This window comes from Neopsephotus bourkii, unplaced genomic scaffold (assembly GCF_033783945.1).
Source record: "Neopsephotus bourkii isolate Nb327-2 ecotype Australia unplaced genomic scaffold, CSIRO-AGI_Nbou_v1 NB_1767, whole genome shotgun sequence".
Taxonomy (NCBI): Eukaryota; Metazoa; Chordata; class Aves; order Psittaciformes; family Psittacidae; genus Neopsephotus; species Neopsephotus bourkii.
In genome coordinates, this window is record NW_026902241.1 from 7,615,302 (window position 1) to 7,759,480 (window position 144,179).

General features: G+C 39.0%; 3 long non-coding RNA genes across 3 annotated transcripts; 1 reads left to right on the forward strand and 2 right to left on the reverse strand.

The window, feature by feature from the left end:
• Nucleotides 1–7,916: 7,916 nt before the first annotated feature.
• LOC133225779 (uncharacterized) lies at nucleotides 7,917–13,012 on the reverse strand. Its single transcript, XR_009729269.1, has 4 exons — nucleotides 12,910–13,012; nucleotides 10,492–11,029; nucleotides 8,570–8,699; nucleotides 7,917–8,124 (listed from the first exon to the last, which is right to left on the reverse strand). It is a non-coding gene; the product is annotated as an uncharacterized LOC133225779 (long non-coding RNA).
• Nucleotides 13,013–13,824: 812 nt separating this feature from the next.
• On the forward strand, nucleotides 13,825–17,365 carry LOC133225781 (uncharacterized). The gene is made up of 3 exons (XR_009729271.1): nucleotides 13,825–14,000; nucleotides 15,639–15,866; nucleotides 17,232–17,365. It is a non-coding gene; the product is annotated as an uncharacterized LOC133225781 (long non-coding RNA).
• On the reverse strand, nucleotides 16,835–58,994 carry LOC133225780 (uncharacterized). Its single transcript, XR_009729270.1, has 6 exons — nucleotides 58,817–58,994; nucleotides 58,088–58,195; nucleotides 57,556–57,820; nucleotides 53,240–53,345; nucleotides 18,004–18,288; nucleotides 16,835–16,899 (listed from the first exon to the last, which is right to left on the reverse strand). It is a non-coding gene; the product is annotated as an uncharacterized LOC133225780 (long non-coding RNA).
• Between the last annotated feature and the right edge of the window lie 85,185 nt (nucleotides 58,995–144,179).

Here is a 144,179-nt window from a genome sequence, read left to right on the forward strand (position 1 = left end):
CTACATGAGAAGACTTGGCCCACTCTGCTACAGAAGTGCATTGCAATGCAACTTGCGCTTGTGAGGAAATCACTAGGTATTACTTTGGTTTCTTTGTGTACTGTCATTGCCTGGTGATATTCTTCACTTTACCTAAGGACACATACATCTGACCTCCAAAAGAAATCAGATTACAGCAGGGCCTTACACCTAGTTTAAATAAAACAAAACCCCTTCTTTAACTGAGAAAGATGGAGCATCACTTGAACAGTGCTCAATTGTCTGAAGGTTTGAGAAGTGGCTCCCATAGACCTTGGGAAGCTGGAAAGGGTGTCTCACAGCCATCTCTGAAAGAAGGGTTGTGACATCCCTGGATTACTGGGCTGTGTGTAGCCCAAAGGCCTCCAGCTCCATTGCTTCCCCTGCTGCCTGGTGAGGAATGGTCAAAAGCACCCTATATGTACAGCAAAAAGTGATGGACACTGTGCCCTCACAGCAGTCAAAATATCTCATCAAATATGAAAAGTCTATTTGCGCACAGTACCCTGTTCTATACAAGTGGTAGTTCCCTTATACCTTGCACTCTTCCCACTGCACAACAGCTATGAAAAAATGTGGAGGGTTCTGCAGGAGAAAAACTCTAATCACTGCTTCTAGTCTGACTTGTGAAAGCAGGCAGGAGTCTTTGTTTTCAACCTCAGGGAGATGCATCTCTGTCTTGGAAAAGAGTTAAAGGAAGACCCTCTCAGCTACAAAATTGTTAAAACTCCATAGGAGTCCCAACTGTTTTGTTTTGGGTGTTTTTTGTTGTTTTTTTTTTTTGTTTGTTTGTTTGGTTTTTGTTTGTTTTTTAGATTTGAATTTTCAGTTTTGTTCTCAGGGCATCACTATAATCCTATGTAATGGATGTAATGGAATCTGTTCACGCCTCTTGTTCTGTTGCTATGTTTCATTTGCAGCTGTATGGTGCACATACCTTTTAGCTGCCGATGCACTTACATGTTGTCTCTAGTCTTTAGTGTGCTTAAATGTACTGCACATTCTCCATATGCCATAGAAAGTCGGTCCAAGACCTAATCATCTTATACAAAAAATAACTGAGCTGCAAAGCCTGGCAGTGCTATTAAAATGCTTGATGGAATTTCTGTGCATTAGGATTTGTATGTGAGTGAATGTACATGTGTCTATATATGTGTGTGTGTGTACATGTGTCACCATGTGTGTCAGGAGAGGAGGAGAGGAAAATCTTTCATATCCATGTGACCAATTCAGGAGAGCATACTCATTAGTGTATTTGGCAAATATACTGAAAAGGATTGAATAAACAAATTTAGTTTGTATCTGCAAATTTCAAACACTTATCTTTTTCTGAAGGCAAGTTTTCATAATAAGCATGCATATTCTTCCACAGCAACGTAAGCAAACAACAGCAGAGCCTCAGCCTTGCATTAATTTTTGTGATACATTTTTGTGCCTTGTAAACAACTATTTATTGCCATGTTTACACCAAGAATGTGGGAACAGGGAACTGTGGCTGATTAAGAATTTCAAAAATTAGGAAAAAGGCTAGGATTTTAATAATGAAGAATATGGTCAACAGGATGACTTTCGTGAACAAGGTTTTAGAGCAAAATGTAGACACACTCAGTAATTTGGATGAACTCCTGGTCCTACCAGAGCAAGTAGCAAAACTAATTTATTAACGTGTCATATGAAAGCACAAAATTTTTCAGTATTGCTTCCTTGTACTGGGACAAGAAATGATTTTATAAAAAACGATTTCAGTAAAAATACTTTTTTTTGGCAAAATTAAAAATCATAACACAAACTGAAGTTATACATTTTTGGTGGAATCTTAGCTTTTTTTGTGTGATAGAGATCAATGTAATCAAAGTGAGGTAGTTTCAATAAAAGAGAAAATTCAATGAAAAAAGAGGCTTATAAAAGATGGAAGCAAGGACAGGCGGCCTGGGAAGAATACAGGGATGTTGTCTGGGAAGCTAGGGATCAAGTTAGGAAAGCTAAGGCCCAGTTAGAATTAAACTTGGCTAGGGATGTTAAGGATAACAGAAAGGGATTCTGTAGGTACGTAGCGAATAAAAAACAGACTAGTGATAATGTAGGCCCCCTCAGGAAGCTATCGCGAGAACTGGCTACACAGGATTTGGAGAAGGCTGAGGTTCTGAATGACTTCTTTGCCTCTGTCTTCACTGGCAAAGGCTCTGACCACACTACCCAAGTCTTGGAAGACCGACGCAGGGACTGTGAGAATGAAGACCCTAGGCCCTAGTTGATGTCATCTACCTGGACTTGTGCAAAGCACTTGACACTGTCCCGGACGACATCCTTGTCTCTAAATTGGAGAGACATCCGTTTGATAGGTGGACCACTCAGTGGATAAAGAACTGGCTGGATGGCCGTACACAAAGAGTTGTAGTCAATGGCTCAATGTCCGCCTGGAGACCTGTAACGAGTGGTGTCCCTCAGGGATTGGTGTTGGAACTGGTCATGTTCAACATCTTTGTCGCTGACATGGACAGTGGGACTGAGTGCACCCTCAGCAAGTTTGCTGATGGCACCAAGCTGTGTGGTTCGGTTGATACGCTGGAGGGAAGGAATGCCATCCAGAAGGACCTTGACACGTTTGTGAGGTGGGCTGATGCCAACCTTATGAAGTTTAACCATGAGAAGTGGCAGGTCCTACACCTGGGTCGGGGCAATCCCAGACACAGCTACAGGTTGGGCAGAGAAGAGAGCCCTGTGGAGAAGGACCTGGGAGGATGTTGGTCAATGAGAAAATGAACATGAGCCGGCTTCAGTGTGCACTCACAGCCCAGAAAGCCAACCATATCTTGGGCTGCATTAAAAGGAGCATGACCAGCAGGTAGAAGGAGGTGATCCTGCCCCTCTACTCTTCTTTTGTGAGACCTCACTTGGAGTATTGTGTGCAGTTCTGGTGTCCTCAACATAAAAAGAACATGGAACTGTTGCAACAAGTCCAGAAGAGGGCCACGAGGATGATCAGGGGACTGGAGCACCTCCCGTATGAAGATAGGCTGAGAAAGTTGGGGCTGTTGAGCCTGGAGAAGAGAAGGCTGCATGGAGACCTCATAGCAGCCTTCCAGCATCTGAAGGGGACCTATAAGGATGCTGAGGATGGTCTCTTCATTAGGGACTGTAGTGACAGGACAAGGGCTAATGGGTTCAAACTTACACAGGGGAAGTTTACATTGGATATAAGGAAGAAGTTCTTTACTGTAAGGGTGGTGAGGCACTGGAATGAGTTGCCCAGGGAGGTTGTGAATGCTCCATCCCTGGCAGTGTTCAAGGCCAGGAAGCCTTGGGTGACATGGTTTAGTGTGAGGTGTTCCTGCCCATGGTAGGGGTTTGGAACTAGATGATCTTAAGGTCCTCTCCAACCTTAAGTATTCTGTGATTCTGATTCTAATAAAAAGGAATCCAGATGACATTCTACATCAAGATCCCTTTCCATTGTCTTCCTTGACAATAATTCCAAAGTATTTCTACTTTCTGCCAAAGTATGGCTGGGGTTTCTCTTGAGGAACTTCAGCATTCAGAAAGCCTGAGCTTTCAGTTTTGCCTTTGCTGTATCACCTGCTTCATGATCTAAGCGTGTTGCTAACAAGTCAGGAAGAAGAAGAGGCCACAGAGTTGACTCCCTGGATTTCTCATGAGTGTGGTATTGAACACTAGCTCCACAGCCAGAGGAACTCCTCCCTGACAGCTTTTTGGAGAGCAGCTCGTCATGTTTGATAGGCATTCCCCTGCCTTTCTCACCTCCCCAGAGAGGAAGCTCTATTTTTCTTTTCAAAAACAGAGAGCTGAAGAAAACCAGGGAGCCAGTATTTATAGGCCCTTGGATTACTCTCCTGTCTCTGCACCTGTTTTAGCAAAGTGGGTGGGGAGAGTTTGTGGCAAGGAGCTTGCACTGTGCACAGCCATCCTACTACCCCTAGCAGCACTGCCACGCAGGAGGGGTGTGCCTGGGCTGGTCCACCCATGTGTAAAACCAGACACAAGCTGATACTGCTCTTGGCAGATGATTCATGTACCCAAAGTCTTTTCTCACCTCCAGATCAGTATCGTGGAACTCAGCTCAGGTGTTATCAGGAAACTGCAGTGTTGCTCACTCCACCAGCAGTGTGGGATGCCAGCAGTCCCCCGGTGCCCTCAGGAGCATGAACATTACTGTAAGTACTGAGTGGAAAAACTGAGCTTTAGGAAACATTTCTGTTGGATGTTTGATTATTTTGTGTCTGTAAGAAAGGCTGCCATACTCAAGCAAGGCAGCCACAAGAGGTTGCTTAGTTATATGTCAGGATCACAGGCTACAGGCAAAAAATGCAGACCCCAGCTCTGCTTTTGTCATTAGCCCCCATCCTTCTTCCTCCTGATATTTTTTATTTAGATCACAATGAGTTTTCTTTCTTCAGTCACTTTACTTTGTTCCCCACTCTTCTTCTTCCTGAGTTCTCTGTTGCCAAAAGAAAGTTCAGTTTTGCAGATGGAGAAAACAAATTTTCAGTCGCAGACAACAGCAGGAAAATCCTGCGTGGGCTCATCTTTCCCCTTCCCAACCCAGAAAAGCAGACAGGAAGAATGAATCATCCCACACTTCTGAATGGCTGTGTCAAACTTACCTGGATTTGAGTGCAGAGTTTGTGTCTTGTTCTTCTGATATCCCCTCAGCAAGTCAACTCACAAAGAGGCAGAAGGCAATTAGACCAGCTTGGACCTCATCTTACAGTCACAGTGATGGACCATCTCTCAGAAGAGATCAGCTTTGTCCTGTCTGGTGACCTAGTAATGTTCATCACTCCTGCTTGGGAGCAAGGAGAGGGTTGAGGAGGCACCAAGAGCCCCCTCTGAACTTCAGGTCTCTTCAGGCACTCTAATCCCTTCTATTTTGCAGGGTTTTCATGCCATCATATCTGTCTGCCTGGGTTTTTCTCCTCTATTCCTTTTCATTCTCTGCTCATGCACCCTTCTAGCACCCCCTTCCCAGCAAAATGCACAGGAAGGCAGAGAAGCCTGGCATTGCCCTTTCAATATATTTAAACACTAGAAATTCACTGAGCTGGAAAATTGTAAATCTGCAATTTTATTGAAAAAGGTGGTCACCCTGTTCTTTGGAACCATGTTCAGAGACAGCAGGATAATTAATGGACCCTTATGCAACACAGAGGCAAAGAATGACAAATTTTAATGAAACTGGTAAGATGACTTTTCAATTTCTAAGAAACAGACTTCCTATGTCTAGTTTTGCTTATTGTTAAAAGAAAAATTTGGATAAAACCATCCTGTGCAGGTGGAAAGATTGGCACACAACCCTTTTTTCCTCTGAACTAACATGGAGGAGGACAGCAACTGGCACTGAAGACTTAGTAATGTCTGCTGACAATGTGCATGCGGTGCCTACCCTGCACCATGTCTAGACACCTTCCTAGCATTTCATGTAACAGCATTTCAAATCAAAACAGAGGCAGACCAGAGCTGTCAGCACAGCTCATTTCAGTTATAAAGTGCATCTTACTTGATGTGCTGCTGGGAAAGTTAAGCAAGGCACACACAAGTAAAAAAAGCTTATGAGCAGGCAGTATAAAGGGGGACGCAAAGGACACCAAAAAAGAAAATAAAGGTTAAAGGTTTCAAAGGTAGGGCAGGAGTCTCTCACATAGAGGGGGAGTATAAATTAAATGAAACAGAGCTTGTCATCATCTTTTTTATGAAATATGGGTGGACTGATATAGTTGTACTGAATTATGGATAGTGTTGTGAATTATGTGTGTAAAGACCTACTAGACACATGACATAACCCCAGTCTGAAGGAGAAAAAAGGCACAGAGCTGTACAACCTGGCCACAGAAATACAGAAGGGGTGAGACAAGCAGCACCAGATTCTTTATTGAAACCCTTATAAATTAAGGTTGTGGTATGAACTTCGAGTGGAATACCTCCTCCAGAATAACTAAATGTACATGTCTTATTGGATTGGATTAGAAACTAGAATACTTTTTCTGAATTAGCAAAGCCATGTTATCAGGAAGATGTCTTCCAGAATAAGTCATTCAGCAGCTAAGCACTATGAGAAGTGCTCTGTATAGAGGATGGGGAATATGGCAGCTGTAGAGCAAGCTCTTGGTTGCTGATGGTCACTTGCCTTTGATAGATAATTAAGATTTCCTAACATCCAAATGAAATGGTTGGCTGGGGCCTGAGCCTTCAGTGCTCTTAGGAGGAGCTCTGCCAAGTAAAGATAATTGAAATGCCAGGTTAGAAACAGATTTCTTCCACACTTTCTGTTCTCCTTATTCTGCCAGCTCTGTCATTCAGTCTCTTTAACACATCCATCATTCAGGAGCTGAGTCACGTGCTTAGTCCCTCATTTACACAGCAAGCCCTGCAAACATTGGGTATAGCTGGAAAGGGCATGAGTTAGTGATATCTGTCAAGACTAACTATTAATTCAACCCCATGATATTTAAAAATGAAGAAGAGCGTATCAATTTGTTTCCCTACTTAAGTAAGCTGCATCATTTATGAATATAACCTGTGTACTAAAAGAAAAGCATCCGCTGTGAGCTTGGAAAACAAATTATTATTGCCCATTAACATCTTTACATAAATATTTGGGAAATGTGTTTATTAATGTTGTATTTTTAATGGATTCTCTCTCCTGTTAGCCCCACAGCCACTTCAGCTTCTTATTGTCTGTTCTCCCAGCAGTTGCACATATTTATAGCAAATCAGGCCTGATGAACCACAGGCGTTTTCACACTTGTTTCCATAGCTGGGTGCAGCACTTGGTGAGAGGAGCCACTCAGGCATATGGCCTGTAATAAGCTGAACTCCAGCGAGTTGGAACCTCCTGCCTCAACAGCTATTTGGCCGTTTGTTTTCTTGCAGCAGCTCTTTCATTATTTCTCTCCCTTTGACAAAATGATGAAAGCAGCCACAAGTTTTATGTGCCACCAAATGTTGCCCATATTCCAGTAATCAGCCAGAAAACTGGGAAGACGAGCATGCATAAGGCACCCGCTGACTCAGAAAGTCTTGAGGACTGAAAGGCACATATTCTGCTTAAACAGAGATTAATACATGCTTCAAACTTCCCAAACCAGCTATGATCACTTGTGGTAACCTTTCAACTGAAATTCTGCATGCAGCAACTGGTAGTCTCAGTTTTCTCTCTTACACCAAAACTGGGATAATTATTCTTACAGTATATCTCCCCATTAATTATTACAACGTTTTGTTTAGAGACATACCAACTTAAAGGTATTTGGATACTTTAATCCGTTAAGGTCCTTTCCAACCCTAACCATTCTATGATTCTATCTCATTAAAAAATATTACTTAAGCAGGTAATGCAATGCCAGAATTGGAAATAAGGCTGAAAACCTTCAGTCAAATGAGTGAACTAACGTAGGGGTTTGCTCAACATAAACATGCAAGGAACAAATGGGCATGAGGAAAAAGCTTTATCGCTGGCCTAAAGAATGGCAAGTCATACCATTTCTGAGGAGAATTCAAGGGGACTTTCAGCAAACTAGGCTTTGTTTCCCTTTTCTCAAGCCTTTCTCTTGAGTACACAAGCTGATCAAACATGTATTGCCAGTGAAGATACAGGACAACAGCTAGGTTGCCTTTTGAGCCCCCAGGATAGCACAGAGAGCACTCTACATTTGTCCTAATTGGAACCAACAGAAAAGTTCTACATGAAACTGTTTGCAGTAGAGAATGAATCTTTCAGTGGCAGTGAATTATTCGTGAAATGGTTCTGCTTTCCACAGAACATTTCAAGTTTTCATTGAAAACCTGAGCAGGCAAACCAGGAAACTAGTTAAAATACTTCAGTTCTGAAGGGCCGTCACAGCTTAACTGAGAGATCTCAAGTCCATCCTCTTCCTGTTCCAAGTCCATCCTCTTCCTGTTCTTTTTTGGGGACTTTGCCCCTCAGCCAAACTACATTTCCCAGCAATGCTCCGGACAGGCAGAAGTGCTGATGCACACCTTTCAGCCTACACAAGAGAAGAATACTGTTCATTATGGAAGAAGCAATGAAGTCAAGGAATCACCAGTTTATTCATTGGGTCTTGCAATCCTCTCCACCTAACTCAGTCACTGTTGAAGGGGTAGGGAAGAAGAAAACATGAGGGAAGAGCAGCATGGAAAACAAATGGGCATGGATCCTTTGAGCCTACTCAACTGCAGCAGCTATTTTATGTAAGAAGTCAACCGGTTCTAGAGGGCCTTCCAATATGACGAGGAGAATCACTGGGGTATGAAAAAACAATTGATCAGAAAAAGAGGCCATTCAGTCTTGCTCAGTGACAGCTGTAGGATATGTCAGCCAGCTTTCATATAGAGATCAGCTTAGCACCCGGTCTGAATGCCAAGGTGCAAAAGAAACGAGTATGTTGGGCAAAGGGAACTTTAAACACCAATAGCACAAAGAGAACCACAAAAAAGCACAGAAAAGATTCAGGAAAGTAGTCTTGACATCCTCAAGCAGGAAGTGCACACTGACAAGAAAAGTAATTTAAAGTCAACTGGTGACTGTACTTACTTTCCAGAGAGGCTTGCTTTTGATTTCTCCAAGCAAAGTCTCAGCTGGTATAACTTAGATAGCTGATTTCAGTAAAATCCATGTCAATTTAGCTGTTGAGCCTCTTGCCTTTAGAGAACTGGTATATTATCTAAGGTGAAAAATACATGCCTTGGCTGTGCTTAAACTTCTTCTCAAGCAGAAAATATTGTGAACTGGAGGCTTCATAACTGACAATGCTTCCTCCCAGCTATTCAGAAAAACAGAGGTAAAAAGTTGCTTTCACTCCTGAGAAAAAAAAAATAATAAAAAAAAATCTGGAGTTTAGTTTTGAAAAGAAAAGGGAATCTTCTGAAGCAAGGTGAAGACTAGGGATGTTAATGTGGTGAAGCTCTTAAGTGTATCTGCAGAGAGGATCAGAAATAAACATGCACAAGGAACTCAACGCATTTCTCAAAGGGAGAAGTTATGAATGATTTGATATGTTTGAAACTTGTTGAGATGGCTTTCAGAACAGAAAGATCAAGAGACTCTTGATCAAGGGAATGTAGGAGAGGCAGAAAGAGAAGCAGAGGTGAAGGAATATAAGCCCATAGCAAAAAAATATTTCCTTGCTGTGTTTCAGGCCCTTTTTCTTTTGGGTTAGAGCTGTTGTGGAAGGAAAGAACAGAAATAAGTGAGCACCTCTCTTTTAAAGCTGGGTAACATCCACTGAGCCTCAGAAAAAGGTTTGGTTTGGGTGATAAGGAACAAACTCTGATCACTTCTTATCTGACTGTTTCTCATTTAGACATCCTTCTATACAAGGGAAAATAATTGACGATCTGATCAGGTAGGGAAATGCCAAACAGGGCACCAAATTATAGCAGAAAGTTGATCTATGGGAAGAATTAGCCTCTGGCTTCTCTCGAGTCATATAGAAAACTGGAGAAAGATAAAGAAATTATCAGGCACTGATGAGGAGTTTACTGGATTGTTTAGACTGTGCCAAGTGTTTTGCAGGGCAGGATGTTCAGCAGTGCTTTTAGAGCTGCTCCAAAAAAGGCTTGCATATGGTCTTCCCTTAGCTTAACATCGGTGGGCAAGCATGCATATGGACAACCTGAGTGACTTGGTCGTTGGTAGGAGCTTGGTGATTATACACAGAGTAGCAACAGATCCATGACTACCCTGCCTTTATCCATTCCTGCTACCCCAGTACTGGTGATGCAGAAACCAGCTGTAACAGCAGAGAAGTGCCTAGAATGGCTGGAAGGGCATGTACCATCCCCATGTGCTATTGAGATCTTCACCTGTCAGCTCCATCCTGATATGAAGTCTCACTGGTGCAGCTGATATAGCTGCCTGCAGCTACTGCTGTGCTCATCTTTGATCAGCTGAACTTAAAATACAAGTTGCTATTGAGGCAGGTAGTGACTTTCCTTTCTCCAAGATGTGGAGGCTGCCAACTGTTTAAAAATTCCATGTTGAATATTCCCATGTCTGTGTCCATACTCTGTTATTTGCAATACCTGCTTTGAAGCATTAAAGCAAAATGCCTTTGTCAGCTTTGTCTTTTTCTATCTGACAACTGCTGATGTCATTTTACTTCTGCTTGTGAATCTCAGCCTGCTTGCTGCTGAGTCACAGAAGAAAACAACAGACAATAAATATAACTGCTGATACAACTCAGAAAGATGTAGACCACTGGAATAACAATCAGGAAGGGAGTCTTTTTTAACCAGTAATAGCAGAACAGAAGGATCCTGTTTCCTTTGCAGATGTCCCTGTCATTCACAAGCTTTGATTGATGTGGGCTGCATCCTCCAAACAAGAAATGTGAATGTCAAGAGTCAATAGCAGAGACTGCCCTATCAATGGGAATAGAAGCAGAGGAAGCATAAGCATTCCCATATATGCTGCCTAAAGCAGCTGTCTACTGCTAGAAATTATAAAATGCATACCAGGAAGGTGAAACACAGAAAGATGGCTGAACTTTTCACATCCACATTCTGATTACCAGAGGATTAATCTCTCATCCAGCAGTTCTCAGTCTTTCAGCTGTCTTAACCAGGAAATGAAATACTCAAATCATTGTCCAAATTTTTTAAGTTCTACTATTGGTAAGACCACATTTCAGGTTCACTGAAGGATGGTGGCATCACAGGAGATGACAGCATATTCACATGGTGCTAAAGTCGTTGCTAATTGATTCTCTGAGACTGAGAGAACAGGTCCACATAGCATGTGATGATGCAATTTTTAGCAAACTGGTAGGCTATAGAGTCCACTGACACACACCACCATCCTTGAAACCACAGAGTCAGGTGAAGTGATGACTACAATGAGAACTTTGAGCTGCTGGATGAGGAAAAAACCCAGAGAAGTAGAACCATACCACTGTGTCATGGTGGAGATTATATGATTGTCCAGCTGGTAGTTTGAAAGATGGAGTGAGACAAGATGTATATCTTCTTCCATATGAAAAGCTTTCTGGGACATCTGCAAAGTGAGAGTATATGGCTAATCTATATAGACCCCTTGATGTTCTTCACCAACACAGTCAGAAATATTTTAATCAATTGTAACAGCTTAAAAATAGCCATCACAAACTCATACCTGTTTTCCTGGGGGAAAGGGTGTTTCTGAAATACAAGGGGACTCACAAGAAGGATTGTGGCATACCTCTGAAAAAAGCTAGTCACCAGTGAAGTAACCACTGGATCAAAGTGTAAGCGGGCTAGGTAAGATCCCTGGAATTAGACTCTCACTATGAACACAAGTCTCTTCATGGGTGTTTTGGCTTGAATATATTCTCTGTTTCTCATGGCCAGGTTTATTTTACTAAAAAGGATTCACTCAAGCAGGCAGGAGGGTAATGCAGAGACTTCCCTTAGGGCACAAAGAGCAAGGAAGTACCATTTCCAAAACAGTAACTGGCAAATCACAGCAGCTGAAGGTTGCAGTGCTAATGTAGACTCTCCCACATATGCAGCCAGCAACACAGTGAGTTTGGGAGGCTTCCACCACCTATTATTCTCAGCTTTCTACTTTCCTCTCTTTTCAAAGTTACATTACATACAATACAGTGCAGCTACATCCAAAGTCCAATCCCCCAAGGAAGCCCAGAAAGTCATTCAATTGTTCCCCATTTTGCATGCATCCACATTAATTAATCAGGAAGTAATTGAAGGGACTTTGAATATTTATTTAAACTACATCAAAGGTGCAGCACTGCTTTTCCTTCTTGTATGACCTGCAAGGAAACAGAAAAAAACCAACCCTGACAATTCCATTCAATTTATTTAATCCCATAGCTTTTATCAGAGTATTTTTTCTAAGGGGTTACAGGCTGGGGTATTTTCTTGCCGCGGCTAATTTAGTTCTCTGCATGTGTTTCAAGCATTCTGCTAAGGAGTCACATTGTTTATAATGATCTTGATGGTAAAAGAACATCAGCTCCTCTCTGAGGTCCTACACTGGCTGAGGGAAAGGCTCCCAGATTCACTATCTCCTTGTCATGCCAAAAGGTACACTATAGCCCATTTCTTTCAGAAACAAATGCCAGCAGGACTGAAATCTGCAAGTTTGCCTGCTCAACATGAGCAGGAAGAAGAGACTGATCCCCTGCCAAGCAAGAAAGCTGAAGTAATGAGAACATTAGCCAGATAAACCACAGAGCTAGACTTGATTGCAGGCTTAGCAAGGATAAAACACATTTTACTCACTGCAAAGTGATAGCTTCAAATAGATATTCAAAATATATGACTGAAACAATTTCTCATGCCCACACTCTAGAAAATAAATCATTGCCTCAGTGCTAGTGGAGCATGCTGCATTACATACTTACCCTTTTCATGGGTTCAACGTCAGTGCAACGATATGCAGAGGATCGACAGTTGATTTATTTATTTATTTATTTATTTAGGACAATTCCATGCATTGAATCGAAAATCACTAGCTTCATCTGGCCTTAGGGCTTTCTAACTGTTTATCCTCATTAAAAACACATACACTTTAAAAATAGAAAAAAGAAAGAAAGTATCATTTTGTTGCTCAGTGCGCTATGATTTTCCTGTGTTACGGGTTATAGCAGCATATTTAAATAGAAACCCCTCTGAACTCACAAGGAAACTAAAATGACAGCAATTGAAAAAAATTCTGGTTTCAGGTGCATCAGTGACCCCAGTCCAACTTGCCTGTGGCTTGGTGTTTTGCTCACTTAATTCAATGTTTAAAACCCTTTATCTTTCAGGCCACACAGTTAAATATTAGCAGAAATGCTTACCGTTGTCTGTCTCCACCTTCCACCAAGGTTGGTGCTATTGTATTTTACAAAACACAAGCAGCGTTGTTTCCCTCCTCCCCCAGCCACACAATACATAGCAGGGCATTTTAACAGTTCCAGCATGTCTGTTGTGTGAGAGCACTGTGTTTTTCTCATGAGCATCAGCCTGGGTCATAAGAGGGATTCTTTTCACATTACTGCAGCTGTGGAAAAAGTAAGGAGACATCATTCATGGTATTTGTTTTTTGCTCCTTTGGGAGGGCAGATCTTTCTGATTTAAGCTGCCTTCCAAATAGCTGGGTTTCATTAACCTCTGGAGCTGCCTTTGCGCCTTCAGAAGCCTGAGAGATTAGTGTAGACCAGACATCTAACTTTTTGATAGCTATGACTAGTGGAGATAAACCCCACTATAGGTAACATCTTCTGTCAGTTTTATGAGTCAGGGCTTGTTTCTGGTCACTTCAGCACATTGTTCTAGCTCACCCTGGTTCTTCGTCCTGAACACCAGTCACAATCAAATCCCTCACAAGAAACCCAGCCACCAGAACTTTAAAGCCACATCACCAGCCTCAGAAAATTACAGTTGTGTGTATTCCACTGTTATCCTTTTCTTAGTCCTCATTAAAAAAAATATATGTTGTCAGGGTTTATTCTGCACATGGCACATTCTCTCTGCAGTTCTGTATTGCCTCTTCATAGCTAGGCTTTGCTGTCTGCACTAACTGAAAACTATTAAAACCATAAAGTGTTTCAAAGCAAGCAGGTCAAAACAAAAGCACTCTTCTTAGTAACCCCCTTGCTGCTGGCAACTGTTACTTGCACTTACAAAGCAGATCATTTAAACCTTGTCTAGCTGTCTCCCACATTTCTAAAGTGTCTCCTTCCTGATGGAACTTTAGCTTTAGCTGTCCTATTCTTTCACTCAGGGTATTTTCTTCACATTACTCCTGTTAACATAGCATGTTGAAAAATCACTCAGGGCCAAGGCATCTGACAGAGGTCTGCTGCTGTCAGTGCCTATGTCCTAACTGATCGGTTACTGGGTTACAAGAGCTGGGTAAGCTTCTGTGACACAGCTCAGCCCTTTGCAGTCAAGGACTTCCGCATCACTGGGTCATTAGTCATAGGTATTCCAAGGACTGCAGCATGCATTTTTTTGAAGCTGGTATTACCAAGCAACAGGAGGTGTGTTCCCTGAATAGACACTGAGGTTAGCAGTTTCATTCTGGTATATTATATTATTACATATTTTGGTGCAGATGTCACAGCAGGTGACTAGAAGAAGAGATGGATGTTGAGATGTAACTACTTGAAATAGCACCAACCCCTCTGCCCAGGACAGAGCTGCTCTGTCTGCATTGCAGTCCTTGGTACCCTGTGTGTCTGGACTGGGGAACTTACTGCAAGATGTTGTGGCTCCCTCTCCACCTCTCCACTCCCACCCAATTGTGATGAGTTTTTCTTTTTTCTTTCCTTTCTTTTTTTTTTTTTTTTTTTTTTTTTTTTTTCAGAGGCAGCAAGAGGTGTCAAGTACTCAGGTCTTGTTGTGACATTCAGGGAGGGAGGAATAAAGCTACACAGAAGAATAGGGTATTTGGGTTAAAAGTTATTATGGTGTAGACAGCATCATTGTTGGGAGTAAATCCACAGGCTGCTACCAAGTTAGTCTTGTGACTCCTCAGAATACAAAACTTTTGAGTTTCTAATACTTATGTAATGCAAATCCAGAATGATTCTGCTGACCTCAGTTCTGGGTGTTGCTGTCATATGCTGACTTTAAATGCAATTGTAGCTTTTTGACAACTCAGGGATAAATTCTATGCTGGCAGAACTGATGGGTTTACACAGAGTAGTGCAAATTATTTTAGTTTTGCACTGGCGATGAATGATGTACAGCAAACCTTAACTGCTATTCGAATCAGGGTGCAATATATCTGATTTATAAATCCAGTCCTCCATTTACACCACAGCATTCATCATTGCTACAATTGTGTTTATGTGTGTGCTTATTTATATTTACAAATACATATGCACTCAAACTATATACATGTATATTTATATACACACAAACCCTCTCTTCTATATACACAACTGCATATATAAATACATGCACACAAGCATATATATATATAAATCTGCAAGCTCTTGTGACTTACAATAAAGAATTACAAATTGGATAGAGGATAAATGCAGCTTCCTTTTTTGTTTGTTTGTTTGTGTTTTTTTTTTCTAGAATAGGTTACACATCCTGTGAATGGAGCTAAAATAAAGCAAAATTTGCAGCACAGGAAGGAAATGGTTTTGATGTTTATGAATCACTACTGCCAAATTTGTACAAGTAAAATACAGTACACAGCAGCCCCCTTCATGTTTAAAACATTCTGGGGCTTAACAAGTGATAACCTGAGATAAGCTACTGTTGGGTCAAAGAATGAATTAAACAAGTGTTGCCTTTAGTCTTGACATGAAAGCGTTTACAGAGCCAATGTTCTAAATCTCTGATGGTAGAATATTCAGAGGTGGAAAATGAAAGAGCACTTAAGATGCACAGGCTCTTTCAGCTATGGATTTATAATGATATTCCTGGAGAGCAGTTGTAGAACACAAAACCTGACAGCAAGGAAGCAATACCTCAGCCGGATATGTAAGGCCTGGAGATTAGACGTGCACCTGGAATACCTTCAAGAGCTAACAAAAGCCTGAGAATAGATCACCTTCTGGGGAACAAACAGCAATAAGAGCTGACTTAGTGACCTTTCCCTTCCCTTCGCTGCTTTCTTAAATTCAAACAGTTCCAAGCCTTTTCTTGCTTACATTTTGCAGGTACACTTCATGATTGTGCAACTGCCAGGCTGAAAGATGGGGATCAGAGGCACAATGGCAATAGACATTATTTGTCAAAGAAACTACTCACTTTTTGTCTTGAGTGAATAAGCACGAGGAAGAGGAGAGGGGATTTTGCCCTCCTTGGCCAGTACCTGAATTTGTCTGAGCAGTTCATTGTGCTGTTTTCAAGATGTGGACGCCTGTCAGCCAAGATTCAGAGAACTGGTAAGGTCTGGGTGGACACTCCCATACAGCATCAAAAAGCTCATAAATGGTTATGACTTGCTCCTCTTTGGTGTGGACCATACTTCATTTTAGTCTCAGTTTCTTATGTTATATTGGAGTGAAACCTTTTCTCCTTCCTGAGCTCCAAAACATGCTTTTAAATAAATGCATTCACTTTCAAAAAACTCTGGTTTATTTTAAAAAAGCTTCCAAGAAAACCAATGGGCTAACAACAAAGGTGAAACGCTGAGGGCATATGGAAGTAGCCAAGACTCAGGTTCTGGACAGATGCCTTTCATTGTTATAACTTCTTTGTGTAAAGTGCAGTAGACAGAGCCATAGACTAAATTGTCCTTGGCCCAGATTTTGTTTTGTCCAATCGGCCATTTTGAAATAATGTGTTTCTGGAGAATTCCAACAAAAAGTGAAAATGCCTGAAATTGGAAGGAAGTGAATTATAAGCACTTAACTCCAGAATTGCTATCCAAATCTGCCTTGCTGCCACACTCCATTATTGCCTTGGATTTTGTTTTCCTTTCTGTAAGCTCTAGAAATGCCCACAATTCTGTTTTCCCGACCACATAAAAGCACCCTCTGTCTGAGCATTTCTAATCCAATAGGAATCTAAAAACTATGCAGACAAATACTTGTCACAGACAATACTTGTCCTTCAGCTGCAGGGACAGGATCAGACACCACACAAAAGGGACATGTACCTGTATTTCCTATGAGAGCCTGCTGGTTAGGAACCAGCAGGCACAGAGTCTGAACCCTCTGCAGCCTGCCAGAGTTCAAGAACATGTCTCCTCCACATTATGGAAGGGGTCCTAACTTTGGCGAGACAAACTAGCCCAAGCAGACACTCTCTCCACTGGGCTTACTGCCTCTGCACAGGAAAAAAAATACTGAAATCATGGGATGAGAGAAAAATGAAATGCCAGGAGGGTTTGAGTAGTTAGGGCACTTGCCTGCACTCCTGGAGATGTTGGGAGTTCAGGCCTTCACACCCCAAGGGTGACACTATAACTGCAACCTTTGAACAAAAAGGTGAATTTCAGGAGTCCATTCCTTTGTGTAGTCCCTAATAGCCCCAGATCTTTGTGAGGTGCAGTAGCACCTTTACTTAACCCACCATTTCACCCATCACTTTGCTGAACATTTCTGCACATAAAAACAGCTTAAAAGGATGATGCTAATGCGTACTAGAGGTTAATTGCAAAAGTCAGGAAAGCTGATGTTTCGCCTGAAAACAAACACAATGTATGTTTGTACTGGAAGTTGTAAACAAGGAGGCATGCTGGGTAGGTAGCCTCAAGCTAGCAGAAACTTTAAAAACCCTGAGATTTGTCTTTACATTATTTATAGGCTGGAGAAGATTCATTGTTTGTGAAACAACAGGCAGCCCTTGTGCTACGTCTATTGACACAGTGAAACCTTCTTGGATTGAAATTTCCTTTGATATCATGTAGACAGGATTTTCTTAAACAGGCTGCACTCAAGCTCACCCTTTCTCTCACATGCACGCTCTATTGCTGTGTCTCATATACTGCATACACTTCACAGTGAACTGAACCCCATGTGATGGGAGAGAATTATCAAGAGTATATGGTATCTTGAAAGAATAAATTTGTAGAACATTGATTCTTATTAACTCAAATAAAAACAGATTTCATGAAGGCATTAGCAAAGAGTGAAAAAAATGTTATATACACAAAGTTGGTGTGTTCTCTGCAGAACCCAGCATGTGATAAAGATGTTATTTTGTATAATATTATACGAAAGCAGGGAACAAATTAAGAAAGAGCCCTGAAAGACTAATTCTTCCCCAAGAAAAACAAGACAAAACACTGTTCTAAGAGAATAGTCTGTACTCACTGCCATCCTTTATCCTTCGTGGCAATGTGAGAGCAGACAGCAAGGGCTCAGTGGGCCAAATTCCATTGCATGTAACTCCTCTGAAGTCCAAGATAGCACACCAGAGATTAACAGAGCCCATTTCAGACTCAAAAGCAGTTTTGCATTGTATTTGTTATTTATTGAACTGCAGTAGCCCCTAGAGGCTCTCAGTAGGACTGCTGTCCTGTTGTGCTCCAAGAGTTAACAGGAAAGAACAGTGATGGGACACTTGGGCACTTACTTTGATTTCATAGGGGTCTGGCACAAGCTCAGAAGTTTTCTTGCATACCTCCTTTCCAGAGACCAGCTTCATGTCCTCCTGTTGCACATATTACTGAGAGAGATCCCCTGACATAAGACCACCAACACTGATGTAATTACTACTATACACACAGCTTCCTATTGTCCGTACCAATTCATCTTCACCTGTTACAAGCAACAATTCATTTGCCAGAGACAAACAATGTCCCTGCCATGTCGTAGATGGGCTTCACTGCAGAGATCTTCTATTAGCCAGTCCCAAGAGCTCCAGAGGGGAAAAAAAAATGTAAAAGCAGTACAGCTGTCAGAAAAGCACTAGGATAGTCAAACATGAGCTTCAGCCATTCCCCTGGGGTTGGAAAGAATGATATCTTGCCATGGGGAGATGTTAAGAGAAAAGTAATTAAAAGATAAGAAAAAAAATAAAAGGAGACCTGTAGGAGCACCCCCTCTAAAACAGATATTTTAAAGTGCTAAAGACTGCTGTTTCTTTATCTGGGAAAAATTGCCTATTCTTTTTGTTGTTTTGTTTTGTTTTTCTCCTTTTCCCTAGCCTAAGTCTTCAAGCTATAACATTGCCAGAAAAAGTAGCTTCACTACTAAATAGGGTTTATGCAATATGAATATATATATATATATCACTACATACTGCATGGACAGGCAAAGGATGGCAGTAGATATAAGAGTAATGCTGGACCCTTCCCACTAAACATATTAGAAGACAGCCTCTGGTGCAGCTGGCACTAGCTAATATGCAGTTTAACTTGCACACCACACTCCCGAGTCCTAAATCCACTCTGTGCACCACTATAAGTGGTCTGAATATGGTTCTTCCACCCAAGATATCCTGATATGTTTTGTATAAGTAAAATTTTCTTTTTGTACTAGGTTTCTTATAAGGATCCTAAATTGTTTTGTGGAATTTATAAAGCTCATTAAGGTCTTGTACAATCAGTAAATATATTTTAAATTAATTGTAATACAATCATTGATAGCATCAGTATTTTGATCACTGAGATTCATCACAGAGATGGATGTGCTGTAGTATGGTTGAAATCCAGAGAAGGTCTGACATTCCAGAACAACACTACTTGATTGGGAAAAGATATGCAAGACAAAATCACATATATCAAAAGGACAGCAAAGAAGGCTTTTGTTTTCAGAAAATAATCTTTCTGAGGAGAAGAACTTGGAGTTATTGGATGATAAAAAGCTCAACATGAGCTGGCAGCATGCGCTTGTAGTCCAGAAAACCAACCGTATGCTGGGCTACATCAAAAGTAGTGTGACCAGCAGGTCAAGGGAAGTGATTCTTCCACTTTACTACGCTGTTGTGAGACCTCACATGGAGCACTGTGTTCAGCTTTGGGGCCCCCAACATAAGGACTTGGACCTGTTGCAGTGAGTCCAGAGGAGGGCCACAAAGAGGATGAGAGGGATAGAGCATCTCTTCTATGAAGACAGGCTGAGAGAGTTAGGCTTGTTCAGACTAGAGATGAGAAGGCTCAGGGGAGACCTTAGAGCAGCCTTTCAATACCTAAAGGGGCTTAGAGGAAATCTGGAGAAGGACTTTTTGCTAGGGCATGTAGTAGTAGGACAAGGGGAAATGGCTTCAAACTGAAAGAGGGTAGATTTATATTAGATATTAAGAAGAGGGTGGTGAGACACTGGCACAGCTTGCCCAGAGAAGCTGTGGCTGCCTCATCCCTGGCAGTGTTCAAGGCTAGGTTAAATGGGGCTTTGAGTAGCCTGAAGTTGAACCTAGTGGAAGGTGTCCCCCACCATGGCAGGAGGGGTGGAACTAGATGAGCTCTAAGGTCCCTTTCAACCCAAACCATTCTATGATTCTATGAATCTTCAAAATTAGTCTTTCTGACTAATCAGATTTGTCTGAAATAATCATGGGACCCTGGCAAGAATCTTTATTTTCTCCATTATCTAAATACTGAGCCTTTTAGCATGTGGCTGTGTACTGATCTAAAGGAATTAGGTCTCCCTAGTCACCTGCCAACATCAGTTCTGCAGTTTTCCTCAGTGACTTTTCTGTTGCATGTCTTTGCCTATCAATATCTATTGAGACTGGATGGAGCTTATGCCTCAGGATATTCTGTTATGGCAATTTAGCACCAATTCCTCTGCTGGCTGTGACATGAGGTCCTCAGAGAGAGATGTAGAAGGCATTTCTGAGTATCTGTTTTTCTCAGTATCAAGCCAAGACTTGTTTCTGCTCCTCAAAGATAAGTAGGGAAAAGAGAGGAAAGAAAAACAGGAATGGGAAGGAAAAAAATCATCCAAGCACATCCACGGGAAGGTTGTAGTTAATGAGGAGAAAATATGAAGAAAAGGACATGAATAGTACAGTGTGACTGAGCAGTGTCACTACCACAGGCCCGGTACAGACAAACAGGAGATTAAGGAGACAGGATTTAAAGTAATCATAGCCACTTTTTCTGTGGCTTTCTTTTCCTTTCAGTTAAAAAAAAACCCAAATGATCTCACTGTTTGTCAGTTTAGTTCTGTAATAGCGGTTTTGGCCTGCGCTGACTGGGCAGAGACAGCGGGGTCCCCTGTGGTCTCCTCCCCAGTTACCTGCATAGCTCCTAGTACCGAATTCAGCCCAGCAGTGAAGGGGAGGAAGGAGCATGCACTTGTCAGCTGGCGGCTCAAACAGCACTGCTAGATGTGTAAGGGAGCACCCACACTGCCTGACAAGGATGTTCCTTGCATATATGTTGCAAAGCTCACTGCGTACTCATTGACTAGATTTCGTATTTTGAAGCAATGGGCTCAGCCAGGCTTTTGTTCTCGCTGTGAATATGGTTATTCAGCTTTTCGTAGGATCTGACCTAAAGACCACCAACACAAAGATAGGGGCTCAAGGCAGGAAATGCTTGTAGGTTTCGCTTATATATGAACTGGAACAGAATATAAAATAACTCAAAAGGTAAGGTGTACAAATAACCATTTCTCATGCCAGTGTGCACAATGGATGGAATTAATAACATGCCTAATATTTTTGTTAGCTCAGAAAAGATGCTCTGGAGGCCTTTATTGATGACTGTGCTGCATTGTTATGTAGATGAGGCTTCCAATCCAAAAGTGATAAGTGGTGCAGTTCATACTGCATTTTTGTGGAACAAAGACAAATCTAGCCTTTTAGTACCTCTGTAGGGTTGACTTTTTGTCATCCTTTAGATTGGATAATTTGGGCTAGTCTTCTGCCTGGCATGAGCAATATAAATTTAGCAACAGCAGTCATAATATACCTAAGGATGTAGGCACATTAGGATCCAGACTCTCTGGATCATTTCTCATGTGCTTCCCACGAAGGAAATCTGGCTTGACATAGTTTTTGCATATAAACTGAGCAAAAACTATGTATTACAGTTCCACCCCCACTGCTACCCTAATGAATCCACTGGGCTTCATAAATATAGTTCCTTCAAAGAGATGCTGTCAATAGAAGCAGAAATCATTCTCTTCAGTGTGTGCTTAGAATTAGCTAAAGGCTAACCAAAATACCCCCAGCAGCTGGTGAGCACCTGGGATATGTATAGTTTCCAGATCAAAGGGAATTCATAGGGCTCCAAAACTATGCCAGAGTTGATTTGGTGGGCCACTGCAACTTGAAGTTGAGAGCAGCACACACTGTGTATTCATAAATATGTGTTTTCCACAGGAGTTTAAATTTTCCTTCATTTCAGGCTGTGTAGCTAGTTTGCACAACACAATTAACAGAATTTGTTGCTGCAACAGGAGTTTGCAGTAGTGATTCAAACAGGACACGAGTCACGAATGAATCTAATTCATCTTTTCCTAACTCTATGGACTTCTCAATGCTAGTGCAAGTAAAGGATTGTAAAAATCCTTTTTCTTTTTGTCAGTAAAGTGAAAGCTCTGCCTATGAATACATACACAAAGCACCTCTGCTGTAAAAGCAGCACCCATTTTACATTGTCACTTCTAGAAAAGGATTTGACTTCCCAGAGTGAGAGAATTCAACACAGTACGATTGTGGATCTTATTCAAACTAGCATCTTCAGCAATAAAGTAGTGAGTGTAATCCTTAGAGAGAGGTTTAACCATTTTAATCACAGTGGTACAATGCTGTCTGTAGGCAAGCGATAAAATAAATTTTGAGACCCTCTTCTGAGCAATAGCATTCCTATGTTCTCACTTCATACTTTTTTTTGCAACCTCCATGAATTAGGATGATTTATAACCTTCTGTTAACTTAGATGAAGGCAGAGTTTGCAGAGAACAGTGTGTATATTTTGGGAGAGTGCTCTGCAGCTCAGATCCCTTCCTTCACTTCTGACTTGTATACAGCAAAACTATTTGTTATTCAGTTTTCAAAGACAGCAAAATGTGTCGGCCTGTCACACTCTGTAAGTCTGCTGCCAACAGGAACTTCTGAAACAACCCATCTTTCCTTCATGGCTAACAAATAACAACTTCGAAAACCTAAACACTTGCCTTTTATGTTCTTCAGGAAACAAGAAACCAAGAACAAAAGAACTGAACATTATCCTCTTCCATGAAGATTCTTTTATGTGCTGGCACTTACAACCTTTTGGAATATTACCTTATTCTGCCTTCATTCACTATATCACCATTAGCTTTGTGTTCTGGATAATGTGGTTAAATTATTGTGAATGCTCTAGTTAAATTACAAATGTTGCCTTGGTTGCTAATCCACTGCTGAGTGCTTGTTACCTTCGATTGTGTGGCCGGTTACAGTTCACTGCCTTTTGTCCCTGTCTTCCCAGGATACTATCTCTAACCAATTACCAAGTCTGATGCTTTCTTGTTATTCTTCGTAGTTATTAAGCAGCAATCTTAGATTTCCTTTGGCATCATAGCAACAGTGCTAATAAAAACTGGATTGGACCTGGGAAGTAGAACCTATTTTTTTACCCACGGTGCAAGCCCAGATCAGCCTGCATCACAGTAGGCTTCCCTGCTTTGCCATGTCAGACCTTGGCTGAGATGCCAAAGCGGACTAATTAATGCTATTTCTGCTGCTGTCACCTACACCCAGGGAGGTAAACTCATACCACACAGCTGAAGTCATGCTATCAACTTTGTTGTGTTCCCATGCAGGCCTTCTGGATTTGAACCAGCAGCCACAACTGACTCTATAGCCTGCACAAATTCCTGGAGCTATCTACTGCCTTTACCATGGATCACTTCAGCAGCATCCAAAATAAGTCAGTAAACCAGTGGACAGAGCCAACTGGGAACTGAAATTTTTGTTTGCAGTCTATTGTACATTTCAATATGTTGTTCCCAGTTAGAATAAAAACTATGCCTAAAATAACCATTTTCTCCAATTGCCAATTCTTAAAATAGTATCAGTAAATGACCATTTAAAAATATTTTGCTCTGAATCATTTAACTTTGATTTTATACAACAATCAGTGCTGTAATAGTTCATCTTTAACATGCTTAATATCACAGACAGATAATGTATAGCAATCATTTACAATACTTTAAACATCTCATCAAAACTGAATTTTCCAGCATTTTATTTTGAATTTTCCCTAGAAAAAGTTAAAAATTGAACTTCTGCAAAATACTCTAATTTACATGAAACCACTTTTAATGGATAATTACTTTTCATCACTCAGTGTCTTTTCTAACACTCATAGGTTAGCCATACATACCTAGAACAGCAAAGGCTACTTACTCTGGATCTGGATCTTTCTCTCTTTTTCTCTGTGTTATCCTCAGGCTTGATTTGTCTGGTTTCTGGCCCTGCTGGGTGTCATGGCCCATGCCTCCTTTCCAAACACTGGGAGGGGGAAAGCACAGATGTGCTCATCTCAATGGGCTGGCAGCGACTCTCCCACTTAGGGACCTTCCAGTACCCTGGCCATATGTGTCAGGCAAGCCAGACTGCTTTACTTCAGAGTTGAAGCTAACACGAAAATTAGCAAAAGGCAGCAGATTCATGCATTGCCTCTAAGACAACTACTAAGATACTATCAAAGATCCACTGCTTGACATCTGTGTCCATAGGAATCCCTTTTCTCTGGTGTTGAAGCAGATGCCAGGCCTTGTATCTTTGGCAAGACAGAACACTTTTAAACTTTACTGCCTCCTATGTCTTAGATGCGCTTCCTTATCATCTTGTCTCTGCAGCAATTTACTACTTTGTAAGGGGTAATAGCACCAGTAATTCAAGTAGCTTTTTACTTTGGCTTTCTCTGTGGAATGATTCTCATGTGAAACCCACTGCTTTCTGCTGTCTTGGCAGAGCAACTGTCGATGCTGCAAAGGAACAAGAGCACTTACCTGTAGAGAGGCAGGAGCAGGGATTCAACTCAGAGGGAATGTTTGTTTTGTCTACACCACAGAGAAGAGCCATGCTGAAAAAGATGGCTTACAAGGTATAGATGAACAATGAACTAGATTTTCCTTAGTGGCAGGCAAGAGCACATGGCATTTGATGTTTCTCAGTCATGTTAGATTCTGCCTAGTGGTAAACAGTCCTTTCAAACAGTCCTTACAAACCCCTGCTGGTCTGCGAAGCCATTCTGATTTCTGTGGCAAAAGACATGAAGGACTTCTCATTGCTGGCAACAAAACCACTCAGGCAGGGCACTTTTTTATAGAAGAACAGGCTGAATTTTATAACAGAAGAAAATATTTCAACCCCCAACCCCCCCCCCCAAAACAAAACAAAACAAAACAAAAAAGCTCTCTATAACATGGCATTCAACTATATTTTAGCTACATTTTACATAAATCTGAAGCAAAATTAAAATGCTGAATGCCATTTCAATTTGAAAGTTTAATTTCATTTTTACAGTTGAAAATACTGTACTCATGAAAACGCATGATTTATAGAATCATGCTGCCTGCATACCAGCTTAAGAGTGCCTTCCTTAAATTTGAATCTCTTGCCTGAGTTCAGCCAAATTTGACAAAGATACAGAGCCCTCAGAAATAATGAAGGCTCAGCAGATTTCTTGACTATCTTCAGAGCAGCCTTTGGGTAGCTGTGCAGAAAGAGTGAGACCCTGTCAGAGGCTCTAGGAAGAAGAGGCAGCAATGTGAGTTCACCTGTTACATGTCAAAGAGTTTGCACAAGAAAAAGACATTATAAAATGTTCCAGAACTTGGAAATTTTCCATTAGACCTCTAAATAACTGCAAATTCAAATCCACTAGAAAACAGCAACCCTACATCCACATCTTACAGAACTGTTTTTCCTCTTTTTGTTATATCTTTTTTGCTTTCTATCCCTAAATGTAATACAAAAAAGAAAGGCATGTACCGTTCCCTGTCCTCCAATTTCTTTTCTTTCTCTACTCATATTTTTTCAAAATTCACCCCAGGGACAAGTTTTCAAATGAAAAAATGAGATTGAAGGTCTGTAACTGATGCTTGCTAACTTTTGCAATCTCCAGGAATGTTTGTGAAAGAGGACTTAGCAAAAAATAAGCTTAGATTTACAGGGAATTTTTCTTTTAGAGCAGGAAAAAGGTAAAATTTCTTGGAGAAAGAGGAAAATAAAAATCCTTAATTTCCAAAACAAAATTATAATAGGGAAAAAAATTAAAGAGGTCCATATGGATTCCCTGACTTGAAAATAATTTAAAACTTCTATGTTTTGCTGTTTTAAGAAATAAAACTGAAAGGTCCAATAACTTGGTCATCAAGTTATTTAAGTTATTAAGTAAGTTTGTATGGTCATTCCCACACAAAAGCAGAAACATCCCTTATAGTATATTTCCCATGATAGGCTGCTCTTTTAACACATATGCTTATTAGTGACACCTGAAATATGTGACCCCAGCTTTTAATCCCTGAAGGCAGTTTGTTACAAGTATGCATGTTGATAACGGCTAACATGTATTTATATCTTAACTTTCAATGCCCAAAAGGCACATAAGTCTTTCCTTATAAATAACACTTAAATACAGTTTTGGATGCTAACAGCTGTTTTGCCATTAACTTCTCTCAGGCCAAGAAGGCAATGAAGATTTTAATTATGCAGGTCATTTGTGGAAAGCCTTCCCAAAGCCCAGTGGGATAACTCTCACTTATTGGAAATTTCATGTTTCCACATATCTGAATATGAGCCAATTTTTCTTTTCCCTTCTATTAAGATAGGCTATTCACGTTTGGACCGCAGCAAGGACAAGGGATTTTAGACTACCGTATACCTAATTCCTGCTTTCCTCTTCTTATGAGTATTATTTTTTCTTCCTTTTTTTTCTTCCCTTTGGGAATAAGATTATCTACTGTTTTAAAGATGATCTCAGTTTTCTGAGACCACCTCATCTGGGTAGCTTGGTGAGTCGATTTTCTAGGAAACAGTGAAGTGCAAAGCACAAATGGAATTGCTTTAACAGCTATCAGGATGGGATCTGCATGAAATTCCCCCCACTGTCTCAGCTGTTCTCACTATATGCCAAATCACAGTTTCAGATAGCTGAAATAAATAGATTCATCTCTTCAGACTTTGATTAGGCTGCTACAGAACTCTGAGCTTTCCAAAGACAAAGGTGCCTTCCATAGTCCTATACAAATTCCAGAGAATTTGGATTTACAACCTGTACAAAGTTTCAGAAAAACAAAGGTGTATCACATTGAAAAACATTATCCTGTTCCAACTGGCATGGCTTCTGCCACGAACTGGGGTTTGTTTGAAAGCAGACAGTATGACCCACAGCTGACACTCAGGAGTCTCCCCATCCGATATCACAGTGAGAAATTAAAAACAAGAACAAAAAAGTATACATTTAAATTCCCAAGTGCCAGGTATAAGCAGTTCATCTGCACAATCTGGGTCTACTTCAGCCTTACAGAATTACATATAATCTACCCTTCCAGAGCACATCTCCTGGTAGCTTCCTGATAGCCTGCTGCAGGACAGACTGGCAGGTGATGCCCTGTATGTGCCTTTCCACTCACACGACCTCATCTGCACCACTCATTTGGGATAACGTCAACATCCCAAACAGAAGGGGTACTGGGACCTCCCAGTTCCTACCTGTGTTCTGAAACTCTGGATTAGTGATGGGTAACATTAATCCTCACAACACTGAGGGAGATTACCTGACATTTAGGAAGCCTGGAGGGCAAAGCATGCCCAGTCTTTACCAGCTGGTGGAAGACGGCTGGGCATTACAGAGCTCCAGAAGCCCACGACCATACCAACCTCCTCCAGACCAGGAGGAGCAGTGTCCCAGGGGCAAGCCTAAACCCAGCTGAGCACCTGTTGAGAGCTGTCGTTGCAGTTATTGTGGACTTCCTATTACTGTGTAATCTTTGATTCAGGGAGCACCACCGGTTACTGTCCATGCAGACCCCTCTGTCACAAGCTCAGCAGTGTGTCCCTTAAATGACGGGCATGTACCAGTCATATAACAGCAGATACAGACAGACCACATTGAACTCCAGCAAGCCTGTGAAGTTTTGCTCAGCTCTGCTGAGCATTCTGCTGGCTATGAAGCATGTGAGTTTCACAGATATTCTGGGTTTTGGGATGGTTTTATTCTACTGTCATGTGTTTACCAGCTCTGTTTCCAGAAGATCATCACAGAGCCCTCAAATAGCAGTGACTTTTAATTGCTACTATCTATATGGAATTTGAACCAGTAACCAAGAGATTAAAGAAACCATTCCTGATCCCATTACCCATCTCCTGAGTCCACCAGTCCCCGAAGAATGTGATTCATTAACTGAACTGCTCTTTTGCTGACTCTATTTTTCCAGCACCTAATAACCTGCATGAAATGACAATATTTTTCCCATTCTCACTATATGTATGTCAGATACTTATGTATCTCCAGTCATTTTGCTAGCTAGCCTCATAGGAGTTGTGCAAATGGCATTATCAAAATTGCATCTCCCTGATTCATTATTTCCAATTTTATAAAATAGCTGAGTTAGTGAAGACACTATCAAAGGGGTTTTTAAATAAACATGCTTAATCTTCTGGAGATTAAAAGAGATAGTATGGGTGACATATAATGACTGTTTTACCCCAAAGCCATCAGAAATACAGCGTAAAAGGAAAGCACATCAAACAAATAGTCACAATAGAGAGCATTTCGATAAGAAGATAATCACACTGCAGGATTTGCTTCATCTAAATATTTCCCTATATGAAAAACAAAACACAATTATACTCCACAGTCTGTTTAAAAAGAAAAAAAATGAAATGCAGTTAATATCTAAACTAATTTATTTTAAAATTAATTCCTAGAACTTAAAGTTGTCCAACAGACAAAAATTAAAATAATTTAAGAAACTAGGAAAAAAAAAGGCAAGATCAATTTCTAGCATGATACAAATTTTTATTGATAAGAGTAAAACAATTAGGCAATGTGCCTCTAACCAGATATCAAGAAAATTACACTGACTGTCTGATTATCTTAGTATTTTTCCCAGAGAATGTATGGTATTCAGAACAAACACATGGCCTGCCAAGGTACAAACTCATGGGAAGCAGTGTCGATTCAACTCTGTAGAAAAGGAATTAATTTAATAAATCACAAATCCTTCTGCTACTCATGCTGACTGAAAAGGGATGGCTGATGCAGGATAATGCCCAATTTTCACACACTGTGCTGGGCTATTAGATATACAGGTGTTAATAAGTTCTGTCCAGATCCTCTGTTGGTGTAACTGGCATAAATCAACTGAAGTAAATTGAGGTATTCAAATTTACTTAGGTAGCTGGGAGAAAATCACATATTCATTTGCAGCCTGAGAAGCCCAGAGAAGGGTATTTTAAGGCATATTTTGTTCTTTGAAGTTAGGAATGTGATCAACTCTTCCAACAGATGCAATCTCTTTGCGACTAATGGCTTTTCCACTGACTAAATATTTGGACTCATGCTCCATAGGGCCCAAGCTTCCTGCCAGATTTTCACTAACCAAGATCTCATTTCTATTGTGTAATTATTCTGTTAATTAAGTTTTCACACATTTCAGTCATGTGCACTGTGGCATTTGACCTGTCCCCAAATCATTCTACAAACACAACAAGCCAAAGCAGGAAAAAATTCAGAAATGGTACCTGCCTATGCACTTTTGCTAAAAATTTTGGGTCGTGCCTCTTGCCAGATGATCGCCCATATAGCCACCTGACTAGCACATAGCCTAGCTTAGTAAGGCCCAATGCTTTCCAAACAGACAAAGCCAAAGGCATCAAAGCACCCTGGATCACCCACAGCATGTGGGAAGGAAGAGCTTTGCTCGATCCCGTAAAAGACTAGGCTTGAATCCACTCCCTCCCTTCCTTTGTCCCCAGGCATTTTGTTTTTAATAAATTTTGGTAAGATAGCTTCAAGTACTGCAGACTCAAACCCACCTGTCTAATATTGCTTGTTTACCTGGCATTACAATAAAACACCATGGGTAAAGGAGCCCCACCACAGACTTCATATCAGTCACCACCTATGAGCAGTACGTCCTATGTTCACATCAGCATCAGGAGAGGAGAAATAAGAGGTCACCTCCCTTTTGCTTGAAGCTATGGACAAAAGATTTTTACTCTGACTTCTTTCAGCCCAGGTTGTATGACAAACACATTTGGTATCAAACAGTTGATGGGCTTGCAGCCACTGCTGGAAAGGCAGCAGTTACAGACCATTGCAAGTCAGTCTAATGCCTCAATCTGTTGAACAACTCTCAGCTAGTTCCGATGCCAGATTAATCTCTGCTGGGCTATGAGGGTATTGCCTGTAGTCCACTGCACATATTGACAATGAACAAAGTCTTGGATCAGAGTCCCAGATATCCAGAATTCCCAGTGAGTGTTTAGACTTAAATACAGGGATGACCCAGAACCTCACGGCTTTTGAACAGTACTTATTTTAGCTCTTAATACAGCTAGAAAACACAAAGTTGTTCAGACTAGGAAAATGTTCCTTGCAATTGATGGCTGGGTTATACTTGCAGTGTACTGGGTGTTCAATGGAATCAAGCTAGACAGCTTGTGATGGCTAGAGCCTTGCCCTCCTGGTAACTGAAGAGTCATAAAAAGTAGAGGGAGGTATGTGGCCCTTGAATTTAGTGTCAAAAAAGGTTCTGTAGCTCTGTAGTACCAATAGGACTTCTCAGAAATAGTAAAGTATATCAGATTCTTGTTGGCATAAAAAAAATAATTAAAAAAATATACCAACTGCTTGATATTCAAACATGGCAGTCACATATTTGGATTGACATGAATGAGAAAGGTTTCTCAGTCATTTCAGTGGGAACTTGGATGAAAGAAACCGATCGGAAGGTTTCTTCCACTGCTTTTTTTAACACTGCCTCCAAGGTACTTTTCTGTCTTCTCTTTTTTTTTATACAACTTATCAATATGTGTTTCAGAGTTTTCTACTTTAATGTTTGAACACATCTTTTTTAAAAGGGAGCATGATCAGTTTCTGAGGATGCTATTTAGTGGTACAGAAAAGCAGCCACAGACTGTGAGGAAAGTTTTCAAAAGCCCATGGGAAGTGACAGGGATGGAAAGCTGATCTTTTCACAGCAAGTCAGTCCTTGGCAGCTTTCAGGTTACACCCAGCTGGTATATATTGTAGCCTTTCACGGGTGCCAGGTGGTTCTCTGGACTAGGATGGATCTCTATTACCAGTCCTGAAGGCAGGCCCAACATTGTACATTATTACAGTCCCTCATCAAAATGAAAACCCCAGTTCTGATTTTCACTTCAAAAAACACTTGAGTTTATTTATCCCACCTTTTAACCAGGCAGGCATCACTTCTCATATGGCTAAAGCTTAACCTAGGAAAAAAACTGAGTACAAGTTGAAGAGAAGAATCCTACTTGACTTAAGCAAAAGAAGAGTGGTTTTATTCTTGATTTCAGGCAAGAGGCAGTTTGATCTTAATCATATTGTGTTATAGCCTACTTTCAAATTAGGACACTAAGAGTTCTTCCACTTTTGTTTATGCACATCTTCAGTAGGCATTTCAGTTTTGAAATAAGATTAATAATCTGTACAAAAACACACAGCTAAGAATAAAAGAAGCAATTAGGGTTACATTCAGGTGAGCACTCCACTCTAAAATAATAAGAATTAAAATAATTATACAGTTCAAGGATAATAAAAGCTAATGTCTCCCTTGAGAATCTTCAGTTCCTCTCCTGGTCCTTATTTCTAATTAATCCTTGAATCCTTTCGTAGGTTAATACAATTAACAATAGGGATAAACTCGGTAGTGTTTAGCCAACTGGGCCTGCAGAACTTCCTTTTCTTTGCTATGACCAGCAGGGGTCTGAGGAAACACTGCCACCCTCTGAAACTTGCTTTGTTCTAGCATCAGCCGATGACATGAACACTCAGACACCTTCCTTCTCACCGCGCTGAGGCTATCAGAGAGGGAAAATCAGTTTAGTTCAGTATTTAAAAAAACCCAAACGTACCACAGAAACCATGTTTGCTCCCCGCACACACACTTCCTGTCTTCTCGTTGTACTGTGACTATCCAAAATTAATACTGCCAGCATGTCCTCAAAAATGTACACTATTCTCGCAAAAACCTCAGCATTAGATTTAAATCCCCAAATGCGCATATGAAAAGCATATTTTTCCCACAGGAATATAAATATCAAAATGGTTTGTAGGATGAGTCTCTACTCAGCATGAAACATTGATTTCTCTTGTCTTCTCGTCCCACCCTTATTTTACCAGCCTGCTGCTGTTTCTAGCTTTTCCAGCTCTTTCCATCTAGATTTGAATCAGAAACACATGGGTGATGCCCTCCCTGCTTTTGCCTCTTTTGTTACATGTTCATTAGCTTTTTGAGCTTCATATTACAGTCATCATGGATAAATATGTAATTCATATTTTCCTTTTAATCACCCAAAAATGTATAGTCAGGACTCAGTGTACTTCTTTTCCTGATCACAGGTAAAATATATATGCATCATTGGCTTCTCTGTTCCCTTTCATCTCTCTTTTTTTGGTGTTTTCTCCTTCCATGCTCATGTCACTGGGGAATCTCAACAGTGGGTAACTGGCTATGGGTCCTCTAGCTTCCAGTGTCCTATTGACCTCAACACCACAGCTGAACTTGGCTTTCCACCCCTTGTTCCATGTTCAAAGCTTTTTAGATCATGTTCTTCCCCTCTAGATAACTGCTTGTAGGCATTTACCTTCCACTGAATAGCTCTCCATCAACAAGGAGACAGAAAAATAGGCCCTGATGGAATACCTCTGTGAAACTTGTGTTTCCCCAGAAAACGAGACTGGTATCCTGGTCACATCCTGCAGACGTCCTGCGAGCACTGAAAGAGCCTGAAAGACTGCATTCAGCCCTAGATGTTATTTTCCTTTCTGCAGAATCTCAGAAGGTTTCCAAAATGATGCTTTTGTTTTCCAGGCCCATGGGTTTTTTTAGCTTGAAATTGAAAAGAAACAATAAAATGAGACTGGTTATTTTTAGCAAAGAATTGATTACAGAGTATAAATAGTGTAAATTGAGAAACAAAAGGGCCATTTTTAAAAGGTTTCTGATTAAATCTATATCCTCACTGTCTTCTATCACAGCGTGGCCATGCCTTCTGTGGTTCCTTTCTCTATTTTTAAAAACATCCATAGTTCTGTGAAGGACTTATGAAGTAAAAACGATCGTCTGTGTGGTTATACATTCAAAATATGTGAATGCAGAGTAGAAGTCTGAAATGAAAGGGCTTATTAATAACATTTTGTATTCATACAGCAATAAGAAAAGGCTTCTTTTGTTCATCCCTTGATCGTCTTTTTCTTTTCAATTACCTTTTCTAAAGGATATTTAATGTTTTCTCTGGATTTCAGCAGGTCTCCAGTTAAAAAGAAAACAAGACAAAACACTTTCAATCTTGGGTAGGTTTTCCTGTGACTTTTTCTCTCTCATTTCATCTATTTGTTAATGAAGCTCCTGGTACCTGATAATCAGAATTGAGAAAAGCTAATTTTTGTGAGAGACAACAACTCATGCCTCCTGGTACCAGTTCTTCATACTGGCCACTATACCAGGACTTCCCCCCAGTTTGAAACCTCAGAGGGACCTTGGTCTGGGCTCACTGAGCTGGAGAAATCACCCCTTCTGGTGCTCTCCTACAGTCCTGCTCTTCAGTGATCCCCACTGCAGAGCTTTCCCCAGCTGCAGAGATGTACCCTCACCACATTGCCCAATTGGTGGTGGTGGAGCAGGAAAGCACATGGGAGATCAGTGTGAGGGGTTTTGTTCTCCCCTATTCTCTTCTGTTGTGCTACTTCTCCTCCTACTGCCTCTGCCCACAGATTATACTCCTAAGTCTCCCAGCAGTTTTCCCTGTAGTATTCTGCAAGAGATGATTTTCCTACAATACTGTTGCACTCCATCTTCTTCCAAACTGGAGTAAAACAGTCCAGATTTTATGAGGTTATCACGAAATGAGGGGTTCTAAACTGAGTCAAGCCTATATGAAAACAAGAATGTCACCTTCTACCAGAATCCAGTAGAAAAGTATCAAAGGAAGGAACATGCTCTACATATATGAGTATTCTTTCCAATCAGCTTGTCTGCAGGACTACAATATAAATATGGCAGTGATGTAGGTCATGCACTCATTGAGAATTAATAGTAAATCTTTCCATGATCCTTGGGCTTTGGCTGCTGCTGGAAAGGAAACTCGAGTGAAAAAAGAGAGGAGTGCCTCCAGATAATTTTGTACAAGTAATAAATGATCCTTAACCCATCATTTCAAACTGAACGTACAGCCCAGGGCAGAACTTTCTGGCTGTATACAAAGAAAGGCTTTTCATTTTACTGTAATATTGGAGCAGATAGTCAACATTAATTAATTTATCTTTGCATTATTTCTTGTCTAGCTTTACTGTTTATATGGAACTGACACTAATATGAGTTTACACATGTATTACAAGAGATCATCTATATTTCAGCTCGGGGACAATGTTTCTGGTATTTGGGTTTGTCGAATTCTAATTAACGCCAGCCTCAGAACAAACCACTTCTTTAAAAAAGTCCAAACAAACAAAAAAATTAAATAATATGGTGTTTGATGGGTATAAGAGGAAATGACACTATTTTTTTAAATCAGGATTACTAGTAAAATAATAGTCAAACACAAGCTTCTTGAATGTACATTCAGGAAAGCAAACATAAAAGCCTGAAGAATAGACAGATATAAATGAGTTAAAAGCAGCATCATTTGGGTGGTGCTGTAAACTCTCCAAAGACAATTTACAGCCCTTATGAAAGGGCTGTAAATGACCTCCTGACTGACTGGGATCAGTCAAGGTAACTTTGAGACACTCTGCGCTAGGAAAACAAATGGGTTTTGGGTCTGAAAAGTTTATTATATCCTGGTTCCTACATACCAAGTGGAAAAATAGGCCGTTTAGAGAAAAGCCGTATGCAGTTAGATGGTTTCAGTACCTCTCAGTATCTTGCTGCTCTTGATCAATAACACAACTTTATACACTCGGCTGGCTCACCAATGTTGCACTTTCTCACCCCTCCCAGAAATATGGTTCGTTAGTCTTTAAAATGTTCTGAGGGTCAGCATAGTGAAGGAGAAAACGGGGTCAGAAGACCAGCTGATTTGTGATGGGTTATTCTGTTTCCTCCCTGATCATGCGTTGTTAAGTTGCTAAGAAGTTCTGTTATGAAAGAGCTTTTAATAACTATCTCTTTTACATGGGCAGTCAAGCTTTTCTTGGCTATGGACTTTTTGCAGGAGACTTGGTGCCCTGATGTAGGGAAATGAGTGCTTAAGCAGCTATTTTTACGGGTCTATAATTTTATCTCACTTTTTTTTTCCCTGTGATTTTTCTAAGTCAGATACTTTAACAAGTAACCCACCTCCTCCTTCAAGTCAGAGAGCTATTATTTTTTAACAAAGCCAACTGATTGCTGCCAGCTTTCTATTTAGCGGCTATTTCAAGTATTTATCCCAGTCAGCTGCTATTGAAAGCTTATAACATTGTAAAGAAAGATATAGCTGCATATTGAGCAGGCCTGTGTCACTGCATGCTCTCTCTGCAGTTTGCTAATCCTCCCTTGCTCTCCAGTCCAGTTCATTATAGGAAGCCCAGATTCAACCTTTTGTACTGAGATCTTACATGTTCAGGATAAGAAAGAACACTCTCCCTTATGTCAACATATGGGCTAGGCCACTTTCAGTCTGTCCTTATATGTACAGACAAGGAGGGAAAACACAAGGAGGGCAACACCACAGAAAGAAGTCTCACTGTCTCTTGTCTTAGCCGCTCATGTCCAACATTTCCCATGTGTTAGCACAAGTGTGTGATCTGCCACATAGAATCATGAATCAGTGAATAAATCTGGTTAAAAACTGTTCCAATATAAAGAGAATGAAATTATTTTTAAACTGGAAAGGTTTTCTCACTTTGCTGTGAATGTTGCTGCACACTGAGGAAAATTTCACCCAGGGCACTGTTAGTGAGCAGTGGTTGAACAGAATAATTGATTGTGCTATGTTGACCCTCGATGGACCCTCAGGTGCCCATCAAGCCTGTTCTATCACTTCCCTCCTCAGCTCAACAGTGGAGAGAAAATATAGGGAAAGGCTAGTGGGTTACTATAAGGACAGGGAGAGGTCACCCACCAATTACTATCATAGGCAAAAGTGTTGACTTTGGGAAATGAGTTTAATTTCTGACTAATCAAATCAGAGTAGAATAATGAGAAATGAAATAAAACCTTAAAATACCCTTCCCTCGACCCCTCCCTTCTTCCCGGGCTTAGCTTTACTCTTGAACTCTCTACCTCCTCCCCCACAAGGGCAAACGGAATGGAAAAAGAGAGTTGCAGCCAGTTCATCACATTGTTTTTGCTACTCTTCTTCCCTGGAGGAGGAATCTCTACACTCTTCCCCTGCTTCAGCATGGGGTCCCTCCCATGGGAGACAATCCTCCACAAACTTCTCCAACATGAGTCCTTCCCATGGTCTGCAGCAAACAGCTCCAGTCCCATCCTTCAGGAGCAGACTGCGCCAGTGTGGGTCCCCTATGGGGTCACACATACTACCAGCAAACTTGCTCCTCTCTCCATAGGGCCATAGGTCCGTCTAGAAACCTGCTTCAGCAAAGGCTTCCCACGGTGTCACAGTCTCCTTTGGGCATGCCCACGCTCTGATGTGGGGTCCTTCATGGGCTGCAGGTGGATATCTGCTTCACTGTGGACCTCCATGGGATCTATTTGACATGGGAGAAGCTTCCAGCAACTTCTTACAGAGGCCACCCTTGTAGTCCCCTTCAGCTACCAAAGCCTTGCTACACAAGCCAAATACATTAATACATATACTGTTTTTATGCATTTTCGTTTTGGCAACAAGCTTGTTTGAATACTACCTCGTAATAAGAGATCTGATCTTGCGATCAGGTACCAGCAGGAATGAAAACTAAGTGTTGAGAATAAAAATTGCCTCAAGAAACCAATCAGAACATGGTAATATCAAAGAAATCCCCATGCTTTCTTGTTTCCTGACATTGGGTGTCATTGGAGTTCTGTGTTCACTTTGCTTTGGGAATCAGAGATAAATGACACTGAAACATCAAACTAATTGCTTTGCAGTCTCTGCCAGATTACTCATTAGCTGACCATCATTTCTAAGAGACTTTACTTTCTAAATTACATTCAATTAATTGCAATTGCCCTTAATTTGAATATAAGACCCCTCTCCTCAAGACATTATCCACTAAAAAAAGAATTTTTGACACTAATCTCCCAGTGTTCCTTTTTTATTATTATTTCTTTATGCAGTAGTCCTGCATAATCCATCAAGAGTGTGTCATTAGATTAATCTTAGACACACAAATCTGAATCTGTATTGAATGAGCAGGTAAGATTAGCATGTCCCATTACCACACACAGACCCTTCTCCAACTGTGTTTTACACTTGGCCAGTTAGAATGGCAACCTTTTTGACAGGGAAAGAAAACAGTTTAAATACCAATCAAAGCTTTTGACATAATGTAGTTTGAACATCTTGGCAAGACCATTAAAAATGGAATTAGTTGTTGAGTGATGGCACAAAAGTGGTACTCTAAAGGACTTAACATTTCTGCAATTTATCTCATGCTCTGCTGAAATGCATTAAAGTATCTATACTGAAAACTGTGATTTTAGAGAAACTGGGATTAAGATTTTGCATACCTATTCACATGCAGATTATTGCAAAGAAATTGAATTACCAGTTGTTCCAAGAAATTCAATTTGGCCAGGAGTTCATGTCCAAGTTAAATAATTATACCTGCAGTGTGCTCTGTACAGAACCAAGGCAGCTTGATACCACAGATTTTTCAGACAACTCTGATTATTATCTCTAATCTCAGGGTAAGGATTAAGAACTTTAGGAGACCTTGGTCCTAGAAATCAGGCCAGAAAATGTTTACGTTTTAAATGTCAGATTCTCACAAGCTTTTGTACTCTGTATGGAGGACTAGAAACTTCAGACTAAACATAATGGGATATTTTCTTATAATGGTACTATACAGCAGCATCAAAGAGGAACATGCCTCTTGGAGTAATATTCTGAACCAAAGAAAATCATTTATTTCTGATGCTGATGCAAAAACCGTAAAAACCATGGTAAGCACAGAGCGATCTTACCTCTAGAATCCCCTCCTGTTTTCAGGCATAGTTGTGATGCCAATTAACTGCTAATTAGGATTCAAAATCTGGTCTCTGACTACCTCAGGAGTAGGAAAGTTAGTCCAGATTAGACTTCATCTGTCTAAAATGACCCAGTCTGGGTGGCTGATGCTTTGAGGCAGAGCAACGTACCCAGTTCTACCCATGTTCTGTCCAGGTTTCTGCATGCACCTGGGAAATTATATCAAACAGTGGCCCCATGAGTCCGTTTCCCTCCTCTGCACTGGCACTTGCCATGTTAGCAATGAATGCACTGGAAATGCAGCTTGCCACGTGACACCTTTTCCCTTGTGCTTCTGTTTTCCCATTTCTTTGAAACACAGAGAAGTCCTCAGAGTGATGGCAACATACAAGAAATAATTGTATAACTTTGTAATCTATAACAAGGAGATATGCATACATACACACATATATGTTCTTACTACCAATTTTTTTTATTCTGCTTCATATTTAATTTTCACCATACAGATTTCTGTCTATTTTCAAATATATTTTTACTAGGTCTCCTCATGTCCCCTTAAATTCAAATGTCAGTGTATTTGTCCAGGCCTACTTGCAGAACCAGCCAGCTGAGAACATGAATTCATTAGCAAATCATACCTATCAGAACTGACCTTGCAACCTGCATGAATCAGAAAGACAGACTTATCTTGGATGAATTCAGTGGAAAACCAGAGGCCAACCAGCAGTCAAAGAGGACAAGATTCACAAAGAATAAAATGTTATCAATCTTGTAACATCAAATCAAAAATAATGGAAAGAAAAAGCATAGAAATAAGTCTCTGAAACTATTCCCATAAATGTGACAGTTGCTTGCTAGCTTTAAAAAACATCAACACAGGTAAGGGAACTGGAGAGTCACATAATGACAGCCTACGCATTTTCACTCCAGGGAAGAAAGCATTTTACAGCATAAAATAAATTGCTGTAGTGACCCAGGGGCACTGCCAATGTTTCTTGGATGAGGACAATTAACTAAAACAATATTGTTAATTTTGCCACAGGTTTTAAATGATCTAGAAAGCAGAATACACTCTTTGCCTCAATAGACTCAACTTAGGCTCTGCAACAGAGTGAATTTCAGTAAAACCCTGCAGGAGCCAGGGCTGAAAATAAGAAGCCAAGACACCTGCAGGAATAGATATGCACAATCTTACCAGCACAACCTGGAATTCTGTTATGTTCGGAAAGGAACAGCCTAGGCCAGCACACTTCAGCCCTGTGATACATCCTGATTGGCACCTCTGTTACCACATGCATTGCAGAGAGCAGGCAACAGTGCCTTTCCTCCCTGGAAGGGTTTCCTGACATCTGCATTAAAACAGGCATTGTCCTAAGTAAATATTGACTCCACACCACAGATAAGGAAGTAAAGGTCCATGGTATGTCTCTACTTACACAATAAGCCCCTGCTACAAGTAGACTCCAACAGCAATCCCTGCTAAATCTTGATTCCCACACAACTGCACTTACAAAGGTTTTAGAAATTAACCACAGAAGTGGAGAGGCAGGAGAGCAACCCATGGAGGCCTATGTTTAAAAGGTCCATAGCATTCAGGCTGGTGCTGCTCCAAACTGTGCCTTAGAGGCTGAGGCATACACACATCCTAGCTGTCTGTAATAGTGGTGTTTTAGGTAACTTGTGCCAGAGAATTACTACCTGCTCCTGCTGTTTGTCAGTGGAGGATGAGGCTGTGATGGATGCATGTGCTCCATGTGAGGGCACACCAGCCACCTAGCACGATGCAGAGCTGCAGCAGCAAAACACTACTTGCAGAGACTCCAGTGTCTTTGTCAGGAGCATTTCTTCTTTTCTTCTTTTTAACTAGATGACAGGGACCAATTAAAGTAATAAGCCTCGCAAAGTATTTCCCTTAGCTAACAGCAGCCTATATTAATGTTTGTAGAAGTGCAGCATTTGGGCCATAAGATTTCCTGTTAGATGCAAACACTTTGCAAGATGCTTCAACATCCTGTGAAGCTGTCAGTCTCTTAGACTGGTGCCTTCAGCAGGAATAACAATGCTTCCCCTGTAGCCCATGGCTGATTGTATCCCAGAACTCTGGCAATGTGAACACCCAAGCAGTACAGCTGGTACTGCTCACAGCCCAGCTTCTCCCAGAAAAGCCACAGAGGTGTGAAACGCAGTCCAGAAATTTCTCTTCCGTGAGCAGAGTCTAATTTTGCAATTGTCTTATCTAATGTTTTTGTTTGTGGAGTGGTTTTTTTTTCTGGTGGGGGATGCTTAAGCTAAAATACATAACCCCTTCAAGTCTGATCTCCCTCCACCTGCTGAATCAGCTTTGGAAAGAAATCCAGAGGTTTAATTTTTTGAGATAGTATGTTTTCATAACTGCTGCAATAAAAGATTAGGAAGAAAATTTCTCTTTGAACTTGACAACCTTCTGCTTACAAAAAAAAAAAAAGTAAAAATAGAAAAAGGTAACTATTGACTTTGGCTTGGATTCTTGCAGCTTGTTCTAATTACCACTCTTACTATATTCTTGTAAAATGCCAGACTTTCAAAGTGTTGTAAATGCAAACAGTGAAAAGAAATTAAATGTGGAGATAGTGCCAAGAAAAACAGAGAGTTTATTAACATTTTCAGTTCCTGTTTCAGTGCTCAGTCAAGCAGGTGCCATGTCACGATGGATGAAGGCCCTGGAATTTGAATTCAGATATGAATCTGCTTGCCTTCCAAATCAGGGCCTTTCCAGAGCCGTGGCTTCCCTCTAAGTCAATTGCTGAAGCTAAAACTAAGACAAGTTTCCAAATTCTAGACTCAATTTTCATAACTTATGGGCAATATGTTCAAATTTTGGTGTCCAGTGTTAAACCCTTGGGGTGATAAATGAGACCACTGAGGTTGCAGGACTACAGACTAGCTACCTCAAGCTCCAGTTGTAGACTTATGCTATAACTTTCTGGTATGACTTGTGCTTCTTCTTTGTTATTTCAGTGTATTCTGGTCAGCATTTCTGCCAGTGAAAACTGCCTGGACATCTTGGTGGGAAGTTAGCACAGCAATGATCCAAGGCTTCATGTCTATCATCAGCTCTTGAGGACCACATGAGAACGAGGGTGGGCAAAGGAGCAGACATAAAAGCAAAGCACTGCATGTAGGTGGAAGGAAAGGTCAAAGCACTTTAAGCACACTCCAGAATCATGTGCAAGAAAACCAAGCTAAAGAGGAAAAAGGAAAAAGCTCAGCATACCCTTTAGTGACTAGACTCAACGTACTTCTTCAGAGCAGGAACTTCCAACTCCTTGGAAGAAAACAGTTGACTGAAATCAAGTTTCAGACTCCAAAGATGCAAAAGCAATGCAAACAAGGCTACATCACTTTCGTAAATTCAAGAACTGTAACAATCACTCCAGCTTTTCATCTTACATTAAGGTGCACAAATATTCCTCCATTAACCATCATCATTCCTTCTTAGCTCTACAACTCCTCAGTTCTAGGAGAGACAGCTAAGCATTTTGAGAGATTCCTTCTAGTAAAACATTGCAGTGGAATGGTCCTCAGTCCTCCTCCACATTGCAAAAGAAGGAACTTAGGATTTATATAGAAAGTGCTCAGCTTCTGACCAAATACATCAATGTGAATTCAATAACAACTTCCAAAACAGAAAACTAGAGTCTTAGCAAGCCAGATTACCTTCACATCTGAAAATGATATGTCAATATCACAGTGAAACCTTGCATTTATGCATTTATATGTCACTTTGTCTCCAAACACACTAGACCATATGAAATTATTTAACTTCATAGTATCTGCACCAGGTCATCTTGGCATTATGATCCCTGCTTATAATATATATATTATATTATAATATGTATCTTCTATATTTACCAAATTCATGGACTTGTAAGAAGGTGCCTGGACGACACTACCCTGACAACAATGGCAAGACTGTATGTCACTTTGTAGGACAATGTCCTAACTGACCATGCCAAAGAGACAGAGGGCAGTGCCCAGAATACAAATTTTAATTAACTCCAGAAAGCAGCTCCATTCAGCAAAGCACTTATACGTGTCCTTAAACTTGAGCATCTGCTTTTCCAGGAACAGGATGTGAAGCTCCTACTTACCAGTCTTTTGCCCAAGGCATTATTCTTGTCATTAAGAACAATGTTGTTAAAAACTTGAAGGAAATAGTTCTTTCAGATAATCTAAAGGGTAACTTCATCTTGGATTCTGCAGTTGCTACTGAAATCAGTGAGTTTTGCCATTAATTTCGGTATGATAAGGATCAAGCCCTTAATGCACACATAAACTTTTAATTGACTATGGTAATTGTTTGCTTTGCAATCACCTGAGATTTTTTTACAAAAAACCTTTCATTTTACTTCAGTGACTACCAGATGTTCTGAACCGTCTGCTTTTCCATCTTAAAGCTAAACATAATGTCAATTACAAAACACCTCTCCAAAGACATTTGACAAGTTTGAGATGCCTTTTAAAAGACATTTGGTTGCAGTTGCAAGTTGTTCATAACACTCTGCAATCAGTTATAGGCAAGGAGTGCTTTTACTGAAGAAAATGAAATGACCACAATTATATTAAATAGCATTCTCTTACACTTGGAACTTGAAATTGGAGCTGTGCTGAAAGGAAGAGGTAGTGCACATACACTAATAAAATATATATTAACACTTGAATCTAAAAGCCACAAATTACACCAGTCCTCTTTACTTACATAACTAAGTATTCATCACTTAATCATTTGTTAATGATCATACCAAGGCAAGACAGCTACATGGCAAACACTGTACTGTTGCTCTAGGCCTGTCCGAATCCCAATTTAGGTAAACGAGATTTAACTCCACCAAGTTAAATTCCCCCTGTGTCTTGATCTGATGTGCTGTTTTCTTCATTTCAGCTTATTCACTGTTATGGCATGTTGCTAAACACTATTAAATACTTTGAGATGCTGTCCTCACATAGTCATGTCAGGTGAGGTCCTCCTTAGTGCAAAATAACACCACACTGCTGCAGTCTAAGGAGCTACACCCAGCACCTTCAAGCTGAAAATTTGACCGTCTGGGTTTATACATGCAAAAGGCTTAACTGGTATAATATAATAGCTAGAAAAGTAAACTAATAACAAAAAACCCACACCACGTTCTTCTAGTAACCGTTGCTCAAAATCACTACAAAGCAGTTATATTTCTCATGTGTTTAGGAAGATAAGCATCAAGATCCTGATCGCAATGCCAATGTTTGGAATTTAGTTGCTAGTCATACTAGAGATCACAACTTCACTAGTAACTTGTTGGAGAAACCTCTTTCAAACAAGAATCATATACGATATATATTTGAGCTGTTGTCCTCAGGGCTTGCTAGCACACAAACTTCCGGAAGGATGGAGCCATTCTGAAACAAGCTTACACGAGATCCCAAAACTGCAGCGTATAGAGCACACTTTGCACAACCTGAGGTGCTGCTAAAGGCTCTGATCACCCTGCAGGTATATTCTATATTAAAGCATAATAAAAACAGTTTTCAGGAGTCTGTATTTCAAGTAAAACACTGTCCCACAGTGAAGTCTAAACTTCTCTACAACACACTTTCTCAGCAAATTAAGCCTACAGTGTTTACCTTTCTGTACTGCAGAAGTAATTACATTACCATTGTGTATGGTACAAGGCCTGCCTATTCTGCTTATGTTCCCTCTTTGCTTCACTTAGCTAGTTCAAAGAATTATTTCTTAAAAAATACACATTTCCTAGCATATTCCTATAAAGAAAAAAAAAAACTTACTTAGAAACAGTTAATGTGGTAGGAGATACCAAAGAGCAACAAACAAATCCCTGCAATTTCTGAATAAAATGCAAGAGTCTGCGTATTAGGAGAGGATTCTCTACTGTTTTCTTTTACAGTTGCCTAATATCCTGCCCTTCTATGCTCCCCTTACTGTCAATGGGGAAAAGAGCAGAAAATCTACCTCACCTACTTAAGAAATTTGTGCAGGTGAAAGGATCAATTGATTTTTAAAGGTGCTTGGCTCTCTCTACTGGTCACACAGGGAGCTGAGATAATTTACTTGGACTGGACAGCCAAAATTTACTAAGTATGTAAGGAAAAAGACCATCCCATACTAAAAAGGTCACTGGCTAGATGAGCTTAAGTTTCTTCAGAAATATGGTAGGCAGATGTACTACATGTAACTGCACAGAGTCAGTAACACCCCACAGCTCCATTTTCACTCTTTGTGCCTTTACTTGGAAAGTCCAGTAGAATTTCTTGGCCAAGTTTCTGTATTTCAGCCATGGGGCTGATCCTTCAGAAGATGAGAAGGTTAAAAAGAGCCTGTTGGCATTGTTTCCTGAGGAAATCACCCCTCAGATCACTCCTTAGTACATGTTCACGCCTTAAAATAAGACTTGTTGGAAAGCTTTGCCTGCATAATAGATAGACTGTGCTATCGAAGGTGAAAATTGCATTTCTCATCCCCTTTCAGCACATCTTTTGAGGGGCGTGAGAGAGGAAGCCTTCAGAATTCATTGGTTGTGAAACTCCAATTAAGTTATTTTCCCATCATTCTATTTGCTGTATAACTTACTGGCTTGTGATATTCACACCTAGCCTCTGCTTGGAAAGACCAAATATTACACAAGGTCACCCTCTCAAGGAAACAATAGCTTGTATAATGCGGTTTTTTCCGATTTCCTGCAGAATCCCCCAAATCCCACTCTTCAAAGGTATCATTTGCTATTGGTCTCTGCTGCAACAGAAAGCATATCCTAGCACACACACTCAAAGAAAAGCTGAAAATTATAGCAGGCTGGAAAACAAGAATCCCCTTTTGCTAAACAGGCTGAGATTTTGCCATTTGAACTTGTTCTGTACCCAGTAAAAGACAGAGATGAGAAATCATCTCACCAGACAGTGTTTACAACTGTCATGGTTTAACCCCAGCCAGAAACTAAGCACTACGCAGATATTTGGATGCTCACTCCCCTGCCTCCCCTGGTGGGATTGGGAAGAGGCTTGGAAAAATGTAAAATTCATGACTTGAGATAAGAACATTTTAATAATTGAAATAAAACTAATTAAAATTTAAAAATACTAATGATATTAGTAATAGTAATGCTAATAATTGCAGCAAAAAAGGACAGAAAAAGAGGAATAAAACCTAAGAAGAGCAAGTGATGCACAATACAATTGCTCACCACTCACTGACCAATGCCCAGCCCATCCCTGAGCAGTGATCAGCTGCTCGTAGTAAATCCAAACCACAGCACTGTACCAGCTACTGAAAAGAAAATTAACTCTATCCCAGCCAAAACTGGGTCAACAACCGTCAGATCTGAGATGCACAAGAGCCAGTCTCAAGTCTCTAGCTGACCTGCCCATAGCGGCTTTCTGAGCCTGCCTCTTGCATGCCTGCTGGAAGCTCTGACTCCCACACAATGGATTCAACCACTATCAATACCACCCATTAAGGCTTTTCTACTTCATATAAATAGTTAACTACTTCTTGGCCTAGAAACAGGATCACAAAATGCTTGGATTTGGTCTTTATTCTCCCACATCACAGGTAAGAGGCTGAATGACCTGGCTGTGTTTACTGAAAACTCCAGAAGAGATTAAGAGAAAGGCTGACTACAGACTGCTGGATGAAGACACTGCTATTATGAAGATACAGGTAGAAAACTGTCTTCTTGTTTAAGATTTTAATGCCAGTTTACTATGATTCAGAACCTAAATAGTGGAGTCCTGGTAATGTTGGAGTGAGCCCATATCTCTACCTAAGCATCTAGGACTCCACTGAAAAATGTCCTGTATAGCTGAACATCTGCTTCTCAGTGTGTGCTCAGAGGTTGAAGAGAACATGATACCAACATTTTGAGAGCCACTGAAGTGCAGTTTTGAGTTGCCTTCTCTGGCAAATGCTGTATTTATATACAAGTTGCATAGAGCAACGCAGTACCAGTTCAGTAGCATATGGCAAAAATCACATCAGTCCCAGGAATTACATATTATTCACCTTCCCTTGTCCAGTCTTAGACAGATGGTTTGAGAGAGCCAGACATTGGGAAAGGAGCAATGCCTTTTATTCAGATGTTCTAAGACAAAAAGTGAAGAGAAACAATTATTATCTGCTGCTGCAGTCTGTTCTGGAAGAAATTTCTTGAGCTGAGGGGGGCTGAATCCAGGTGAGGGCAGGCAAGAATATCCATAGTAACTTCAAATGCTGACAAAATGCCTTGGAGAACTTTTGTGCCTTGATAAGCAGCACACATTTTAGAAGACTTTGAGTTTGTTGTTTGTGGATGCTGGTGGCTTCGGTTTTATTAAAAACTACCCCTACTGTTGTGAGGGTTCCTGAGCTGATGGCCTCAGGTTGAATGCATGTCTTTACAAGTGGCTTGAAATCACTCACTGTCACACTGACTCTTCTGTTTCATTTTCTGCTTACTGAGCACAGAGCGGAGATGGATGCTTTCACTGGGCCTGTCACTTGCAAAGCCTTGGAGGGAGTGCCCAGAAATAAACATGGTGATTTTTCTTTCTACCTTACTGATCCTGGAGGAAGTCAACATTTTCCCTAATCCTCTCAGAATATTCTGTGGTTAAAGGTAAGACATCATCTAACCTATCGTTTTGCACATAAAACCCACATGCATATTTTTGCCAACCAGCAGTATGGAGATGGCTCTTTCACTTAAACATAGCCAGAGGCACATTGTGCCATTTCCCAGGTAGCTTCAGCATTTGCCCCTCACTGTGTTTCCTGAAGAGTTCAGATCCATCTCTCTGACAATGGGAACAGAGAGTCACTCAGTGTTACTTCTTGCATTAGCTTTCCCAGTTCCCCAGTTTGTTATATCACATTTTTCTTTACTTGATATTTTTTCCTTTGAGCCGGTGTGATGCCAGTGATCAAAGCTGGCCCTCCTTTTCTTCCTCCACATGACATACTATCAGCGAATGACCCTGGAGGTGTAGAGAACAAACCCATCAGGTGCCTCTGTGAAACCAAGAAAAGCCAAGAAACTTTTCTAGTAGATTTTCATCACATGGTGTTAAGTTCAAAACTGAACAGAAAAAAGTAATCTTATTTTCTCTGGGTATGTACAGCTAAAGATCTGGAGCTTTATAAAGAAAAGTGAGAGATGCCTTCAGAGACCCCAAAGATGGAAAGAAATGGGTGAAGAGAGATGACTCCTCTGAGAAATCCTGAGTGAATAACCTACTGCTCTAGGCAAGGGTGGGACAGAAAAGAACCAGTCTTTACTCTGACATACTCCTTATCAATAGGTACATCAGATTCCTTGGTACGGAATTCATGGTACCAGGAGTGGTGCAACCTCTATGTTGTGACCTCACTGCAGAGTAGTGACGTACAAAGTCTTTTTTAATTCCTTAAGCATAAAGTGCAGCCAGAAGGCAGTCTCTCCAAGGGTTAGAACTGCCTTTTCCCCTGTATTCTAATGCACAGAAATTTTAGGTGTTTCTTCTATGAAATTTCCTCCTTCCAAATAAATTTTGTGCATTTCTTGTGTTACAAAACCTGCATGGATCATGAGACCAGAACTCTAGAATAAGACAAATTCTTCCAAACTGTCTGACACAAAAAACCCAAACCCTTCCTTTTGACTTTAACAAAAGCAAACAAACAAAAAAAAAAAGTTTAATTTCTAGTTTGTTTTTCTTTTTTTTTTCTTCTATATAACACCTCCTTGTTTGGCAGTCGCCACAGTTTGTGATGCGGAGTTTCTTGGTTTAGGGTTTTCTTTTGGGTGATATATGATTTGTTTTATTAAGATGATACCCAAGAAACACTTTCACATTCATCACCAGATGACTTTCCCATGTAAGTCACAATTTAGAAGCAAAAAACCCTAAAAATCTTATGCCCATTCACCTGAACTTCCAGGTCCCTTACATATTGTTTCTCAAGCTTGTCCTAGTCATAGTACTTGCTTAATTAATTATCTCTAATAGCTAAGGCTATTACCTTTTTTCATAAAACAAGGACTACATCTTCCAGTTTACCAAGCAAAAAGACATCAAATTTAAATAAGAAATAAAGCAATTGGATAATATCGCCAGCATTTTTTTTTCTTTGGTAAAGGAAAAAGGAACTGAAAACTGATCTCAAAGAACACCAGGGACCACTGAAAATGCTCACAATTTTAGATTTAAGAAAGCATCTTCGCTGAAGTTCTGGAAACCTTGAGAAAAGGGCAGTTATTGGTATGCAGATGGAGGAATAAGAACCATAGAATCACAGCATCATTTAGGTGGGAAAAGACTTTTAAAAGCATCAAGTCAAACTGCTAACCTAACACTGCCAAGTCCACCAATAAACCAGGTTCCTAAGAACATCTATATTTCTTTTAAATACCACCAGCGATGGTGACCCAACCACTTCCTTGGACAGCCTGTTCCAATGCTTGGCAATGAAGACTATTTTTCCTAATATCCAATCTAAATTTTCCCTGGTGCAACTTGAGGCTACTTCCTTGACAATGAAGACATTTTTCCTAATAGCCAATCTAGATCTCCCCTGGGGCAACTTGAGGCATAAGATTGCCCTACCCTGTTGTCCTATCACTTGCAACCTATTACTAACACCTTCTTCCACCTTCAACCCCCTTTTAGGTAGTTGTAGAGAGCAGTAAGGTCTCTCCTGAACCTCCTTCTCTCCAGGCTAACCAAACCAAGTTCCCTCTGCTGCTCTTCACAGGACTTATTCCCTAGTCCCTTCACCAGCTTTCTAGCTACTTGGACCCACCCCATTACCTCAATGTCTTTCTTGTAGTCAGGAGACCAAAACTGAACACAGTATTCAAGGTGTGGCTTCACCACTATTGAGTACAGAGGGACAATCACATCCCTAAACCTGCTGCCTCAGAATGTAGAAGCCCAAAATTACATTCACTGCAATTACAAAGTGAGAAAAATATAGAAGAGAATGAAAAGTTGTTACAGAAGATGCCTTTTAGGGCACTTGATACATAGAGAAAAGAATAGCCAATATAAAGTAGTGACCATTAAGAAATCAAGCTCATCATAAAGCTACTTGCAACAATTTCAGTATTTTGTCTTCTTTGTAGTCACCCTGTCCTTTCTGCTTGTTTCAGTGACCAAAAAAAAAGGAGCTTCATCTTCAGTTCACACTGTAGCTCTACTGCAACTGTGGAAGAGCAACTATAGTATAGCCTGCTTCATGCATCATTGACAAAGTTGTCAGCTGAATCTCTGGTTGCAGATTCCTTACTGGTGGTGATAATGTGAGAAGTTTATGGGAACATAGGTTGACTTGTAGAGCCCAGGCAGAATTCCCATTTAGAAAAATAATCCATTTACTCATACACTGAGCAAGTCTGATAATGGGGAACCCCTCCAATCAGCCGTCAGTGGGTTTCTCTGACTTTACAGAACCTGCAGTAAGAGTAAAGGGATGAAGGGAAGGATCAAAGTTATTGCGACTGTACAGCAGGTGTGTATTTTCTACATGATAAACTATTTCAGAAAACTGTTGAAAAATCATCAATTATTAGTGTGCAGTTAGATTGAGAAAAGCAAAGAATGGGCACATCTGAGATATAATCATGCCTTGCTACTCATCTAAAAAGGTCAGTAAAGGACAGTGACTCTTCAAAGTGAGGAAGGGACAGAGGAACCTTACCACTTGATCTATGCATGAAAAATGTTAAATGGGGGAAAAATGCAGCAAAGAGCATATGATTACATGAGTATTGCAGAGAGAAAGTCTGAACAACAAAGAAGTTTATTTAGCTACAATTATACAACTACAGAAAATGTTGCTTTTTTAACATTTTGAGTGGAAAAAGAGCCTTACCAGCATCCATGGTTCAAATGCTCAAAGTCACCATTGAACAGGATGCTTTAAGAAGTAGGGACGGAGCAGAAATTCTTAGGGGATCAATCCCCACTACAAAATCAAGACCTAGAAACCAGGAGTTCCACCTACAGGTTAATCTCTTCGGTACAACTCTCCGTAAGGCTCAGGAGGGGTCAAGGGTTTTGCTGTAGCAAGAGAAGTCAAGCTCCAGCTAACAACCATATTTTCTGGTGCAAAATGACATGTGTGGAGATTTAGATTCAGTTTTTCTTTGTTTTTCAGCTTAAGGGTGGCATTTTCAAATCTATATGCCATTTTGCTCCATTAGACTTTTCTACCTGGAGTGAAAAGGGCTACTGCACTGTTGAGTAGAAGTTTGTTTAGCTGCTTCTCAGATTGCATCTTAATGCAGTTAGCAGCCCTCCAGCCTCAATCCACTGCTGCAATGCTTGATTTGACAAGTGCTCTGTGGAGACCTGACAATTTGATTGGAATGAAAATAGTCTATAACCTAGCTACAGTTACATTCCAGATAAATATGATCTATTCAGTTCTTGTGTTTTACTGACTAATGTTTGAACGGGCAGAACCCTGCACAGCAGACAATTTCCATCGTAAAGCTCTGTCCCATACTGTACTTTGCAATTATAATCCCTACAGAATAATTTATTAAAGTAGGAGAAATGTAGGTTAAGGTCTATTTTGTCCTACCCCCCTAAGTTTTCATACATGTAAACCCTTTCCATCCTACATCCCACTGAACACAAATCAGGATGAATAACCTCATGCTCCCCAGTACTAGGCAGAAGTCACAGTTAACTGTTGCAGGGGTATATACTGGACCCTGTTTTGGGGGGTCTATATTAATTACAGAAAAACTATCCTGGCTGGAAGACAAAAGTACAAAATTGTGCCAAAGTTAAAAATATTTCAAGCTCTTAAATAAAAGAACCTTTCAGTTTTCCCATGAACATTATAGACTTACTTTTTTCTGCTTAATCCCAGCCTGTCTGCCCATTTCTCAGTCAGCAGAGACATACACAAGATCAATTCACAGATCTGCAGGATCTTTCTACCTACTGTGTTTAATTTTTCTGTCCAAAGCCACCATTTAAATAAATAAATAAAAACCTTTCTACCTTCATCTGTGTACCAAGCTGCAACTGTTTTCATTAAAAACAGCAAAGGTTTTCCTGGGTAGGTTGCACCTTTAAACCTAGAAATTAATTACTGATAGGCACTCCTGCTGTCAAGCTGCCTTACGTTTCCCTAGCTGAACCCAAATAACAAAAAGGCTTTATAAAGCTGTGTTTTGAACTTCTCATTTGTGTATACTGTTTATCTTTTTCAGGTTTAACCAAGTCCTTCATCTTTTTGAATTTCTTTAAGTCACCTCAAAATCTTCCCTTTTGTGCTGAAAAATTCGTCAGCATTTGCTTTTCCTTTCTTCATTTCCCCTGAACAAATATTCCTCATTTATCTCAAACTGTCTTTTTCACATTGGTGTCACAAAAAGTCACTCAAAAAGGTATAGAACAGACATTCCACGGCCACCTCTTGGTTAAAATATTTTTTGCTTCAAGGGCTGGGCTTTTGTTGCTGTTTTAGGGTTATATTTTTTTATTTCTTTTTAATTGTGACACAAATTTTTAAGCATGCTCTTGAATGAACTCATTTGAGAGTTTTACAGCAACTGGCCCTAAACATTTGTCATTCATTGCATTTTCACTGCCATAATCTGCTCAAAACCTTCCGAGTTAGTTAAAACTTCAGGCTCCTTTCACACATGGCTCTGTCTAAACAAATTATGGGTTTTGAATTGCAAGGTGTTCCCTCCTTGCAGCCATGCAAATTGTTTCTAACTGCAACTGGTACTTAAGAAGTCACTCTGTAATTACCGGATGTGTACTGTGAATCTCCTTTTCCAGACAGTGACCAAACAACACTGTCAGACAGTAAAAATCTGACTCAATACTTGGAAGCGTTCAAAAAATGTCTTTGGGGAGTTTTGCTCATTTCCATTCTCTCTCTCTCTCAGAAGGGCAATTTGTGTGCCGGAAACAGTCACCACAGCTCACTGGAGCTGGAACTTCGAGCAGAAGCAGGACCATCTTGCACCTGTAATTTTCCTGTTTGGTTCTTACAGGGGAAACACATAAGCATTAATATGTATGTATGCACGTGCACATACACATGCATACAGGCCCTACAGTAGCTAACATCTCAAAAAGCAACATTTATGCACTAACTGCAACAGCCTGCTGCTTACAGTGCAGAGAACTGTTGTGTTATTTCCAACCTCACTCTATGGCAAGGATGAGGAAACGAAGATTCCTTAATGACCACAAACATATATGCATTTACAAAAAAACTAGATATAATTATAAATAGTTATGTAGAAATAAGAGGACTAATTCGAGCTTAGGTCATGCCGTTTCAAGAGTCTGAAATTATATTAGCAACACTTTACAGGTAAGAAACACTTAGTAGATGATACAAAGCTTTGCTAGCATCTCATTTAGGACCACAAAGCTATTCTTTCCTACAGCTTCCCATAGAAGAGACTGAGTAGAGCCTTAAAATGGATAACAGCAATGCAGACTGGGGCTCTGTCAGGGCAGTTTCGTTTCTGTGCTCACTCAGAAGTTTCACCTCTCCAAGATCGCTCTAAACTGTCTCAGTGTGCCTGTGGAGAGAGTGATGCCCATCACTGGGAACTGGAGGGAGAGCCTTACCTCTTTGTACGCTGTTCAGCGATCACATATAACCAAGCTGCAAGCTAAGAATAGCTCCTGTTGCTGCTGGCTTGCTATGTGCTTTCTCGAAGATCAGCTTGGGAGGCACTATTAATCTTCACATAATTTCCTGTTTTAGAAATGGGAAGCTGCTCTGAAAAAGGTGGCCATACAATTTTTCATCACTGTGCCTCTTTTCAGTCCCTTCCATTGAAACACAACTGGTTCTTAGTACTTTATTTTTTTCCTGCTTTATGCCTTTTTTAGTGTGGGCACCTTATTTAACCATATAAAGAGAATTTCATATTATTTAAAGTAAAATACTATATAAATAGACCCAAATGCTCTATTGCTTATTTTCTCAACTACTGTATTTTAAATACTCTTACCTGCTTGTTTAGATAAGTGTCCATTAATACATCCAAAATGGCTTCTGATTTTGTAGTTTGCAATTAAAACGAATGGCAGAAGGAAGCAACCTTTTAAATAACTGCAGAAATGTGGTCCCCTCCAAGCTGTCTACACTGGGGACAGAGCTAAATTATACAAATTACTATACACCTCCTTTTACCTTGCATATCTCATATCTTAGTAGAGAAAAGCAGACTTTAGTTTTATATCACATTTCTTAGTCAAAGTGTCAAAGCTTCTTTGCAACAAGAAGTTGAATAATGATGATTCAGAATCCTTGGCAGCAGATGAGTCAGAAATTCAGTCTCCACCTAATGTCTGGTAGCAATGGTAACAGATAATGCCTGGTAGGCCTGAGATCCCTTGACCCTGGATCTATATTTTTCACTATAAGAGATATCTGCTCTAAATGGTACTTTTCCCATGTTCTTCTTTCCACAAGATTTTTAACATCCAGTGAGTTACTTACACAAGGCACTAAGAAATGAAGTCAAATTAATTACACTTTGAGAAAATGCAGCCTTTAGTACAGTAGGACTTATTCCCTTTGTTTTTTTGTTACTAGCACCTGACACTGACTCTGAATCCTAGTATAAGAAATTAAGCCCTATACCTCTGGTCAGGAAGGAAGTGGAAAGCAGTAACTCACGTAACCATTTAGGCCTCTGTTCTCATTATTCTTCTCCTTTGTGTTCAGTTCATCAAGCCCTTTGTCAGACCTGTATAAATCAGTAAATTAAATTACGACATCGCACAGTATCTCATCATGCCTGGCATTCTAGTCCTAACAGTCTTATCTTTGAAAACAAATCCTGACCAGCAATTAGATCACGATCACAGCTACCATGGTTTGGTATAACAAAATAGTTTTGCTTCTCCCTTTTCACTCTTCATTGGTTTACCTTCTAATAATTTCCTACAATGTTAACTGTTGAATATATTACTAATGCCTCTAAATTACCTCTTGGGTTCTCTTTTTTCCCTGTTAGATATTTATACACTGAATTAAAATCACAGTAGGACATCTATGTCTGCTTCTACTTGCCAAGATGTAAGTTGCCTCTCTCATCTGTTGATAGATGCACATAGCATAATGCAAGCAGGATATTAAAAAGCTAATTCTTATTCTTTCCTCTCTTAAAAATTCTTGCCTTTCTTTAAGGATCAGCTAACTCGAGTAGCTCCTTTGTATTCTTTTATTATCTTACAGCATGCTTTCTTAAGCATGACATGTCAATACAATGCAAAAATGAACATCATCTTAAAGGTTTTTTCCAACCTAAATGATTCTATGATTCTAAGAATGGCCATGATTAATGTGTTTTTTTTAAAAAAAGACTAATCCATTATTTAGTCTGATTTCCCCTTTTTGTTATTTTTTTCTTTTTTTTTTTTTAAATGGCAAATAGCAAGATTACTTAGAAGATTTCTTGAAAAACAACAATTAAAATAGCAGGAACTCAGTTTGTGCCATAAAAAATTGACTAGAAACGTGTTGATTTCCATATCCTGAAGTAAAGCATATTTTAAGTTACTGTGTGCCACAGGGATAATTTAGTCTCATTTAGTCACTGTATGGATTTCCAATAAAGAAGTCTTCTAAATCTCTTAATGTTGTTCCACTCCCAGCAAAAGAACATGAGATACAAGAGTAGTGGTAATGGTAGTGGTCTACCATTACCATCCATGCTGGGTCACGTGTGGCACCTGTGCATTATGAGAGAAAAGCACCACCAGTTCAAAATGGCAGCACCATACAGTGTTAGGCTCACAACTGGGACTACCCAAAGGCAATGCTGGATCAGTCTCCCTGGGCTTTACTATACCCAGGGGTTTCAATTCATGCAAAAAATTCTTTGGTGTAAAAGTACAATGGCTTCACTAGATTTGATTTTATTTGAGATGTGCAGATCTTCATCAGTGAAGGATCTGACATGATGAAGTTAATCATAGAAATAAATGGAGGAACTGAAGAACAGATAACAATGCCGATGTTGAAGGTCATCTAGGCTGACAGTCCTGCTCAACGCAGATCTGCTAGAGCAGGCTGCCTAGGATCATGTCCAGTCAGGTTTCGAATATCTTCAAGGATGAAGACAACTGCTCTAGGCAAACTTTCAGTAGGACACAGCAGGATGTCATCTTGTATATTTGCAGACATGAACAAATAAATAAACTCCAGAAATATTTCCAAGCATGTACATGCATTCCTTTCTCTGGGGAACTGTCCTTATCCAGACTATGGCAACCTCAGATTTAACAGTTAGAGATTATACTGGAATGCCATCAGTAAACTAGTTCCTTGTCTACAGAACATTTGCAGTTTGTTCCACTGATTCCCCATTCACAGTTCATGCTCTGATGCTTTGTTACACAACTCAACCTCTTTGTTTCTAGATGATTTACCTAATTCTTCACCCCAGCACACAATCTAAATAGGAAATTTTACACTATATGAAGTATTCTCTCAGCAAACATTTGTGCGTTTCAGCCTGACATTTGCCTTACACAGTAGCAGAAGACCTCAAATGATTGTGAAAGGCAGACACAAATGACTTGCAAACAAGACTATTAAATCTGAATCCACACTCAAAGGTGAAAAAGTATTCAAAGAGAAACGGGTCCTAACATTCACTGAGCACTCACCGATATTTGGAAAGTGAATTTGCTTATAGTCAGTGGGTGTTTTTGAAAAACACCTTGTTTGCTTTTCTTGCAATTCTGCTTCTTGTAATTTGTGGCAGATGATCTTATTAACAACTGGTGTAGGTATGTCCTGAGTTGCTCCTGCCCCCCTTACTACTCAAAGACCTCAGCTCTGCAGTTGCTTGATTTCATAACCCAAGAGAGTTAGGGAGTCATTCAGGAATTTCCCTGAGCAAGTTCCCTACTTTTCTGAGGAACTAAGACATGTTCTGTGAGCATTTCTGTCTAATCTGGGTGCATACAGCTGAAGCTTTTTCCAAAGCATGAGGCAGTGAAGACAGTGTGTCCCAGCAGCTAACCTGAGCCCCTAGCCTATGGCTGCCCCCAGCTGTGTTAGGCAGGACCCAGCATGCAGGGCTCTGGATTAAGGCTGCCTTATGATACTTTGGGCAAAGTGTTTCCTGGTGCAGTTGTCCTTTTCTGTCAGCAGCAACTTTTAAAAATTTAATTTGGATTTGCTCTTCTAATGGGTTCATTACTCTCTATTTCATTGTTTATCTTCCTAGTGTTAGCATTTTTATGGAATTATCAAGTTCTAAGCAAATAAACTTTTTTTTTTTTCTCTAAATACATTGAACTCTGAATTGTTCCTACCTCCTCCTATTAGGTTGTTTACAAGATTTTAGCTCAGTGTAGCTTTTTTGATTCCTCACATTTGGTATCTGCTGTGCTCTCCTTGGACCTCGAGCCACAAACCAAGTCTGAGGTACCTGTCCTGCATGGGGTTGGCTCCCTTCTTCAGAGTACTGAGAGCCCTTGTTACATAGACAGCATCTCCATGTAGCACTGAAACAGGGCTCCATTGGTTTTGAAGTTGTTAACTCTCATTCTCTATTTCAATACTCTCATTACCTTATGCTTAAGAACTACACAACCATTCTGATTTTCTACTACTCATTTAATGGAGCCCACTGCACTTATTTTCATTTTGTTGTTTTCTACTTCATAGTTAGAAAAATTCCCCCCACCTTCAGTTTGCAGCTTACTCACTTCTTAAGCAAAAAAACCTCCCAAAAACCAGTGAATAGAAATAAGAATTCTAAACAGCACTTAAGATAAATACATAATACATGCATATGTAGACCTGCATTCCTATATAAAACTGACTCAGGTTATTAAGTGATTAATTAAGCAATGAATGCTGTTACCCTAAGTGACATTAAGAGAAGCTGTTGGATGTTCAGATCTGTGCAAAATTAAGTCTAACTTTGGCTATCTATTTTTTACAAACTTAGATAAACTCTCCAAATAAGAGAGAGAAACAATGTGAACTGAGAAATGTACTGCGACTCTAACATTCCATATTTGCCATAAAAACAATAGCAGCTACATCAAAACAGGCAGGAAGAGAGACAGAAGGACACTTCTGACATTATGTTACTTAGAGTACAAGTTTCAGGGGGCATTTTTAGAAAGCTAAAATATTACATGGCATTGCTGGCAATGTGGACTGACGTAATTTAGAATTAACACAGCAAAATGTGAAATGACACTTTTTTTTTTTTTTTCCTCACGACTTCTCTCCATAAATAATAATCCTATATATCAACAGCACTTTCAGAGAAACAGTGAATAAGCCAGACAGGTTTAATATTGGTTTAAATTCACAGATGATGTTCAGGTGTCCTGTACTATGTAAATATTTTGACAGAAAGAGTGGGCTGGATATATCATTAGGTCAGCATAGCTTGTAGAATTTCACATTTCCCTTTTACTGGTTATTTTGTGAATAAACTGCTTTCCTTCACAGTTTACTGAAATCAGTGAGTTTTAAACTTTCCTTGAATTTAGAAACAGCTCTAGAGTGAGCTTTCTCTGTGATATTTTGACACATTTCTGTTCTCAACAACAATACAAGTATCAGAAACTAGGAATTACAAATGTGCCTTTACAGATGTACCCATAAATACAACTTGCATTTTGGAGATTCAGGAATACTACACTCTGGAAGATGACTGTATCTGGGCCAGGCAGCACATCCCTTATTGAAAATGCACAGGTAAAGCAAAGAAATGAAGGGATCTAACTTCACATTTCTGCTAGTACCTGTAAAATCTACCTAGCCAAGTTCAGCTGTTGAAGCACATGGATGGTCTAATTGTAATTTACAATTCCATCCTTGGGGGACTGAACCATGCAGTGACTCAGTCCTTGCACAGATGGGACTTCTGCCTTGCATCAACTGCTGCAAAACCACATTTACTTTCTGTAATAACATCTTACCTTTTTCTGTGATCCCACAAAAGAATGAAAAAATTGAATCTCAGACATTGATCTTGTTATATGAACAAGTCCTGAGCCTCTCATATCACAAATGAAGTATCATGAACGCCACATCCAACTGGAGCTAACTTCTTTGACCATACCAGGTAACCCTGTTATGCTTCCTCATTGCAGTGTGATGTACTTTGCTTCACATCCCTGCTGCAACTGCAGGTGCAGGCAGACACTCCAGCATCAGCTGACTCCTGATCTCATACAGGTTTGCCTTGTAAATGGAAAAGACCAATTAGCTTTTCTTCTCTTATTTTTTCAGTGAAAGCTTACTTCTTCAGACTAATCCATCATTAGAGAGCATATGAAATCCATTGTGCAAGGAAGAAGGGAAGGCAAGAAGCAATTAATATTTGGAAAAGTTAAAGGAGAAGGATTTTTTTAAAGTTGTTTAAAAATACAAGGGGAAAATACTGAAGGCAAAATGTAGTAAATGCAAAGCACATAAAAACCAAGCTGAGGTAGGCAATGCATAACTTACTTTTGGAATCCATTGCGGCAGCAAGCTCTCATCTGACTCTTAAGATTAGTATTTTGGATCTGAGAGCTTCATTGGAGTGAATCACATTAGCGTCTATGAAAGTTCACACTGTAAAAAGAAAAAAGAAGAAGTGATCTATCAGGAATCATGAATATGAGCTTAAAGACTTTCTACAAAGTTGATTTTTCAGGCCCATTGTGTAGATCTATATCAGTTCCTGGATTATTTAGTAGGTAGAGAAGTTCTGACCTTCTTTCTCACCAGTTCAGCTGCTAGAACTGTGTTCTTAATTCATAGTGTATGCTTGACAATCCTAAGGACATTGTTGAGTATAATAACACAGCAATGCAGCCACAGTAGCTGGATTTTATGCTGCAGGAGAACGGCTGCCTTAATTAATTTTCTCAAAACATTACCAGATATCAAACTTTATTAAACTAATCACCCGTTTGTATTATCACAAATCCACTTTAAGTAATACACATGCAATCTTAAAGTCTCTAATCTAGACTGCTATATTTTAATCTATTTATTTAGAGACATAGAGAAGGATTAGAGTTTGGGGGGGGTGACTTTTCTTTTTTTCTTTGCCAATCCTCTTCATATACTACTGTCTTTAAAACAGCAGATGATCTTCCCTTCCTTTTACAGTCAGAATGGTTTTTATACTCTTTCGATCTCATCCAGGTTGCCTTATGTGTGAATACATGGTAAAAACAGGTTACACACCTCTCAGTGGTACCAGAAGAGTCTCTAAAATAGCTGCTTCTCTGGGTCCAGAGAGAAAAAAAGCAGGCCAGAAAAGCTTCCATTGTTGCTGTCTAGGCTGTTTGCTTTTGTAGATTAATACAGGGTGGCTTTTGTTGAGATCAGTATTTAATTCCTTTGTGGATTGCTATCTTTATTTGACAGAAGAGATATACCAGCTGTTAAAAAAAGAAATATGTTTAGTAAGATTTGTTGTGCTTTCTTAAAAATGCCCATGCTAGGGTATTAAAGAGAAACAAAACCAACCAACCAAACAAAAAAAAAAAAAAAAGGCAGCGAAAGCCTTCTTGGTAAGAGATTGAAACGATACATAAAATAAAGCAATGAAGATGATGAGCCCATTTTCATTCTTTAATTCAAATTTATTTTTTCCCCCACTTCCCTTAAATTCCTTTGGAAGAGACTAGAATGTTCTTACCTAGAATGTATTTTACTGTATTGGAGGTCATGTCATTGGCTTCCATGACTCTATGACAGAAAAAAGAATACAAAATTTTGAGCTAGTCTAGCCAGCCAAAACATCAACACTCAGAGGTTTCCTGATTGTCTTCTTGTGCTCCTGCTCTCAATTTATAAGTAAGAAGCTGCAGATTTTGTACTCTAACTTGTATTGTGCAAGCCGCCAATAATGACAGATGTTTTAAGCTGCAGTCAGTGAGATAGCATAGATTAAAACTCTTCCTTTTTATTATTGCTTTTGATGCACACAAATCCTTTAAGAAGAATTTTAGCAATTGTTCTATTATTGCACGTCCCCTCTCCCCTTCAGATGAATTATTCATACTTTGTTGTCATAGCAATCCTTTCTCTTTCTGAAATGTTTAATAACTAGTCTTGACTCCAAACTAGACAATGAATCAAGGTAACAAAAGCTTTATTAACTAATGTGCTTTGCGGCAGATGCATTGTTTGTCTTTTACTTATACTTGCCTTGAGCTGTTGTCAGTCCGGTCTGGTGATATTAATGATGAGAGGAAAGACACCTGTAGGATATGCCCTTTACATAAGCTAGTTTCTTAGGTAGTGTCCATCTCCTTGCAGAGTGATGAGCCTCTACTTTTATGTTAGCCTGACTTTTTTCAATGAGGCAGTAGGCAGCCACTATTCTCTGCATCATGAGGGATATGGATGTGGAGGTTAGTGGGACATGCAGAATCACAGAAAGTGACAGGTCTTAACAGGGAGAATGACAGAGGCATTTTTACTGTTTTAAGTCCGTGTCTACATTATGTACCTGTGTTGCTTTACTCTTTAACCATGTCCCACAATGCAGACCATCTAACTTATCTATTTTATCCAACTGCTATGGTGACCAGCATGACTGATATTTTACATCTGAGCACTGGAGTAGAGATCATCATAACCTTTCCATCTACAACACACTTGAGGAGGAAAAGTCTGAATGCAAGAAAGTATTCAGTGACTATGCAGATTTGAACTTTTTCTATAATTTCTAAAGCAGTACCTTTGGGGAATATTAAGCGAAGATAAGCATCTGCTTTAATTTTTGCTTTCTCTAGCAGAAAGATGTCTGCTTCTTTAGCAATGGTGTCACCTCATACGTTAAAGAAGACATTTTTCCTTGCTTTGACGAATGCTAGAGAGCCAGTAGTGGGGGAATGATCAGCAGCAGAGTGCTGCTTTTCTGGAATTTTAGCTTCAGTGATTCTCAGGTTCCAAGCCCAGTCTCACTCCATCCCAACACATCTTATTCCCTGAACACTCTTGTTTTGAAATCAGCAATAAGACACTTCTGAATCCTCTGTGTGCATTCTAGTAATTTCATTCTGCCTACTATTCTCCTGATTTCATAGTCTATGAGAGCCATAGTCTTCTGCTTGCCACTCCTAAACCTGAGAAGGTTGTACTGTCAATAAGGAAACAGGGACAGTCCTGCTTTTTTCAGTTTGGTTCAGTTCAATGCAGGTAACTTTATAATCCCTACCCATACTCACTTTGCAATTTCACATATATCATGTTTGGGTCAACCCTTGGCAGAAACATTGGACACTGTTGATCTTAAGCCCCTGATATACTGTACCTCAGCCAGAGGTGTAAGTGATGAATAAATGAACTATAGATTAGGTCATATGGATGTGTTCTGTGGTGTTCTGCAGGAGCAGTTAGGGCCCAGCTCATACTGTCAGTATCAGCCAGAACTTACCCAATAGTCAATAGAAGATTTATTATAAAGATTCAGTGTTTGGCCTGAAAGATGTAAATAGGGTAATGCTACAGTCTATGAACAGTAAATCTGATGAGAGGCCTAACAGAATGGTAAATCACTAGAGCTTCTGACTCTGGTTCTAATTCAGGAATAGAAGTCCATTTTCTTTAATGAGAATTCATGAGAATAATAATGGCTTATATTTTAGAATATTAGCTGCCTTCAAGCCTGAGTAGGGCATTTGGGATGAATGCCTTACTTCTGCCCAACCTGCTGGGATGAGAAAAACCAACAAAGGTTTGCTTCCAGGGAAGAATGTGAAACCGGTTGTATTCCCCAGCAGTTTTGCTACACTGGCACAACTCCCACAAGACAAAAGATGCAATTCAGAGAAGTGGTGCCAGGATCCAACAGATGACCTCCTTTTTCTTCACTTCTACCTGCAGTGTGTGCAAGGGAGGAAAGAAGTTACTTTGCCAATACAGATATCAGGAGAACTGCTGTGGAGACCAGTTGCTATCCCAAGAGACAGCACCTTTTCAAATTCATTCTAATATTGAAATTTTCTTTTGTCTGTTGTTATATTAATTTACGACTTTACCCTGGATTTTGTTCATTCTGCCTATAATTTTGGCAGTACCTACATCTGAATCAATCCCTTCAGACAGGGGAGGTCCAACAAGTTTGTCATGAGCAGGCTCTGCCTGTGTAAAACTTCTATCCACATGGTGAGTGGTATATTCAGCATAATTTACTCATCCTCAGTTTGGTGTGTATATTTGACCTAACAAGTGCTTCATCTATCCAACGCCTTATTGTCAATGTCCTTTCCAGCCTTCTGAGATTTAAATACTAAATATAAAGCAGAATATGCATGACTAGGTTTGAGAATATTTTTTGACACTAGTGTTCATCATAAGTAGCTATGCCAAAAAACTGTTATTTTAATATTTTGTCATAAATCATCATTTACTGTTGTGCATCTATTTTATTTCATAAATATATAACGAATGATCTCTGGGTTAGACTAAATTTGACTTTTTAGCACATAAAAAATCAATACAAGTGATGTAAAAGAAGAACAATATTTAAAAATTATTTGTATGGCTCAGACAAAATAATGAAGAAATTGTAGAAATTTAACAAAAATATCCAAATGATTGAATAGTCATTTCAGGATTGTGAAGCAATCATTTTCCATGCAAAACAGAATGAATAATACTGCATGCACTACATGGTTGTGTGTCTATTCAAACAAATATCCTGTTGTTTTTAAATCACATAAAAATACAGGCCTTGTCCAGCAAAGTGTGCTAGCAGTGAGTCATAGAATCATAGAATAGTTAGGGTTGGAAAAGACCTCAAGATCATCTAGTTCTAACCCCCCTGCCACGGGCAGGGACGCCTCACACTAAACCATGTCACCCAAGGCTCTGTCCAACATGGCCTTGAACTCTAAAAGAGAGGGAGCATTCACAGCTTCCCTGGGCAAATCATTCCAGGGCCTCACCACCCTTACAGTAAAGAACTTATACCTTATATCCAATGTAAACTTCCCCTGTTTCAGTTTGAAGCCGTTACCCCTTGTCCTGTCACTACAGTCCCTAATGAAGAGTCCCTGCCCTGCATTCTTATAGGTCCCCCTTCAGATACTGGAAGGCTGCTGAGGTCTCCACGCAGCCTTCTCTCCTCCAGGCTGAACAGCCCCAGCTTTCTCAGCCTATCTTCATATGGGAGGTGCTCCTGTCCCCTGATCATCCTCGTGGCCCTCCTCTGGACTTGTTCCAACAGATCCATGTCCTTTTTATGTTGAGGACACCAGAACTGCACACAATATTCCAAGTGAGGTCTCATGAGAGTGGAATAGAGAGGGGCAGGATCAGCTCCATCGACCTGCTGGTCACCTATATGAATTCATTTGTCATTACCAGAACACATGCTTAATTTTTATTGACTTACCAGAAGGTCCAATCTCCTCCTTCCAGCTCAGTCCCCTTCATTGTCTTGATTCTTGATCTTCCAGGCTTCTCTTGCTTCTTTTTTTTGTTAGACTTGGTTTCTTTCTTTTTATTCTTGCCCCCCTCCCCCAGATGCCTTATTGAATAAAGCACCAGAATGGTTTTACAATTCAACTCTTGCCCCTTTGCCCCAGAGCTCCAAAGTTGCAACATCTTGGTACACTGAGTGGTTGTGAGATTTTTCTCAACAGGACGTCAGGCTTCCTGTTGCTTCTATGGACCCTGAAGTATCTTGTAAGATCACTACTGTAAGAAAGGACTATAAGTAATCTCCTCTGCAGTGAGTCAGATGCAATCCATCAATACCTTGGCCCTTGTTAATCCTCCCAGAAAGCTCTAAAGCTGCAAGATTGAGCTAAGAGCTGAAATCTGGAAACAAGATCATTGATAGTCTCATATCACTCTTTTGCTACCTGCATGGATGTGAACATGGCTATACAGTAGGCAACAACGCTTCTGTGGTCTGAAATGCTCTTACCTCTGAACACATACTTCAAAATATCTTTTATCCCATATTTGTTTTCAAAAGCAACAAAGAAGCTTTCCAGAACAATTCTGGACTTAACAGCCTTCTAAATGAGTAATGGAAACAGGGTGTATTTCCTTGAAAAACATGCAATCAGGCATACACAGCTTTATTCTATCTATCCATTTACCCCATGCCTGATCAGTATCAAACCCGACTGCAAAAGCTGAAGGAGTCCAGGGCTGTGACCTGTCTGTCTTTCTTTGCTGTGCTGTGTCTTCAGGGAGCAGTTTCCCACATGTAACTGAGCCCTTTTCCTTTCTCTCCCCAGGTACAGGGAGGTACCTATTGCAGCACCCAGAGCTCCAGTATTTGAAGACCAGTTGTCCTTAACACCACAGCAATGAAACTCCAGGACTTAAATTTAGGAAATAATGTCATCCTTTCAAGATGCATTTACTTTCTTTCTCCATTAATGCCTCAGACACAAAGTGTTAAAAGCCCCTAAACATTTCCTAACTAAGTGAAAGCTCAGCTCAGGGCCTTAAGAATTCCTCCAAAGAACAGACTATTTGTAAAAAGTAATATGAAGAAAAGTACCACAGACACTGCATCAAGTGCCTCTGTTCTTCAGACAGACTTATGCTTTCCCAGCCTAGAGGAGAGGCCCCACCATTTGCAGCAGTCCCTTATCTGTGTGTAATTGTTTTGGCTGGGATAGAGATAATTTTCTTTACAGTAGCTGGTATGGGCTATGTTTTGGATTTGTGCTGAAAACAGTGTTGATGATATAGGGAAGATGGAGGAAAGGGGGATGTTTGGAGTTAAAGCATTTGCCTGCCCAAGTAACTGCTATGTGTGATTGAGCCCTGCTTTCCTGGAGATGGCTGAACTCCTGTCTGCTGGTGGGAAGCAGTGAATTAATTCCTTAATTGTGCTTTGCTTTTGTGCACAGCTTTTGCTTTACCTGTGCAACACTGCTGAAAGAGACCCTGTTGTTTTTGGAAACTAATGTGTCTGGTTCAAAATGGAAATCCTGTACACTGTTTTTCAGGACTTAAAAACTTATTACTTTATAAATGAAAACATATCATTGTTTTTAGTAGGGAGAAAGAATAGGAACGCTTTGATTCTGTTGCCATTTCATATTTGACATGCCTTAAAGCTAGCATATCTGGAAGGGCCAGAACTCAGCCTGCAAAAGGTGCATGGCTAGCTATCAGTGTTAGTGACTACAACTATTAATAGTCCTGGTCAATACTTTGCAACATCACTACTTCTTGTACTGCTACAGGGCTGTGGGTGTGCAGCCCTCAGCTCCCCTGTACTTTTGGAGGTCTCACAAGTACAGATTCCTGGCAGCAGCAGAGGACTAGGAACACTAAGCTGCAGCCAGCCAAAGTGTGCTTTGGCCCTGTTCTCCAGCTGTGATCACCACTTGGACCCATCTACATATCTGTCTCTCTCACAGAGTTTGGATGTAAACTTTCTTCCTATTTCCAGTAAAGGAAAAGGCTGCAGGTAGAAATGTGCTCATAAACATAAACTTTAGTCCTCCTGAGCTGACTGTTCTTATGTCATCTGCCTGCAGGATCTCTGCTGTCCCTTCTTTGCTCGTTTGCCTTCAAAGAAAAGCTCAGTATTTTATACTTCTGAGCTAATGAGCCAGTCTGCCTGACCTGACTGTCAGGATGAATCAGCAGGCTGCTTCTGCATCTCTGTGTCATACCGACACTCTTAAATCAAGTGGATTTAATAATATTTTTTCCTATATTAGTCTAGTGGCGACTCTCTCATACCTTAGAAGCATGAGTTGATTGTTAAGGTTATTTCACTTAAGGTAGGTCTCATAGTTCAGCTTCAGTCTAGGTACAAGGTGGATTTTGTTCTTTGTAGTAGTCTATACAGCTACTGGTCAGTGGATAACAGTTTCTGTCTTTTTGCATGACTCTGTAAAGGGTATTCCAGAATGGAAGCCTACATTCAAATTAGATTCACAATTTAAATTTCAGATACTTTTATTAGCACACATTTATAAAATTGAAACTTAAATAGTGGCAACTCACATGCATACTTGCATTTATTGTAATTCATTAATTTTTTTGTATTAAATAAACATTAATATCCCCAAAGTACATGTGAACTGCTGAAGGCAAATCCCTGTACCAGGTAACTCAGGAGTCCTGGAATTCTAGATCTAAATCTGTGAATGTACTGAACTAGTTAAAAAGCTATAGCCTCTCCTGAATCTGCAGGGGTATTTTCTTCATTTCTGTTTGTTTAGTTAACTAAAGTCAGTAACTAATTTATTCATAGCTGAGAAATTTTTTTGGCTGCTGAAAAACTGGATAGCTTATTATCCCCTTCCAATCCATAAACATAAATGAGGTGTAACAGGATGAGATCTGGTAGTTCTAAAATCACGACAGACATGATGATCAGAAACTATTAGTACAATTTGTTAACCATGGACAATACTTCCCTTTTTTAATGAATCAATTAGTTTTAAAATCCATCTCAATAAATGAATGTTTTCCCTAAGTAACCAGCTATTTAAAGTGGTTTAATTTAACTAAAACAAACAACTTTATAATGTTGGGTTTGTGCTTTAAATTGAGTTGCAAATTCTATCCAACTGCATCTTGACAAGAGACACAAATAAGAGCATAATCATAATAGGGTAGAATAATAAATGTATCTTTCGCCATTTTTCCAAATTGCTTTCTAATCATAATCTGATGAAAGGCATATCAGGCTATACACTGGCTAAATGCATATGATATATTCACACGAATAAAATATGCACCGTATTTAGCATACAGTTTCTATTTAGGTGAAATCAACATGTTCCTGTGGTTACTACTCAGGACGATCAAACATTCCTTTAGGAAAATGACTAATAAGTAAAATAAACCAAATTAAAACTGATTATTTAAAACTAAGTTTCCTGTTTGATGGTTTAAATGATGATTAAAATTGGTAATAGAAATCAACCCACAGTGGTCAACTCCTGCATTTTACTTAAAACACAGCTTTAGTTGTTTTTCTGTGGCAGAATATATCACAAATAAAGAGAAAATCACTTTCTGTGATCATTTATCTATGTAGTCATTTCCTCAGCACAAAAGAGCCTTTTAATGAGCTGGGGAAATTCTGTGGACTGGAAGTTAGTGGGTAAGCATCTCTTATGAATGGCACTAATCCAACATGACACCATTCTGCTGTAGATTTCAAGCTTAATTTTAAGACAGCTTTAAGATCCTTCACGTGTATGTATTTCTTTAATTACCAGTGACAGCACCTTACAAAGTATCAGGCACAGTATCAGGCAATATTATTTACATTTCATTAATATGGATGTTTACAAATACCATAACATACGGAAAGCTGCCAGTTTTGCCTGAGCCACTGAATCGTTCTGCCCATCATTCAGGTTTTTTTTTTTATCATACATTCACAGAGTAGAGGCGTTTTAAAGCAGCAAATGATAGTAACCTGAATAGTAGTGTTTCAAAGACAAATCTCTTCATCTCAGCTGTCCCCTCGTCATCTCTGTGTGGTAATCTCTTCAGCATTGCTTCTTTTCTTTTCCCTTGCTCTTGTGACATGAAAGACAAAGTCTTGTCAGTTAAGGGCTGAAGTGACAGCCCTGAAGACTGTAACCTCCTATAAACCAATCTAATAAGAATAACAGGGTTAACAGAAATTCAAACTTACTGTCACAGTCTTGCCAAGAAACAAATTATACGGGATGAACAGCCTGTACAGATTTCAGCTTCCTTCCTCAGGACACCGAATGGCACAGTTAAATGCAATGCTTATGAGGAAGGGATTGTTTGTATGGAAGACGTAACTGCAGTTGCAGTACATAAAAGAAGCAAATTCAGCATACTCCACAGGATCAAAATAAAACCCATTGGCAAGATAATCACTACAGGCCTGCTGTGTAAGGAGCAGAGGACATGTTAAATGAGGGAGGTACATGTGCATTATGCATATCTCGATACTGTGCGTGGCCATTTGCCCTGCCTTCTCCTCACCCAGTGTGGGTGGCTGCAGGAAGCACAGGGCCTGAAAGCAGGAGGAATTTTTATGGGGAAATTCTCTGTCCAAAACAGGGGCCTCACACAGGGGTCCTCAGTGTCATTGCACTCAGATGCTACAGAACTAACTTATATCTACTTCTACTCCATGGCATATTTCACTTTTCCTGTAGCTAATCAGCCTTGGAGAGAGATTTGCATTTTGGCTTTTTTCAGACTGAAGAAGGTGAAAGAGAATGCCTGAACACATCTAGTTGGTGGGTTATAAAAGTGAAAGAGAATGCCTTAATTCTGGGAAGACATCTGGGAACACAATATCAAAGTGTCCTAATATTTTTCCCACTGCTCTCAGCAAATGATCGGGAAGGTGTTGCATCAACCGCTGAGGGAAATTACTGAAGCAAAATCAGAATTTCAGTCATAAGCTTCCTCTCCATCACAGCTTTCTTAGACAACCCAAACTTAAACTTTCCTTCATTACATCCATCTCTGTTCTAGGTAGAAGTACATCTCCTACGACAGTTCCTCTCCAACAAGGACTCAGGTGAAATTCACTGATGCAGAAAAGAAGAGATTACATGCTGGGTACTAGCCATGTTAAATTTTCAGGAAAAAATTATTAACATTTAAGTAATCTTGCCCTTTAGGCCATAGGCAGCTGCACTTCAAAGCTAAGCAAACAAGAGGCTGCTCCGCAGCTTGCAACTGCATTCAAGCAATGAGTAGTTCATTGCAGAATCTCTGTTGCAATGTGCTGGTGATATTTAATTCTTAGAGTTAAGGAAAGAGACAGTTTTGTCCACATAAATTTACAGCCCAGTCTGAGCCATAAATTAAAAGGCAGCCCCAAGTGTCCTTTACAATGCTATTCAGATAGGCCTAATAAAAACAGTAATGGCTTTTGCTGCAATCTATCTCTCTCAGTAGGGAAGAAACAGAAATGTTACTGAACATAAAGGATTTTGATGTGATGTGGTCTGGTATGTATCATACCATACCAAAGAAAGCGTTCAGGATCTGGGCTATTTTGTGCAAACTAGTTCATCTCCAGAAAATTCTGCTTTCATCCTCTGTCTTCTCTATCTTCCTATCCTCAGTCTTATATTTAATAGAAATCTAAATGAAAACAGGAATATTCTTCCCATATGAAATTTCAGTGTTTTGATATCTGATTTGTGTATAAATACCGAATGAGGGGACAGGAGAGGACCAGAGGGAGTAAAGAAGAGGGAGAAGAGTGGTGACCAGCAATAGCACAAGAGGCAATTGGCACAAACTTGCAGACATGAAATTCAACATAATATAAATGAAAATATTTTACTGACTAGCACAGGTTGCCCAGAGAGATTGTCAAACACTCAACTGAAAGTTACCTTGAGCAACCCCCTCTAGCTTGGACCCTGTCTCAGAAGTCTCTGATGAGAGACTTTGATGGGTCCCTTCCAACCTCACTTCCTTCACTGTTTCAATGTTTTATAAAGTTTCTAAGGTATCAGAAAAATACCTCACTGTGAGAATTACAACTGAAATAATCATGTTGTGTCAAGATTAAATATTTTTTTATCATTCAAGAAACTGAATTATTTCATCTTGCAAAATGACCAAAATGATATAATTTCAATATTCCTGATAGAAAAAAAAATATCTTTAAAGCATGGTTCTATTACATTTAGTTTGTAGAAACTACATTTTCCACAGAAAAAAAAAACACAACACCCACATATAAGCAAACTACCATAAGCACTGGCTTAACAAAGTTTAACAGGGGGCTGTTGTGCTTCACACTCATCTTTGCCTACCCTGCAGTAGGAAAGGGGCTGTTTCAAACTCTCACAAGAGGGCTATAAGGAAAAATACTGGGAATGGAGAGTCAATATCCCAGTCCTGCTGTGTCACCCCAGTGTCTGGTTACTGTTATATTTTGGCAGAATTTGAGAGGTAATAATGAGCTACAAGCATCTAACCTACCTAGCAGCTTAGATACAAAATCTTTGCTCCTGTACACACTGATATAAAATCTGAGGTGCAGTGGAGAATATAAACCCCAGTGAAAAATGACAACTCACATGTTGAGACAGATAAATTGTCATATGCCCCACCCCCTGCTCTGCCACTTCGCCAGGTAACAGTTCCCTTTCTGCTGCAGTAGCATGGGTGGGTGAGATGACTCAGCCAAAAGCAGACCTGGAAAAAAGAGATCATTTTTCAAGCCGATCCACACGCTGAACTGCCTCTTCACAGGGAAGTTAGCAGGACCACACAGCCAGGAAGAGTGAGGAGCAATGACAGCTTCATATAGATGAGCCTAAGTGGCCACTGAGCAGGTCTCTGGCTCACAAAACTGTGTGCATGTATGTGTGAGTGTGTTTGCATAAGGGAGACCTTTATCTTTTCAAAGCAAAGAGCTGTTAATTAACTGGGCAAGTTCTGGCACTTGGTCTAATGGAGAGAACTGGCACCTCTCAGGAAACAAAATTATGTTTAGTTCAGTCAAGAGAAAAATTGTGGAAAGGAAGATTAAATCTCTACGTACCTCCTGGAGGGCTTCAGATGGACTGTAAAAGCTAGCATCCCCAAGGGATTTTCTCCACAGCACACAGCCCAAGGTGTTAGATACATAGAGGTTCATGATCCTTAATCAGGCATATACAAGGGAAAGCTGCAGGGCTTAGCTGGACTTAGAAACAGGCCCTCCTGGCTGAATCCTGGGGGAGGCAAATTACACATAGATCCTCTGCTCCTGTCTTTTCTAACTGTGCTGCTTACCTTGGATATGCATGATCACTGGATTTTCATTTTACCTTGCCCAGTTGTTCATGATGCAAGGGCTCCTGCACGGCAAGGAATTCCTTACCCGAAGGCATGGACAAGCCACAAACTGTGATGCAAGACACCCACAGCAGCATCCCTGTGCTCCTAGCGTCTTCCCTGCAGTGAGCAAATGGCAAGAGAGCTGCTGCTGCTATAGTTGTGATGGCATAGTGTGCATCTTGTGGACATTTTTCACACCTTTGATGCAGTCTTTTTTTTCAAATGGCAGAATCCTTTTTCCTCCGTGTTCATATAGTACGCACAGGTTTTTGGAAATAGAAAAAAAAAGTCTCCAAGTACTTCAGAGAGACAAAAATACTCAGCAATTGATCTGTTGTGACATTTATGTACAGAACTAAAGATCAGCTGCCACATACTAAACATATTATACATTGCAGATATATTTTATTCCTCTGCTGTTCCTGAGGACTGAAAGTGTTTCTGAGAACAGGTGTGAGAAATGAAAATTGCTTGGATTGTGTAGGAAAAGATGGTTCTGAATAATGTTGTATTTTTAATAACTTGTGTGTTGTGTCATCTGCAGAGCAGCAGTAGATGTGAAAAAGTAGAAGAACCACATGGAAATCTCTCCGCACATATTGCTTCTGTTAACTTTAATTTTTCCCCCCACCAATCTTTTTGAAGGGTGCTGCTAACTCCAAGTCTTCTGCTGTTGTGAGTCATGCTGTGCTGATCACCTGCTGAAGCCAGGAAGATCTCTAGGCAAGAGGCATATATAGGCTGGGAATAAGATCTGTTTGAAAGAAAAAGTCAGCCTCTCTTATAACTATTTTTCCTCCAGCAAAGCAAGCACAAGTAGTGTTGATTTCTTTTTGGCAAAACTAGCTAATTCAAAACACATCTCCTTTTTTTTTCACTGCTTAATAATAAAGAAATAAGCTATTGGTCTTCCTAGTAGAAATTAAAACAAAAACAGGTTTAAGCATTGATTGTTCTTGTATAACCAGCTGCTACAGTTATCTTCTCTCATCCTGTTAACGTAAAGAGAAAAACAAGCAACCACCTATTATACACTACTGAGACAGAAAATCTGCACAACGTGGGATGCTTTATTCAGCTCACACAGCTGGAGTTCACTTGACCACTTGTGTGCTGAACATCAGAGAAAGCTGATAACTTTAAACACATCTTCTTGCTCAGCTGGTCAATTATTCACAGGTACAGCAGAGCAGGAAACCAGCTTCTGCTAGTGTGAAATGTGCATCTACATCTGTCAGTGACTTGATGTGAGATCTTTGGCCATTGCTTTCTTTGCCTGTGCCTTTGGTTTTCCTCCAGCTTCTCACTCTTTGCTAGGCCAGGTTTATGCACTCTGATCATTTGCCTTTTGCTATATAACATGAAGCTTGAGAACTTTGAACTCAGTCAGGGTCTCTAGATGCTGCTGTTCAGTTAAGTAATAGCTGCTTTCTTTTTCCAGGGGAAGGATAAAGGAAAGGTGCTAAGCTGGAGCTCAAGGTAAGTTAAACAATCCCTGCCCCACCACAGCTCCTCTGCACAAGTTGGGGCAGGCAGCTGAAGGCCCAGCCTGAGATAAAAGGTGAGAATCTCAGCACCTTTATTTACTCAGTAACTCTTGAAAATCAGAGCAAATAATTTGTCTTTCAGCTCATGACCCAACACTAACTCGTTCAAAGGATTTTGCTTAACATGGCTGTTATAAATTCATTAGTGTTGTAGTGTTCGGTGATGACAACCAAAGGTTTAGAGGACAACAGAAACAGTTTGACAAAATACCAATCTATGTGGGCTTGGTTGGTTTGTTTTTTTTGGAGGCTTGTTTTGACACATGAAGTCCTTATTAATTCACAATATCAATTTATTGCAGTCTCACACCTCTGCAGGAGATCCTGTTGTATTGATGGGACTAAAAGCTCACATGCCTTATATTTGAAGGGTTTGCAAAGCTTTTTAGCTGTTTTCTTTATTATTTAGGGAATACCGTAAGCATGACAGATGCTTTATGAAATACAATAAAAGACAAAGTTTCTGACACCAAAAGTCCCGTGATCTACTTCAAATACATGTAACAAATACATGTAACATCTAAACAACAGGTTTAGATGCTAGTGCATGTAAAGGTGTCATTTATGTGGGAAACACAATGTGCAGGTTTTAATTAAAAAGCAAAAGTGACTTCAACTCTTAACACACCTCCACTGATCATTTTCCCTTTAAATCATGCAATAATAAATACTCACAATTCTGCTTTTAAATTAAAGCAGTATTGAAAACTGGCAAATTAGTACATTTGGACAAGTTTAGACTAACAGGCCAAAAGCTGATCCTATTAAAGAGAAGAAAAATCTGTACTGAGGCAACAGTTTTCATACTTAAGTGTGGTATGATCACAGGAAAAAAATAATTAAAAAGCCTTTTTATCCTACATACATACTATATGCAAGATTTCTAGAGGAAACAAAGGTCCAGAAGGTTTAATTGCCTTTCTTCACTCAAAAGAATAATCTCCTGAGAGTAAGATGTGGAAACTGCTATTCCAAATCCAGACCTCCGCAAAACTCTGTTTTCCTTTTGCTCTTTTCAAACCCAAATAGGTATGACACTTAATACCTCCTTTTGCAAAAGGTTAGTATTTTTGGGGGTATGCATGTGTTGCTTCTGTTCTTTGGAATTTTTTTCAGATCATACCACAGCTTATGCTGAATATTGTGGATGTGCATTGCACATTTGACCCTTAAAGAATATAATTACAAGTTACATATTTCAATATAATATGGTATAATTAATGTAAGATATTATGCAATATTTAGTATATTATTGTTATATATATGTTACTCTTATATACAGTCTCATCACAAGCAATGGGAGCACTGTCACATCTTGCAGAACACAGAGGAAAAGGAAAGAGTTTGGACAGAGAAAGTGTTATAATGTACTACAGACTCAGATGAAACGCACTGTGAGATAGACTGATATTATATTAAAAAAATATTGAATTAAAGATTCAGACAGATTAAATCCCTTTACAAGGCTTAAAAACACACCTGGCAAGAATACTGATAAATGACTTGCCAACATATCTTTGTCTTCTGTAATTGAAAAAAACCTGACATTAGACAGTGTACTAATGGCTTCACCTCTCAGATATGTTGTTGAGATCCTTATTTGCATTTGGATCAGAAGGAGGATGCTTGGGAAAAGACTGCATTGTGCCCAGTCTTCTGGAGCACATTTTCCTGGATTTCATATGAAACTGCAGGCTGTTAGGAATTAAGCTGCTGTGAGCTCCAAAGGTCACAACTGCTCCAGTACTTCCTTCAGACTAATGATGGGCACTGCTACAAACAAATGTATTAAAAAAAAACCCTACATTGCAAGCAACCATCTTTATGTTCACTAGCAGTGCATCTTAAGCGTTTTTGCACTAGAAATATTGTTTAGTTTCATGGACACCAAGGACAAGCTTCTGCTTATTAGAGTAGAAGTGCAATGTAATTCCATTGAAGTTAAGCAAAGGTTACTACAGATACAATGCCTATCCTCTTAATAAAACCTGTCTGCAGAATGTTATCTGTTCTTCAAATTTTAATAAACAGAACTACATATGTTGAAAAACAATCTCAGCCATAAGACAGAATTAAACACTTTAGAGTCAGTTTTGTCTTGAGTCCTGCAATTACATTTTCTGATTGCAAGTGCACAATTATACAAACTTACAAAGATTTAACTCTGTTCTCACATAACATTGGGTAGTCTGCATGCGCATTACCCTACCTGCATGTGCTACCTCCACATATTTGTTGCCAGTCATGCTAAATAGCAGTTTGCTGTGCTGAAGTGAGTATAGGATGCGATCTAAAAGAGGATGTGGAGCACAGAAGCACAGCTATTTTCCATGTCTGTACCAGATTAGGAACAAAACAAAGGAAGAAAAAATTCACATTTCATTACTAGTGGCTGAAACTAAGCAGGTGTAATTATATGCATAAAACAGATTCCAGTGAAAATTAAAGTTATTTGAATGGCAAGATCTTTGCAAAATGTCCTGCATTAATTAAAGAAAAAGATCTAAGGAAATGTAAGTATACAGTTAGTAAAGCTGAGTAATTCTTTATTCTCTGAGCAAAATAATATTTTAAATGCCTGTACTGTAGATACACTGCAAAGTATTACTACATAACAGAAAATGCATCAATTATGCTACATTAATGCAACGGGAAGATTGTGATGTAAACCAGAATAAAGTGCCATTATGTGATATAGCTGGACTTCTGACCCTTTTGTGACAATAATTAGGCTGAATACAAGAGTTGAAAACAAGGAAGGGAAAGGCATCTGAGATATTATTTCATGTTATACTTACTGCAGTCAGCTGGATGAATATAACGTTCCCTTCAGTATTTGTTCACCTTTGTTTCAAAGGTGGGCAGTGTCAGAAAAGTAGTAAACTGTGGGGTAGCTGCATTGTACCCAGTATTTTCAACAAGATCTTATAAAACACTATATGTCTTTGCATAGATCCGGGAAGATCCTGACTTTTTTTTCTTGGCTCTCTAGCATGGAAAAAAATGTAATGCAATTGTCTGAGACTTTCACATGTTTCCCTTTATACATGTACCCATTTGCATTGCTGGATTAAGGCCATTTACACAAGAAGCCAAACTGCTTATTTACCTCGAACGAGCTGCCCGATCAAGTGAATACTTACGCACCAAACCTGTAGAATAAAATCTGGGTGAAAAAGATTTAATTCTCAGGTACTATGCTGTATGCACAAACCAGGAGTTGAGACCAGTTGTAAGAGAGAATACAAGGAATCACTCTTCTGACCCTGTATCATTTCAAAAAAGTAGTCATTTATTCCTGCATGTGTTTTCTGCCTCCCTGCTAAATTGTTATAATCAGTTTCTCACTCTCTAATCCTTAATTTTCTTAATATCCTCTACTGAGACACTCTGCCTTGTCTTAATGTCATCTTTTTAATCTGCACCATTAAGATAAAAATATCAGATTTAATCACATATTACTCACATTAGGCAGATTTGGATCTCATTTACAGGGATCCCAATCAAATCTAAGATACTTACTGAAATCAGTGGAGTTAGGATTTTTCTAACTGATAGCAAATAAGGCCACAGACAGCACTGACTTGATGTAGAACAGCAGCAGGCACTGGCTGGTATTGGCTTTCCTGATGCCTTGAGTTTCTGACCTTGTTGCTCCCATTGCATTTTGATTGGCTGGCCATTTTGGGGTTTCTGCTGCAATTAAGGAGGTTGTTAAATAGCAGGAGGTCATGGGAAGCTGATGACTTTTGAGAGTTTCAAACTTCAGAAAAATCTTCTTTCAAATTTAGCTGACAGGTAAAAGTTAGTAACCAGAAACAGGCTGACACATGACCTGCACAACTCATTTCCTTTGTGACCTCCTTGAGTTTCATCACTAAAATTACAGAAAGAGAGTCTTCCTCAAATTCTGTTGTTCATAATACATGGTTTTAAAGGCACAGAAATCATGCTGAGAGAATTCTGCTCTCGGGTCTGTAAATGTAATGAGAAAATCAAACCAGGAAAAGCTTTCTAATTTTGGTTGTACGATCTAAGGACTGACATTTCCTCCCCTTTATTTCCTCCTAGAAGACAGAACAATGGTGGAAATACCAATTTTTCAAGCATCTTCAAAGGACTGAGTTTGTTAACTTTGAAATCTTTCATGTGTAACTGAACTGCATTCTCTCTATCAAGCTTTTATATCTTAAAGAACAGCACATGGATTTCTAAAAAGAGTCTAATAAAGACCAAGTCTAGAATTATTTATCATGTTTTAATTTCCCCTTTTAAAATAACATCAGTCACAACATCAGTACTGAACTATTAAACGTAGTGTATTTCATCCACTGTTTTCATCTTTTATCATGGCAGTATGGTCCACCAGTGTGTTAATCAAAAATTAAGGACAAAGCAGTCTCAGAGACTCATAGTAGCATTTTACCCATGCAGAGATTCCTGCAGAGATTAAGAAAGCAAAGCAGAATAAGATTTCTACTGGGCAAGTCTGAATATTTATTGGATTTTACCATACCATTTCTGTGTACATTTTAGGACAATAACAGTGCTAACAGAATGCAGTGCACAAAGCCTTATGTATCTGGTGAAGAGGACCCCACTATTTTTGAGCAATTTTGTACAAAGAGAGCATGTTCACGGTACTCAAAGTGCCAAATCAAACTAAGGTCCATATTTTGCTCAGCTTCTAGTCAGCTTTGATGCATCAGAGCAGACCAGCAGGTATCACTAAAACACAAAACACCACAGATTATGTTCTTAGTAGTTATGCTTCCTGAAACAAAAGATCTTGGGCTGAGATGAGACTTTTATTCTAAATTTATACACACCCATTGTAGTACTGCAGTCTGTGGCTAAATGTTTAGTCTGTGTATTATATCTTGGCTTTTGTATAACAACTTGCCCCCTAAGAGCAAAGCCCTTATTTTTCAGATGGACAGATTAAGAAATGGATGAAAGGGTGGCTGAGCCCTACAACACTACATCAATACCAAGTGGGAAATCAATATGCTTCAATAAAATAAAAATGAACTTTTAGTTAATCATCTCACAAAGTTCATGATTCTTAAGTATTTTCTTTTAATTTTCCTGTCCTTGAAGATATCATGTTTTCATAGACCTTAAAGAAGGCTTTTCTGGCTATTATTTCCAACATAGGCAAGCCGTGAGCTTTTGGAAACATTGCCCATTACATTCGCATGGAATTTCATCTCAGATTTAAATCCAAATAATTTTAGACAAGTTAAGATACATTAGCTTAGATATGCTATGGCAGGTTTTTTAAGCTTCAGATTGGAAGGACTATGACCTTCTTAAGATACAAATTAAAAATTTGATAAAAATGTCACAGTCTATGCCCTGAAACAAGCACATTCTCTTCTGCTCAGCATACTCAAAATCAAGGTCCTGTCCAGTTCTCACAGACATCAGATTTTCCATCATGTTCATTAAACAGATGAAGAGTGTAAAAATTTCGTCAGCATTGTCCTTTCCATCTTTCAGCAAACTCTAGAGATTGACTGTCCCATGTAGTTTGCCTGCACAGCTGCATCCCCCAATTAATTCCTGTCGATGTGGATTTTTTCTTAACTGACTGTAACAAAAGCAATGCTGCATCTGAGGTACAGGTATGTGATATACATTTGGGGTATGAGGTACTATTCTGATTGGGGGTGTGCGCACAAAAATTCCCCCAACCCTAGCTCTCCAAGTTATGTCAAATGAAGTGTTGTAAAATGATTTGGAATGAGAGAGAAAAAAAAGAAAAAGGAAAATAGGATTGCTGAGCTTTTCAATATTTATATCAAAACCAAAGGGGTTCTGAAACATATGAAGAGAAATTATATGTGTGTGTATGTGTCAGAAAGTGTTTGAAGTGTTTCTAGGAAACCCTTGTGAAGGAGATACATAGATCAATATCAAGCACCATGGGTATAGTTCCAGTTCTATTAACACTTTAAGCTGATAATCCATTTGGAGGAAAATCATGTCTAAAATTCTATTCTAGTTATGTAGCAATCCTCTCCTGTTGTGTAGGGTTCAGGTGTCAGCTGCCTTTCCTCCAAACTGGTAGACACAGTTCAAACTCAGAATAGTCTCTTGTCTGCTCCTGCATATTCTGGATTCCTGGGAATTTATATTCTTTTCCGTGTTGCTTCACACACACCCATACAGAAAACACAGTTCAGGGTTTGGGGATTTCACTTAAGAGCTTTCTTTATAAAGAAGTTTTTCATTCAGTGCCTGCTGCAAATTTCCAATGTTTTAGAAACTGCCAGAAGCCAATGTAGCAGAGGACTTTCATGTTTGCATATGGCTGGGAAATCCATTTTGTGAGACCCTGGCATTCTTTTACTATTTCTTCTTAACCATTGCTGTTTAATAAGCAAAAGAAAAATCCACCCCGCCATCTGGCAGAACTTTCCCATTTCTTCCAGATGACCATATTTTGTTTCTTTCCTGCCTGGCTTTTTCCTGAAGGTCACAGGCCTTGCTGACCTTTAATCTTTCATAAATCCCTGTTTCGAAAGAGTCTGGCAGCATTTCTTCTTTTTCCCGTCCTCCTATGGAACAGTCCACCTCAATCCTGCTGCAGCCTTCATCGTCACTGCTTCTGGGCAATTTACCACCATTTCCATCACAGGCTTCTTTAACAAAAAATATTGCACAATTTTAGCATCCTCCTTAACAAAAATAAGCCTGTAAGCAGACTGGCTACAATTTTTGCTGTCATTACTTTCCACCCTAAACACATGCACAAACAGAAATCATTTCTCTTTGAAAATTCCAGTCCCTGGGATTTAGGATAAGCCAAACAGAACAAAACATTTTGCTTCAATTCTCACAAAGTAAAAGTGAAACAAAATTGGTAACCTTTCTAAAACTGAAATATTTCTGGTTTTCCAGCCAAAGTGAACTGTTTTGTTTGGCGTTAGTTCAGTGCTGGTCTGTCTGCCTATGGAGTTACAGATCCTCCCAGGAGCAGCAGGCTGGTTGTCTGTGGCATATATTCCTTGTCCTAGGTAGGGCTTCCCGTTTCGGCTATTGCTTCTAAGATAAACAGCACTGTCCCATCTGGCTTCTGTACTAATTCAAATATGTTAATTAGAAAATTATATAACCAGCTTTTAGAGATATTAAATCCAGCAACACACTGAAAACCACTTTTCACAAGAGGTCAAAGAGCAGCTTCGAAAGCTAGTAAAAGCAGCAGAGAGGCCTGTTTTCAGACTGTTACACCAGCACAGCATTTTCCCTACAAATATTTAGGAAGGATGTAGATACTTTTTGCAATGGTAAAAAGCCTTTACATTAAAAAACATGATATACATCTCCTGTCTGAAGAACAGGCTTTGAATACTCTCTTGGACAATTAGTTGGTCTTGCTGGCTTAAAAAACAGGAAGAATCAGGCATGCTCCCTATCACTTTGCATAGCACCTTTCACACATATACACTATTAGTAACTCCCAGTTACATACAAACTGTGTACAAGATACTTTGTATTTGACGGGACAGGACTTCCCACTGTGCAAAGGAGATGCATCATATTCCCAGGGTTGAACAAGAACCTTCTACGTTAGCCAGGCAACTACATTGAGTGGTACCTGGAAATGGAAGGAGCCTGGTGACGTCTCACTGTCTTTTCATCCACTTGCTTGAGACTAATTTCCATTTCTACAACTGTAGGGAAATTTCTGTGACCTCATGCCAGCCATGTACAAGGATTACTGGGTACTCTTTACATCTACCTGTTATATCATGTATCCAAGGCAAGAACAGATCACACATGTGAGTAAGGTACGTTATTGAGAGATATTGACACAACACTGAAAAGTGTGCCAGGTGTGAATTTGATTTGGAGCCTGGTTAAAACTCACCGTGTTTCTGTCTTAATGTATGCCTAGCACGGAGAAACTGTTATGATTTCACATCCTGGTTCCATTCAACTCCCTCACAAAGACTCCTTTCCAAACAAATACCTTAGGGTGATATTTAAGGTGTACATGTACGTATATTTACACAGGTGGCAAAAGCATTTGCAAGAACTTAAAAAAAAAAAAAAATCTAAATTCCTGAATGTCTTCTGAATCAGTCAGAATTAGGCAGTCAGGAACTAAAAAAAACCCACAACAATAAAAATCCTCTTGCTTGCTTCTTTGTACATTTAAAAACATAAAAATCAGAAGCTGGGCAAACTATTTTATGTTGATTTTTCAGGAGTAGCATAACAAACTGTATGTCTGAATAGTCACGGATAAACACCAGCTAGGGCAATCACCCACTTAGCGGAACCCTGGATTCAGGTTTCACAGCCTACTGAAGCTGTTTAAGTGTTCATCTTCCATCTTCTAAAGAGGGTATTTTGTCTAATAAGCTATGGCATATGTTATTGCTTTGTGTTTCTCACCCTCTCTCTTAGCTTGATTAGTATGCTTATTGCATAGGTAAAACCAGCAAGTTTAGAGTACCTCTCTTTTTCAAGTGGAGGGAGAAAATATGCATCAGAAAGGCAGAATGTGAAAGGGGCTGCATGCTGGATGCCCCATGTCCTCTCGCAGGAAACAGGTTCAAAGTCTGGAGGAATAAGGGAAGAGTGAATCAAGGAACTTTGCACCAATTATGAGTAATTTCTTAGTGCAAAAGGACAATGACAACTACTTGATTCAAGTCCTTTGGTGCTTTCCATACATGAATACAAAAAGATAATAAACACTTCAATTCAGGGGAAATCGGGGACTTCTGTTCAATGCAAAAGGAAAGTTTGCAACATTTTGTCCTTGTGAGAAAAACTGAAAACTTTTCTATTTGATTTAATCATAACCAATTGTGTTTGCTGCTTGGTTTGGGGGTGTTTTTATTTGGCTGCTGAACTAAGAAATCAATTATTGTTCCATTTATTTTACAGTACTGTACACTCTTACACACTTCTAAATATCTTTTAAGTTATGTTTCTTAGTTCCTAAGGTAGATTTCCAAAACCAGGAGGTTGTATTTTCCTTTCTAGGTCGATAAAATCCCTAGGGAAAGAAGAATGTTTTATGTGACAGAAATTCTCAGACTGAAATCCCTAGACCTTTCCATTAATTTATCAACCAAGCAGAATTTATGAGGTATCTAAATTGGAAATGAGATGTGTATCTTAATGGTCTGTTCCCTGTAAGCGAAGGAATAAATAAATAAATCACACTACTGTTGTGGACAAAATGCAGAGTTACTTGCATCTTTCTATTCAAGCTTTAAACACTTGCAAATCATTATATGAACACAGTGAAAAGAAGAATGATAAAAAATGCATCATATGCCCATGATGCAATATGCAAGAAAAAAAATCCATTTGTTGATAAGAAAGAAAGTAATAAAGATCATTACAAGGATAAAACACTTTCACTAACAAAACACAGATTTTACTGCTGTGGTTTAACATACAGAAAATAATATCCAGAGGGTGCCAAATGTTGCATTTCTCACACATCGAAAAAGCAGTGTAACTCATTACCGCCATGGGCCTTTCAGGTCAAAACAACTTGGCGTATTAAAATTTTCATGAAAATAATTAATGAATGAATGTTAGAATTTAAGCCCCAGGTTTACAATGATGTGCATGATGACTTAACCAAAAGAAATGACTGCAGGGATCTGTAGCAGGAAAGCATTTCACACCTACATCCCTGCAGTGCATAAAAATAAAAATATCATCTACTTTTACACAAGAGTTGCTATTCCAAAACACTTGCTAGCATTTTTTGTTTGTTTGTTTGTTTGTTTTAATGCGGACTTTCTAGAAACATAATCTTTAGAACTATAGCTAATCAAATGTAAATATATTTTCTACAAGTAGATTGCTTGGAACCTGCTCAAAATTGACCTATGACCTCCGTTTATGAAAGCTGGACATGTTTGATTGTTCCACACTGACACAGAGCATGTTCAATTAATGCTTACATTATAAGGATTGTGCTAACAGCACAAATGGAAATGAAACCTTTTAGCTACCCATCTGCATGTGAACATTCATAAATTGAAATAAGTGTAGAAGAGCTGCACTCAATCAATTTCAGCTCTAGTCCCTGATCTGATTATGTTATGCATGTCAATATACGTTCTCTTAATTAAATATGTTTTAGTGAAAACTGGTGGTAAAAAAAAGAGAAAAAGGAGACTACGGTCCACTTACTGCTACCCAAGATATTACCACGAAAACAATAAAAAGTAGCTTAATGAGGAAAAACACCAACCAAAGACAAAGCTGTTGTGTTATGTTATCATAATGTTCCCCTATGCTGAGAACCCGAGCGTGTAACAGAAAGTGTCACTATTTTTCCCTTGATGACCAACTGTGGAGCTTAACAACTGCACAAAAAGGCATAGCATCTCTGAGGAAAACCAAATGCTACACTTAACTGCATATCACCAATCATCTGCTGTTGCAGACAACAGGAAGGCACCTGCTGGAAAACTGCAATTTAAGAATGAAAGAGTAGCATTGAGCACAAGGCTTCCTACTGCTCTTAGCTCTCTCCGTCTCACATCAGCCTGATGTGGTTTCTGCACAATACAGCAGGCTTTGTATTTTTGTTTGATTTTATTTTTTTCACTTTCTTCTCAATTCTCTCCAGTTTCCTGAACCCTTTCTGCCTTTGCCCTAGACAGCCAGCCACAGTGACACTCACTGAAGCCATCACACAGTGGTTGTTGCCACACACAGCCTATGAATGGTTTCCACAGGGGAATATTTCCATGAGTATGACTTAGTAACAGAAGGTCCCATACAAAGACCGAGTTTGAAAGGCAGCAAACAGCTAATAATGATGGTTGAGGGCATTAAGTAAGTATTTTGCAAAAGTAGCTTTTTATTCAGGGTAATGTAGATCCTTGGAGGAAAAGAGGTGACAGACTAGGAGAGTCACTGAGCACTGGCAAAGACATTGATTCAGGAGGGGAAAAAGCATCTACAGTTGGCTTGTGTTATTGGTATGGTATCTTTCTCTTCCCTCTGAGTCAGGCCATGGATTACACAGCACTTATGATTCAGAAGGAATAAAACATCCTTTGGTGTGGTAACGAGCATGTACTGGATTGCACAGATGGGAGTTAGATGATCCCAAATATCTGTTCCCACCATAGCTGGATGCACATGGTAGACAACCTCTCTTTTTAGCCCATTGTGATGAGCTAATCTAATCTGGACCTGGGAATAATATTTAGAAAAAGACCACTTAAGTTCACCTTCATGCACAAAAGCAAACTAAACGAAACAAATCAAACATGTTAAAACAAGCTATTTGGAGCAGACTACACTGGAACACAAATGTGACTACAGCATGGTGTGGCAACTGCAGTCAGGCTTGTAGAGATAAATATGATGATGGCTCTCCATCTTGCCTTCCAGAGACTTTGCCAAATCCAACTAACACTCTCTGTCCCCTCTCCCCCTGAACTCCACCAATCTAACAGCCACAAAGTCCAATCATGTTAGAGAGGTTTCAATTACATCTATTGAAACATATAATTTTTTTTTTATTTGGCTATTTTTTCCCTATTCGTGGTCTTCAGTCAGACTAGAATTGTTTCTTATTTATTTTGCAATAATTTCTGAACACTTATAGACCTGAGGTTTTTTACACACAAATATACTGTGTTTTTCACTGAATAGCAAGAAAACTCAACACTATTTTGTTTCTGAATGAAACTCAGAAAGACGGTCCCAGTCCCAACTGGAAACAGCTGCCAAAAACCTCTACATGGCCAACACATTATTATCTGTGAAAGAAGAGCCACAGGCAATAGAAAGTAAATGCATAAAGCTTAGAGTGTACTTATTTTCAATACAGAACTATGCGAAGCAAAAGCACAAACAAATAAATGGGAAAATAAGAGAATCAATAAGCTACCATGGGGAAACACTTTTGCCTTTTGGTGTTTAACAGTGAGTAATATTTTTTACTTCCATTGTGGAAGATAGGGACCAATAAATGGAGGAAAAGCAAGTAAATTCCTATTTTAAGCATTACACATTTCTCTGAGTAAAATTCTTTACTGAAATACGTCAAGACATCAAAATAGCAGACACGAAGACTAAGATGTGAAAATTTCTATTTTGCTAATTTGGCACCTAGAGAAGGAAAAAAATTTGGGTCTTCAACTTTATTTCTTTGAAGCAGAGGAACACTGGGAGTGCTTGTCTAACACACCAATAACATCCACATCTCTACCCAGCCCTTTCACTGGGGAAAAATATTAACAAAAAGTCATCTGAGCCTTCACCACCATGCCCTTTGTACAAGAAAGCCACACATCACTGGGGACTTGATAATGACATGTTTTTTTTTCCAACAGCCCAACTCTGTGTTATGCCATTGCTTTTATTCTCATTTTCTTTCAAGAGCTCACTGGGTGGAGTCCGAGGGAGGAACAGAAAGGTCCTATATTAGACATTCAAGGTTATTTTGTTATTTACTAGCCCTGCTGGGTCTGTCCTCACATTTCTGTTTGTCTCAGTGAAGGTGAAGCAGAAAAACAGCTATAGATAAATGCTTCACTGTCTTGTCAGTGGCTTTTGGTCTTGCCAGAGGCAGAAAAATCATAGAATGGTTAGGGTTGGAAAGGACCTTAAGATCATCAAGTTCCAACCCACCGGCCATGGACAGGGACACCTCACACTAAACCATGTCACCCAAGGCTCTGTCCAACCTGGCCTTGAACACTGCCAGAGATGGAGCATTCACAACATCCTTGGGCAACCTGTCCCAGTGCCTCACCACCCTCACAGTACAGAACTTCTTGATATCAATCTAAACTTCCCTTGTTTAAGTTTAAACCCATTACCCCTTCTCTTGTTGCTACAGAATACAGAGAAGCATCATCAAATACTAAATATGGACCTCATAATCAGTATAGGCTAGGAAAAAGCCATATATTCAATATTGTGTACTTAAGCAATTGACACAGATAACTTGTCTCCAGCTCCTCAGTTTACAAAATGATGCTTAACATTATGTTAGCTCATATGACTTCATCTGTGAGCCAACTAGGTGTCCCATCATATTCATACTACATTCAAAGCAACTGCTTTTTGATCTTTTAATATGATTTTTATATAGTATAATACTTTTCCACATAAAATAAACCTCTTGCAAAGCAGCTGATTAAGGGTGATAGGATATTTTGGCCTTTGCTGATGTTTCCAAACAGGATGCTAAGTAAAGCTATTTCTGGTGATAGCATTTTCTTATTTTCTTTGTTCTTTCTTCCAGTCAGTGTCAACATTTAGTCACATAAAAACCAGACTAAATGCAAACAATCTTAATCCAATGTTAACACAGAGGCCACCTTCTCCATCAGCTCTTCAAGAGGCTCTGAGTGGCAGGCAGGTTCCTAGAATTTTAATAGCTACCATAGTAGTGCCTCTGCCAAAAATCCCCCTCCCTCTCTTTCCTCTGAGAGTTCTACAGACACAGTAATGTAAGCAAAATCAGTTACTACTCTGATAATTGTAAAGCTGTGAGGTTAGCACAAGAAGGGTCCTTTTTTCCTATTTTTAAAACCAGGAAATCATGCTTTTCCATTGACCTTCCCAGGTTAATCCAAATTCCCCTTTTGCAAGAACATCTGGAGGAAATTAAATGCAATAACACAAATCCCTCTAAATGGATTGAGTTGATGCTTCCATAAAAGTCCTATTTCATTATATTCATTATGTTCCTATACTTCCCCCTCTCTTTTCACTCTCTCACCTGTTCAGGGACAGTAAAAGATATTACACACATCTATCAAAAGACACTTAAGAGCTAAGGAAGCAGAGCAAATCCACACAGTCTGGTTTTTACTGGTGAAGTAAAAATCCCAAACAAAACAGTGCACACAACTTACGTAAACTACTAAATTTTAAAGCCTGAGGTTGGCTCTTTGACACACAATCACATAAAGATCTTCCCATCTTTTAATGCAAACACCTCAGAAACATCTCAAGTGATTTCTCTCCTCCACCATGATGTACCAGCAAGCTTGCTCAAGACTTTCCATTGATTCTGTCTCACCTTCATCCTTTTGTCTCTTTGCCTAGCTTAATCAATTAGGCCACCACTACTAGCACCTTACTCCTCTCTCAGCCCAACTGTATTAAGAAGTTTGAAATTTAACTTAGAAAAGGGTAAAAGCTATCCAGTGTTAAATGCATACTAGTTCTCCATCTACACCCCTGCTCATGTCTTTACCTAGGATAGCAAATACAAACTCATCTTCCATACAGAAGATTCACGTAATATCTAAATGAAATAACTCATGAAGGTCAACATTTTTTGCAGGAGATTAATTACAAAAAAATATGCAGATAGCAACACAATTTTCATTTTGCCATTTAGGAAACTTCCTGCTGCTTCCCCTGAGATAACAAATCCAATAGCTTGACTAGAACAGTAGCGGAAGCATCCGTATTACTCTTTCCCCCTCAGCCACACAGCCCCCACAGTGGCATCTAAGAAGCTCCACCTGCAGCTATACTGTGACAGATCAAGGACATCTCAGTATTATGAATTTCTTATTTATTGGCTAATAGTGGAGCAGATGCATGCAACTGATGGTTGAAATATTTTGTTTTTAAGGGCTACTGAACTGATGGCCAGAGAAAAGTAGTCTTGCTGGTCTATTTTCATAAGGATGCTATGACATCTGGAATAAAAGTCAGTTATACTCTTGGTTAATACTCCTCTATGGCAATCCACCCAAAAAACGGATCAATCACAATTATACATTCATGCTAAAAGTCTGTTACGGGGATGTGTGGCCTTATAGTAAAAATCAACAGAAACAAACCAAGAAATTTTATTTATGCTGATGAAGCTGCATGTCTCAGAGTTCACATGAAAGATAGCTTTCTTGGTTCCCTCTTGATATCAGCTGCTTCTTTTGTATTGTTACTAAAGACAAGGCTGACACTTTAGCCTGAAGCTTCCACTTGCAAGATCCAGATCATGATAAGTCTGCATTCACTCACATGCCCTTCTGGTTTGCATGCTGCTGGTCTGATGGCAACCAGCTAATCGCTTTCCTGTGGATGTGTGGTAATGCATGTATGTGTTCAAGCTCACATGCAAAATTTCAGTGATAGATTTCTAAGAATGAATTGGAGTGAAGCCAATTATTCAGCACCATTTAAAGGTTCTTAAAGTCTTTATTTTTTTTTTTTTTTCTGAAATATACTGTTACTCCACAGTTGAGCATTTTCCATTTGGGAAAAGGTAGCAATAAAGTCTAGGCAGGACAGTACTGAACAGATTTCCTTGATTATGTCAAAACTAATTTTTCATTGAAGAATGCCATTTCGTAATTTTTCAAAATGAAAATTTAATTTCAGATATTTTTCCACTGCTTTTTTTTCTTTCTCAGTTTTAAAGAAGTGCATTATTTTAAAATTCAGTATTATTAAACTATTGCATTAATTTAGGATGACACGTAAGTCTGTGTAGTTCTAAATACATATTTTAAAGGTGCAATTCTTTTTTTTCACTCGTGATTTTTCTTAATTTTTTCCTTTAATTTGAATTTTTTTAACTTGTTTCCAATTCAAATTATTAATAGTTTTACTAAAATGGTACCATGATTTAAAAATAGTTGAATTTATATACAGTTTAATTGTGTTAAAATCATTATGCATGATATTTAGAACAAAATAAAATATTATTTTTTCTGCAGCAAAATTTGGGGGTTTTACATATTCTGTTTCTGAGTTTTGCCTTAACACTATTACATCACAATGAGTTTTACAATCTTAGAAAGAACTTTTCTTTATCCCCTTTATGGAATTAATTACTGAAGCACAGTGACTGCTAACATTTGCATTTTAAGCATGTGATTTTGTAGGCTGATGGGTCTAATACAAGGGCAAAACTTGGTAAGGAGAGGTCAGCAGCCATAGATAAGAGAGTGTGACCTTGTGATGGGAAACTGATGACCACAGTTTTAAGACACATGATTACAGAATGAGAGTATTTGGAGGGAAATGTTGGTATCACTATTAAATGATAAGTAAATAAAAAATATGATAAAACCATATAATCTTGTAATCCTTTGAATGTTAAGGTCCAGACCTGCACTGTCTGAAGCCATCAAGGACTTAGGTTTAACTTCCAAATACTTTAAAGAAGTTTTATCTCAGGATAGAGGAACAACTTACACAATAGCTACCACCATTTGAAAATAAAACAAAACAAATTCATAAGATTTAAATGCACTTAAGCCTGAACTGAACTTAAATCTAAAATTAACCACTATCTCTTGTGCCCTCTCTCCTGAAAATAAGCATCTGAATAATCTCTGAGGTCTTTTAACTGTACCACAGGCTGAATAGGAGGCTGACAGAAATATACTGGGTTTGGACAGTGGTACTAGAAAAATATTTCAAACCTGAAAGAAACATTTTGGCTAAACACCAGGTGCATAACTTAAAACTTCTAAAACAAGTCTTCATCTGGGGTGTTTCAAATAAAAGAAGATTTTATGAAAGTCACATCACAGCATAATTATCAAGAAGTAGGGTAGAATCATGCATACATGCAGAATATATGGATAAAATTTGACAGACTATTAATAATGGCTGTGGAAAGTTTAGATTTAGGAAGATTGTGGAAGCCTTCCCTCATCATTCAGCAAAAAAGCTTTATGACACAATAATTTTTTTAACCAGCCTGCCTGAAGTATATAGTACATTTCAATGGGACAAATCTAAGCAAAGTGAAAAACTGAGGGGACTCACCCCTTGTGCATTCTTGGTTCTCCCAATAAGATTTATTCAACATGCTCCAAGAAACTCCTAAAAGCTTAGACTTTTAGAAGATGCTACAGATTTGGAGGCTTTTCGTTTTTTTTTTCCTTTTGTTTCAGGATCAGTTTATTATCATAAATTAATAACTTTCTGTATATTGGGCTTGCAATACCATGTTTATCCTATCAAGTGTCAGCACTTAACAGAGTAGAGCCTGGACAAACTGTAAGGAATTATATGAGAAAAGGCTGCAGCAAAACCCTCAACTCCAAAGCTTGAACAAATAAACACAGCAAAAAAAAGTGGTTTTCTTGCTCCTCTGTGCACCCAGTGGAAAGAAACTATCAAACTTTTGCACCCCACTGCTCCAAGATGCATTAAAAATCTCTCTCAGTTGAGAGCAAAGTGTGTCAAACACCATTGCTATTCCAGTTCAATTTAAGGGGAAAGAAATCTATTTTTGCAAAAGATGTCACTGGAAAACTTTCAGCTAAATATTAATTCATGCTTGAAAGTGGTCCTGTATTTCATGCTTAATGGGCCAAATTTAGAGAACCCTGGTGCTGATAGCATTGACCCATGCTGTGTGTTAACAAAAGGCACACTTGCATGGCGCTGCTTTTCTATGTACATAAGAATGCAACTAAATTTAAAGCATCTTCCAAGCAGCTTTGGTTTTCTGTGTTCAGGTGCTAGTAGGTGTAGGGTGCTAGTACTTGGTTCTTGTCATCTCAGATCAGATCAATGAAGCCAGTGAGCTCAGGGCTTTCCTAGGCCACTACTGGAAGTTTCTGAAAGACATGCAGACTCCCAGCACTTGAAAATAAATGATACACAGTATGCACATGGATGGAAGCAGGGGAAGTTAGCAGCTGAATCCTCTCTACAGTTATCAGATTACTCTGAAGTGAGAAGTTTCCTTATTGCTACTGCAATACATGGTGCTTACCAGGGTTATTGAAGAAGCCTCACACAGCTCCTTATATGATAACTGTAATTACATGTGATGGGTGCACCTCTGATCAGTTAGAAGCAACAGGCGTACAATGGTCATGCATTAATATTTAAGGAAAAGCTGTAAGTGAAGAGATGGAGGGAGAATATGACCTTTAAAAGATTAAAGAGAATATCACATTGCCTCTACCAGTGTGTGCTGAGACAAAACTTGCTCCTTTTCAGATTCCTCTCTTTTTATAGTAAAACACTGAAGCTGTGAACCTATGAGTAATACTTGGTGCAAAACCAGGATATTAATTTTGAGCAATAATCTCTAATGTGAAACCCTGCCTGGAAGCACTGTAAATACACATACATTCTCATCTAACCTTTTCCTACAAACCTTTAGTAACAGCAGGGAGTGAATATTACAATTTTATCCTAATGCCAATGTAAATGTTTACTTGACAGGAGTAACACATACAGAACTTTTTCCCCAGATGAGCCAAATGTAAGGATCAGAAAAGTAAAATACCCTTCTTGAGACTGTAATCAGAAGTGAATTTAGTATTTGTATCCATACTCGTTACCTTCTAATTCATTAAAAAAGAGGGTGAGGGACCTTGCTTGCACTGTGTATTTCTTTTAGTTTGAACTTTCTGTGGAAATAAGGTTTTGATTTTTTTCTAATTGATATTGCTTATAATACAACCACAATAAGGCATTCTTTCCTATTGGATATGTTTCATTCATTGACATTTTAAACAAGATGTGACAAATTTACAATTATCTGAGTGATATGTGCCAACTTATAGGGAATGAACTTCATTAACTGTTAGATCAGTCTACTTCTAAAGTTAGGAAGACAGGATGCTCTGGGTGTCACTGCCTGCAAACAAACATGTTTCAGACTACTATTATCATTAAATCACCTCTACACTGGACTTGCAGTTGTCATTTTCCAGCACAGTGACCACGAAACCATACAGTCAGATGCCCCTTAGCATCAAAATGGACCATAACACAATAATAAGAATTCACATGTAGGGATTATTTAATTCTGTGACAAACAAACAAGCAAACCCCCCAAAAAACACATCCAAAACCTAATATTCTTATTTTGGATTCCTATTTTCACACTTATGTACACTTCCTCTTTTATTTCCTAACTTTTAATTCATTCATTTAATATTACCATTTGTCAATGCTCTTTCTTCCTTCTCATACTCAAAAGACCTTGCATCCAAGTCCAGTGCACATGACACCAATGACACTGGCTGGCAGATTCTTGTTGGAGGCAAAAAATGTTGCTTGCAAGAGCTCTTCCCTGACACCAGCTACCCAGGAGACAACATGCTAAGGGGCTGTTTGTTATCAGAAGTGCACTATTTCCACAACCTATATTCCTGCCTACCATTTTCTTTTACTGTCCACCAGAATACCCAGGTCTAATCTATCCCTAGTGTCCATCTCCAGTGCCCATTCATTATTTCAAACAAATGCCCCTCAGCTTTCCCACAGATTGTCTCTAATATTTGGGATAAATTCTCCATTAATGGTTTGTCAAGGTGAATTACATGAGATAGAGCATGTCACCAACATGATGCAATATTCTGGGAACTCAGGTTACCTAAATCATGGTGAGCTTTTTCATCGTATGGGATAGACAGCTCCCCAGGCATTTGCAAAAACACCTGTTTTCCTCCAAACTCTCATGATGCTTACAGAAAAGTTACGGTGACTGTAAGGCTGTAGAAACTGTCACACCACAGATCATATTGACCAAATACTGCTTGTTTCTTTTACTCCCCAGACTTACTTTTCTCTCTCTCTTTCTTTATAGGCATTGCAATTATGTCCTAAAGTTCTCTGGGACAGGAACAAGGGTTGTCTTCTCTGCAGTGCTCCTAGGTAACATAATAAGGCAGACAGTAATTTAACTAAATATGAGCACATGTGCAGCAGTGTGAGAAAATAGATCCAGGTGGATATAAGTTGCACAATTCCTTACCTTTCTGATCATATTTTAGCACACTGGCCTAAATCCATATTTTAACCCCAAGTCTATTTAAAGTCAAAAAGTGTTATTTTGAGATGTCATGTTGTCCGAATTTTGGACCCAAGGAGAAACTGGGGAGCCTTCCCTGCTTGCTAGGTCAGATGATCTTGTATATCATGCCTTAGATGGTCTTAGTCTTATTTATTTAAATATACCTGACCACCTCAGTCCTCTTCTTTGAGTAGCTAAGATGGATTCATGGGAAACACAGGTTACTGAGACTTGTGAAGTCCAAATACTGAAGCTGCTTGATATACTGTTACATTATTACTTCCATGGCTTTAGCAGTTAATGCAAAGGACACTACAGAAGAAATCCCATACTGAAGCCACACAGTTGCATAGATAGTAGGGATATGCACACCAAGTGTACTCACGCTAGAATGTTTTGCACAGACTCTAGAAGCAAGCACAGAAAATAACATGAATTCATTTCCAGGGGTAAAGATCACATGAGAGCAAAGCAAAACTCCAAGACTTCACCTTCATGCACCTAATCAGAGATTTGACTTTACAGTGCTACTGGATTTCCTTTTTGATAAATTAAATATGAGTTTTGGAAGTGACTAAACAACTGTGTTCAGTAGGAAGACTGGTAGGAAAAATAATAAAGATGGCAGCCAACTTTTAATATACTATACACAGACACAGCATCCCTATATATAATCTCAGATATGCTGTTTTGAAGCTCCAAAGGAGAAACAACTTTAAAGAAGCAGCAACACTGAAAAAATAATACATCCATGCACTTATTGCCACAGCAGGAAGTGGAGAGCAGAGGCAGCAATACCAACAGTAAGCATGTGCTTAATTGCTCAGCAGAAACATCCTCTTATGTCTGCTAGCTCTCCATATACATTGCTATTCAGTGCCCTTTGAACATACACAGTTTTTTCCTAACTAATTATGATGCTGGCATATGGTACATTTACCAAGAAAGAAAAAGACAGATTTTTTTAAAGCACTATTATGACCATAATGGCAGAGAAAAAGTTGGCCACTCTTACAGGGCCTGTTTCAACATTTATTTAAATCAATGCAAAGACTTTCACCTACTATGCAGTGTAATTTGGATCTGGTCCACAGTAAATGAAGAGTCTTGCTGAGATTCCTGGTCTCATAAAGCACCAGAGACTACTACAGCACCACCACCACCTTGCTAAACAGAAACTGTTCTTATAAAAATGCCTATAAGGCATAACAGAGGGGAAAGCAAAAGGTTTCCCTTGGAGTTCAAGCCTTCTGAAAATGAATTATGTGATTCTTACAGAATTTTAATGAACCTTTTTATTTAATGAATTCTTACAATAAAGAACTGTAGCTGTGCTGTAAAATTCTATTGATCAAAATTACTGAATATGACCTATGAGCATTTTCCAGTAAATGCTAGGATAGTTTTCCATAAAACTATAACAGTATAAGACAATATGCAATGTCTTGTTAAGTCTTGTCTAATCAGCCTTGAGAGATATTTCTAGTTACAGTGTGATGCTTACAGTCCTAGCAGGGATTCAGTCATCCTTAACGAAGTTTGTCTGTTTGCCAACTACGCTGTAGCCTTCTTCAAGCTCCACAGCTCAATCCCAAACAACAGTTCATCTCAGACTGGGAAATTCTGCAGTTAAGGTTTCCTAACCTCCAACCTCCCCTCTCCTGGCAGTGTCTCACCCACTCTGCAGGCCTCCAGCATGGGAAATCAGTGAGCAGCAACCCCATGGTTCCCTATCTTGACTTCCTCCCTGTTTGTCCCTTCTCACAGTCCTGAACTCTGCCAAATCTAGGCAAAGACAGCTTTATGGAAGCAGACAAGGTGTCTGCAAAGTGAGTCCACTCTGTGCAGCACAGCTCAAGAGGTATCTTAATGGCATGCTGGAGATGCAGCATAAATGATTCTGGTTACGGAGGGTGGTGAAGACGAGGCAGCTTGAGCTCATGTCGGACAACACTGAGACCAACAGTAAATATCACAGCATACACAGCCTGAAATGAGATCATCAGTGTGTCTGAGTCCGGCATTTGGAAATACTTGCATTAAGAATGTTCCTATCTGGGTGCAGACTTCCATATATACAGTTATGAATGCATACTCTACCAGGAGCTTCTGTTGCCACCCCAGTTTCCTTTAACTCTTAAACTGTTACCCCTATGTTTCTTTTTCACTCTTGCAGCTATTAAAAGGATGCAAAGCTCTTCTTTCAAATATGCATGAAGCTTTTGCTCTAAGCAGCAATATTTTTCTGAACAGCCTTAAGTGCTGTCACAACCTCACACAACCAAGTGTGAGCAAAAGCCACCACAAAACAAAAGTGTGATGGAAGTGAGTGAAAAGGTACCTGGGAGAGTACAGGAAGTAAACACTGTGAAAGGGTGCTAGCACTGTCCTCATCCTGAGTGGCAATCTAACACAGGCTTCACGTATTCCCTAGAGTTGCTAGCACATGCAGCACACTCGATGCAGTCTCCCCTTCCATTCTGCTGTGCAGATGTTTTCTTCCTAAATTAAAATGAAGCCTAAGAGTGTTTTGGATGAGCACAGAACATGGACATGTCATCTATAAAATATGACCTACTCAGCACAAATGCAAAGAAAGAAAAAAGCAGTTTAAGAAAAAGTCTAAAATAAAATTTAAATAAATGAATTAACCGGTCCTCAAAGGGTTATGGAACATCAAGAATTGTAAACCTTCTTCTAAACACTGATTTTTGAGGTTTCTTTTCATTTACATTTGAAATTTATCTAGTTTTGAAACAAAGAACACTACAACAGAACTTAGAACTATTAACTGAGAACTAAAGTGACAGAATAATTTAGGAAAACATAAACTCGGCAGTGCTAGCATTAACAAATCTGACTTCACTGTGAAACAGGTACCCAGTGCAGAGCTCCTTGTATCATCCAAACACTAAATGTTGCCAATAAAAGAGTTGAGGTTGCATGGAATGTATAACCCAGAATGACTGTACACTAAAAATAAATGAGTGTTCAGAATTTTATCTGCATTTCAAGAAAGCATTCGATATTGTATCAACACAACAGGAAAGATAGAGCGGTAAATAGAGAGAAGGATTATATTGACTTAAATGTTAAAAAGCATATCAGTATAAAATAGTACAGTTAAATTGTATACTCTGGTTATTATATTGCATATTATGGTCTCCAATGAGCAAGCAAACACAGTATGCAGGAAAGTTTTTTCTTGGGAAAACAAATGCCTGTCTTCTCATTCTGAGAAAATAAGTCCTCTCTTTTAGCAGTCATCTGTCACCTGTTACTTTAACTCTTAAGTGCCTCGAAATCTCTAATGTCTTCATCTTCACATGCCTCTGGAAATTATGCTATTCACATTGCAGATTACTAAGTATTTTTTCTAAAGACTAGCAAGTTCTTTCATTGCCTGTTTCTGTTTAATGAAACTGTAGGAGCTCAGGTCTCATTGATTGCAAAGAGATCTAGGATCCTAGGTGCATCACACACTTGAAAAGTAGTTTTGGTCAATTGGCACGACAGGAAACTAAATACACATAACCTTAACCCTGGGCTGGCACCTTAAATTCTGAAACACTTTTTTTTCTATTACAAGGTGGGCATTAAGCCAGCAGGCAAAAAAGTGGAGAACGAGCTCATATTCTTAAGAAAGAGGTGAAAACCAAAAGCTCTACTGTTAGTTAAGTGTTCAAAAGGTTAATTATACGGCACATGCCAATTTGACTTAGTTTTCTTGTCTCATTTCTAGAACTGGTGTTGGTCCACAGCAACAGACTCTTTGTTCCAGAATTTAGTATTCACAGAAGTACAAGACATCTTCAGATTTAATAATAATAATAATAAATAATAATAATAACAACAAATAATACCAGAATGTAAGAGAGAGGGAGCCCTTAAAAGTAAGCTCTGCTAACAATATACATAGACTTAAAACTATTATGCACCATCAGTGTCACTCTCATGAACTCACACAGCTCACCTTCTCCACCCCCTAAAATCATTGCTGAATTAATTGTTGTCATGTTTCATCATATTCATAGACAGCTCTGACAAGAATCAATAGCAAAGAAGTTTGTTCATTTAACATTGCTGGCTTTCTTAACACATTTAAATTAATCATTTTGAATGAACATTCTTTATCTAGTAGGTTAATTCTTACAACAAGGACCAACTGTATCTGGGGGAAGAAGGTAGGGGGAGACCCAAATTTAGGATATAAAATTTAAGGAAGCAATTGGACAGAATAAAAAGAATAAACTTCATCCAGTAATCCCATAGATCTTCTAAATTTCAAAAAAATTAGAAATGGAGAACTGAAGCTGCAAGTGCAGTCAGAAGAACTGATTAGAGAAAGTTGATCTTTACAGTGATAATTCATGAAGGTTGAGTGAAGCAAAGATGATGCAGAACGGTATCCAGAGGTAGGGTGTTAGCTGGATCATGTGCAGTTTATCACCTGAACCTCTGGGGCATTATGAAGGGAGAATTTTTCTAATCTGGAAAGAAACTAGGAAAACCTAACCAAAAAAGCTATCAGCTTGGTGTCTTTATGCCAATAATAATGGTGATGAAAGATGCAAAGAGAGGGTGACAGCCCCTGAATAAGTCTGCAGTTACTTCCATTTAAAGATGTTACAGCTTCCAACGCACCGTACAAATAGTTTTGAAATTAGTGACATTGCATATGCCTGGCACAGCAAGCGCAACATTAGCCAGACAGAGGAGCTTAATCTTTGAAAATGTCAATTTTCTGACTAAAAAGGGTTACAGTCTTTAATGTCTACAAATTATTCAGATAACAACCATGAACACCAAAAGGGCATGGGTTGTGCTCATAACTTCCCATGCATCAGGAGTGACAAGATTATTCCTCAGAGTCTGATGAATAGAGAGATATATCAGAAGCAGAGGGGAAATGAATTTTGCTGAAAAACCAGAATATTCTGATCTTGTCAACAGAATTTACAAATACGAGCCCTATCAAATAAGAAAGACTATGGACAAACCCCCTCAGAAAAAAAACCCAGCATGTGTGCATCTGAGCTGCAAATAGCTAGTTCATGTTCCTCATCATCTGTGCTCTGTGACGTTATGTGCACTTAAGTTTATTAAGCATGCTGGCTATCACTAAAATAACGATATACATCTTCTGCAAGACAGGGTTACTCTAAGATGTGGGGTGATGCAGTATAGAGGGTTACATAGCATAGGTCAGGATGAAACTTGAATATTAAAACCAAAACAAAACACAGGAAAAAAGCATTGAAGAGATATAATTAATGCACTTATTTGTGAACAACCTAAGCTCAGCATGACCGATGCTGTGTTCAGAGACCCCTCTAAAAATTAAACAAAAAATTCTCTGGGAAGGGCAATTCCCTAAGATCACACTGTCAAAGGTAGTTGTCCTAGGACTTTTGATTAGTGCAATTGTAGCATCTTCCATATTCCACCTACATATAAGAAATGCCACATAAACCATGCAGTATTAGGGTGAATAAAGTGTAGTAATCCTGGCTGAAACCGGAAGTGTTTGCAGTATCACAATCAGCACAGATTGTTGTAAAGCCCCTGTATTTGCTGCTTACAAACAGTGCAGATGGCAACACAAGTTTAAACTATGGCAAGTATCCATGAGATTATTCTTTTCCCCGTAATCTTTGTTAAACTTGCCTCTTCCCAGAAGTAAAGCTAGCACAGGGCTCTGGGAGAATGTACAAATCAAGTCTTACAAGTAATGAGAAATAAGGAGCTTTAAGATACAGTTTAATGCTATTCTCAGTGGACTGCTCCTTGTGCCAAATTTCATCTCAAATGTTTATGGTGCTTCCAAAGAGAGAGTCACCATTCTGAAGAGAATATGCAATCTGGACATACCGAGAGTGTACACATACCAGCCAATCTTAACAATATTTGTAATAGGACATTGGGATTGTCAGTCATGAATATTAAAAACTAAAAAAAAATATTAAAAAATATATATATTAAAAAAAAATAGTAACAATAAATTGCAGTGCTATTACCTGTACAAGAAAGCCTCTTTACTAGTTGCATCTCAGTAGTTACAGCAATGTTTTACTAGTGAGTGCAAACACTATCGTGGGAGGCTTTTAAATTGATTTCTTTTCTTTTAAGTTGCTTAAATATTATTAAGAATCTAAGGTGCAGAAGAAGTTCTGACCTTTGTGAAACTTAACTAAGAGATGACTTCAGGAAAAATAAAAATTGCTCATGTTTAAATTCAAAAATGACAAGCCGATGCATATCATGGGAGGGACAAAGCACCAAGGGGATGGTGCTAAGCAAAATTATGGATAATAACAGGAGAATCTGAGCTAAAATGCAGGAAAATATAATAAATTATGAAGGATATCAGAAATACTCTTCATAATGAGCTCACAATGAGATGTAGCTAAACAGGTTGAAATAAGAAGAGGAATACAGGTACATAAGAAGAGAAATGATACATGTAGGGAAGTCATAATGCCTCATTTCTTGAAACTGATAAGGCACATTCAGAACAAAATTGGAGGTATTTAAGTAAGACAGTGATCTTATATACTGGGAATTGGAGGCAAAGGTTTCTAAGATGATGTAAGGCATAGATTGTTAGACGAGTGGGTAAAAAAGATTTTAGATTATTCCTTCTTCATTCCACCTATTCTTTTTACCATCTTTTTTTCCTCACACTTCCTACAGCTATCAAGCATCTCTTGGCAAGATGAAGGCCCTAAACTAATGTACTGATGTGTACTTTATATCATTTTACACATCTTAATTTGACAGTAAGATGAGGGAATGTGAGGAGGAAACAGGAAACAGCCCTGCAGCGTGCACTTTCATGACATAGCTAAATTATCCTAATAGCAGTCTCTGCCAGTTTAGCTACCAAAATTGTCACACTTGTCAGATTAGTGCCAGAGCCATTGCAAGTGATGAGGACAGAGGAGGTAGAAAGCCCTTTACACCAGCAGTTAGTAGCTGTAGTGTAAAATGCAGTGGTTCGTGTTGGAGTGGGTGTGTGTTGCTGGAGTGAGGAGCAGTAAGGGGGTTTGCTATGTCTTAATTCTTCCTTCAAACCAGCTCCCTGATCTGGCACTTCTCATGGACACGTTAGCACTACTAGTAACATGAGTGAAGAAACCAGGAAGAATTCTGGGGAGAAAAGGAATGAAGAAGCTTTGATATGGGTGTTTCTGCTGCTGTACAACTGCCTTAAGCTCAGGAGGCAGCAAAGTCAGACTCTGAGCAGGGAGTCTTCATTTTAGCAGATCCTTGCAAGATGTGGTTGGGAAAAGCAGCTAGATACTTGACAGATACACCAAGGTTGTTACACTTGATCAGGTCGTTACTCCGTTTGACCTTTGGACTTCGCAGTAGATGAGTTTTTCAAGGACAGATGGCCCATAATAAACTGACTACTATTTGGAAATACTATATACATTTATATGTATATGCATAACAAAATTCCTGCTCCCTGAATGAGCATTTCCCTTATGCAATGAAGCTTAAAGTTTGAATAGTTGTCTTAGCTTGCATAACTGTAAAAATTATTCATGATCCGAACATTACCAAATGCATCTACAAGACTTGTCTGTCTGCCCTCCTAAAGCTGTGATTTCTATGAGGCAATGACTGTGCATTAGGCAAAAATGTATTTTCTTTTATTAGCTCTAGAGCTACTACTTTTTTATTTTATTGTCTGGCTTTTCCACCTACATCTCTCAGCAGATGAAACTGAAGGGCTGATCAGTTTCTGTTATGTTCATCATACTATAAGAAAATAGTAGAACAATTATACAAAAAAACAAACATGATCAGACAAAATAAAAAAAAAAATCAAAATAGCAGTGAAGAGCACTTTCCCTCATCCTGACCTAAGTAAATCCAGTTTTCCCATTTTTTTATGTATTTTAACACTACATAACTCAATGGCAGATTTGGTTTTAACTCGTTATTAACTAACTTCCTCAGGGCCTGACACACCATACATTGTGCATGTAAATTTGGAAAGGCCGCCCTGAACCCACTCAACCAAATAATCCCATCTAGGTCTTTGAAATCTTGTTGAAGGAGCTGTCTGAAGAATTCAACTGATCTGTCCATTTGTAAATAGCTTTCACTAATGTAACTAATGTGTTCCCTCTCACATCACATATCTTCACTTGATATTATATCCATAATATACTTACAGAATCAAACTATCTCCCATGCATGCACACACTCATATTCTCTTTCTTTTCTTTTTTTTTTTTTTTTTGCTATATTGCATGAGAATTGCAATTCTTCTGTCAAATAAACCTCATTGATCTCTGTAGGTAGATAATTCTGAATTAATCAATTCTTGGGGTACCAGACCCTATAAACAAAGCAAAAGAAGTCTTAATTCTGCCAGACTAAACAGAATTCATCCCAGAAAAAAAATAGTCATCACAGACACATAATGTATTTCCATTTTACTCAAGAGAATTAGCATCCTCCTCATTTTAGTTGACACAAGAAAAATAAATTATTCAATGGAGCAGATCCAAGTGTATCTTTACCCACTGTTCTTTCATTTGGGGCAATTTTTTATACAATAAGAACTGCAGTCATACTTTATTCCAATTTTGCAACATTAAGTTAATGGATTTATTTCAGCTTGGTTTAAGCAAGAATATTATGTTGGTATTGGCAAAACCTTTCTTTTTTACATCTCAAAAACATATTTTTTACCAACTTAGGATGCCTCCTGCAGATGAGTCAGTAGTCTGCGTTTGTGTCCATAATATGAATTCCACCTCTTTTTCACTCTTAAGATTGAAAACAAGAACAATAACGACCATCCTTTGAAATCATTCATTGGCTAATTTAAAGCAATAGCTGGGATTAACAGCTTCCAAAGTACTGTTTCCTTCCTATTACCTGGCTATAGAAACAGCTAGATAAGAATGAATGTTATTTTTGCCATCACTGGTGAAATGCACAGTAAGAAAACAGTTTTCATTGAGCTCAGGGCAGAACAACTACCAAGAGGGAACAAGTCAGACCTAGGTCATCTTCTGACTTAATTACTGGAGCAGGATAGAAAGGACAGAGCCAAAGTTCAGAGTTCTGTTGGATCCAGGCACCCCCAGAGCATGCCGAAATGTGTTGCAAGCACGTTCATGCTTTTAGGTGCTGGGGTTTTTCTCTCTTTGTCCAAGTAGCTGCATTAGTGCAGCTACAACTCAGTGTGCTCTAAATCATTACTTTTGCATGGGAAGTTCTATAGCTTTATATTATTTTATGAAGGTTCCTCTTACGTAAATGGGCATTAGAAGCTGTTTGAATGTTAGTAGTCCTCTTGTGTTTATTTGCTTCCTCTGGATCTTTCTGATCTCTGTGGTTTAATTTCCTTTTTTATCTTAAAAAAAAAAAGTAAATTTAATTATTAAAAAAAAAGAAAGAAAAATGTTTTAAACCTCAAAATTAGGATTACTGATTAAGCTTTGCACTCTCCCAGCCTCTGTTTGTCAGTAGACCACAACTGTGTTTTGTTAGATAGATCCCATCCACCAGCTGTGTGGTGTTGATAGATCCCATAATTTAAATCTGAGTTTTGCCATAATAGAGAGAACTCAGACTGCTTTAGAAAATGTCTGTGCTCCCTTAACAGTGGGCATCCTGCACCATTGCCAAAGGCATGATATAAATGTACATGTGCACGTACAAGTTCAGGATAGCAATATGGTTATGTCACCAAGAACCTCCTCCAAGAGTTACAAAGTTTGAGATATCTGACTTTGAATATTCTCTGTGATGAAGTATGCATGTATATATTCACTGCAGATCAACACAAATGGCAATAAGTCTGCTTATGCTGTAAATCTCCTGCCTCTGCTCTGGCATACCCCATGCAGTTATACAATAAACAAACAGCACAACACCTCATGCACCTGAATATAGGTCAGAAACTGGACACAAAGAGTCACCTCCACGGTTTTAAAAACCCAGTATCTCGGTTGTTCCTGGCATTTAGTAACACCCTAGACAAAATGTCCTGAGAAGTGCCTGCCTGGGAAAACCTGACATTTTCAGGAAGAGAAATAAGGCAAAGCAAGAACTGCCAATGTCTCAGCTCACACATGGAACAGAGAACAGAGTTCAGGTCCTGTGAACAGACAGAAATTTGCCTAAACCCTTTCAAAATATGTATTTCTATAACTGTGCTCTGTGTGCTCTCTCTTTCTATATATATATACATACAGACAGTAGCTGCTAACCAAAGCCCTCCCCTCTGTTCAGAAACTGCTGATGGCTTAGTCTGGATAAGGAAATTACAACTGTATTTCTGTAGAAAGTTTGGTATTTGGCCTGTTTTTCCCCTTCACTGAGGATGCTGCAGTCAGGATTCCTGCATATCAACTCCAGAATGTCCCACATCTAACAGCTGCACAGGTACTTCAGCAGCCAGCACTAGCAATGTGCCAGAAAGCTTCTTATTTTCCTCTGTGAGAGCAAGACTATGATTTACCTTGGCACTGCTCTCCAGTATCTCTGCACAGATAAAGGATTAATCTTGGTCACTTCTGCTGCCACTGAAGTTTACCAGAGTTAGGTCAACCTTTAGTTTCTTTCATGGATTTTGCTATTCATATTATCTTTGACAATACCAAATTCGGATTCAATTCAGCCCTTTTTTGCTACAATTGACAAGCTAACTTTCATAATCTTTTTTATGTATCATCCTGCTTTATCATCTCTGGAGCTTCCTTTTATTTCATTTTAGGTAAGACTAGTCAAAGCAGCTTGTTAATTTGGAAAACTTTGAATTTTGATGGTCAAACACAAATAGAACAGAAGTAATCTGTAATTCATGACCTACAGATTATTATTTACATTCATGTGTGTTTAAGCAGAAAGTTGTCATGTAATTAGATACCCAAACAGTATCAGTCACTAATTAAGGAGGAGGCTGAATTGCAGTGGAAATGGGATACAACAAAGTCTAGACCAAATCACTTGAGGCCTCACATAGTAGTGAGAAGTCAAGAAGCCTAGACCAGGAAAATGTAACAATCCCCAAAGAAGTGCCAGCACTTGGAGCCTTGAGAAAAGAGCTGTTTCAGAGAAAGTATCCTAAATGTCCCCTTCACCTTACTAGGTCGCCACTTCTTCCAACAGCTGCAGATCTCTGTGTGGGCTTAGTAAGAAAGCACAGAAACTAGGCATTCATACATACCACCCGTTTCACTTTAAAAAGAAATTTTATACTGCATATATTTACATTATTTGGTGATTCATTAGAATTCTTAAAAAGTAATTGTTACTGTAAGTGGAAGAAGTGTACTCCTTCAGAATTTAGTACCAAGCACTGTTATAGAGTTCTCTCACGAAGAAGGTATTAGTTCAAGGGGGAAGAATATGGAGCTAAAAACCTGACAAATGTTATAAAGACTAATGCAAAACCCCACTTTAACTCTCCGCCAGTTAATACAGAGATCCAGGATGCTAATCAAGTGCTCAGAATAACCTGTAACTAATCTGTAGCTGAGATTACAAGATACAGTATCTGATAGTTGACAAACGTATTTGTTGATGTATTCACTCTGGAGTTTGGCAGGAGGAGGGGAGTGTATGGTATGTTTAATAATACATGCATTTGTCAAGTCACTTCTGACAACACTCCTGGGAAAAAAAAAGAGGCTTTAGTCTAAAATCTCCTGCAATTCAGATGCTGCATTTCAGAAAGAACAAAGTGTATTAGTTACCCATGGCTCGTCTGGCTGATTCACCTATCGAGCTAGTCTGCAAACCTCACAGTGTAAATGTCACGTCTATCTAAATTTGGGTGAGCTAATTAGGTGTCACAGATCTAAGTGAAACTACTCATGACACTGGATGACACTGCAAGCATTCTTGTCCCATGGCTTCCAAAAAATCAATTCCAAGTTCAACAGACACTTTTTCAGTACCATCAGCAAATAATTATGTTATAGGCTATTCTGTAAAAAAAAAAAGTGCATATATGCAAGGTGTGGAAATGCTATTTAACAGTGCAGAATGGTTACTTGTTACCTGCTAAACCAGCTGTTTCCCTTAATGGTGATCCAAGGCTCCAGCTGTGGAAATGAGTTCTGCAGCATTTTCCTTGCCTCTAGCAAGGAAATTCCAAGGGTAGCTCTGACCCTTGCATGTAAGAATGCCCAGGCTTATGACCAAGAGATCAAAAACTTGGATCAGAACTGAATTTCTAATGGCAGTTCAGATCACTCAGTACTCAGGACAAGGAAACACTCCTTCTGCACAACATCTATACTGAAGTTGCTATATGGAAGTTATCAACTTGCAAACTAAGCAAGTTCAATGTTTGTGGACTTTAACTGCAATAGAAATTTGGAAGTGGGTACTCACAATCATAACTGGTCAGGAATCTTATGGCAAAAACTGTTTCCATCAGAAACACAATTCTTGGAAATGTGTCCATGTCTCATTTTGTAGAAGCTTCAGTAAAAACTCTGGGGCATTTCCACAGGAGGAGACCTCTAAACTTCAAGCTAGTTTGTATGATTTCCTTACAATACTCAAATCTCCAAAATCTCCAACTCTGAGAGCTTCACCTTGTTGCCTGTCAAGATCTGCAGGGCTCACAGACCTGAAAACATAAGTAAGGTATTAGGTTCCTTAATTCTTCAACCTCGTTACTCCACTAGGACACTTCTCTGCCAGGAAGAATGGCTGTAAGTGGGGTTTTGTGTGTTTTGACAAAAAATAAATTAAATAAACACACTCCAGACGCACACTTCAGCTAACGGATCTGTGACAATGTCAGTGTATGTAGAGACTAATTCAAACATTACTGATAGCCAGGGCTGCCTGAGTGTCCTGGTGAAGATCAGAATACAATGCTAAATGAGAAAATAGCCCTCAGTACAAAGAGGAAATAACAAGAAATAACTCCACAACCAAACCCTAAATAAATTTGGCCAGATCACCAACATACTGAACTGAACTTATACATGGCCTACCCATTTGATATATCAGCAGAATAAGAAATCCAAATACTTACTCCAAAATGAAAGACTGTTTCAGAGAAAGCTGCCCAGCACTGATGAGGGGTAGATCATGATGAACTACTGTACTTGTAGTTGGAGAGATTAATACATCATTCCTGTCTGGACACAGACTGGCCTAGTTTTTGTCCAGATATAATTAATTATCCTTAAGCTAAACCTGAAACCCACTACATCTACTTTCCATAGTTGCATTCATTGTTTTGACAGAATAAATCGTAAACTACAATCACTATCAGAACATTTATTCCTGGTGTTAATTCGGTGAAGTTTCTTGATAGACATTGGAACAAACACAACCTCAACGAACCTTGGCTTCACATAAATCCAGTGTTGTTCTTCCTAGAAGTGATTTTACCTACAGTATTTTACTGTTGATTATTAATCTTGATGCTAGGGGCAGCTTATTTTTCCCCTCTCTTCCTAAACACTATTTTTGGCCTGAATACAGCAGTCACCACACTCCAAAAAGGCTTAACAAATACCAACACTTTTAGCATCCTTTGGAAAAGGAATTTGCTTCTTTTTTGTACTGTGTGTAACAGCTGATCACACAGTTAGTTGCAGATCCAACTTATTTCTGGTAATGTTTTCCTCAAGACTTTATAACTTAAAAAAAGTACTTTTAATACATAATTTAACAGTAATATAAATCCTAGAAGTGAAGAATATTAGAAATGTGAAAGCTCCTATTTCATAATGATAAATTATGTACTTTAGCATGTGCGCAATACCTCCCACACAAAAATCCCAGAATTTTAAAACATTAGTTGAAAGAACACAAGATAGGTGCACGATCAGTGAACTCCACCCTGTCATTGTATGCACTGGCCATCTGAGGCACAAAACATCTACATGAATCATCCTGTCTAAGGCTACTTAGGAGGTAAATGGGAGAGGGAACGAGAGAGAAAAACAACAGTCTTGACTTTGATGCTTCAGGCACCTCCAAGACACTCTTGCTATGAGGAACAGTAGGCAGGTTACTGCTTTAGCTGCCACAGCAACCATGGCTTTCCTTTGACAAAGGCACCAATTTCACCAATATCTTGGGTCCCATTGTCCTTAGGAAAATAACTGAGGTTATTATTCACCAGATATGAAGTAAGACACACTCTCCTTTTAATTTCTTCTGCTGTGATAGCAGAGAGGTCACCCATTATACCTAGAAGTATGACAACATAAAAGGTTACTCTAAAAAGCACTTAAATATTCTGAATAAAATTCCCATTTATATTTTTCATAACAATTAATTTTGGCAACAAACACACCACATTTACATCTACAAAAGCTTCAAATTATCCCTTTACAAACACGACATTTAAAAAAATCTTGCTATCTGATCCCCAAAAGGACCAGGAAAAGAGTAGCAGATATTCCAAATTTTAACCTTTCCATTTTAAGACACTTTCTGACACTCGATTGATGGCCACAGAATTCAAGAGCTACAGTTTGTGAGCCTGCTGATTAAAAGCTCACATCACCTTGAGTCTGAAGGTGAAAAGCAAGGAGAGTAAAAATCCTGTAGCTGCATGAACAAAAACAGGGCAGAAAAAAATTAAAAGTGTAAAAATTGATAATATTTGATGACGATTTGGTATTGAGCTCTCATTCATAATTACAATGATTCCTTGACATTCATAGGCCTGTATTCATGGGCAATTTTGCTAGTAGTATGTTAGAATGGAAGAGTGGAAATAGTATTAATGTAGCTCCATGGATAAATACCTACCCCAGTAAGAGAATACTTTTTTTAAATTGGTGTAAGGCAAACTAAAGTTCTACCCTAAATGGAAAAGAGACACTCCTACATAAATACAACAATGTCCACATGATAATTACAGAGATCTTGGTACACATTCCAACTTGCTCAATAACTGCCCAGCACAGCTGAGTTGTGTTCTACAGCCTTATCCATAGGAAAATCCCCCTTTTTAAGGGAGTTATAGAAAAGATATGAAATACTAAAATATAGTTCTACAGTAAAGCAAAGCTAAGGACTTATTAATTCAGACGGTAACCAAGCCCAGACATGACTGCCTCAGTTTCTGAGTGCCCCAGTCACTTGTCCTGCTAGCAGAACAGGACTTTTAACCATCCAAACCTGGATGAAGATATCCAGGCAACACAAGTCTGCTGTTATAGCAGAAAATCCCTTACAATGTTGCTTTCAAACAAGACCCAGCTCTCTGAGTCAGACTTAGAAGTATCTGCCTTTCAAAGTAAAGAGTCTGTATTCTAGCATGTACAGTGACAAAAACATGGTGCAAAGTGCATCTAGGATAAAGTTCCCTAGAAACTCACTTTGTACATGTTGATTATAACATACACTGTGTAAAATCTAAAGAGACAGAAATATTTCTCAAACACCAGAGCTCAGAAACACTGGTACTTTCAGAATATAACCATCACTTCTTCAGTGTTAGTTCCCTTCCACCCTCTTTAACAGTTGTACCCAATGCCTGAGATCTCTGCATTTTGTCTTGTTGCTGGTGCCTGTGGCTGCTTATATCTTATGAACCAAATCAGTGGTTGCTTTGAGCTCCACCCCTGCTCTAAATCAAGAGTCTTTCCCATCCCTAAATACTAAGGAAGGGGACAGAAGCTCTATACAAGCTCCTCAAAACAGGTAAATACAAGATGAAACCACCAAAGAGCTCACTTCAGCATCCATCTGGATAAAGAGCCGTTCCCACTGTGAGCCAGCCGAGACAAGAGAAGGCACAGGGTGATGGAGAGAGCCCATCTCTTGCCTGTGAATAACCTGGCAGGATATTAATCTGTTTGTCGGAAATAAAAGTAACACCACTGCAGTTCTAGCCTGAAAAAAAGAAATTATTCCTCATTGCCTTTGCTTTTCACAGCTTAGACTGTTTTGGGTAGGGCGTGAGACTTAAGCAAGAGGAAAAAAGAATCTCTGTGCTCCCCTGTGTAATTCTCTGCAAAGGTAGAGATCAAATGATTGAACTGCAGGTCACCATTCCAGTCCATGCCTCCAATCTAAGAAAGGCATTGAGTACTTGTCAGCAGTGACACTAGACATTTGGGAAGCCAGAGAAGCCTCCAGGTAGGAAGAGCATTCTGGAAGCAGGCAAAGAAACCCAAGGAAAAGTAGGAACTCCAATTCTCCTGCTATACAAAACAAGAGAGAAGATCTCTGGTTGCCAAGAGTTTTAAGGGCTCATTTGTTTAAAATGAGTTAAAAATCATTAGCTAAAAATATAAATATCCAGGCTGTATTCTAGAGCAAAGATCGTGTCTTTCATAGTACTTTAAATGTTAACTACTCAAGATTTCATTTAAAATACTTTTCTAACAATGAGATCACTGAATAATACCAAAATACAGTGTATGTTTATGATCTTTTAAGATTGTAATTTGTTTTGATTACATCAAACAGCATCTGCTCTGTTTTCTCTTTACCCAAAGCACCAAGAATATGCATAATCACAATATCACTCTGTATTTTAGAATTTGTGAGTCTTTCTACACATTTCATTAGAGGGGAAGTCTTCCAAGGCAAACTTGACAATATATAACACAACATGAGGGGAAAAAACAACAACAAAAACAAAGCAAACCAAACTGTCAGGAATACAGCATATTTGCATTTCTCTTACTAGAGGCATTCATGTTTAAGGAAAAATGTCTCTGTTTCACCTCAGACTCTGTCTCAGCTGCAGAGAAGTCATAATCTTATGTTAATGCCACACATTGGTGTAGTCAAGCATAGGCTATGATCACTATGGTGTACAACTTTTAATTTTCTAGGGGCAACATTTTTTATTGCAACTGGCAGGTTGTTTATAGTTGTCACTTTGAGCTGCTTTTTTGTGTTCTTCTTCTGGTCTTTTACTAACATACTGGCAGATATTGCTGTATGACAGCCCATGCTGGGTTAGTGATAATGTTGTCTGCAGTGGCAGGCCTACCTTGGCAGATTATGGGTATAAAATGGGCAGGGGGCAATTGACTTGTCAGAATATTTACAAATTTCAAATTACTATCTGCAAGCTTAATGACTTGAACAATGAATAAGATTGCTATGTCCCCATATCTTCCCTGCATGATTACGGCAATAGCTGGAGAAGATGGGCTAGGAGGGAGACAACCCTCATTAAAAACAAATAGTTGTGATTGACATGAAAAACTATGAAGGCAAAAGTAAGGTAAACACATTTGGATTTAAGTAGCTTTATTGGAGGGCTTACTGAACCAAGAAGCCTTGCTAACCTTACATAGACTCTATTGCAGAAATAAGTATCAGTCCAAGCCAAATATCTCTTATTCCTGAAGGTACCTCCATCTCTTCCACTGGCTACATTAATCAAAAAACACTGCCTACAGTTTAAAAAGATTACCATGGCTTCTTTATCTTACACTTGATTCATCTGTAACATGTCAAACAGTTATGCAACAACTGTCTTTTAATGTAACCTATCACACCTCACATGCATCCTTGTTGCATTTTCCTTTTTCTGTCTTTCTCTACCTAACTCCCCACACAACAGCCTGACCACAGAACAGCCTGATTTCTTTCGAGTAACTTCCAGTATCATTTAGCTTGCTATTAGGAAAGAGGAATATCTTCTATTGTCCTGAAACACTTTTCCTTATCTCTTTCTCAGAATACTCTTGTCCATATCCATTTCCCTTCTCTGCACTTGGTCAACTTTTTTCAGGCTTAGAGTCACAAGTATGGTGAATTCCCATCAAATTTGCTAGCCTTTGTTCAAAGCCTCTGTCACAGTCTGGGACTTTTGCTGCCAAGCTGGAGACTAATATGGGGCAAAAGCACCAGCTTTTCTCCCACAGAGACCAGACATTTCAGCAGACAGCTATTAAAAAGGAGTCTAAACCCATTAGCCAAAGATCTTCAGGAACTACAGCATCACAGAGGATGGCATCACCACAGATCTGACACTGACATGGGCAGACTTTGGACCACACAGTGGTCACCAAGAGGACCATCTTGCTGGGGTCAGAGAGGGCTGGCTGCCTTGAGATGCAGGCAAGCTGGGAATAGAGGTGACCATGACACAAGACATACCTGCACCCACAGACACTGTCTCTCGGGGCCTGAACACAGGGGGCAAAGCCAGGGATGTTAACAGAATACATCAACAGCAGCAGGCACAACAACGGGACAAACCAGGTCTGAGACTCCAGTCAGTAACCGCAGGAAATTGTGCAGAAACAGGGCAGGACACAAGGTCTCAGCATGAGTCTAAGGGGTCCTAATCAGGAGATAGGGTTAGAGGCAGGACTGAGCCCAGGCACAGCTTCAGGCAGCACTGATGGCCATGGCCTGAGGGAAAATGGCAGAATCTGTGAGTGGGCACCCAGGTGAGGCTGCACAGGGTTATTAAGCCTTTTAAAACCACCAGTGCCTGCCACAGCCTTCTTAAATTTGGCACAGGATCTTACAGAAACTAACTGCAACACAGAAGTCACTATTTGACCATTCTTGCCACAGCAGAAAGCCACCTATTGTCCATCTTTCCATCACATATCAGTTTCCTGGGAAACCTCACTTTTTGTTGCTATCCTCCCCAACCTAAGGTGGGAAGGGAAAAATGTCTTGGTCATGGTAAAAAGCAGGAAGAAAATATTTTAGTTGCATTACAAACTGAGTTACACTTTATCATTCATTGTCTGTGCCCTCTTGTGGAACTAAATGCTGGGAAACCCAGCAGCATCCCTGCTAATACCTCCTTCCATTCAGCTTTCCTGCTTCTTCAAAGGATTCAGTATTATTCTTGCCAGAAGCCAAGCACAAGAGCAGGCACCCCATACCAGCCTAATCCTTGCCTCTAGTTAATAAGAATTTTTGCACTGAATGGAGTGGAAGACTGTATTGAAACAGTGCAAGGTCACTTAGTTAGCAAGATGATGACAATTAAATACATACTATACTTTAACCAAAACACTTCTGAAAAATGGTAAGCATCACATTAGATCACTCTTTCAGATGTACATGAAAGAAGTTGTACAGGAAGAAGTTGCTGTGACAAAATCAGAAAAGTTATAGTAGAACGGAGAACAGAAATCAGGCCTCCTAAGTACCAGACCCGTTCCTTATCCACCATTTCTTCATAGAGTGCTTTCCTACACCCAACATTTGTAAAAACATAAGTTTTTTTGCAGGTTAAGTTTTTAATTACGAACACAAAACAAACTCTTTGAAAGGTGCTACCTTCACCAGTGCCATTTTTTATGGTATTTGAAAATATTTTAAAAAGGGGTAACAGCCTGAGCATCTGGCTTCTTATAAAATGGAACATGTTTACCTAAAAATGAGTTACAAATGTTTTTAACATTTCTATGGAAACCAGAAAATCCGAAACCACTTGTATCAGAGATGTCAACATAGGAATGACACATATTTTTTCTGCATATATGTAAAAAAATATTCTCATCAGAAAAAGCCTGTTTTAATATTAAAGAAAATAGAATTGATGGCAAAATCTTTTGAAATCCAGCACCATTTCTTAGCCATGGACCAATAGCAACAGGAAAGAGTCAGCATCATAGGACACTGCCAAAATCCTTCACAATTTGAGTTGTCAGTTTCTCTCTCAGGGGTCTATTTCTCACATTTTCTGTCTAACAAATCACCACATCAAATGCACTTCAACGTGTACAAGTGCTTGTTACAGACTACCTCATCTCCATCCCAAACAGAAGCACAAAACATTTTTTGCTGTTTTTTTTACCCTTCTCTTAAGTATTCTGATATGAGGTCAACAGATATTTGAGAGGCACTTGCTTCTGAAAATGTACTGCCTTTATGAAGAAGCTATTTAGTTCACTTGATGTGGCAAAATAAGTCTAAATTTATACACACAAAAACACTCATTACGATCTATGTGTATATAACATTGCACATAAGCAACTTGCCTGTGTCTTATGTATTTCTGGACATCTCAGTGAGACTTCTGCACTGAGTACATGGTTATACCCTAGAGCCAGAGAGAGACCTGGGCATCTGATGCTTCACCAGTTGGATGGAAAGAATCAGCCCTTGGTTGTGATCATATGCATCTACTGAATATAAAGGGAGTATGAAAAAACCACTACCCTAATTCAAGGACTCCCTTGGGACAGGGTGAGTGGCTGTAGTCCTCCATGTAAGGCACCACTTGTGCTAACAAAAATATGCAAGAATTGTCAAACCTGGAACTAACTTGCCCCAAAAGTTAAAAAAAAATAAATAAAAATAAATGTCCACTATATTTAGTGGATTAAAGGCTTTAGGAACCTATAATTGGCACTCTCAGTAGTCTCTGAACTTGGAAAAAATTTTATTTTCACCTTTAGAACTTTGGACCTCATACTGGGAATACCTAAACCCACCAGAGCTCTAAGTGAGCAGCTGAGCTACATTTCTTGTAAACTAAAGAATCCTTTTAGAAATGTTTAGGTAAGTAAATACAGATGACAGCTTCAATTTAATCCAGTTTAGTCCTAGATGTCTAAAACTATTCATCAAAAACTGACTTCATTATTTAGAATCCCTTATTTCTTTGCTGTGGCCTCCCCATCTTTGATGGAAGACCCATGAGACTTACTTGTTTTGAGATATATTTAAGAAAAAGCAATCAATGGACAGTAACATCACCATAAGGAAATGTTCAGCATCTGAAACCGTGCTTCAGATTGTTTCAGACAAAACCATCCAGACAAAACCATGCAATAAGTATTTGCATGTTTCTTTGAAAAAAAAGAAAAAAAACAATAAAACACACCAAAACCAAAAAACATAATAAAAGTGCTTAGCCTGTGAAAAGTAAGATTAAAAAGAAACCAAAATCTGGATACACTAAAATAAGTCACTCGTATATTTTATTTTCTCACAGAATGTTACCAAAACCAGCTTTTCTCACCACACATGCAGTTTCTGCGAATCTTATGCTACTTTCACTAGTATAGGGAGGTAGCAGTGTTGGTTTATATATTCCGGTCTTTAAGGAACTGCTGCAGTATACAGGGGATTAAAGGTCCAGTTGTTGATGAGGATATTGCAAGAACAATGTGCTGCTCTGGAGAGCTAGAATTTGCACTTCAATTATTGTGTTAATCCTGCTAAAAACAGCCTCTGAAAGTCTCACTCAGCTACAGATATTTCACAACTATCTCATCATACGTATCTGAGCACATATTTATGAGACAGATTGGTCAGTATAAACTCATACAAATTAATGCAAATACTCTTCCAGAAAACAGTGGCAGTAGTAATGTGAACGAATGCTTCCTAAAGTAAGTCATCCACAATGTGACACATGAAGGTTGCCGCCTATCAATCAGAGCTCTTGAAAAAGGCAAGATTGAGTATTCATCCTTCAGTTTCCATGGTTATTTTAAGGTCTTTAAATGACCACTCGAAATAAATTAAATTAAACAGATTAATTTTTTTAAACACAGCAAACACTGTGCTTCAGGAAAGAAATGAAAGAAATGTGCTATCTGTAACTTCAACACTAATTTTTCTATGCCCACACACATATAACAGGTTTATAAATTATCATATTAACACATTGCTCCCTGGCATTTAGAATTAATATTTTATTAGCCATCACCCAAATACAATGTATCAGGACTCTCAATGGATCTCTGCTATACTGGAAACAGCAAATATAAAAAAATACTATTGTAAAACTAAGGACATGATAATGCCATATCTCAAAATTTGGATATTGAAGTACAAAAATTTATTTTGATACAGTTTCTGCTAGCCAACATTAAGGCATAATTGATGTCTAATCCACACAGTTTTCAGATGTAACAGTAACATAGTGAAGTTCCTTAGTGTTTTTCCTGTGCATGCTCATGAGCATTGCCACCAGTACAGTCCTGCACATCATAATGTACACAGAACTTAACATATTGCCCCCAAAAAATCTGCTCCAGGACAGAAGCAAAAATGGAAGGAAAACTTGTTTTCCCCTCATGTGGAACATGTCTGTGGATATTTTCTGTGGGCTTTTCTCTCATTTCATTAAGGATGCTGTCCTTTATTATTAATTAAATGGAAAATATCCATAGCCACTGATTGAATTACCCCAGAGTACCTGCTTAAAATGATCAATATTGATCAAACTAAAAGGTAGAAAGTACCACTAGTCTTCTTAATGTAAGTGATTTGGCTCAAGAAACGTTTTGATCAAATTAAGTGGAGGATCTAATTAACCTGTGATTAAATTAAGTGGAGGGCAAGTGGTATAGGCATAAATCCCATACACATTGAGATGAAACTAATAGTAATGCACATATTTACAGAGGCAGCCAGGGGAAGGCATGCAATAAATTCAGGAAAGAAAAAGGTCACAGAAAGAAAGGGAAAATAAAGCACAAAGGGATTAGAATAGAGAAAGAAGATAAATACAGCCACAGATAATGATTACCATTGAATGAGCATTAGCCAAGCCTGGAAGATTAAAGACTGTGAATACACTGGAGTATATTCTTCCAGATTAAAAATCTAATGCAATGCAAAACTCTATGATCCAGATTGAAATAGAATTCCAGAAGCTACAAAATAGGCTCTTAGATAAGGTCAAATTATGTATGTCTATAGTTTGTTCCTCGTGTGCAGCACGTGATTAGATCAGCAGTAGGAACAAGTTGTCAACTCATAACTGAGACAACCCCAGTGCCTTTCCCGCACTCAGCAGATCCTTTCTGTTAGGGAAAGGGAATGTTCCTGGCTCCACACTCACTGAAGAGCCATCTGCAACAATTTCAAACGGTCAGATAGCCCTCCTTGCATGATCCACTTTCTTATAAGAGACCACTGCCTTAGTTCTTTATGAGATCTCTGAATAAAATTATCACAACCTATTTGCAAAGAAGTCTGCATATTTTCCACCCACTGCCACAATCTTAATACAAGCCTGGAACGATACAAGTGAGGTCTCTTCATGACTCCACACCAACTAATACTGGAACAAAATTATCTGTCTCCAAAAGAACTGGTTTCAAAATCAACATCCCACTTAAAGGAATAAGGAAATTTTTAGATGGATGCCAAATGGGGCAGAAATCCCAACATCAGTGTATATGCCATTATCTCATAAAGACTTGTTTTTTTCTGAAGTTTTTAAGAAGGAGCTGTTGACATTATGACGATCCAAAAGATAAAGTCTATGTTTGGGGGTTTTGCCCTAATAACCACAATACATCAGTGTTTGTCAGCTGGCATTTTGAAACCCCACTAGTACTCCCTGTATGGAGTCTGGGAACATGTCCACAAACTTAAAAACTTTTTGATACATTTCTCAGATTTAAAAAAAAGAGGGAAATAATTGACTGCAAATTATTCAAGAACAATGAATAACAGATATGGAGCTTAATGTCACTAAAGAGTTCCTATATTTCTGCCCAAAACTTATAACACCAAATGATTACTTAAAAACACCACTCCAGAAGTGAAACTTCCATTCTGCCAAGGCGCTGGTAGTATTTCCAGACAGTACTCTCTACTAATTACGTTTCTGTGCTTAGGCAACCATTTCTCAGAATTTAGAGTCTCCCCTGAAGGACAAGACAATCATTTAGAAGATATAAACCCCACAGCATTTCAGGGCTCAGTGATTATGCATGAGACACCTGTGTGTCTTCTTGAAACCTGCCTGTGTTCAGAAGATACTATATTAGGCTCTAATTTTACATAGCAACTCTATTTTTTCACTCATTAGCAATTTTCCACCACCTCAGTCATTCGTTTCAGAAGTTTTGGAAGCTTGCAAAAACTACAGCAGACAATGGACTTACTTACTAGGTATTCAGCATTTTTGACTCACAGATTTAAGGCAACTCCATGAAAGACCCTTAAATAAGGAAGACCTTTAAAGCTATTGGCCTTTGTCATCTGGGTACACTAAACTAAAAGAAACAAACAAAAAACAAACTCACGTTTCCTTTGTTTCTTGTTTTTTTCTCACCCATGAAGTTGATGACTATTATAATCTTGATTTCTGAGGTGATGTCTTTAGATGAGAACTGTTATTTAGTAGGAATTTTTTGTTTAAGGATAGTATGTGATTTGCAGAAAGCTTCATTAAATTTTCTTATGTTTTGTTTTAAGTTCTAGCTTAAAGTTCAGAGATATCTTATTCTAAGCAAAACCTATTGTTTCTTCCCCATTCTGCTTTGTGCCCCTAGGAATGCCCAAGTTGTGAATGGAAGCAGAAAGGCCACAGTACATTCTGACAACACATGTACTTTCAACGTATGCAGAGAGTTATTAAAAAAGAAATCCTTTAGAAAGAAAAAGAAAATCCTTGAGAAAACTGAGCCTTTTTCAGACCAATTTTGTAGAGCCACATAGCTCAGAAAGTTCCGCTGATCTCTAACCAACTCAGTGAACACACATACTTACATTGTGGCTGATGTAGACTTTGGAAAGCATTCCTAGGTGCTTTTTTTCTTCTCCCTTTCCTGTCTGTTAGAACTGAGGTCTAACTATAGTGAAATTATACACATTAAAAATATGCTTCTTTGATTAATGACAGAATGGCTAATACAGCTGTAAAATTCACAGATGTCAGCAGCTTGGAGTGTTCTGGAGTACCTTTGGGTCAGGAGCAGAATTCAGAAGGATTTTGACGCATTGGGGAAAAACTGTGGAATCAACAAGATGAAATTTAAATCAATATGAGTACAACATATTGCGCACAGAAAGGAACAAGCAAGGTACAAATATTATGAACCAAGTGGCCAGGCAATAGGAGAGCTACTCAGAGTCATTGCCAAGTATGAAAACTTGTAATATTTTTTAGTATTACAATAAGGCATTATTATAGATTTTTGATTGGTTACATTCTGTGTATAGTGATGATTTCTTCTTCAAACTAGTAGGCAATAATGGTCACAGGAAATATCTTTTTTTCTTTTTCAGTCAAAGAGATTCACTCCTACACAAAATAACCTCCATATTGCAATCAATAGCAGCACTGAACAATTGGATTTGAAATCACACTGCATGATCAACTCCAAGACTCCACAGCAGAACCCCTATTGTTCTTTCCTGAGCAGACAAATCGAGATCTTTGTTGTCTTTTAAGTATCAAACAATTGTTCAGTAAAGATATTAATTTTCCATTAACAGGCATGGAATTATACATCTGGCTGGTGTCAGCTGTTTTATGTTACTGGAACAATGAATTAACCTTGCAACATGCTGGCAACTCTGCAGAATTATATATCAAGATCATCGCTTTCCCAACTCAAATAGTAGCAATAACTTTGTAACTTTGTAAACCTTACAAAGCAGTTTAATCTTCTTTTATGCATGAAGTAGCTTAATCTTTTTATATAGTACCAGTCCATTCCTGTACATCTAATAGTAACAATAGCTTAATACAAGGTGTAATAATATTTTTTCACTTCAACTCTTCTGGGTTGCAGAACTTGTTGCAGTATCTTCAGTTCCCTATGACAAATCTATTGGTTTCTTCTCTATAACATGTTAGCACCCCAAGTAAAATTGGCAGGTCCCCTGCCAATCAGGAATATTTGAAGGGTCCCAAAAAGACCTCTGTTTATCTGCTTCATTGCACATAATCATGGTTTCCATGACCTTCATGACACTTTACCACATGCCCTGAAACAAGGAGAGCTAGAAAACAAACCTAAGGAAATGGCTAAAACTAAACACATTATTTATCTGGGTTCTTATGACAGCTATAGATTAATGGAAAAATTACTCCAGACAATTTCTCTCCCATTTAACTTTTCAGACAGATTGTGTTCAGATCTTTGTATCTTAACTCCTTGCTCCTCAGAACATACTTCTCTGACTGATTTCCAACTAAGAGACATGTAGAAATATTCTTGCAATCACTTTGAGTTTATCCTCACTGACAAAAGCAAGGTGCTAATAGCTAAACTAGGGCAATAAACAGTGTATTAACTTCTGCAGTGTACAGCAGTCCTTAGAATTTTCCTTATGCATTTATTAACTCCTGTGTCTTTACACTATTATCTCTACCTGTGGAGAATAATCAGTCCCTTATACTGGTACTTAATGTTATATACTCTTAACACAGTTAGACTTCAGTTCAAGTGATTTGATGTTTATTCCATAAGCAATTTTAAATTGCCTCACAGGCTTTTTTTTTTTTTCCAAGTATCTATAAACAGCTGTGTGAGCTAGCAGGATGTATGTACCTGTGGCATTCTAATTCTGCATATGTAGTACCAGAAGAATTTATTTCTTTTTACGTGTTTTCAGAGAAGGGTCTAAAAATCATCAAAATGAAGACCAATTTGGGAAGTAATAATTCCTTTAATATGTTCTAAAACTGTAGTTCACTTTGAGACTAATTCATTATTAGCACCCACACAGAAAACCTAACTTGGGGAAAACTGAGGAATCAATACTGAGTTCCAGTTTGTGAATTCTTCTTCCCTTTAGCATCCCTTCTCAATCATATCCCACCCACAGATTGTATCATGGCGCATCGTGTGGTTGGTTTCCAAGCAACTTATTTATATAGCTAACTTTTGCTACTTACCCTACTGCAGAAATTTGGAACCAAACCAAACTACAACTACAGAAAAAATTGCTCTTTTCATTCATCCTGAGCATAGCTTGACTTCCTGTGCCTAATTTTAAACAAGTTAAATATTCTTTCTATATTAATACCTAAAGAACATCAGCACATTTCTATTTTAAATTGAAAGTGATGATCTTAAGCCAAAGATCTCTCCTGGACTACCACCCTCTGCTGCTGCCCTCAAGAATGTTGCTCTCTCCCTGTGTGTCTGATTTTGATCTGTTTTGGACAGAATATTTCCGGCCAAAGAAACCCTGCATTTCCTCTATCCTCATTAGAAACAGCTTGCTTGCTCACTGGATGTCTGGGCATGGGGAAGACCACTGAAGAACCACTCTCCTGAAACCCACTTCCAGGCTCCTCATACTTCTTCCAGGCAGAAGGAGCAGATGCATGGAAAAAAACTATAGTCAAGGCAAAAGTCCAGTGTGTCCAGAGGTTTTGCTACCTACCTTTACAGTCTTCTACCGAAACAAAGGAAGCAATGATTCTCCTCTCTTTTGGATTGTCAGATGTAGGTAGATTTTCATAAGAACAACATCTGAATCTCAAATGACTGCAAGACTGTTTTCCATCACCTCTTAATAAAACAATACATTTTCTTTTAAGTTCAGATTCTAAACAAAAATAATAAATTAATTTTCATGTATTTAACCCTTCCCTTATTCTTTTTTTAATTTTTTTCATTTTTAATTTTGCTTAGGATTTCTAAAAAATTTTGGTGGAAGAAATAGCCAGGAAAATTCCAGTTCTCTCAAAACTGTGAAGAGCGGACAAAGGGATTCCAGAATAAAATCCTTACTGTGAGTTCCACAAAAAATTTGTACATATGCTTTGACATCTAGATACCTCTTTGGTCCAAAGAAATTCTGTTAAATGAATTGTGTGGTTGAGAGCCCCAGGAAGCAATTGCTGTCTTGATAACTTGCACTAAGAAGTAGTAATCCACCTGACATTAGCAATTGCTATCAAACCATTTCAACACAAATTGATACACATGATATTATAATATTTTACTAAGACATCCTTCTGTCCCTCCTTTTGCAGTTCCTGTGATATATATTCCCTTGGCTTCTGAGGCAGAAGTCAATAGAAATTTCACATGAAGAAGTAGGACAGCAGGCTGGCCTCTAAGGAGTTTGCAGGCCCCAGGCAACCTGGAAATCATCCATCCTTCTTTGTTTTCAGTCTCTCACTCAACAGAGATACTAAATGTTACAGAGCTTTTAATATGCTGGTTTCCACATGTCTCTAAGAACATGCATTTAACTGGCAATTGCCTAAGAAAACAAAGGAAACAAATATACATCCAAACTCATAAGGAATCATGAAAGAAAATGTCAAATATTTGTTTTACTTTCTAAACCTGTGCCTCAAGCAGAATTGTGTCAGATGCCAAGCAGCATGGGAGAAAGACCACAAAATCTTTGTTTTAAGATCAAGTTTCATAAAATGGTTGCCTTTTGTTTGCATCTCAGTGAAGGACAAAGTGGACTTAAAAGCAACAAGAAGCCTTTTCTCATTACATCTCTCATGATGTAACCTCCTGTGACCTGATTTAGCAAGCTGAATGCTTCTCTTAATGCTTATTTACTTGGCAAAGTTCCATACAGAAATACCTAAGCCGGTTTTTGAAGGAGCTGCCTTATACTAGAAGCTATGCTAAATAGAAGGAAAACACTGGGTCATACCAGAAGCCACTTCATTTAGACCACTAGCTTCTTTCCAATGGTGGCCAGCACCATAAGCCTGAAAAACAGCACAGGTGCATAACTATTTCAGCTCCAGAATAGACTTTCACCCATCAGTGCTTGGGGGGCAGGACTTTCAAGCCAGCATGACATCTCTGCCTATCACAGTTCTCTGAGATCTTTTCTCTCAGGATTTTGAGCAGCTGTTTTTCAAGTCAGCCCAAAGCCAAGAACCAAGGGATTATTGTGATGTATGGAGGACTGCATTAATTATCGTTTCTTCGTATCAATATAAGTAAATTCTATTATGAGTACATGCACACAAAGGCCAAACATTGGAGGTAGTTGGATATGAAATTTCTATGTACTCACATGGCTATTATCATACTCAGTTTTCTGAAAGGGTATGTTTATATATATTATTATGAAAGACAAAACAAGAGGAGAAGAAGGGCAAAGGTCTGCAAAAGGAAAATCCTAAAAGGTAGGTTTATCTGTTTCATTCATAGAGTCATGATTATGGTCACAAACACATCTCACCATTCCCACATTCCAAAGCTAAAGTACAGCAACATTAAATTAGAGAAAAAAAAAAAAAAAAAAGAAGTTTAATTAAAATGTAATTATATCATTAAATGTAATTTCTGTATTACACAAAAGGTTAATATCATTGCAACTTATTAAAAGAATCTCTGTGAACCTAATCAAGAAAGTTAATAATTTAGATACCATATGAAGTACAAGAAAAACTCCTGTGATACATTTGTCTGTATAAAACAGCAGTTTTCAAGGTTATCCCTTTCATATGTCTTAATAGAGGTGAATACTGCTATCTGGAAAACTAAATATAGTTTGAGATTTATTATTTCAGTAATTGCATTTCAGGTCCTAATTAAAAGCAAAGCCAAGAAGAATATTTCAGAAGGGGATCTGAATACACTTACATACATATGATATACAGTACACATACACTACCACTACCTAGAACTTCCACATCCAGTATCTGAGAAGACACACACTTAGAGCTGCCATGAGGGATCTATTTTTGATCAGGAATGCTGCTATTCCCCTGTCTGATGAGACCACAGAACATGAGTTAATTCACTAAATAATGCAATGTTCTGAATGGGGCAAAGAAGTGATAAGAGGTAGAAAAGCTAAAGGGGATTCTTGATTTTAACTCATGCAAAGTATACCAAAGTTAAGATGAAAAGACTGCTACTTGTAAGCTTCAGAAGAGGGTTTGGGAGTCAGTTCTAGAAGTGTGAAATGCTTCCGGATTTGTGTAGAAAAAGGGTAGAAAGATCAGGAAACGGAACAAAGGCACTCACAGAAAGAGAAGGTGGAAAGTCTGAGTATCAAGTGAAAAAAATAAGAGGAAACTTAAGGAAAAGGTCCTTAATTAACCTTCTGAAATATTATAGGAAACTTAAATCACACTCTAAACAAGTGTGATTCATCTAAATTAAGAATCTCTGTGTGGAGGGTGAAGAACTAGTGCAGTGGCTTGGATAATATTTCTCAGTTAGCAAGCAGTGGTATCCATTTACCACCATGGTGCATTTTGAAAACGCACCTGAGACTCCTATTTTCTGCCAAAGGGAATTTAGCATTGTTTCAAATGTTCATCAAGATGACACGAAAAATGATATAAGGATATGGGGGTTCCAGGAATCATATTAATGTAGAATCTTATTTAGAGGAACATTTTAATTTAAGTCTCTTTCACAGTCATTCCTTACATTGTGGCAACAAACCGTATGCTTTTTCATCTACTTCTCTTTTCTTTTCTTTTCTTGTTTCTGTCTGTAATCACCTCCAGGACAAATGGAGTTATTATGGTAGGCTTTTCATCCTTACTGGTATTATGTTTATATTTAAAGAAATGGTTTTGAACTAGGAGTAGTAATGGATGAAAGAGCAAAGCTGAATACAGGAAGAAAATAACCAGGTAACAGAAGGAGAAAGCCTAACTGGAAAGTAAAGATAACCTTATTTGTGTGAAAAACATTGTGGATTATTTTTCATTTGTTCTTAGCCACAGATTCAGAAAATTAATGTTTTTAATTTTCTTTTCTCAGCTCAGACTTTAATGCCCATATAAGTATAGGAAATATTGTAAATCTAAGTCTGATATCTTGCTAAAAAAAATAAAAAAACAAGAGAAACCCTAAAAAACCACCAAAACCCAAACACAACCATTTTTTTTGTTATCATAATGCAAAAAATAATCTATTATCCATTTCCTGTATCCTGTCCTTGGGAGACTAGCTCTTAAACAAGATGTACGGTTGCCTTTGGTTGAAAAACCAGCACAAACAAGCATGTGAAGGTACAAAATATCAAGGCCAAGAACAAACCTCATAAAATGGTACAGCAGAAGATGTTGCTGAAAATTGTTATTCTAATTTCTCTTGATTTTTGCCACTTTTAAAAAATACATAGTAAACTCTCCTCCAGTTAGTTACGCACACGGCACCAAGGCGAGCCAGGCAGAGGGATATTATCTGACATACAACTGAAGTCAATAGCACTCTTTATACAAGTGCAGAAAGCTAGATGAGAGCTCAGCTGCATGTAATTGTACAGCAAAAATGTAAGGGAGATTTTTCATATCAGTTTTTTACACAGACAGAGGAGTGTGACTGGTTCCTTGTACTTGTTGTGTTGCTGGGACAAATTAAACATGAAATAAAACCTACTTAAGAGAAATAATAATTCTAATGAAACTCTATTGTAATTACAAACTCATCTATCTGCTATTTACACCTACAACTGTGAAGAAAAAAAACCAGAAAGGGTTCATTTACCAAGAGAACAGGGCAACACAATACAGAACAGAATTGAGGTTCAGCTTGGTTTTCCTTTTGTAAAGGAGAAATCCTGTTAAAACGTGTACATATTTATTGCAAATGCATCCTTAACACAAAACGGAAGCTGCCTAATGCAACTTATTCCATCCTGGCTCGACTTAGAAGTCTTAAATAGAGAATTAAACTAAAGTTTTCCCTATCACAACATTATACGGGTATTTTTACACTAAGGTATTCAGGGCATGAACTCCTTCCTTGCTGGCAAGAATACTCAGGCTTTTCTTAGAGTCACAGTTCTAATATTAAAGACTATAAGAAATGTATTTTGAAAACAACCAAGTTTTTCTACAAGCAGCAAAGATGCTTTAGTCTCACAGAGGATGGTTAACTTCTTAAGATACGTTGCAAACTCCATATAGTTTCCATGACAGTTCTGACTTGACAGGAACATGTACTGGCCAATGAACATATGTTCTGTTGTCTGCTATTTATTTCTTGGGGGGTGGGGGAAGTGATTAGTAGAAATATCTGATCTGTTGGGAATGATTCCCTGATTTCTGGATTCAAAGTTTTCACTTAGTATTGTTTTGTTTTCTTTTACATAGTGGCAACAGTATCTGCAGGTAGTTGTCTCATACATTAAAAGACATTGGAATTTAAAGTGTCCTAATAAGGAAATGGGATAAGTTTATTTTTCTCAATTTAACAGCCAATTCATGCTTAGGCTCTACATTTTTCATTTTCCTCACAGAAGCATTTTCAACTGCAAGAACTATAGCAAGAGTGCTTTTTTTTTTTTTTTTCCCTGAAAATTGATGGATTTTTCTTCACAGACTCTGTCTGAAACACTAAACCAGTCTGTCTTCCCATCTCTAAATCTTGTCTTGATAGTGTTTTGAGATTCTTTGCAATAAGGGAGAGGGATAGAGAAGAAATTGCCTGCAAATGACACCTTGTGGCACTTTGCAGATGGCAGGTACACATCAGGAAGCTGGTACTCAGCCCAGTGGAAACCAGACTGTGTCAGGGATGTTCTGTACTTTCATGTCAGCAGCAGCACAGTGGTATAAGTTTTGCCACACTAGATCAAGCCATTGGTTCATCAAGCCCCAGACGCTGGCAGGAGCCAGCACGTGGTGCATCACAGCAGAAGTATGCAACACAAATACCCAGGAGCATGGGATGTTCTATGGAGACATCACCCAGCTGCCTTCCCCTCCACCACTACTTCGTCCTTGGCTTTTTAAAGCATTTACTAAATACTGCCCCTGCGTTTGTGGTGTGTTTTCTCTGTTGCTTTATCTGGGGTTTTACTATTTTAAACATTAGTGATTGGCCCATGTATGCTCCCTCAGGGGCAAAGGAGCTTTCCAAAAATAAGATGTTTTCTCAAGTACAAAGGCAGTCCAACCTTCCAGCCTTTCTACTAGGGTTGTCAGCAAAAGGGACATCAGGGTTGTTTTCTCATGTCAGCTCATTTACAGTGTGATGATAATATATTTAAAGAGAAACATGAGAACAATCCAGAGACAAAAAGATAGAGACACAATCCTGCCGAGATACAGGTGCTTGATTTCAGACATACTGACAACAGGGCTATAAGCAGGGAAAAAAAGCATTGAAAACTAAGGACACAGCACTAACCTGACTGAAAGAGCTTGTCTAGAGCTGAGCCATTTCATAATCTATATTAGATGTTTGTTCACAATCAACGCTGTCAGTTTATTTGCTCAAGATTTTTGTGGATTCATGGTGAAAACTTACTCATTACAGCTGTCCCACAAGTCAGTCTGAATAAAAATGTACTGTGAAGTACTATGAGTGAGCCATCATGGTTTTTTTTGCACTTTAAAATACCTGGTTTAGACTAAAGAAAAGATGAACAGTAAGCATCAATTAAATGCAAAAATTTGGCTGCTCACACCATACAGCATGATAACAAAATGACAGCTAAATCACTAAAACATTATTTGGATTAACAGAGACTGAGGCAGTCATATTTGACTCTAGAAGATACAGTCTAGGTATATCTGACTGGGGTGGAGTTGACGAATACAGGTACCTGCAGGAACACATCTGGTGACATTCTAATCTAAATTTCAATTAGGTTATTTTTCTGTTTGTATAAGAACTTAGGTAAAACTGGGTGATCTTTACAAAGTAAATTATTACCCAAACCATGCTATAAGTAAGTGACTGTTTGTCCTACAAATAACTTTGCATGCGGTCGCTTATAGAATATGGCTACGCCCATTATAGATATAGCTGGCTTTCTAGAGATTAAATGTTCTACAGTACTAATTCCAGAGATTTATAACACATGACAATTTCATGGCACACCTTAAATAGTGCCCTCTTTAAATAAAAAGTAGAAAGCAGCCTGTACTTAGAAAAGTGTGAATGGCATGAGCTTCTTTGCAGAGGTAACACAGATCATGTGCCTCAGTGTTTAGCAATGGGTACCAGGTGTCAGTTCACCCTGAGAGAAATCTGAAAGCTCCCAAGGGAGGGGAAAAATAGTAGAAAATGATAACTTTACAATAACCTGTACAAAGAGGCTTCTTCTGTCATATCACATAATGGCAGATCAACAGCGCCATCGCAAACATGGAAAAAAATCACAATATTTACATGTTTCTCTGCAATTTTTCCTTTCATTATGATTCTGAAAGCTGTGTTAAAATGAAACAAATGGGTAAGCTACTACCAAATGGTTCCCAACAAATGGTAAAAGTGATCAAGACAGTGTAAGTACCGGGGAGAGCCACAGTTCTTCCCTCAAAAGCTGTTTATTTTAATGCCTGATGTTAACTGCATTTTTCCCGTGGTATAATGCTGATGGGAACTTATGCATAGTCACCTTTTTTGGAAAGAGTATTATGTCAGAATGCTGTATAGGGGAGAAAGGAAGAATGAACTTATTTACATCCTCTTTTGATTTGCATTTCAGACGGCCATTATTCCAGGTTTTGATATTTGTACTAACATCCTTATTGCACATATAGAAACCAGGTACAACTACAGGTTGGGTGGAGAAGAGATTCAGAGCAGCCCTGCGGAGAAGGACTTGGAGGTGTTGGTCAATGAGAAACTGAACATGAGCCAGCAGTGTGCACTCGTATCCCAGAAAGCCAACTGTATCTTGGCTGCATCAAAAGGAACGTGACCAGCAGGTCGAAGGAGGTGATCCTGTCCCTCTACTCTGCTCTTGTGAGACCTCACCTGGAGTACTGTGTGCAGTTCGGGTGTCCTCAACATAAAAAGGACATGGAACTGTTGGATCAAGTCCAGAGGAGGGCCACGAGGATGGTCAGGGCACTGGAGCACCTCCCATATGAAGACAGGCTGAGAAAGTTGGAGCTGTTCATCCTGGAGAAAAGAAGGCTGCATGGAGATCTCATAGCAGCCTTCCAGTATCTGAAGGGGGCCCATAAAGATGCTGAGGAGGGACTCTTCATTAGGGACTGCAGTGATAGGACAAGGGGTAACGCATTCAAACTGAAACAGGGGAAATTTACATTGGATATAAGGAAGAAGTTCTTTACTGTAAGGGTAGTGGGGCACTGGAATGGGTTGCCCGAAGAAGTGGCAAATGCTCCCTCTCTTGCAGTGTTCAAGGCCATGTTGGACAGAGCCTTGGGTGATATGCTTTAGTGTGAGGTGTCCCTGCCCATGGCAGGGGGGTCGGAACTTGAGGATCTTGAGGTCCTTTCCAACCTTAACCATTCTATGATTCTACATAATAAAACTAGGGGGCATGGGACAGTGTCTAAACAAAAGTTATAATAAAGAACAAGATTCTGCAATGGTTTTCCTATTTGATCACAAAAAGCACAAAAAAATTGGGATGAAAAACAAGGCCAGCAGGCACAGGTTGGAGAGGTTAGGGAAAAGCAATAAAAGTTTTAAGATGAATGAATATACTAGAATTTAAAGGTCCATTTCAGGTTTTTCTTTCTAGTAAATAACTTCATATAAGTACGTTGACAGGTTCTGTGTACAAACCCATTATCAAGAAAACAACTTAAGTGGCTCCTTCACACAACTTTGAAAGTCTAGTTTGAAGTGCAACCTGGCATGATGCATGCTGACAGACAGCCAGACCCACAACCCCTTCGCAACCAGGTGTAGGGGGCCAAAATAAAACTTGTAACCCTTAACAAAGGTTGGGATTAAACTCTAGATAAAAGAAAGCAGAAAGATGACAGAAGACAAAGCAGAGAGCAGGTTTGCAGGTGTTCCTGTGGCTTTGTTTCCCTGTGGACACTTACTATTTGTAGAGCACAAAGGTTATAATGAAGCAAAGCAATTACAGTGAATTACTGTGAAGAAAACCAATTACATTAACTGGAGAGAGAACTTGGCACCAAGCTCACAGCTAACTGAGCTAAAAAACACAGCCAAGGAATGGTATAGTAACTTAACTTTGACTTTGCCCTCTCTTAATAGAAGATCCGTAATGTGTGTTATTGTCCTTCACTTTTAATGAGTCTGGGGACATTTGAAAACTGTGTATTGTGCATGAACAACATACTTCTCACCTGGAATGCACAACATTTACGATACCACTGTAAATCAGTTCTTTTGATGAAAAATCTGGTGACAGTGGTGAAGACCAGGGCTTTACAGAGCCCTTTTCTTTAAAATTTTTATCAGTGAATACCTCTACAGATGGCATCAGCAGTCTCTGAGAAGGAGCACCAGAATTTAAAATCAAAGACTGTAAAGCAGGTGAATAAAAATACTGATGTATACAGATGTTGGGGGGGGGTGGTGGGTTTCTTGTTGTCTTTTTAATTCCTTGATATTTGAAATGTTTTGCTTTTAACCACTTGAAATTCCAAGCCTCTTAAAAAAAAAATCAGTGAATCAAGCTACAAGTGTCAGATCAGACACAGCAACTTCTTTGCACTTCAGCTATTTTGCACTGGTAATGCCCTTCTAGCAGCACAGCATTTTACTGAAATACAGTCACATGCCACAGGAAGCAGGCAGGTTCCTCAAAACTGACAGATTACCAAAGAAGCTGTGTCTTTAACTTGGTGAGTCAATTGACATGGAGTCTTATGCACAACTTACATTTTAGTAGGGCTTTACTAGACTCTAGAGCCAATTGAACTGGGGATGTCTCCCTGCCACAGAAAAAAACATCTGTGCCACATCCACCTTAGCTCTCCAATGCCAGAAAGGAATAGGCAAAGAGAAGCACTGAGCACTGATGGGTCCTAAGAAAGCCAAAGAAAACGTCAGAGTATATTACTTGCTGAAACATTATTGTTTGCACGGCTGAGAAGGGGTATCATATTTTGAAAGAACTTTCTTTTAGTTGTCAGGTCAATTGTGTCAACTTTAGAAATGGTCATTGATCTCTAAATCAAGGAATTTGTAATTGTCCTCAGAAATCTAAAAAAAAAAAAAAACTAAACAAAATTTTTATTCAACTGTGCTGAATTCTTCAGATAGTGCAAAACTACTGCCCACTAACTCCTCCTTGAAAATTAAGGACTTTATGGATACCTATGAAAGCCTTTCTTTGATGTCCATTTTCTTTTCTGAAAAGTTATCTGGGGACTTTCCAAGCACTGTCTAGAGGCAAATCAGTTTGCAATGCAAGACAAACGAGTTGCTTTTGTTAATACACGACTGGATTGGCACATGCCCTTATGCTCATCATGTGCACTTAGGTGCATATCAGGCAGATGCAAAGTTCTCACTTCCCCTGTAGGAAGGCTGCATTGAGTTCCTGGTACTTGGCAGGTGGCATGGAGGTAGTCCTGTCAAAGCTGCTGTTCTCATAAGCGTGCAAGCAGGTACACACACCTGGGGAATGAATGACCAGAGACATGCTTTCATGTGTGTCCGCATAGGAACTGATGAAAACAAACCCACATCTGATTTTTGAGCAGCCCAGTCACAGGCACCTCCTTACTTGGTGGAGTTTATACCATAGTTTAAACTATGTTCCAGGGAGTACCTCAGGGGCCTAGCTTTGCCAGTAGACAACTGCAGGAAACTGAGAAAGTCAGAAAATTGCCTGCCGTGCAAAAAGCTCAGTCAGCCAAGGCAAATTCCACAGGGGTTTGAGGTCACCGCACAGAATTAAAAATTAACCATCAGTGAATTAAGGCCACCACATTTCTTGGATGACAGTGATGCTTTAGGCTTTATCAGGCATTTGCTTCTCGTTTCTAATAAAATTTCCTGTGGTTTCATGAACTAAAAACATAACAAAACTTGTAAACAATTGGTTTGCTATCTGTATACATTAATAAAATGCAATAGATGGGTTATTACTAGCCATGTAGCATTCACCAAAATCATATAGATGTAGAAATGCAACATTAGCATTTTAGAGCACCATGGAAAAATCACAACCAAAGCAAACTGAAGAGAAACTTTTTAGGTTATTCTCTATTTGCCTAGCCAGCAAAGAAAAACAGCAGCACCAAGTGACAAGGCAGGTTAAAAGCTTTGCAGAGCTCCTCAGAATGGTCTTTTATCACCTCTGTAACCCTCAGGAATATATTTGATAGGCAAAAGGGATGTTGGTTTTGGTTGTTTGTTGTTTGGTGTTTTTTTTTTTTTTAAAAAGGCAAACAATTTATGGCATATAAAATCTGCACACACTTTGACTCTAGTGACCAGGGTAGGAAAATAAGACGCGACAGAAACAGAAAACAAGGTGCAACATCAACCTAAGGAAAAAGAGGAAATCTTTAACGTGGGTCCTTCAAGCCAAGTGGCTCAAAGTGTTCCCTTGAGGTGATGCAGAGTCCCTTTGAGACGACACCTTTCTGAAAATAGGCAATAACACTGCAGGTGTTTGGTGCAGCCCCCTGCTCTGATCAGACAGAGAGAAAGTTTTCTGCAGAGTGAAGAAGCAAATATATTTTAGCAATTGAGGTTATGCCAGAGGACTTGACAGGAACTCCCCAAGGAACTGCAAGTCCCAAGTGACAAAGCATTGATTTGTTGCTCTTCTAAGCAGCAGTGGGCTTCCTTCATGGGCCCATTGGAAACACTCCAGGAAGAACAGCACAGATAGAAATAAGTGGCTCAGTTATGAGATATTCCATGAAGAATCATAATGCTAAACCAAGGACAAATGGTTTGCTTTTTAAATTCACCTCTCCCATCTACTCTAGTTGAAATAAGCCGTGCACTGTGTATGGACTAAAGACTGAAGTACATTGCAGGTTGCAGAGTACCTGAGCCACTGACAAACTAAGTTAGGAACCAAAAGAGGTTTACCCTCAGCAGCATGCTAACTTCTGCTGATGAACCTATTAATGTCTGAGATTGACAAGACTCAGTTCTTGTAATCTGCAACAGAATCAAAGGGACTGAAATAAGAGTCAGACCAGAATAAAAAAACCGAAAACTCTGCACTAACTTTTGAACTTACCTGATCATCTCAGCTGTCTTTGGAAGGACGTGAAAAGCCTTTGGCACAGATGGAGAAGGAAGGATAATGACTAATATTCAATAGATGGGTTGGAAGAATTTTTTGCCTACCAAAATCCTAAATTAACACACTTGAACAGACACAACCAAATAGGATACATATACAGCTCATGCTCTGCTGAAATTTTCAGCCTGCTGAATTAATATGAACCATCACCGATCACAACCTGTGTTAATGTCTTGACCTGAGAGATTTAATGGCACATAAGCTAACGTGTCCACTGTTTAGCCTTTCCTGCTCCTGGTAGTTTCTTGAAGACATGGTCTAGGCAGCTGTTGACAGTAATCACACTGTGAATTATGGTTAAGTCTATCACCAAACATGAACCAGGACTCTAATGGAACATCAAATTAAACACAGTTATGCGAATCTTAACACTGTGCACCATTCCAAGCAGGAAGATGGGAAATAGATCTCCCTGGGGAGATGGGGGAGATCAGGTATTTTTCAGCTTATTTTTTCAGCTATTGAATTAATTTTTTTCCATAGCATAATCTTAAAAAAGTAGACCACTTCATGGGTTCAGCTTGCTGTTTGACAGATTTCTGGAGGATGCTCCATTGTGCAAGGCAGACATGCCCTTAATCACAGTTGAGACAATAAGCAAGGAAGAAAATCTGGTTACACTTAACAGCCTCACAGTGTTTTGGATTTTTTAATAGATCTGAGAAACAGAAAAAAAAGCCAGCATCCTGCAGTAAAATGAGGGCCAAGAAGAACCTCCATCCTCTAGTGGATACTAGGTGAAACCTTGTGACTGAGGATGAGGAAAAAAGCTGAGGTACTTAATACTGCTTTGCCTCAGTCTTTAATAGTCACACCAGTCATCCTCAGGGTACTCAGTTCCCTGAGGTGGATGGCAGGGACGGGTAGCTGATTGAAGATCCCATAATTCAGGAATAAATGGTTAGCAATCTCCTGCTTAATTTAGACATAAACAGGTCTATGGGGCTGGAAGGGTTCCATCCGAGAGTGATGAAGAAGCTAGCAGAGAAGCTTACTAAACCACTCTCTATCACCCATCAGCAGTCCTAGTCTAGTGGGCAGGTCCCAGAGGATTGGAGGTTGGTGACCGATCACTAGTGGCATCGCTCAGGGCTTGATGTTAGGCACTGATAATCTGGATGAGGGGATTGGGTTCACCCTCAGTAAATTTGCAAACACCAAATTGGCTGAGAATGTTGATCTGCTGAAGGTTAGGGAGGCTCTACAGAGGGATCTGGGCAAGTGGGATCAGTGGGCTGTGGCCAGTGGTATGAGGTCCAACAAGGCAAAGTACTGGGTTCTGCATTTGGGCCACAACAACCTGATCCAATGCTACAGGCTTGGGGAAGAATGGCTGGAAAGCTGCTCAGACAGAAGGGACCTGGGGATGCTGAGTGATGGAGCTGAACATGAGCCAGCTTCTGCCCAGACAGCCAAGAAGACCAACGACATCCTGGCTTGTATCAGAAATAGTGTAGACAGCAGGGCTAGAGCAGAGATCTTCCCCCTCTACTCAGCACTGGTGAGGTTGCACCTCGAATACTGTGTTCAGTTTTGGGCCTCTCACTACAAGAATGATGTTGAGGTGCTGGAGTGGGTCCAGAAAAGGGCAACAAAGCTGGTAAAGGGTCTAGAGGACAAGTCTTATGAGGAACAGCTGAGGGAACTGGGGTGTTTAGTCTGGAGAAGGCTCAGGGTCTCTACAACTACTTGAAAGGAGGTTGTAGTGCAGAGGGGGTCAGTCTTTTCTCCCAGGTAACAAGTGATAGGACAAGAGGCAACAGCCTCAAGCTGTGCTAGGGGAGGTTTACACTGGATATTAGAAAAGAGTGGTCAGACATTGGAACCGGCTGCCAAGGGAAGTGGTCAAATCACCTCCCTGGAAGTGTTCAAAAGCTGTGTAGATGAGGCCCTCACTGATATGGCTTAGTAGTGATCTTGGCAGTCCTAGGATATTTGTTGGATTTGATAATCTTAAAGATCTCTTCCAACTTAGTTTATTCTATAGAAATTCTATGATAATCAAACAAACAAAATCCACGTAGTCAAAAGACACCAGTCTGAAAGATGTTGAATTTAATACTAAAGGTGATGAGACCCCAGTTTTACTGTCCTCAAGCACTTTCCTGTGTTCATCAAGGGTCAGAATGTTTCATTTTCAGCCCTGCACCAAGTATGCTTAATCTACCCCAGGAAATAATACATGTATTGTATTTCCTATGATTATGCTATCTTCCCAACTGGATTGCATTTCCCACAAAGTGCTGGCTGTGGGCCTCCCATGATACATTTCAGAAGAAAAAGCTTCAGAAAAGATGGAGTCTAGTTGAAAGAGGAAAACAGAACAGAGAACAGTATGTCATGACAGCTGATCTGCCAAGATCTCTGTTAAGCACCTTAACAAAAAGATGATAATCACTTGCAGTCATCTCTGACTTCAAAGGAGTGGATGATGATTACCCCTGGAACAAAAATTAACCTGAAAATATAGGCACTTCACATAGAGTGGCAAATATCACCAGATACCTTAAAATAGGCTGATAATTAACTAGTGAGATGACTGCTGCAAGCAATACTCAAGAGTTTAGGAATTATGACCTAAAATAAAAGCTGGCACTCAAAGCAAAATACCAGCTCTGACAATGTACCAGCTGCCCACACGGATGATTCAGTTAGCACAGGAGGATTGTGGCTCCAGTGTGCCTATGGCCACCTCTAGGCCAAAGCCAAAATCTCCTTCACAAAGGGAAATCTGAGTGAGCAGACTAACCCTCTGCAAGTAGAGTGAAGTCCCCAGAATTTGGATAGTGCAGAACAGACCCCTGAATTAACACAAATTGTCATGGTTGACAGCTATTGGGAAGAAGCTGATTAATTCATCAGGCAGAAAAGGAATTAACCAAGACATTTTGCTGAATGCCTACCTACAATATTTACTCTGCTTTCTACTCCCATTTATTTAGCAACCAGTCCAAAATATATAGCTAAGGACCAAAATACAACTCTATCCTATTTTGCCAATGTTTTCACTTCTCGTTTTAATATGCCAATATGTTCTTCTAATCCATTGCTTGGTCTAAATTTCCTTACAATTTAAAAAATCAGAGACACTTGGGGTATGGAAATCACGATCAGATGCTCTCAGGCAAAATGGGATTAATCGTACCTGTCAACTTTTCTGAGCACACTTAACAATGTAGCAGCCACATGCTGCCTTATTCCATGAATCCAGGAGATTGTTTGAGCAGGCAGTGTTATATTACTCTGGGGTGGGAATGAAATCATGTGGGAGCAGCAAGCACAGCTCATGGAGAAAAATTACCATTTTATATTTATTACTTTGGCTGGCTTAAGTACCACAGGAATAGACTCTCTAATGCATTTGAGTGCAATTCCCCAACAATTTGACTCTGTTGGTTTGTAAACTATTTTTAGGGAAAGACTCAAAAGGCTGTTAAAGGCAGAAGCCATCTGATTTTCAAAGGTTATTTTGGTGGTTTATCAAAAGGATATAAATAACATGATACATCTCTCCAGATTAGATTGATACTTTGAATTCAGCTAGGAGATCAGAACTTTAGAAGAAAAATGCTTGGTTTTAACTTGCACATAATTTTTGTTCCATAAACTTCAGTACACTTCTTCAGCAGGCTTATCAAGAGTTTGGCTTTTCACTGGTAACTGTACAGTATGGATTCTTCATGTTTTTAAAAAGATTATTCTAATGAAGCTACAGGCAGAAATGTACATCACTGCATAATTATACTGTTCACAAGTTAATGGCAAATGAACATAAAGAGGTCTATTTTAGATGTGATGCATATTAAGGAAAAAGTAGACAGGCATAAGTTCGTGTCTCTAAAAGGATAGCTAAACAAAACCACATTCTTTTCACAGAACAAGGTAATTTCAGGTTTACTTTCCTACTTTTTACTTCCATGCTGCCAGAGAACATAGCCATTTGTCAACATCCAGTTCTCTACACACTGCAAATCTGGTTTTCCAGCATAAAAATGTAATTTTCAACTAATTGGACCATACTACAGATTAATTTTTGGGATGGTCTGCCACCACCAGACAATTAGTACCTTGAGAAAGCATATGTATTCTTCCAGTGTATGCAGTAATAGCCATATACTAAATTAACTAGATGCTAAGACTGAAAACTTAGCCTGTTTACACATTTATGATATTACATTAATAACTCAGAGGTGCTTCCTGTTTATTTTAATAGTCTTTTCTTTCTTAGTCGCTGAATCTTCAGCTGGATACATTCCAAAGCAGAGTCAGAGGATGTTCTGAGTCTGAAAATTCTGAACAAGGACTCTTTTCCTAGCTGCCATTTCAGTGAATGCCAGCAAGAATCTTCCAACCTACCCAGCTGGCTGCCAAAACAACTGCTATGCTATACTTTATAAAATATTTATGGTGCTTCCTAAAGGACACAACAGGCTCTTATAACAAATCAAAATCATTTCAGCGAGGAGCTCACACACCCTTCCCTGGAAGTGTCCAGGGCATCATTTTTCTGCCTTGTGATGCTGCAGGAATCATAGGTGTGGGAGGGGCCAATACTGCTTTTATTTGCCATTGTACTATTTATACTAGCAGTAGGAGACAAAGTGAGAAAAGCACTGACATCTAGCTGTCATCATACCAGGAAATTCTAACCCACAACAGTGACTCTAATCAGAGTGCGACATTAGTCCACACTAATTCATCACAAGCCATCAGCTTCAAACTGTGTTTCCTTTCTGAAAGCTGCATGCAACAAGCATCCGGCCCACCAGGTTCATCAGATGACGACAGCCACACCAAATTGGCAGGGTCACTGAGCCTTGCAGCATGTGATGGGAATTGCATGACCACAGCTGGACTACAGAAGCTTTAGGACTGCAGCTGCCTTCCCTAGACCAAGACTTTAAGATGACTGTTCTCTCTCTTATCTCTCAGATAAATCTGTGAATTAACACAATGATTTGAAAAAGGTAAGTCATTTCTCCTCCAATCTCACAGAACACTGGCTGGGCCTTAACTTTCCTAACCTGGTCGCTAGCTTCCTGGACATCATCCCTATATTCTTCCCAGGCCGCCTGTCCTTGCTTCCACCTTTTATAAGCCTCTTTTTTCATTTGAATTTTCCTCAGCAGCTCCTTATCCATCCAAGGAGGTCTCCTGGCCCTCCTGCTGCACTTCCTTCTAGTTGGGATGCAACACTCCTGAGCTTGTAGCAGGTGATCCTTGAATATCAACCAAGAGTCTTGGGCCCGCCTGCCCTCTAGGGCTATATCCTGTGGAACCTTACTGAGCAGGCTCCTAAAGAGGCCAAGGTCTGCTCTCTTGAAGTCTAGGGCAGTGAGCTTGCTGCACACTCTTCTTACTGTCCTGAGGATCTCAAATTCGACCATCTTGTGATTGCTGCAACCAAGGCTGCCCTGGAGAGCTACATTTCCAACAAGGTCTTCCCTTTTGGTGAGCACAAGGTCAAACATGGCACCTCTACTTGTTGGCTCCTCTATTACTTGCAGAAGGAAGTTGTTTTCCACACAACCGAAGAACCTCCTGGATTGCTTGTGCCGGGCCGTACTGTCATTCCAACAGATATCAGGGTGGTTGATGTCCCCCATGAGAACAAGGGCTACAGACCTCCCTTGAGACTGGATCAGGCTGACAGATGGGTGCCTCTGTTCCTTTCAAAGTAGAGTCCCCTACCACTATGACCCACCTCTTTTTCCTGGCAGCACCAGTAGTGATCTTAAATACACCAAATTATAAAAAAATAAATAGAAAATGCATTACTGTAGTATTTTTGTTATTACTGTCAAAGCTCCTCCTTTTTTTGTGATGTCTACTAGTTTGTTTTGGTTTTGTGGGGTTTTTTGTTTTTTGGTGGTTTTTTTTTTCCACAAAAAGATAAATGTAAACTATCCTATAGCAGACTAAAGTATGTGTAAAATGCTCTCCAAGGAATACTTTACAGATCACAGGACAAACTACCTCAGTGCTTTAGAGAAGGCAAATCCTTCTCCTACTGCTTTTATTCATTGTCCCATTTTCTCTAGTTGGATTAGTCTGTAAGGAATGGAGAGGACATCTTCACTCCAACTCTCAAGTCTAAACAGTACAGTGTCTTCACCATTACTGTCTTCAAAGCTGCATGGATTTAGCAACAGTAGAAAACAAACGGATCTTCTAGATCTTGTTTTTCATTCCAGTGAGAGCTACTATTATATGGCAACAATTCCAACACTTGCAACATCATTAACTTTTTTTTTTCAATTTTTTTGATATATTGTTGACCATAATGGAGAGGCAAAGTAAATAACTGAAATGAAATTCAAGAAAATACAGCTTTTTCTCATGACAGGGAAGATGTGGAGAGAAGAGGGAAGCCAAGCAGTACACATCAAAGCAGTAGTATCAGACCCCCCACCCTATAAATCAGCTTCAGAAAGCTGTTAAAACAGAAGTCAAGAAATAGCTCAGATGATTCAGAAAAGTACTTTCTTTCTGCCCCAGGCCCAGACATACTCAGGTAGACATCGAGCCATACCATTGAAACGCCAACTTGCAATTGAGAAAACCAAAGCATAATGCAGAGAACAACACAAAGATCAACAGGTGACCTTGCTTCTAGACTTCAGAAACTGCACACAATGAACTACAGCCACTTGCCATTTAAGGATGAGAAAATAAGTAAAAAAAAAAAAAAAATCAGCAACGACAGTACATGAAGATAAATAATGAGACCTTCCACAGCACTGCCAGGGCTAAGAAGAGGGGAAAGGCAGTCACATCACATACCTACACTGCATTGGAAAAAGTTTTCTTCTCATCATTTCTCACTTAATATTTGTAGCTGTGGGAATATTGAAGAAAAACCAAAGATTTACAGAAGGAGGTATTGAGAAGCAAGGCATCAATAGTTTCTTACAGAGATGAAAGAAAGAACAGACCAGCAAGATCAAATCTAAGCAAGAAAGAAATAAGATATGGCAGCTCAGTAATGGTCAAATACACATCTCTGGTACAGTATTTAATCCACACAACACCAAATCCCAGGTTTTAACTAAGGTAGAAACATTACCACATTTTCTTCATCTGCAAATTACACTAATGACTTAATTTTAAATAGCGAGCCCATAGACTGTTTTCCTAGACACAGAAATGCACAGTTCCCATTCAGTGACGTTGCTTTTATCTCTCATTTTCAGCTGGTTACCTCATTAAGAACTGGCTTATGAAACTTCTCTCATTCACTGTATTCCGTAGCAGAGTAGTTATTACATTTGTCAAACTTGTGAGAGATCCTTGAAAGTATTAACTTTGCTATTTGTCCAGGATTCTTTTTTAACTCTTCTTCATGCAGACTGAAAGAAGACAAATGAGGTACACAAACTCGACAACTCAGAACCCTTTCTAAACTGATTCAGAGAAAAGGGTTTTTTTTTTGTATCAGATAATACAGAAGAAAATCTGAGACACAAGTTTAATTTATATATTTAGTTTCATCCAGCAAGTCTTTTTTGCTAGTTAACATTATGTGACCAAATTTCAAGAAGTAGCTTTTCCCTTCAACTTCAAGAAAAAAGAAAAATAGAATAATGAACTTTTTTTTAACTCCACACCTACTTCAAACACAGCTTTCTATAACAAAGGCTGAGCTCACTTTTAGATTATAAAATTAAGCACTTAATACTTCCTCCCCCATACAATATATTATTCTGAACACTTTTCTTCACTGAAGCACATACATTTTTTAAAACTAAGACACTTCTTTGGGTTTGAGCAGAGAGACTGGGAAACTTTACACTTAAAAGAATGTTTCCTGAGAAAGTGGAAAGCACACTGGAAATAAAGCTCAGTTTCATGTCTCAGTCTTAACTTATGGTGGTCTTCTGTGACTTCACAGGAAGTCAATATTCCAATGGGTAATACGCTTAACTAAGGATCAGACAATTGCAGGGTCGATTATCCCTGTCTTGTGAGCATTTGTTTTTTCATTATTCTATGTGGATTCACAGCCTTTGAAAGCCTAAAACTGATAGATAGAAAGAAAGGACAGAGAACATGCAATTGTTAAAAGGATTTGGGGCTCAAATTGCTGTAGAAGCTTCAATGTGGGACCAGTATGATTATCACCTTGTTCTCATACTGTCTAATTTCATTATCTGTCAAATGTGCAGAGGTTATATAATTAAAAGTTTTCTAGCCCAATAAAAACAAAGATCAAATAACTCTTTTAAATCTGTGAATACTCTCCAGTGAACATCTTTTCTGGGTTCTGCTTTGAGGGAAGCAATGAAGCAAATGAGGGATCCAGACCTGACCCCAGCAAACATTTTAATGGCAGCAGGATTGAGCTACAGAGTGGAGAATTACGTATGCTTTCATTAGTTGCATGCTAATTGCCCTGGCAGCACACATAAGGTCAAACAAGGCTGGGTTTATCACTGAGTAGCAACCACCAGTGCAAGCTGTCACGTAGGAGGCAAAGAAACTGCTATGCCTGCACCCTCCAGGTGACAATCCGCCTCATGCAAGAAACTTCTCCTGATCTGCCTTCAGAAAAGCAGTTCCAACTCACTTCACCTCTGGGATACTTGCACCACTGAACCCTGGATTAAAATAAAGGGCTGGTAATAAACTAAATTAAATGAGCTACTTCCCACAGAGGACTGAGTCACAAAGAAAAAATAAGACAGAAAAATAAAAAATAACAAATAAAAGAAAAAAGAAAAAAAGAAAAGCTATAAGAAGATGGCTTTTTTTTGCTTTTTTGTTTTGGTGTGGTTTGGGTTTTGTTTTGTTTGGGGGGGTTGGGGTTTTTTTTTTTTTTTTTTTTTTTTTGGGGGGGGGGTTGTCATTTTTCAGGAGAAACTAAGAAATAAACCAGGATAAGGGAAGCAAAGACATTTCTCATCATGAATGCTTGAATGCTGCACACATGATCTCCTTGGTAATGGGTCAATGCCTCCTGCTGTGCCTTGGGCAAGGCGGCTGTGACATAAAATACTTTTAGTGGCTGTTGACATTGCAGAAAGCTTTTATTTGTCTCTTTTTTTTAACTGCATCTATGTCTTCATCTTAAGCCTAGTAAAATTATGAACTTCATAGCAATCAGCTGGTTGGACTAGTAACTACATGTTACACCATCTACCACCCATAAGCAGTCAAAATTTGTCACACTGTTAATAAAAGGAGATGAAAATTTATGTACAGGTAAGGACATTTGTGACACATTGTCCATGGTGCTGATCCCAGAGACTGGTTCCAGTAAATCCTCAAGAGCCTGGAACCATCAGCTGACATCCAAAACACCTGAAATCAACAGAAAGTCTCCCTTTCAGACTGTGGAGAAAATAGTAATTGGTCTAACAACTAAGAGGTTGTATTTATTTTCATTAGCACTTTCATCAAACATTTTGAAAAAAAAAAAAAAACAAACCAGACAGATCTCTTCTACTACTATCCCTTTTGGAAAATTGCTATTTCATGTGATCAGTTTCCTCTGAGAAGTACAGAAACCCAAGAAGGCTCAGCAGGGTATACCAATTACTCCAAAAAGAATGTGATGGGCAGTGATCAGATAGGATTTTTTACTTTACACGGAGAGCAGTAAGAAGTTGGTGTAGAAATGGCGCAGCAAAAGAAAGCAGAAAAATTGCAAAATACAGCTTCATTATAGCAAATATATATGATCATGATTGCTAATGGCAGAAAGCAATTGAATTTTCTAGAGTACTAGTGACATCTCAGCTTTCTGTAGGACACTGCAACATAGAAAGTCCATGTAGAGTAGATGAAGGGAGAATCTTCTGTTTCCTCCGCTTTTCCTAGTTTAACAGTAGCCTAAATAGGAATAGGTTATTAATATGAATAGAATATGGCACACACAAAAAAGAAGAAATAATATCTGTATGTTTTCTATCACATCCTTCATATCACATCCTTTATATCACATCCTAATGACCCCAAAGCCATTATTATTTTATTATTTTTATTACTTACTGCTATTTACTTGACATTCTTAAAACTAATGCAGAATGCCATCTAAAATTACCTAGCAGATGAGTTTCATTGCACTATCCTCTCCCCTTCCCAAGGGAAAGACACGGGTTATAATACAAAAGCTAGATACTGCCCAAGGAAAACCCTCACCAGAAATTTCAGCAAAAATGTACTGTAGAAAATACACACAGACTGCCTAATACTAATTATTTTTCCTAATTTGTGGTGTACTAGTACTGTTTCCTGCATTCTTTCTTTTCTGTATTTATGTGTCTGTAAGCTTATTCCATACTCCGAAAGAGACATCAAGGTATAATTCTCCATTCTTGCCAAAGGGTGCAGTAAAACAATTCAGCTGTTCTCAGAATATTTCCTGCAGGATATTGCTTTTAATGAAAAGTACTACTACAAACAGTGACCAACAAGATAGTCAAATTAATCAGATTCCCACCCCCACCAATGTTTTTAGTAAAATCTCAATTTTTATAGTTATTTTTGTAATAACCAGTTTCTAGTCAAAGAAGGATGACATCTTCCACACTGAAGAATTACTAGCAAGAAGGGCAAAAAAGCAGACCTCATTAGGTTTAACAGGATCCCCCTTAGGCAGACCCAAGCTATCTGGAGAGTACTTAACACTCCAGGCAAATACCTTAATGAATTATCCTCACTTCATTTTCCCCAGGAAGGAGGCAGGAAAATCTGCAAGATTCTCAAGGGCCAGCCTTTCCAGTCCATACCCACCTCAGTCAATCATTTAGCCTCAGTACAAAATAAAATGGATGCAATTCTTTGGCCCACACTTCAAGCTTAAACTAGGTGATCTACTGTCAGCTTTCAGCCTTAAAGAAACCCCTGACTCTATATGTTATTTTTTGTACCCTTCTCTTCTCCCTCCTTTTTATTCTCTTTCTCTCCCTCAGGCAACTTGCTGCATCTATCCATAATTTGACAAAAGGAATAACCAGAAGCTCTGCAAATGCAATGTGTACGTGTGTGTACCTACAAGTCTGCCTCAACCAGGGCCAGAAAAAGAGATGTGTTAAGGATATACCTTAAATATCCTGCCAAAAAAAAAAAAAATCATTGGATGAAACACGGTTTCTTTTGGATATACAATGAATACAGGGATGGTGGAGTTAAAAACAGAACCTGTGCTACTTCAGAAAATACAAATCCATGTACTGCACCTTTCAAAGTTACCTGTTGTTCTCTCTCGTATTCTTTTCCCCTCATATGGCAAGGCTGCTCATTTTAAAATGTCAGGGAGTCAGATACAAATCAAGAGACTTCTAAGGCACAAAAAAAAACACTTCTCAGTACTTATTTGGAAGCATTTGCCTTCAGAGAAACATCACTATCATGTGACCCTTGAGCACTCAGCAGTAAGGTACAACAGGTGATAACCACATCCTAAAAGGTATGCCCTGCGCATAAGCAAAGTGAATAGATAAAACAATGACTGTCTGATTAAAAAAAAATTAAAAAATAAAAAATCCAAAGCTTTGGCTTATCTCTGTCCTGTACATCCCATAAAATTACAGCTCAAAAATATGGAGAGTGCCTTGATAATTTATAACAGGAAATACCTCCATTGGTCACCATGATTTTGTCTGGCTCAAGATAGTTCCTATCCAAGCACAAAGGAAAACAAAGGAAAATGGTAAAATAAGAATAAAGGAGTGGCTGAAAATGCTAAACACTTAGATCCAAGACAGAAAACCAAAGCCAAGAGCCTTGCCCCCACATGCTCTAAAACACACACACACACACACACACACATACAAACAACCAAAAAACCCACCAAAAAAAACCACAACAAAACACCACCAAAAGAGGAACTATAATATTAATAATTAAAATTGAATTAAAAGTAGTGTCAGTTAAGGCCAAGGGAGTATTTTTAGTTTATAAATTTTTTATTGCTTTTGATCAGTTAGAGTCACAGAAGGCTATGAATACAGAAATATGCATGTAAATGAAATAGTATGTACTAAGATGGCCTAACTGAGGACATTTTTTCTTTATAAACCATAAAAATTGTATAATTAATGTAATAATATATTAAGGACACTAATAAGTAATGAGAATTATGTTTAAATAACTGATGTTTAGACAAGGGTCCAAGAGGATTAAAGATACAACCTTGAAGTTAGATTCTCATTTTGTCAACACCATAAAAACCATTGCAGGGTTGTACTGCTATGACGACCACAGCCATGCATCTTTAACTTAGCTCTGACTTATTATGGTATGGCAAGTTTGATTTGAATTACACAGTATTTCCGAAAGTCTTAAAGGGAACCTTTATTCCATGAGATTAAGGGCAACAATCATCCTTAGATTTGCAAAATTCATTGCTTATACATTGGTCTCCAAACGCTAACGGAAAGTCACAAGCATAAGCTTGAGAGAAGGGCAACAAATGGCTGTAACTCATGCTGGTCCTTCACTTCATCTGGGATGCTCAAGTACCCTCCCAACTCCCATGACATGATTCATGTCAGCAAGCTTCAGGAAGGCAGAAGGAGAGGCAGACCTGGTGGGACATAGGAAGGGCAATCCTGGTGCTTCAAGGATTTGGTTCCCAACCTGAGCTTGGATGCTGCAAAGACTGTGTATTGCATCTGGGATGGGAAGGGGTGGCTTGGCTCTCCAGGAAGAAGGTCTGATTATTAGAGCAAAAGAAGGTCTGTGCTCCCAAATCCTCCTTTACTGTCCTCACTCTCCCCTGTGCAGCCCTGGCATTAAATGGGCGGTGAAATTCCCACAGGGCATCACTCCACTCCCAGAAGCTTCACCACCACTGCCCAGCACACTGACTCCTTAGGCACGTCTGCTATCGTCCAAGTATTGCCAGTATTAAAATATCTTGGTATTTACCCATCTTTTTCAAGATGAAAGGCAGCATCTGGTCATTACATTATTATGCAAGGGTGCATAATAATAAATGGTTCACAAAGGTTTTCCAAATGTACCTTATTAATATTTTGGAACATTAGGCAAAAAAGATCTTGTAAAGATGCTATTACCTCTGATACAACTATTATCCACCACATCCCCAGCCTGACAACTGGATCTGAGAAGGCCCATGTACAGAGGATCCTTCAGAAATACTCTGGGCTTTGTGCAAGGAGAATAAAGAGTCTTTATAGAGTTGCCACTGCAGCAACTGCAGATTAAAGATGAGGTCTGAAGTCCAGCTGCTAAAATACTTAAGAAGTGGCAGTATTTATGTGGCAATAAAAGTTTGATGCTTCATAAACTAATAATTTAAGCATTCATATAAGAAAGTTATTAAGTCAATATGATGAAACCTACCAAAGAGCCACTGATCAGAACTGCAGCACTGTTCCAGACAAGATTTAAGGACCACCTCCTGTGCACAGATGCCTGGTCGTGACTGATTCCGCTTGTTTTGAGCCATATATACCAGCAGAAGACTTAAACCTCAAAGTCAGTCTTAAAATTCAATCCCCTCTCTTCTCTCTGAGATCACCTGAAAGTTACACTAGGGATCCATTCTTTTTCTTGCCATCTTCTGTCTTTGCCTTTCATCCTCTGCATTTTTTGCAGAAGAGTGCCAGCAAGACCATGAGAGAAGGAAGGAAGAAGCAATACTGAAAAAAATTGTTCTTTTAAAGCAAATCCTGTTCATGTGAAGCATGATTTCACAGACATCATAATATATCATGAATTTAGCTGCTCCTCTAAGCAACTATGACACATAGAGTCACCCTTGCTGGCAAAAGCACTACCAGTCAGTGGAAAAACCACCAAAACAACTTGCCTAGCTGGCCATACACTTCCCAAGAAATGAACTTTCTCTTCTAGGGCTCTCACATATGCCTAAGAGGACTCTCCTTGCCAACTTATCATTACATAAGTTAGTTTGGGCTCTTTTCTGAACTAATGTTCTATTTCACCATCCCATGTGCATAAATTCACCATTTATGCACATGCAAGTTCATAA